The sequence below is a fragment of the Lithobates pipiens genome, unplaced genomic scaffold (genome assembly GCF_037356315.1).
Source record: "Lithobates pipiens isolate NorthernLeopardFrog02 unplaced genomic scaffold, aLitPip1_a1.2 Scaffold_18, whole genome shotgun sequence".
Taxonomy (NCBI): Eukaryota; Metazoa; Chordata; class Amphibia; order Anura; family Ranidae; genus Lithobates; species Lithobates pipiens.
In genome coordinates this window covers 257,705,649-257,837,095 of record NW_027507758.1, presented here as the reverse complement: position 1 = coordinate 257,837,095, position 131,447 = coordinate 257,705,649, and the positions used below count along the sequence as shown (strand labels likewise).

The 131,447-nt window shown below is 45.0% G+C and overlaps 1 protein-coding gene across 1 annotated transcript; it reads right to left on the bottom strand.

Moving 5' to 3' along the window:
- Positions 1-21,931: 21,931 nt before the first annotated feature.
- Positions 21,932-120,929, bottom strand: LOC143987808 (pantetheinase-like). The gene is made up of 7 exons (XM_077486854.1): positions 120,606-120,929; positions 96,396-96,526; positions 88,957-89,149; positions 75,452-75,743; positions 54,977-55,353; positions 29,304-29,468; positions 21,932-22,138 (listed from the first exon to the last, which is right to left on the bottom strand). The coding sequence occupies exons 1-7, from the start codon at positions 120,807-120,809 to the stop codon at positions 22,013-22,015; spliced, it is 1,488 nt and encodes a 495-aa protein (XP_077342980.1). The 5' UTR covers positions 120,810-120,929; the 3' UTR covers positions 21,932-22,012.
- Positions 120,930-131,447: the final 10,518 nt, after the last annotated feature.

Sequence of the window (131,447 nt, the reverse complement as noted above, 5' to 3'; positions counted from 1 at the left end):
TATCTTCCTCTCTATTACCCCCAACAACCAAAATTTCTGACCAATACACCCTGCTACCAATGAAGTACCAGTACCCTGTTTCCTCCTGCTGTACCTACCCAGCCTTTAACCCCTCTGCTACTTCTCAGCTGCCTTCATCAGTTCCATTGAATCTCCCCTCAAGATCTGCTCCCTCTGTTTTACCATCCTTCCACTCTTCGCTCTTACCAGCTGCATCCACTACCTACAGCCCTGTACCCACATACAAATCTTCAGTTGCTAAAACCAAAAAGAAACGGAAGTTTTTCCCAACCCATACCATTCTGTCATCACCCACTTCTGCCTCCACGCCTGATGTTCCAATGCCTGCTGTTCAGCCTGTTGTGCCAGTGTCTCTGCCTGTTGTCCAGCCTGCTGCCCCGGCCTTCCAGCCTGACGCCTTCCAGCCTGCTGCCCCGGCCTTCCAGCCTGACGCCTTCCAGCCTGCTGCCCCGGCCTTGCAGCCTGACGCCTTCCAGCCTGCTGCCCCGGCCTTGCAGCCTGACGCCTTCCAGCCTGCTGCCCCGGCCTTCCAGCCTGACGCCTTCCAGCCTGCTGCCCCGGCCTTCCAGCCTGCTGCCGACGTCTTCCAGCCTGCTGACGCCTTCCAGCCTGCTGCCCCGGCCTTCCAGCCTGATGCCCCGGCCTTCCAGCCTGATGCCCCGGCCTCCCAGCCTGATGCCCCGGCCTCTCAGTCTGATGCCCCGGACTCGCAGTCTGATGCCCCGGCCTCTCAGTCTGATGCCCCGGACTCGCAGTCTGATGCCCCGGCCTCGCAGTCTGATGCCCCGGCCTCGCAGTCTGATGCCCCGGCCTCGCAGTCTGATGCCCCGGCCTCGCAGTCTGATGTCCCGGCCTCGCAGTCTGATGTCCCGGCCTCGCAGTCTGATGTCCCGGCCTTGCAGTCTGATGCCTTGCAGTCTAATGTCCCGGCCTTGCAGTCTGATGCCTTGCAGTCTGATGTCCCGGCCTTGCAGTCTGATGCCTTGCAGTCTGATGTCCCGGCCTTGCAGTCTGATGCCTTGCAGTCTGATGTCCCGGCCTTGCAGTCTGATGCCTTGCAGTCTGATGTCCCGGCCTTGCAGTCTGATGCCTTGCAGTCTAATGTCCCGGCCTTGCAGTCTGATGCCTTGCAGTCTGATGTCCCGGCCTTGCAGTCTGATGCCTTGCAGTCTGATGTCCCGGCCTTGCAGTCTGATGCCTTGCAGTCTGATGTCCTGGCCTTGCAGTCTGATGCCTTGCAGTCTGATGTCCCGGCCTTGCAGTCTGATGCCTTGCAGTCTGATGTCCCGGCCTTGCAGTCTGATGCCTTGCAGTCTGATGTCCCGGCCTTGCAGTCTGATGCCTTGCAGTCTGATGTCCCGGCCTTGCAGTCTGATGCCTTGCAGTCTGATGTCCCGGCCTTCCAGTCTGATGCCTTGCAGTCTGATGTCCCGGCCTTGCAGTCTGATGCCTTGCAGTCTGATGTCCCGGCCTTCCAGTCTGATGCCTTGCAGTCTGATGTCCCGGCCTTGCAGTCTGATGCCTTGCAGTCTAATGTCCCGGCCTTGCAGTCTGATGCCTTGCAGTCTGATGTCCCGGCCTTCCAGTCTGATGCCTTGCAGTCTGATGTCCCGGCCTTCCAGTCTGATGCCTTGCAGTCTGATGTCCCGGCCTTGCAGTCTGATGCCTTGCAGTCTGATGTCCCGGCCTTGCAGTCTGATGCCTTGCAGTCTGATGTCCCAGCCTTGCAGTCTGATGCCTTGCAGTCTGATGTCCCGGCCTTGCAGTCTGATGCCTTGCAGTCTGATGTCCCGGCCTTCCAGTCTGATGCCTTGCAGTCTGATGTCCCGGCCTTCCAGTCTGATGCCTTGCAGTCTGATGTCCCGGCCTTGCAGTCTGATGCCTTGCAGTCTGATGTCCCGGCCTTCCAGTCTGATGCCTTGCAGTCTGATGTCCCGGCCTTCCAGTCTGATGCCTTGCAGTCTGATGTCCCGGCCTTCCAGTCTGATGCCTTGCAGTCTGATGTCCCGGCCTTGCAGTCTGATGCCTTGCAGTCTGATGTCCCGGCCTTGCAGTCTGATGCCTTGCAGTCTGATGTCCCGGCCTTCCAGTCTGATGCCTTGCAGTCTGATGTCCCGGCCTTCCAGTCTGATGCCTTGCAGTCTGATGTCCCGGCCTTCCAGTCTGATGCCTTGCAGTCTGATGTCCCGGCCTTCCAGTCTGATGCCTTGCAGTCTGATGTCCCGGCCTTCCAGTCTGATGCCTTGCAGTCTGATGTCCCGGCCTTCCAGTCTGATGCCTTGCAGTCTGATGTCCCGGCCTTGCAGTCTGATGCCTTGCAGTCTGATGTCCCGGCCTTCCAGTCCGATGCCTTGCAGTCTGATGTCCCGGCCTTCCAGTCTGATGCCTTGCAGTCTGATGTCCCGGCCTTGCAGTCTGATGCCTTGCAGTCTGATGTCCCGGCCTTGCAGTCTGATGCCTTGCAGTCTGATGTCCCAGCCTTGCAGTCTGATGCCTTGCAGTCTGATGTCCCGGCCTTGCAGTCTGATGCCTTGCAGTCTGATGTCCCGGCCTTCCAGTCTGATGCCTTGCAGTCTGATGTCCCGGCCTTCCAGTCTGATGCCTTGCAGTCTGATGTCCCGGCCTTGCAGTCTGATGCCTTGCAGTCTGATGTCCCGGCCTTCCAGTCTGATGCCTTGCAGTCTGATGTCCCGGCCTTCCAGTCTGATGCCTTGCAGTCTGATGTCCCGGCCTTCCAGTCTGATGCCTTGCAGTCTGATGTCCCGGCCTTCCAGTCTGATGCCTTGCAGTCTGATGTCCCGGCCTTGCAGTCTGATGCCTTGCAGTCTGATGTCCCGGCCTTCCAGTCTGATGCCTTGCAGTCTGATGTCCCGGCCTTCCAGTCTGATGCCTTGCAGTCTGATGTCCCGGCCTTCCAGTCTGATGCCTTGCAGTCTGATGTCCCGGCCTTCCAGTCTGATGCCTTGCAGTCTGATGTCCCGGCCTTCCAGTCTGATGCCTTGCAGTCTGATGTCCCGGCCTTCCAGTCTGATGCCTTGCAGTCTGATGTCCCGGCCTTCCAGTCTGATGCCTTGCAGTCTGATGTCCCGGCCTTCCAGTCCGATGCCTTGCAGTCTGATGTCCCGGCCTTCCAGTCCGATGCCTTGCAGTCTGATGTCCCGGCCTTCCAGTCCGATGCCTTGCAGTCTGATGTCCCGGCCTTCCAGTCCGATGCCTTGCAGTCTGATGTCCCGGCCTTCCAGTCCGATGCCTTGCAGTCTGATGTCCCGGCCTTCCAGTCCGATGCCTTGCAGTCTGATGTCCCGGCCTTCCAGTCCGATGCCTTGCAGTCTGATGTCCCGGCCTTCCAGTCCGATGCCTTGCAGTCTGATGTCCCGGCCTTCCAGTCCGATGCCTTGCAGTCTGATGTCCCGGCCTTCCAGTCCGATGCCTTGCAGTCTGATGTCCCGGCCTTCCAGTCCGATGCCTTGAAGTCTGATGTCCCGGCCTTCCAGTCCGATGCCTTGCAGTATGATGTCCCGGCCTTCCAGTCCGATGCCTTGCAGTATGATGTCCCGGCCTTCCAGTCCGATGCCTTGCAGTCTGATGTCCCGGCCTTCCAGTCCGATGCCTTGCAGTCTGATGTCCCGGCCTTCCAGTCCGATGCTTTGCAGTCTGATGTCCCGGCCTTCCAGCCCGATGACCCGGAGCTCGCTGCCCAGCCCGATGACCCGGAGCTCGCTGCCCAGCCTGATGACCCGGTGTTTGCTGCCCAGCCTGATGACCCGGTGCTTGCTGCCAAGCCTACTGCCCAGCCTGATGACCCGATGCTTGCTGCCCAGCCTGATGACCCGATGCTTGCTGCCCAGCCTGATGACCCGATGCTTGCTGCCCAGCCTGATGAACCGATGCTTGCTGCCCAGCCTGATGACCCGATGCTTGCTGCCCAGCCTGATGACCTGGAGCCTGCTGCCCAGCCCGATGACCCGAAGCAAGTTGCCCAGCCTGTTTTTATTTCCAGATCTAAACTTCCAGACCCTGGTGGTGGGATACATGTTCCATTGTCGGACTTGGGTGGCATGCCTCCCAGTAGGTTAAGAGACTCTGGCCGGAGAGCGCAAAGAAGTCAGCAATCACAGGGGAGACTTTTCTGGACTTTTCCCCATTTACATGCACTGTCAGGTCAAGGGCAGAATGGAGTGTCCGGAGGCCACTCCTTAGGGGGGGGAACTGTCAGGAACGGTGTTGTTGCTGGGATCGCCTGCTGGTGTCACTGTTTATTTTGCCATCAAAGGTTGCAGTTCTGGTGGTCACCAGCGGGTGTCTCCCAGCAAACAGACATTCTAATAATCCAGCTGCACCTGAAGTGGTATGGCTTGGAAGTATATAAGCCCGCCCTTCACTGAGGCTCATGGCTTCAGAATCCTTCCTGCTAGCCTTGTCCCTGCCTGACCTGTTGCCTGAGACCTGTTCCTGAGACCTGTTCCTGATTTGCTTCCTGTCCTGGACTCTGTTCCCTATACCTGTGACTTGTCCCCTGATTCCTGCCTTGGCTCCCCTTGCTTCCGCTTCCTCCACCTGGTCTCCTGTTCCCCTTGTCTCTCATCCCTGCCTTGTTATATATGTGTTCCCTTTCCATGTATATAGTTAGTTAGTTAGTTAGTTTAGGGTTTTGGAGTTTGCTGTGTATTATTTGTGTTCTTGCTTGTTTATGGTTTGCTGTGTATTATTTGTGTCCTTGCTTGTTTATGGTTTGCTGTGTTTGTTTGGTTTGCACGCGTGTCTTTTTCCTTAATAAATATTTATATTTTCACTTACCTTTCGAGCCTGATTCCCTTAGTGCAGCCCATTGATCTGTTTACTTTGTGCTGGATGCCTGTGTTAGGCATCCCTCCCATGACACCAGCACTGGTCAGCACTAAACCTTTAGGCTTTGAAAATGTAACATGAAAACAGCATGACAGATCTCAATATACTATTTTGATTCATATACGCTCACTTTATTTGTTAAATAATTGTGAAATTCAAGATGTAGCTGGGAGGGGGGCATGGAGACCGAGCCCGAAGATGGCCAGATAGCTGAGGAGCTCAGTTGCATACCCGGGTGATAAAGCACACACGGGACCTGGACTAACTGCTACGAGCCGCCATCCGCCCTCACAACAACCGGAGACACTCCAGGGATGCCGCAGCTCTGCAAGCTGCCTGGCTTCTTCACACAAGGCCGGAGAAAGCCACAAGATGGCGGAGGAGGGCGCGTGCATGAGAGACACAAGCAGGCAGCAGCAGGAGCCTCCATACAGGACGGACAAAGGGACGGATCGCAGAGCCCACATAATGGCTCACCCTCTGCCGCATCCACACCGACTACCAGGAGTCCTGCGAAGCGCAGGCAGCGTACGGCATCCCCTCACAGCAGCATGCAGATGCACGATATGGAGGTGAGTGATCACACCTCACCTCAGAGGCCTAACACTCCAGCCGTGCCTGACCCCATGGCGGGATTCCCCACTGGTGGGCAGCCTGTATCAGACATAGTACTCAAGGTCATGCTACTATCCCTGAGATGATCCATACAGGCTGATATGACCCATACCATCAAAAAATGCCAAATAGAGATCCACAAGTTGGGCGATAGGGTTGACGGGGTTGAACACGCATTAGGGGAACACGCTAGCTCCTTTAACAAGATGGCGAACGGACATGACGCCCACCAAGAAGATATCTCCTGGATCAAAGACAAGCTATCAGACCTTGAAGACCGATCCAGGAGGAACAATCTAAAGATTAGGGGCATCCCAGAAACTGTGCCAACCTCACAGCTCCCACAATATGCACTGGACTTATTCTCAGCTATCCTACCAACCGTGACCGCCTTAGAGCTTACGATTGATAGGATTCATAGAGTCCCTAAACCCTAATTTCTGGCAGACGACATACCTAGACATGTCCTATTACGGCTGCACTTTTACAAAATGAAAGAATACATTCTGGAAACTTTCCGCAAAGCAGACCAACACCCGGAGCAATACAATATAATACAGCTGCTCCCAGATCTTTCCAGATACACCCTTCAAAGGCATTGTAATCTAGCAATCATTACAAAGGCATTACCCAACCACCGCATTCTACATAAGTGGAAGTACCCGGCGACTTTGTCCATCACCCATAATGGATCTACTATATCAGTAGCCACCCTAGAGGATGGTCTGAGGGCTCTCAGACAATGGGGGATAATAATTGATCTACCATCAACCTCATCTCCAATTGGGGGTCCCATACAAATCCAGGATGAATGGCAGGTGGTGTCCAGGAAGCACAAACCTAAAAACAACGCTGAGGGCTAATGACTAGGCTCCCACAAGATTTTCAATTCTACAGCATCTCCAATCCCCCGGGACCACTGGAACATGGAAACATTTCCGCATTCCCCAACCAATAATGCACAGGGCATAAAGTACAGGAACCCCTTAGCGGGAACTTCTCTATCCTGTCTACCCTTTTTTTTTCTATTTTTTTTTGGTTTACTTTGTTATGTAGTTCTCACTTACCGTTGGATCAACCAGGGCATACTTGATGCCCCTTCTCTCCACACCAAGGAACCTTCTTTGACACTACGGCATGTTTAATGCTGCACTCTACATACGCAGAACCACCAGCATCCCTCGCTGGAAGAGAACACCAACGTATCAACCTCCCAAGCTGAAAACCTGAAAGATGGCAGGCAAAACAAAAAGGTACCCTCCTTATTTAAATCCACGTCTATCTGTACACACACTATATGCTAAATGCCAGTGAACATACTGTCTGTTAATGCTCATGGCCTCAACCACCCGGCTAAAACGAGCATCCCTATGGAAAGAAGCAGATTCATCACACTGTGACATACTATGTGTTTAGGAGACTCACTTCCACCGAGATACCCCACCCAAGTGTTCTCACAAAGGCTTTCAACACTACTTCTTTTACAACATGCTAGCAAAAAAGAGGGGAGTTATGGTGGCTATTAAAGACTCAGTTTCTTTTCAACTCCATCAGGAAATCTCTGACCCAATGGGACGCTATCTCATACTAGTATGTGATATCAACTCCACGAAGTACACGATAGTGAATGTTTATGTGCCCAACAAACACCAACTCAGCTTCCTCAATAAATTGGTGCACAAAATCAGGAAAGAACAACAGGGGGCCCTCGTAATATGTGGGGACTTCAACATCACCCTGGATCCACAAATGGACTCCACAACAAGGTCCCCTAACAAAGTACCTGCTCTGTCCACCTTTTTGAACTCTCATGATCTGTTTGATGCTTGGCGCTGCATCCATGCTACAGAAAAAGACTTCACATTCTACTCACATAGCCACTGTACATATACAAGAATTGACGTGTTCTTGACGGACAGGTGGCTACTCCAAAAAGTACTTCAAAAGTAACGAATGTACAGATAAACAATATATCATAGTCGGACCATGCGTCCATCCTTCTAACCCTACGAGACTCCTATCCCACCCACAACGCCTATATCTGGTGGGCTAACCCCCAATTACTGCATAATCCAGAAACAAAGCACATATTGGAATGCCGCCTTCCGAAAACCCTTTCACCTTGTGGAATGCACACAAGGCGTACATGAGGGGTATGTTTATTCAACTGGGCTCTAAACTCAAGAGGCAGAGGCAGCAGAAGTTAGACACCTTTTTGTTGGAAATCAAAAACCTCCACAAATTGAACAAAGAACGCCCTAATCCCATACTTGGTAACAAATTGACATCCCTTAGACATGACCTTAGAATAGAACTTCTTCGCTCCTATGAGCGCAAGGAAAGGAGACTAAAAATTTCATTCTACTCTACCAGCAATAAAGCTGGGAAAGCCCTCGCCCGCAGGCTAAAAGGTCAAAGATTTCAATCTAAAATCCCACACCTCATAAACCCTGAATCCAATACCAAAATAATAGACCCTCAAAGCATCGCAGATGCATTTAGCGACTACTACGGAGCTCTCTACAATTTGAAACAAGACAAAAAACACAACGCAACCTACCAAAGACAATGTGCAAAATTTTCTATCCCAAATAGGCTTACCACAAATTTCTCCTTCCCAACTGACACACCTAAATTCCCTGTTTTCTCTACCAGAAATTATAAAAGTAATAGACTCCCACCCTAACAACAAATCACCAGGACCAGACGGCTTAACAGGGGAATACTACAAAAATTTTAAACCACTCTTAGGTCCCCACCTACTTAGGGTGTTCGAGACTGCTGCTGCGTCTGCCTCTTTCCCCACAGAAATGCTGGAAGCTTTGATAGTTACCTTGCCGAAACCAGGGAAGATACCTCACGTCTCCCAAACTTAAGACCTATCTCGCTATTGAATAACGATCTAAAAATCTATGCTAAAATGATAGCCCTGTGGTTAATAGATATTATGCCCACCATCATACACCCAGATCAATCAGGCTTTATAAAAGGTAGGCAGTCTTCTGATGCCACCAGAAGATTAATTGACATAATCCACATTGTGGAAAAAAACAAACGCCTTCTCTGCTCATAGCATTGGATGCAGAGAAGGCGTTCGATAGAGTGCACTGGCTGTACCTTACCAAAACATTAAATTTGGATTCCAGGGCCACTCGTTCACAGCAATCCTAGCTCTGTAAACACCCCCCTAAGCCAGAGTTTATACATCAGGTATGCTGTCCAAACCATTCCCCATTTCAAACGGTAGACATCAGGGCTGCCCACTCTCCCCCCTCATCTTTAATATACTCATAGAACCATTAGTGGCTAGAATTAGACAATATCCTGAAGTACGAGGGTTTGTGATAAACCACCGTAAACATGTTATTAGTCTTTTCGCTGACGATGTGATCCTAATGTTGACAAGTCTGGTGTCCTCCCTGAACAGAATGACTAAACTGTTGTAGGATTATGGCATTGTATCCTATTATAAGGTAAATGAGTCCAAATCATATATCCTAGACCTGGGAGTAAGTCCACGGGACAAATCCGACATACAACAAAGGTACCCGTATAGGTGGAATAGTCATGATATCGTATACCTAGATATCAAACTCACAGCAGGACCAGACCTTCTATTTCGGATCAACTACCTGCCAATAGAACAGAAACTTACACAAGACCTACAAAAGCTGTAGAAACACATACTATCCTGGTCGGGCAGATTATCTGCCTTTAAAATGCTAATCCTCCCACAACTCCTATACATATTCCGCACTGTACCCATTCCAGTACCCAAAAAATTCCTTCACGCATTACAAACTACCCTTTCTGACTACCTCTGAGATGGGAAGAAAGCTAGGAGCACAATCAACATACTACAAAAGATGAAACAAGCAGGAGGTATGGGGTTACCAATCCTAGCTGACTATTGGCTTGCGGCACCTTTAGCGCAACTCAGGGAATGGTTCGTAGTACAGCCCACTACCTTATGGGGGGAAATAGAGCACTCCCTGATACTGGGTAGAACCATCTACGATTATATAGTCATCCATGCTCACTTTACGAAGAGGAATACACAATTACCCTTACCAATGCTTGCGTCACTAAATGCATAGAAGACCATGACGTCCTCCCAATCCCTAGCATCTCCCAACCTGCCCTTCCTTATCCCACTATCCTCTCTAACATTACTTATCCCAGACCTAAACCTAGACAAATGGAAAATGTCAGGAGTGTACGGTATATCAGATCTATTTTCTAATGACAAAATTATATCATTCGAGATCTTACAGCGGGACTATGATTTACCCACATCAGAACATCTCACCTATACTGGAGTTGCGTCTTACCTCAAATCTAAACACATACCCAGCTACCACCTTTACTGGAAAATAAAAACATACCTCACTGACACAATTCACCGTAAAGGGGGGATCTCACTCTTTTACCATTTTCTCAACAACAAAGCCATCTTTTCTCCTAATTCATCACGAATTTGGGTGAAGATGTCCATTAAGTCAGTGTGAGTGTCTATCGCTAGGGATTTCTTGTGTTTTGTTTCAAGCGATCTTAGTTTCAAGAATAATTACGCTAATCTAGTAGCTTTCTCCTTCTTGATTGTGGCAGCTAGAGAAATGAATTTGCCTCGCACTACGCATTTATGTGCTTCCCATTGTGTGAGTAGAGGGACATCAGGTGTGTCATTGTCTTTAAAGTAATGGGTTAGGCAGTCTCGGACTTCCTTTTCTCTGGATTTGTCTGTCAAAATGCTCGCGTCTAGTCTCCAGATGTTGGCACATTCAAGTGTCTCGGGGAAGGTAAACAGGGCTGTAATGGGATGATGATCAGAGATCGTCATTGGTTCAATGGTGGCCTTGGTTAAGTATTGGAGAGCCTGTTGAGAGGTCATTAGGTAATCAATACGAGAGTAACTATTGTGGAGGATGGAGAAAAAAGTAAAATCTTTGTCTCTGGGGTGAAGTGTTTGCCACGTATCATGAAGCAGTAAGTCTTGGAGGCTTTTCTTTATTTGTTTAATTGCCCTGAACGTTAAGCTGGAGGTCCCCGAAGAGGTGTCAAGCAGAGGATCTAAGGGGACGTTCAAATCGCCACCTAGGATCAGCATCCCCTCCATGAAGGAGAAAAGCTGGTTGACCACCTTCCTAAAGAAAGGTACTTGGGAGGAGTTAGGGCTATAGACATTTGCTAGAGTAATCTTTCTGTTTTTCAGTGAGTCTTTAACGAACAGGAATCGCCCATTGTCATCTATAAGCCCTTGTACACACGGTCGGAGATTCCGACGGAATGTGTCCTATTGGATCCTTTTGTTGGATATTCCGATTGTGTGTGGTCTCCATCGGACTGTTTCCGTCGGAATATCCGACAGACCAACTTTTCCAACTTGCCGGTAAAATTTTCCGTCAAAATGCTCCGATCAGACATACTCCGATCATGTGTGGCCTACTCTGACGGACAAAGTGCCACGCATGCTCAGATCAAATTCTTCGACCAAAGCTATTGGCTACTAGCCTGAATGTAGTCCTGTCGTAACGAAATAACATCATCACGTTATGTACAATCGGATTTTCTGACAACTTTGTCCGACCGTGTGTATGCAACAGTTTCGGACAAAATCCGTAGGACAAAATCCGTCGGACAAAATCCAACGGATTTGGTTGTCAGAATGTCCGACCGTGTGTACAAGGGCTTAGAGTGTCAGAGACTTGAAAATCAAAATGTTTGGAGAGAAGCATGGAGACACCTTTACTTTTGGATGTGGGGGATGTTGCGTGGAATTCCACGGGGAAGACGTGGTTGGTCAGTCTGGGAGTAGATTTGGAACAGAAGTGTGTTTCCTGAAGAAAAACAACTTCAGTTTTCAACTTTCGCATTGTAGTCAGAACTTGGTAGCGCTTCTCAGGGGTGTTTAGGCCCTTAGCATTCAATGATACAAGTCTCAAGGATGAGTTCGTCAGGCGGTTTACCGTTGGGGCCATTTTGTTGGAGGCAGGAGGTGAGGACTACTTACACTGCTACCGAGAGGGGGTGTCCCAAGAAAGAGAAGATCTCAATAGGGGGAGGGGAGGAAAAAAAAGAGATAAAGAGGAAGGTTTGGAGAGGAGGCGGGCTGCAGGGGACCTCAGTGGCAGGGGAGAGGAGGATATGTAGGTGTAGAGGGGATGAGGTGGGGTGTGTCTGTTAGGGAGGTGGAGGAGGAAAAAAAAGGGGGGGAGAGTGCTCGGGGTGCAAATTCCACCTGGGGAAGATGGGTATTGCGCGGTTCTGCTGGGAAAAAAGAGTAAGGCCGGTGATAGGGCTGCACCTGCCAGCCCTATGGATCGTGAAGTGTGGTACCGGTCGGGTCAACGGTGACTACCGGCGTCCGTTGTGTGGGTGTGGCGGACGGGGTTTCTCGAGATTTGCGAGATCCTCGTCTGTATGAGGCCTAAAGGCTTGTGGGTTCGGCATATTGAACTAGAAATGAATGAATAATTAAATAACTAAGTGACTGGGGAGATATGGTAGTTTATGATTCAGCTTTCGGTCTCTAGACCCAGAGGGTCAGGAGCTAGTGGCGGGTTTCAGGGCTTATGAGAAGGTGGGCGATATTTGTAGGTGAAGATTGCACCCCTATGGGGTCTGGAGCAAAGAACTTTACCGATCTGTTTAAGGTTGTAATGGGTGGTTTGGCCGTAACGTGCGTCAGGGTTTGGGGGTGTAGCCGCATAAAGTAGGTTACCTTGCTTAGCATTATCTCAGATCAGGAATCAAACAGTGTGGTCAGGTGGCACCGTTGTGGGGGGCTAGAACGGGAGAAAAGCATTAGGATTCATGTACTTGGACCTAGTCATGAGTGTCATGTCCACAGAGAAGAAGAACTAACATAGCGGTATTTAGAGGTAAGATTCAGAATTAGGTGTATTAACAGAAGAAAAACCAATCAACAGTTAATTCAAAAAACGACATCAACCACAAAAGTTTTGAATGGCACAATATAATGCTTAACCACAAGAAACAGTAATAAGAAAAAAGAAACAGTAGCATATATGTCTAAGTGACGTTATGGCGCCGGGATGTTGACATACGTTCCAGGTTGACCACTTCCGGTCGTGAGATACGCGGGGGTCACGTTTATTTTACTTCCGCTGAGGTTAAAAGATCGGCTGAACATTTCAGTGTTTATGCCTGCGTTCCATTTGGACGTTGCTGGCGTACGTTAGGACGTTCGCCTTTGTTGTTTAGATACACGGAAGCGATTCGTCCAATATACATAAGAGCATGGGATGTACCAGTTATTTGACCAGACCACTCACACTATTAAAAAGAGGCGTGGAACGCACGCCGGCGGCCATGTTGGATACCGGAAATGATGTGTGGTGACACTGATGGAGGAAATCTAGGCCTGATTGAGGGTCTGGCTATATATACTGGAGGGCTGCCTTGAAGTTGTACCCCAGATGATGTCTGCTTAAGACGAAACGCGTCGGGACTTCACTGCAGCCTGAGATTTTATTGAAAAAGCGCTTATGTTCTTTGTACACGTGAGTTTGATAATTTTTTATTAAATTACTTGAAACGAAAAACGGAGTTACACTATTGTGGTCCCTGCTTTCTTCCTTTATATCTATCCCACTACCTATGATGATTTATGTGGATGGAGACATACCGCAGAGGAAATAGCCACACTTGAAAGTCTTTCAGAAAAGGACAACACCCCAAAAAACAGCCTATGTATATCTACATACAAGCGTATATGATCCTCCAAATATAATTTTGAGTAGGATCTATTAAATCTGGTAAGCCCCCATTTTATGCGGTGGAGGGTTCACGCGGTGATTGTGTGATTATTCCTTGGAGAAGGTGTAGGACTGTCTTCACTTCATCGTATCACACACAGATACTTTGGAAAATTCAGAGAACTCTTCACTTGTTTCCATGCTGTTTGTTCCATTTTTTCTTTGGACACATTTTTTCATATATTTGTCTGGACATTCTAGCTTTGCACATACAGCAATGAATGTTTAAATGTGTGTTTTTTTATTTCTTTGCATAGTCTAATACATGGTTTAACTACATTGGTCACATTGTAATGTGGTAAAAACAAATAAGCGCTACACTGTTTTTCACAAAATTTAAGAGACACAGTAGAATGCTGATACATAGTCTGCTATTTTGCATATCATTTAGAGCCGGGAGGGAGGGGACAGTTTTCCCAGTGAAAAATATTATACCTCTGATGGGGTAGTCCTTCCTTTCTCTTGCTGCCAAGCTCTCTGCTACGTATCCTCATTATCCAATCACTTTTCTCCCTGGCTGCTTCCTCCTCCATCTTAACCTGATTGCTCCTATCCCTCCTCTACTCTTGCTTCCTCAGTTCGGCATCCTTCCTTCTCTTTCCCTTACCCATATCTACCCCTCCTCGGTCCCTTAGCTAGGTCCCATAGACCCTCCCTAATCTTTCGGGAGACCTCTAGTGCTTCTCACCATTCCCGTGAAGCTGGGAATAAGTGTACTGTGATGTGGAAATCTTGGAAGGAGTGTCTGTCCTGGTCACATAATCTCGTGTTGTGTGCTACTGCCCAATAGGGCTGAAAGTATTCTTACCAGACACCTTCCTCCCGACTCCTCTGGAGACCTAGGTGATATACAGTTCAGTGAAGGAATGTTCTACAATGCCTATATTGCGGAAAAGAAAAAAAAACATTTTTTTTTTTTAAATATAGGGAAATTAAGGGGGGGGAGAAGAGTGGAGAATTGGCAAAAAAGTCTAATGGTTGGGCCATGTCGTCGGACAACTGTTCGATGCCAATAGCGGTCAGTCTTAGCCAGCGTTTAGTGTTCCAGGTGGGCATATGGTGGGTGGGAGCAAACATGGATCATCAAAGTCACATAGGTTTAGGGTGGAATTTACATGCTTGATTTGTATCTCTTCTGATCTCTTTGGTCTCTGCTAGGGTTCACCGCGTGGGAGGAAAGGGGGTGATTTCAAGAGACATTGCGTTAAACCATGGTCCCAAGTGTTATGGCAGATGACAGTGCTGTTCGCATTCGGTCCAGGGTGGGGGGTCTCCAGAGCTACAATGTGGGCGTGGTTATCAGGTTGGTAGGTGAGGAGAGGTGTCGGTTCAGGTTGGTAGGGGGTTTTCCACACGTTTCCAGAGCTTCCAATGTGTGTTCAGGGTCCATAAGCTTCATCGGCATGTGTCCATGTTTGCAAGTGTGGGGTCTCAGATATATGAATCAGCATGCTGTCTAATTTGTAGTGGGTTACATTTGTAACAACTGGTGCCATTCATAAATTCCGAACGTGAGAACTGGTTACTCTAGTTATGACGGGGTCTGCGATGGGCGGGTGACGTGGTAGGGCTGCCATTTCTTGGCGGAGGGGTATTCCTTTGTGGGGAGCAGGGGAGAGGGGGCTGTTGTACAAGCCTGCGACGTCTTCCGATGGCATAGTTTCCTGCCTCGTCCACTCCTTCCATAGATGTCGCTCTGTGGAGAGTAGGTAGCCTGAAGTCGCTATACCAGTCTGGTAGATCAACAGTAGGTAAGCCCAATGCAGTGCAAAAATGGTCAAGGTTCTCTGGGACTCTCAGGTTATCTGTGTGCCCCTGGTGGGAAACTGATAGACAGAACGGATATTTCCAACGGTATGGTATGGATCTGTTCCTCGGGACTTCTAGCAACGGTCGGAGTTCCCTCCTTCGCTGGAGCGTTATATTACACAGGTCTTGGAATATTTTAACATTCGCTCCCCTGTGGGTTATTTGATTCCTTTCCCTGGTCTTGCAAAGGATTTCCTCTTTCAGAGGGAAATCTATCAGGCAGCAAACTACGTCCCTCGGGTGGGTCAGTATCACGACCCCTGGGGCGTAATGCCCTGTGAATGCGTTTGAATACGATCGGGGTGTCAGGAGGTCTTTCAAGCAGATCATTAAAGATATTGATGACCCTCTGAGTCAGGAGGTTAGGATCTATTGTTTCAGCTATCCCTCTCACTCTCAGGTTCCGACGTCTCCCCGTTATCAAGATCCTCCATGTGTCTGTTTATGTCTTGTAAGTGTATGGCATGAGACTCAGTGAGTTGCTGCACCTGACAGAGCGAGGAATCATTGCGGGCTTGTGTAGCTTCTATTTCTTCCACCCTCAGTGTCATGGACTGTATGTTCGCTCTCAGGTCCTAAATTGCGGCTGATAAAGTGTTCTTGATGTCGGCCGGAGATCATCAAGGCAGATCGCAGGCTGCTCCCGGGGGTCTGGGTCCACTCTCGAGCGCAGCGGGCTCCTGCTGTGTGACCGCGATTTACTTGAGGTCGTGGCTCGGGAGCTGCCTGTAGGCCGGGACCTGAAAATGTCCGGGATCTGCCGGTTTGGTTGAGAGTCAGGCTCCAGCGGGGACCGGGATCTCGCCGCCATGTTGTAGCTGAGCGGGTCTTAGTTTGGGCGAGAGAGCAGGTAATTCACTTGCCTTTGCTTATGGTGCAGGGCCTCGTAGACAGGAGCTCAGGAATCAGTCTCAGAACAGCGGACTCTGACTCACATCCATTGCTTGAGACACAAATTGTACACCACTATTGTATGGTCACATGACTCTGTTGAATGTATTCTCTATTGTCCTGTTACTTGGAATTAATAACATGTCCTTTGATATTCACCTTGTAATTTGAAAAATTAATAAAGATTTATTTGAGAAAAAGAAGTAGCTGGGTGTAGTAAGATGTCCACTTGCGCCTTATGGCTGCATGTGTTCTGTCAGATTAGCAAACCTGCGTGTGCGCAGCAAGTATTCAGTTGACGGAACATCACTTCCATTACCTAATCTGATGGGTCACCTATTCTGACAGAACACCGGCTACACTTGGGTAGCGCACTTACTTTCTTTTCTCCATCGCCCCCCCCCCCCCCCTTTTCCCTTCTCGGCTTCTTTTTTTTCTTTCTTTCCTGCTTACCCCTTCTTTTTTTGTCTCTTTTTAAGTTTGTACTACAAAGTTATATGGGATATACAGTTTTGCTCACAAGTGTACATACCCTGGCAGAATTTATGCTTTCTTAGCCATTTTTCAGAGAATATGAATATTACAAACATTTCTTTCACTCATGGTTAGTGTTTGGCTGAAGCCATTTATTACCAAATCAACAGTGTTAACTATTTTTAAACCATAATGAAAACAGAAAATACCCAAATTACTCTGATCAAAAGTTTGCATACCCTGGTGATTTTGGCCTGATAACATGCAGACGAGTTGACACAAAGGAGTTTGAATGGCTATTAAAGGTAACCATCCTCACCTGTGATCTGTTTGCTTGTAATTAGTGTGTGTATTAGACATGTACAATTCGTTTAGTTCTGAATTCGATTTTTAAAGAATTTTCACAAATTCGTTAATTCTAAAAAGTCAGAATTTCTGAATTTTTCCATTTCCAAATCTTCAAATTTGGAAATGTGAAAATGTGAAAAATTTTCAGAATTTCCAAAAATTTGAAAATGCGGAAATTAAAAAAATTTTAAATCAGAATTTTCGGATTTCTGAATTTCCAAAAAAAGCAAAAAGAAAATGAAACAAAAACAAACACATTTTTTGTCAGTGCACATGTCTAGTGTGTATAAAAGGTCAATGAGTTTCTGGACTCCTGACAGAGCCTTGCATTTTTTATCCAGTGCTGCACTGATGTTTCTGAATTCTGAGTCACGGGGAAAGCAAAATAATTGTCAAAGGATCTGCAGGGAAAGGTAGTTGAACTGTATAAAACAGGAAAGGGATATAAAAATATATGCAAGGAATTGAGAATGCCAAAAAGCAATGTTCAAACTCTAATCAATAAGTGGAAAATGAAGGGTTCTGCTGAAACCAAACCACGGTCAGGTAGACCAACTAAAGTTTCACCAACAACTGCCAGGAAAATTGTTCAGGATGCAAAGAAAAACCCACAAATAACTTCAGGTGAAAAACAGGACTCTCTAAAAACAGGTGGTGTGGCTGTATCAAGATGCACAATAAGGAGGCTCTTGAAGAAAGATGGGCTCCATGGTGGAGTCGCCAGAAGAAAGCCATTACTACGCAAATGCCACAAAGAATCCCGCTTACAATACGTCAAACAGCACAGAGACAAGCCTCAAACTTTCTGGCACAAAGTCATTTGGAGTGATGAGAACAAAATTTAGCTTTTTGGCCATAACTATGATGAAAGGTACACCATTCCTACTGGGAAACACGGAGGTGGATCGCTGATGTTTTGGGAATGTGTAAGCTACAAAGGCACAAGAAATTTGGTCAAAATTGGCCATTACCATCTGAGAAGATAAAGAGCCTCATCCACAAATACCACAAAAGACTTCAAGCTGTCATTAATGTTAAAGGGAGCAATACACGGTATTAAGAACTGGGGCATCTAAACGATTTAAAAAGAATAAACACAGTCGGATGATAATAAATGGCTTTCTTTCACTCATGGTTCAAAGCTAACCATGAGTGAAAAGTTTTTATGTTATCATTCATATTCTCTGACAAATGGCCAAGAAATCATAAATTCTGCCAGGGTATGTAAAAACTTATGTGCACAACTGTAAGCTTGTCAAGGTTCGTCAGGCGAAAGGAACTCTACTTCTACTGTTTGGATAGACATTGTATGTGTTGATCTGCAGTGCTTTTACTGTTGACTTTATTTCTCTATGTGAACCATGCTCCTTGTCCATGCGGATTGTTTTGTGGGAGCCTGTAGGCCCCGATAATCCCTGTATGATGTAAAATCTGATAAAGACTTTAAAACCTTACACTTATTCCAAGCTACAGAATAATCTGCCCACGTATTGGAAGCTAAGGAATTTCTGATGGAATCATTGATAACAAAATCAATTCCCAAAAGTGGTTAGTGCAGACATGACCATCTTGGTCTGCTTCTAGTAAAAGCTCCATAGGCATCTGCCTCTTATTTAGTTTATCAGGAATATATTTAGACTTCACCCAAATATTTAATTTCATTTTTGATGAAAGGCAATTGATAGCAAAAATCACCACTTTGATTTCTGAATGAGGCCCAATCACACCTGAGCAGAGCGATTTTCAGGCATTTTTATTTGAGAGCTTTGTAAGTTTATTGCAAGCATTTTACATGTGTATTCAAACTAACTTCAGGTGTTTTACTTTAGCCAATACAAAACACTGGGAGAAGGAAATTAGTACTGGAGAGCTGCTGTTTTCCAGAAAACATGACAAAATGCTTGTAAAATGCTTGTAAAACATTTGAGAATTTTACAGGCATTCCCATTGTAGTCTATAGGGCCAATCTGCCTCAAGGAAACTCGTGTACTTTTTTGAGTAACAAACATTTTGCTACAGGCAACAAAATGCTCAGATGTGAACAAAAACTATTTAAATGGATGAGCTTTTGTTTATTAAGCGTAGTAGAGCTCCAAGCTTCAAGCAGATTGATTGGGTGTGAACGAGGTCTGAAATAACACGTACTACACTATCAAAACCTGATTCAAAAACAAACAAACACCCATCCTAAAAAAGTGTAAATAGTTTTAAAATAAGAGCATGAAACAGAGCAACCCATTGGTAGGCATTTATGAAAATAGTATAAATTATCAAAATAAAAACCCAATGAATTGAAGGCTTCTGGGACAATAGGTAAATGTTTAAAGGCAGACTTAAAATCTGCTTTAGCTAAAAGAGCATTCTTACCGAATCCTTTACATTTTGTTTATTGCCACATTAAAGGAGACATATGACACTGAAGTTGGGGAACTATCAATGTCATCCTTAAGAGAAGTCCCTTTCCGTAATGACAGGTAATGAATTAGTCTCCTTTACCTTTTTCTATTGGATTATAAATACTCTCATGTTAGAGAGTAGGCACTCCAAGAAGAGATCCAGGGCCCCAGTTCTGGCTAACTGTACTTAGACTCACTGGCCAGTGGTTTAGTGTTTTATTTAACTTTCAGTTCAGGTTCTTTATAACGGATTTGTATATTGTATCTCTTGTTACAATTTAATCTTATCTTTGCTTGTTGTTCCACTCATTTTATTCTCTGCAGGGCTTTTGTCTGTTCATTAAAGCCAATTTAAAACAATATATGGTGGGTGGAGAGTGTGATGCTGAGTGGTGTGTGGTGGGGAGTGTGATGCTTCTCTCTAGAGTTGTGGGAAACTAGGAATAAGGGACAAGACAAAATAACGGCTCCTTCAGGGGTTAGCACCACATCAGTACTGTATGAAGGCCATCTTTGGTCACTTGCACACCAACCCATATTATTATTATTATTATTATACAGGTTTTATATAGCGCCAACAGTTTGCTCAGCGCTTTACAACATGAGGGCAGACATTACAGTTACATTACAATTTGGTACAAGAGGAATCAGAGGACCCTGCTCATTAGAGGGGCAATTGATACAAAAGGTAATAGCTGTGGGGGATGAGCTGATAGAGGAAGTAAAACAGTGTTAGAAGCAGGATAGGTTTCTTTGAAGAGAAGGGTTTTCAGGGATCGTCTAAAGATGGATAGATTAGGGGACAGTCGGACAGATTGGGGTAGGGAGTTCCAAAGGATGGGAAAAGCTCTGGAGAAATCCTGGAGGTGAGCATGGGAGGAGGTGACAAGGGAGCTAGAGAGCAGGAGGTCTTGGGATGACCAAAAAGGGTGGCTTGGTTGGTATTTTGGGACTAGGTTAGTGATGTAACTAGGGCCAGAGTTATGGATGGCTTTGTAAATTATTGTTAGTACTTTGAATTTTATTCGTTGGGTGAGTGGAAGCCAGTGCAGGGATTGGCAGAGAGGTGGAGGACACTGAATGGCTGGTAAGGTGGATGAGTCTGGCAGTGGCATTCATTATGGCCTGGAGCGGGGATAGTCTACGTAAAGGTAATCCAATGAGGAGGGAGTTGCAGTGGTCGAGGCGAGAGATGGCCAGGGAGTGAATTAGAAGCTTGGTGGTGTCATTAGTTAAAAAGGGGCGTATTCTGGAAATGTTGCGGAGGCTAAGGTGGCATGATTTGGACAGGGCTTGTATGTGGGCCTGAAAGGACAGTTCGGAGTCTAAGGTTACCCCTAGCACCCTGGCATGTGGGGATGGACTGATAGATGTGCCATTGATCTTGACAGAGAAGTCAGGCGAAGGGGCACGTGGGGGAGGAAATATTAAGAGCTCGGTTTTAGATAGATTAAGTTTGAGGAAGTGGTGTGACATCCAGGCTGATATGTCTGTTAGTAGATCAGTGATGCGTGAGGAGATTGATGGGGTGAGCTGAGGGGTAGAGAGATAGATTTGGGTGTCATCAGCATATAAATGGTAGTGAAAGCCATGGGACGCTATCAGCTGACCCAGGGAGGACGTGTAGATCGAGAATAGTAGAGGTCCAAGGACAGAACCTTGGGGGACCCCAACGGAAAGGGGAGTTGGAGAAGAGGAAGTGGAGTTGTAAGTGACACTGAAGGTGCAATGAGATAGGTAAGATTCAAACCAACGGAGAGTGCAGCCATGGAGACCAAGAAAATTGAGTTTTTTGAGGAGGAGGGTGTGGTCAACTGTATCAAAGGCAGCAGAAAGGTCCAAGAGTAAGAGTATGGAATAATGACCGTTGGTTTTGGCTGTTAGTAAGTCGTTAGTGAGTTTTAGGAGGGCAGTTTCTGTGCAGTGCTGAGGGCGAAATCCAGACTGAAGAGGATCAAGAAGGTTATATTCAATGAGGTGGTTGCTCAGTCGGTTGTAGACTAAACGTTCAAGGAGTTTGGAGGCAAAAGGGAGTAAAGAGATGGGTCTTAAGTTGTTAAGATTGGTGGGGTCTGAGGCCTTTTTTGGTATGGGAGTGACTAGTGCATGTTTTAGAGGGTTGGGGAAGATGCCAGTAGAGAGTGAGAGGTTGAAGATATGCGTTAAGGAGTGTAGGATTGATTCAGATGGTGACCATAGTATTTGAGAAGGAACAGGGTCCAGGGGGCAGGAGGTTACGTGGGCATTAGAAAAAAGTTTAGTGACTTCCTCTATAGTAGCTGGGTCAAAAGAGGAAAGTATTGATTGTGCCGGAGGAGAGGGAGTGTAAGGTGAGGGAGATGTCTGTAGAACGGAGATCTCGAGACGAATCGTCTCAATCTTATTTTTGAAGTGATAAGCAATCTCCTGGGCAGTGAGTAAGTTAGTGGGTAGGGGTAATGGAGGACGAAGTAGAGTGGTAAAGGTAGAAAAGAGTTGATGGGGACTTCGTGAGAGGGTGTTAATGAGAGTAATAAAGTAGGTCTGTTTGGCAGCGTGCAGGCAGGAATGGTATTTTTGGAGGGCAGTTTTATATTGGCTGAAGTCTTGCTGTGACTTAGTTTTATGCCACAGATGCTTGAGAGCACGGCTACATTTTTTGAGGCTTCTGGTATTGTCTGCCTGCCAGGGTTGTAGCGGTCGGGGCCTGATTCTGTGCGTAGTAAGGGGGGCCAAGGTATCCAGGACATATATACAAAACACTGTAAAAAATAATAGATAATAGTTTTATTAATAGATTTTAAAACTGGCTATTATTGATATTTCCTCCAGTTATTATTTTAAGTCATTATTTTAAGACAGCAAAGAAACATTCAAATCTTCTTGATCCTTCTTATAATTTCTACCCAGGAGAGTGACGCTGAGAAGTGCATGTGAAGATATATTTGCATTGCTTACTAAGCGCCCATCGTTTAATACCTAGACAGAGAACAGAATTTAATTAGCAGATGAACTTCCATTTTACATGTAGTTATGAATTATATTATTGTAAAAAATCTGAATACTAAAAGTAAAGTGTATGTAAACCCTAAATCTATTTTACAGCGCCTATTAATTATTAGAAATATTGTTGAATTGTAACAAACCCAATGGTAAAATTAAGAAAGCATTCAAAGATGTCATGTATTAAAACAAGTTTATATATTTTTTCGGGGATAATTCTTGTTTGTCCTCTATTTTTGTATGTTTACTCTACTCTTTAATAAAATGTGTGAACAATAAAAACAAGATTATATTAAAGATTATGTGGAGAACATGCCAAATGAATAGAACACAGTTATAGAGCATTTGTATATAGAAGTGCAGCTAAAGTTGGCCATAAAAGGTTCCAATCTGTGAAATCTCCTTGCATGATTGCTGTTGTTTTCCCTTCCTTATGTACACTGCTGCTGGTAAATGGATATTTAGGAGCAGTTGGGCATTTTTTGCAGGTGCCCATGAACTCTCCTCTATGGTATCTTATCAGTACATGTACACAGGGTCCTTTATAGTCGTTTCTAGACAGGTGAGTTTAGAAGCTTTTTTTTGAAACGCAATAAAATGGGTTCATACAGATGTTTAGAGGCATTTGAAATGACAAATGCCTGTAACAGCTTGTAAACACTGCTAAACTTGGTAACTCGTGTTTATCAGCATTTCGTTTACAGGCATTTTTCATTTTAACAAAAAGCACAGCTAAAAGGGACTAAACGCGCTGTGTAATAGCGGCTAAAGGCCCGTTTCTAGATGTCGGTTTCTAGCTGTCAAGTTAAATCGTTCAGGAGAGGTTGAACGTCCCGGGTACATAAAGCAAGTTAGTGCTGAAGGTATCTACAATTTTTTTTCCACCTCTATACATAGGCCTAAACTTGAATGGTTGTCCAACATGACCAATAGGGATGGGCGAACAGTTCAGCCAAATCATAAGTTCGGGCCGAACTTTGGTTGTTCGGATGTTCTGCAGAACACTGAACAATATGCGGTGTTCGGGCAAATTCGAAAGCCACCAGAACACTGTTAAAGTCTATGGGACATTAACATGAAAAATCAAAAGTGTTCATTTTAAAGGCTTATATCCAAGTTATTGTCATAAAAAGTGTTTGGGGACCCAGGTCCTGTCCCAGGAGACATGTATCGATGCAAAAGAAGTTTTAAAAACAGCCATTTTTTCAGGAGCAGTGATTTTAATAATCCTTAAAGTAAAACAATAAAAGTGAAATATTCCTTTAAATTCCGTACCTGGGGGGTGTCTATAGTATGCCTGTAAAGTGGCACATTTTCCCCATGTTTAGAACAGCCCCAGCACAAAATGACATTTCTAAAGTAAAAAAAGTAATTTAACCACTTGCCGCCCGCCATTTAGCAAAATGACGGTGGCAACGTGGTTTTAATATCCTGACTGGACATCATATGACGTGATCATGATATTAAGCCGCTGCGCGCCACCGGGGGGGCACATCACGGCGATTGTTGTTGTGGGGTGTCAGTCTGACACCTCGCAACTACGATCTCGGTAAAGAGTCTCCGACGAAGACTTTACCACGTGATCAGCCGTGTCCAATCACGGCTGATCACAGTGTAAATAGGAAGAGCCGGTGATCGGCTTTTCCTCACTCGCATCTGTCAGACGCGAGTAGAGGAGAGCCGATCGCCGGGTCCTCTGACAGGGGGGGTGTGATGATCGATTATCAGCACAGCCCCCCCGAGGATGCCCCCACTGGACCACCAGGGACGCCCCCAGACCACCAGGGGATGCCCCCCTAGACCACCAGGGATGCCAGGCAGTGCCCATAATGAATGCCAATCAGTGCCCATAATGGATGCCAATCAGTGCCCACAATGGGCATCACTGAATGGCATGCATTATTGTTTGGCACTGATTGGCATCCATTCCTACAATACTTTAAATTACAATGCCGCCTATCAGTGCCCATCCATGCTGCTCATCGGTGCCCATCCTAGCCGCCTATCAGTGCCCATCCATGCCTATCCATGCCCATCCGTGCTACATATCCATGCCCATTTGTGCCACCTATCCATGCCGCCCATCCATGTCAATCCATGCCACCTATCCATGACAATCCGTGCCACCTATCAGTGCCTATTTGTGCCACCTATCAGTGTCTGTGTCGCATATCAGTGCCACATATCAGTGCCGCCTATCAGTGTCACTTCATTGGTGCCCATCAGTGCCACCTTATCAGTGCCCATCACTGCAGCCCCGTCAGTGCCCATCAGTGAAGGAGAAAACGTACTTACTTACAAAGTTTTGTAACTGAAACAAAGATTTTCGGTCTTTTTTTATTTGTTTAGCAGAAAATAAAAATCCCAGAGGCAATCAAATACCACCAAAAGAAAGCTCTATTTGTGGGAACAAAATGATAAAAATTTAGTTTGGGTACAATGTAGCATGACCGCGCAATTGTCATTTAAAGTGCGACAGCGCTGAAAGCTCAAAATTGGTCTGGGCAGGAAGGTGTATAAGTGCCCTGTATTGAAGTGTTTAAAAATACTGGCGGCTCTAATGAATTGTCGGTCCCGGCAATACAGATAAAAGTCATTGAAAAAAACGGCATGGGATTCCCCCAGTCCATTACCAGGCTCTTTGCATCTGGTATGAATATTGCATTTATACATGTCTCCTGGGGCAAGACCCAGGTCCCCAAACACTTTTTATGACAATAACTTGCATATAAGCCTTTAAAATGAGCACTTTTGAGTATTCATGTTCGTGTCCCATAGACTTTAATGGTGTTCATGTGTTCTGCCAAATTTTTGCCTGTTCGGTATGTTCTGGAGCGAACTGAACTGGGGAGTGTTCGACCCATCCCTAGTGACCAGTCGTATTTAGGGAGAGGGATGATTAGAAAGGATGCCCAAGTATGTGTTATTGTATCTATTTAATGTTGTAAAATGAAATAAGTTATGCAGTTCATTTTGTAAAGATGGGCTTCATTGTTTATGTCAAATCAGGCACTCTTTCATGCTGTAATTTAAACTATAAAACCAAAAAAGATGTACTCTAAACTTTAAATATGCAGCAGCCCAATACCCATAGCATGAAGATATGTTAAAGCGGTTAGCATCAGTAATGCAAAGCAAAATATGCTAAGCAACCATGTAATGATTATTGGTTTCAGACAAGGTGGTTTTAGCATCTCTGAAACAGGTTACCTCCTGGAATATTTGCACACTATATTTACTACAGTTTAGGGCCCCTTCACAATTTAGCATTGTATTATGCTGCTTTTCAATGGGCTTCCAACACACTACAACACAGAAAAAATAGACCCGAAGTACCGTATTTATTGGCGTATAACACGCACCACAAGTTTAGGAGGGAATTTTAAGGAAAATTTTTTTTAGGCGGAAAGTTTAAGGAAAAAAAACTTACATTTAAATGCCCATCAATGCAGCCTTATCATTTTCCATCTGAAGCCTTGCCCATCATTGCAGTCTTGCACAGTGTCCATCTGCAAGCTTGCCCAGTGCCTTTGCAGCCTTGCCAGTCTCTTTCCAGTTGCTGATTATTTAAAACTGGCGTCGATCTCCGCTGACTGTGAGCGGAGATGAGTGAGTGCTGCCAACTTACAGAAAGCCGAGTGTAATCAGCTCCTCTCGCAATCCCGCCCATCTCTGCTGACTGTGAGCAGGGATGAGTGAGCACCGGCGACATACAGAAAGCCGAGTGTAGTCGGCTAGACTCCACTCTGCTCACAGTTAGGGGTGGGACTGTGAGAGAAGCCAAGTCTAGCCGAATACACTTGGCTTTCTGTATGTCACTGGCTCTCGCTCATCTCCGCTCACAGTCAGCAGAGATGGGCGGGACTGTGAGAGGAGCCGAGTACACTCGGCTTTCTGTATGTCGGCGGCGCTCGTTCATCTCCGCTCACAGTCAGTGGAGATTGGCGGGGATTGACCACGATTTTCCCCTGCTTTTAAGGGGAAAAAAATGCGTGTTATAGACCAATAAATAAGGTAAATCTTTAATACAACCCGCTGCAGGTCCAAGGACCAAGCATGCATGTATAGTGTGACATTCAGGATAAGTAGTATGTATTGCCTAGCATTGCATTTTAGTGTTAGTAGAGGCAGGGCATAGGAAAGTTATTGTCTTCTTACACTTCAAGAGACTTGGTAAAGATCCTCTGTACTGCAATTTGTTTATGTGAAATTGTGTTGGATTAAATTTCTGTGTCCTATTGAGGGCTTAAGCTGCCTATGATTGGTTTCAAGTCAGCAAGTGGCCACACTGTCTGGACAGACTGGGTCTAAGGAGGTATGTCAATGCATAAAGCAGCACTTGAAATAGAACACTGTATCTATTGGTTTTAGAAGAAGTACACTCTGGATCTGATCCAACACAAATAGTGAAAATTAATGTATGTAAACCAGAAGCAAAATACATACAAACCTTCAGAATGCAGAAGTAAAATGCAAGCAAACCACAATCAAAACTCATATGTTATTTAGCCTGTACCCAGGAAAATAGAAAGCACGACATCACCAAAACTGGACAGATGGCCTGTAAAACTTTTACCTGATCTCACCATTCAATTCTGTTGTCATGGACCCAACCTATCTTGTGGTAACTGGTTAAGTCTGGTACTGGTGTAATGGTGTGAGGATTTTTTTCTGGCACATATTAGACCTTGGATTACCAATTGTGTATCATATGAACGACAAGAATTCCTGACTATGTGCACATCTCTATATGTACTAGATCACTAGTTCCTAGTTCCTACTAGGAATCCTGTCCTCAGGACCCACTAACAGGCCAGGTTTGCAGGATAACTGAAATACACCACAGGTGATATAATTTGCTGCTCAGTGATTGCCATATTGTAGTCTGCATCTTCCCAAGGTAATACTTAAAATCTCCAAACAATAGAACTCATTGCTTCAGATGGGACAGGAAGCCTAATGGTATCACAGGTGCCTGTCTCAGCTTGCCTCCGCATATGAACAACAATGAAGAAATGGCTGCACTCCAAGATCCATAAAAATTCTTACTTAATAACGAACATCCCAAGTGTTACAGACAGTTCAAATGGTATACGCATTTCACACACTAACAGGTGCGCTTATTCATTACTTAATATCTGGCCTGTTAGTGGGTCCTGAGGACAGGAGTTGAGAACCACTGTACTAGATAAAGGAGAATTTATCTAAAATAGCCTCTTATTGTAAAGCTGAAAGAGAAAAAAAACAGTCATATCTGAGCCATATGCTCTTTAAAGACTTTAAAGAATTCCCTCAACTGATGTTTTCCCTATGTGCTAGACTGGTTGGATTTTAGTGTGAGATCTAGGATAGAGTACAGAATAATAATATAAGTACAGTGAATGTGTTCCTTTAAAAAGGAAGATTACGTATAGGGAGGGGTACGAAATAAAAAAATAAATAAAAATACACCTATAAAGCAAAAGAAAATTTGTACTAAAACTTAAGTAAAAAAAAACTTTTGAAACATCATCCAATCCAAAATGATCTGTTTCAAATGCCACTTTGTGCATTAACATACCTCCTTGGACCCAGACAATCCAGACAGTATGATCATCTGCAGGTTAATGTAACTCTTAGCCCTTGTACACACGGTCGGACATTCCGACGGAAAATGTCCGATCGGACCGTGTTGTCGGATAATCCGACCGTGTTGTCGGATAATCCGACCATGTGTGGGCTCCATCGGACTGTTTCCATCAGAATATCCGACCAACAAAGTTTTAGAGCAGGGCTATAAAATTTTCCGACAACATGATCCAATCGGACTTTGTCCGATCGTTTGTAGAGAATTCCGATCGAACAAAGTGCCACGCATGCGCAGATCAAATTCCTATTGGCTACTAGCCTGAACGTAGTCCCGTCGTAATGAAATAACGTCACCACATTCTGAACGATCAGATTTTCCGACAACTTTGTCCGACCGTGTGTATGCAACAGTTTCGGACAAAATCCGTCAGGCAAAATCCAATGGATTTAGTTGTCAAAATGTCCGACCGTGTGTACAAGGGCTTAAAGCGGTTGTATACCTCGCTTGCACCTTTTTACCTACAGGTAAGCCTATAATAAGGCTTACCTGTAGGTAAAATGAATATCTCCTAAACCTGTACAGTTTAGGAGATATTTACCTTGCATGCAGCCACTGACATCAGAGGTGCATGCGCTCTGAAGGTCCAGCGGATGCTGCTGGACCTTGCAGGAATGGAGGACTCCCACGCACATGCGCAGGAATGACGTCATCACTGCTCCAGCCACTCACAGCACGGGAGTCACAAACCTGGAAAAAACACAGAGGGAATATGTCAGCTCTTTCAGTGGTGACCAGGAGGCACTTCATTCTAAGGTAAGTATTTCATAATGAGCTAGTATGTGGTGCAAGTCTTTTAGGCATCTGGTTACCTTGCGCTATTTCACAACTGCTGGTACCCAGTGCAGTTTCCAAAACACTACACAGTCAGAGGGATCAGTTTAGTGGCTTTACTAACAAGCTCCCAGGACAGCTGCCTCCTTTCAGCTTCCTCCTCAATGAGTGAGACGGCACCTCTCTAGTCCAGATCCCCTGTGGTGAGGTTCTGCAATTGACTCCAAGCCCACCCAGGCCCTTAGCCCTGACACTACTATGATCTTAAGAGCAGCTGTATCATCCATGGGCTGCCTGAGGGCATCAGTCCCTTTGGCTCTGGAACCCTCCTGGGGAGAAATAAACCAGCTCTCCAGTGCTTCAGACCATTTATCACCATTCCAGACCTCCTCTACAGGGATTGGCTACCCTGAACAGATCAGGACAAATGATCACTGCTCCTTTAATTCCAGAAGGAGTCAAAACTAGATATTCCTAGCCTCATATGCTATGAGGGTGCTACAAATTGTTCATTTTGGCTACAAATTTTTTTTCCCTCTTTTCCAAATTGAAGCGTGACATATTTGGTATATATTTACTCAATGTCAATGTCAATTTACTCAGCATCATCTTATATATTATTATATTAGGGGTGATATTGTTGCACAATATCATGCGAAAAATTTGAAAAATTGCTCAGGTAGTGAAAGGGTTAATATTCCAATAAAGCACCAATACATAATGAGTGAACCATAGTAGTACCTCAAACAGTTCAGGTGCCAGTTTAACACCACTTAGCAGAACCTCTGGAAATACATGAGAGGAGTTAAATGTACCGCTAACAGAAAATGATTCAAATTTGGTGAGAGCAGTTTCCGGAGCTTCAGCAATTGTCTCTAGACTGTTATACTTTAGTAAAGTACACACCTATTAATTAAGAAGAAAAGAAATTTAGAATACCAAAAAAAAAAGACATACAAAAAAAATCATTTTAACTCTCAAAATCAAATAAGGGATTAATTTCCCAATTCACTTATCAGTTCAAATGCCAAAGTATTTACAAAGGCTTAAAATTGTTAATGTGTAATGTGTACACCAAGGCTGCTGAATGTTTGCCAAAGAGATGCATATCAGAGACACTGGCTTACCATACAATGAAGTAATAGAATATTGCACAAGACATGACTTGAAAAATGTGTTGGCTCGCAGCAGCTGATTTCCACTGTAAAGTTTCTCAGCATTAATTAGTGAGGCTCTTGTTTGTTTCACACACTTTACTTACCATGAATTCATGATACACTTTGAAAGTTAAGTGCAATTGTAGTTAACATACAGTATTTTGAGCAACTATTGCAATCATTAATTTAAAGTAAATTTTTATATGCATCATAGGCTTCTATAGGGTCATCACCAAAGCCTCTCCTGACTCAGTAGACAGACCGATAGAAGTCTATAAATTACTTTATCTAATAGTACTGTAAAAGGATAGATGAGTACCATCAGTGAAAATTCTTATCTGACAGTATTGCTGTCATTTCTATCTTTAGGGATAGAGAGGGTTGCCTCAGTCAGTTAGATCTAGGGGTAGGGGTGGTACCATCATCCTTTGAAGTGAACTATTGGAAAGAAACACCTGGGGCTGCTCCAAGCATGACCCTGGTTTAGAGAAGGATTAGGACTACCATGGTACCCATGAATAAGGCAGGGATTGTAATAAATTGAACAATTTATTTAAGAAAAGGACATTAAAAGCTATTGTACCTAAATAAACTTAATTACAACAGTACATGGTAGATACAGATGGTTCCGAAGGATCAAGTAAACCCCATTGGTAGTAGAGCTAAGCTGTATGTCTTGATGTGGTCCTCTAAATGTTTTGCTACTATAGTCACTTCCCCAGGAGTCGTCAATCATTCCTATCTATAGAGTAAGTACATTCTCAGTTACATATTCACAAATAATGAAAATATTTAATGACAGGAAAAAAAAATAATAATCAAAACTATATACATAGAGCACACATAGAATGAATATTAAGGCTCCTATTTGCGTGCTTCTCCTCTTCTTTAAAATCAGAATATCTATGCCCTCAAGTGTCTCCCGTGTCCGCCGTGGGGGGATTACCTTTGGGTGCCTCAATAGGTGCTGCTTTGTGTTCCGCTGGCCCCCATTGGTAAGCAACGCACAAACAAATAGGAACCTTAATATTCATACTATGTGTGCTCTACTGTATATAGTTTTTATTATTATTTTAGTCGCAAAACATGTAGAGGACCACGTCAAGACATACATTCCAGCTCCCCATACTACCAACAGGGTTTAATTGTTCCTTCTGAACCATCTGTATTTACTATGTACAGTAGTCAATAACTGTTTATTAATTGATGTACAATTGTTTTTAATCATGTATATTGTAAAAAAAAAAAAAAACAATTTATTTAAGACATTTCTGCTTTATCCATAGGTACGATCCTAATCCTTCTCTAAACCAGATGCATGCTTGGAGCAGCCCCTTTAGGAAAAGAGAAATGAATGGCTTTGAGATATTACAAAGGATAAACTAACAAGGTACACCCTCATCCCAATAGGATAGATTGAAGGGAAATGTTGAGATCTCTGGTCTCCTGTCAGAGATGTCAAAACACAGGGGATGTAAGCATGGGGACTATAACGGGGCACATATACTAGATTGGGAAAAGATTAGAATCAAAACATTATACGTATAAAAACTATTTATTCAAAAAGAAAATACAATATAATATGAAGATATGATATTTCAGAGATATGGGTCACAATTTTCAGGAGCAGGGCCGGAGAGGTAGGATGAGCGCTCTTGCGTTACAAATCTTTTAAGTATGTCTCCATATCTAATTGTTCCTTTTTTTCAAATATCTCCTCCTTTATTGTGTTTTGTATACTGAATGATTTGTTATACTAAATTCATGTATTTCTAGACGTAGGTAATGTCCCGATGAAGCTGTGAAGCGAAACTAGTTGAGCGATTACCTCACCCGTCTCTACAAATTGTGACCCATATCTCTGAAATATCATATCTTCATATTGTATTGTATTTTCTTTTTGAATAAATTGTTTTTATACGTATAATGTTTTGATCCTAATCTTTTCCCAATCTAGTATATGTGCCCCGTTATAGTCCCCATGCTCACATCCCCTGTGTTTTGACATCTCTGACAGGAGACCAGAGATCTCAACATTTCCCTTCAATAAAGCCCCTTTAGGAAGAAAATACAAAAAGTTAACCTTTTAACCTGGCCAAACACTAGTAGGTTTTTGTAGAAATGTTGTATATAAAGAAAAATTGCCATTACATTCAATAATAGCATTCGAGACTTTACAAACTTCATTTGAAAGTACTTCAAAATGCCATTTGGGTTTAACTTTCAATCTTGAAATCAATGGAATTTTTCAAATGAAAACCACATTCATAGTTAGAATTTTGCTCATTCAATTGAAATTTCCCATTCTACTCCTTTGATTGTGTTCATCACTACAGTTTAAAACAATTTTACTCCATTAACAATTAGAAAATTGAAAGATTTTTCAGAAATAAACTTGTTTTCTTTGATGAACTCCCTTTCTAAATTAAATTGTCATATTGTCAACTGAGAATTTCATGTAAGAAAATAAACCACTGTACTAGACTATTCATAGACAGGTACAAGTTCCATGCTGAGTGACATGCGGTGAGAGAGCTGCTCATTCACAAAACATTGCTGAAGTCTGGATTCAGATCATACATTGTAAACACTTCATTCAGTTTTCTCCACAGAAAAGGGAAACATGTTTAGTGTATTAGATCATTTACTACATGTTGGAAAGACGCCTTGCATGATACCAAGCAAATCAATCCTCAAAACCATTTGTTAACACCTTCAAGTAAACCATTACATATTTTTAATTAATTGTCTCAAGTGTGGTTTGAATCTGTGCTTTGCTTACAATTATCATGCAGTTTATGATCTTATTTTATGTGTACAGTTAAAAAAAAAAAAAAAAAAGAGTTGAAGTCCCTAATGTATATTGAAAAACTGGACACGATAACCCAGGCCTTTGGTCCTAGAAAAACGTTTTTTCCACCAGATGGAAATCCTTCACGGAATATACTTTACCAGATTCTGAAATTTCCCAATTTATGACTTCTTTTCAATATACTGAATGGTATACTAAGGCAAACTCAAATAACAGATTGGGAAGGTTAAAGATTTTACAAAATCATTCCCCACATTTCACAACTCTTACCCCTTAAGAGAATATGGAACACTCATACCAATACTATGCAGCTGCGATCCACAATCTACTGCTACTTGATAGCAATTGTTGATGTTAGTTTATTGGATTTTTTAAATGTAATTTTATTTAGAGATATTATAGGAAAACCTCTATTGATATCAGTGAGGTTGTGTTTTCTGAGTAAAAAGATGCCTGCTCATCCACGTTTCCACCATGGATACAGCCTCCCTTTCCTAGTTATTCCAGGTCGAGTCAGTATAATATACCAATGCGTAGGGTCTTTGGACTTTGGTTTCTACTGTTTGTCAGAAGCTCAGATAAACAAACTAAATAGGAACATGGTTGGTTAATGTTCTTTGACTTGACAAATTCAAGTCTTATTATCTCTTTTCTTTTCTCTTATTTCATGCTGTTTATTTACTATTATCTTAATTTTCAGTATTCTTATCTGGATTTTCTTTTCTGGATAATTTTGTTGCAAATTTGTAAAAAATTAAATAAAGATTTTGAAAAAACAAAACGAAAAATTCTGGTAACTGCTGCTGGTGGTGTACAGAATTGGTTCATATGAATACCAAAAACACAGATATAAGTAAGCAGTTGAAAGCCTGAAGATCGGAAACAACCTGTGCTTCCTTTAAATATGACAATATTATAATTTGGATTCAAAGTGTACCTTAAATAGAAAAATACTCATCTAATTCAATCCATCTAGAGTAATTATACTTAAACCAAACTTTATGCATATATTTAGAGGTGACTTTCTTGTGCTGACACTGCTGGATTAGTATCTAACTCTTCAGCTTTGCTTTACACTTTAAAGGTTACAGCACTATTACCAATAGTTAGCCACTTACCCATAGCCTTTCCTAAAAGCCCTTATAATGTATCTGCATCGAGGCTATGGAAATTAAAGTACTGTACTTTATGCATTAACAAGCAAAAGAAGAGCTAAACAAAGACTATAAGACAGCTTTCAGTTTCTTACCACTTATGCCGCGTACACACGGGCGGACTGTATGGCGTAATTAGTTCGTCATACAATCCGACGGACAGTCCGTCGTACTTTCGACTGAACGGACTTGACCACACACGGATGCACAAACAGTCCGTCGAAAGCTTGCGCGATGACGTGTACAGCACGTACGACGGGACTAGAAATAGGAAGTCCAATACACAGCAAAGCACCCTTCCGCCGTGTAAATCCTTTCTGGGCATGCGCCATTCTTAGTGCGTCGAACTAGCATACTGACGAGCGGATTGTCCGCTGAAACCAAAGTACGACGGACAGAATTTCGAAAAATCCGAAATTCTTAGTATGCCGGACTGCACGCTGAAAAAGTCTGCTGAAGCCCACACACGAGCGGATTGTCCGCTGAAATGTGTTTCGACGGACTAAGTACGCCATACAGTCCGCCCGTGTGTACGCGGCATAAGAAACACCTTCTGGTTGTTTACGATAGAGGGCTAGTAGGCTGCCAATATCTGCTCTCATAGGAAAAAAAAGATGGAATACCTGTGCCTCTATTGTGAACTTTGAACATTTATTTCTCTACAATGCCTAAAGTTAGAGGTAAATTATATCTTGTTTTGAAGTGTTTTTATGGCTTAGTCAGAATATGCAAATACTTTATTGTGCATAGCTTGGATATAGATTCACTTTAAAGTGGTTGTAAAGGAAACATTTTTTTTTATTAAATACCGTATTTGCCGGCGTATAAGGCGACTGAGCGTATATAGACAACCCCCTCATTTTCCATTTAAAACATTGATTTTGTGCTATAATCGTCGTATAAGACGAACCCCTTCCGACTAGTCTGTCAGCCCGCTGAATGTGCGGTAATACCGTATGATCAGTAGCTTCGGTAACATACTGTCTCACAGTATACATACAGTATACAGCGCTGAACCTATCACAGAGAGTGATGTATTAATGAATACAAAGCCTGCTCGGATTGGCAGATGCTGTAACATCATCAGACCGCACCTCTGACTCTCAAAGCCAATCTTTAGAGGTTGTTACTCCAATCTGAGCAGGCTCTGTATTCATGAATAGAATACTGGGATTGGCTCAGTGGTGTATACTGTATGTATGCAGTATTACCGCACATTCAGCGAGCATCCGGGGGGCTGACATCCAGCGGGTGACTGGCATATAAGATGATCCCCACTTTATACCTGCTGTATAAGAAGACCACCGCTTTTTGGCCTTTTTTTTGTGTAAAAGGTCGTCTTATACACTGGAAAATACGGTAACAAACATGTCTATACTCACCTGCTCTGTGCAATAGGCTCTTGCTGGCTCACTTCCGGGACATGCTGCTGCATCCATTGACATAGACAGCAGGACTTGGCACTCCCCCCTCGAGTTGATTGACACAGGTGGTGAGGTGCTCTACACACTGAGCAAAAATATAAATGCAACATTTTTGGATTTGCCCCTATTTATCATGAGCTTAATGGCTGAACGCAAAGGTCTATGACTTTTTCTATGTACACAAAAGGCCTATTTCTCTCAAATATTGTTCACAAATCTGTCTAAAGCGATTAGTGTGTTAGTGAGCTTTGCCGAGATAATCCATCCCCCTCACAGGTGTGGCATATCAAGATGCTGATTAGACAGCATGATTATTGCACAGGTGTGCCTTAGGCTGGCCAAAATAAAAGGCCACTCTAAAATGTGCAGTTTTATCACACAGCATAATGCCACAGATGTCGCAAGTTTGGAGGGAGCGTGCAATTGGAATGCTGACTGCAGGAATGTCCTTGAATTGAATGTTAATTTCTCTACCATAAACTGTCTTCAAAGGCATTTCAGGGAATTTGGCAGTACATCCAACCGTCCTCACAACCGCAGACCACGTGAAACCATACCAGCCCAGAACCTCCAAATCCAGCATCTTCACCTTCAAGATTGTCTCAGACCAGCCACCCAGACAGCTGCTGCAACAATCGGTTTGCATAACCAAAGAATTTCTGCACAAACTGCCATCTCAGGAAAGCTCATCTGCATGCTCGTTATCATCAATGGGGTCTCAACCTGACTGCAGTTCGTCATCGTAACCGACTTGAGTGGGCAAATGCTCACATACCATGGCATCTGACACTTTGGAGAGGTGTTCTCTTCACGGATGAATTCTGGATTTCACTGTACAGGGCAGATGGCAGACAGCATGTATGGCATCGTGGGTGAGCTGTTTGCTGATGTCAACATTTTGGATCGAGTGGCCCATGGTGGCGGTGGGGTAGGTTATGGGCAGGCGTATGCTATAGACAGGAACACAGGAGCATTTTATTGATGCCATTTTGAATGCACAGAGATACCGTGATGAGACCCTGAGGCCCTTTGTTGTGCCATTCTTCCAAGACCATCACCTCATGTTGTAGCATTATAATGTATGGCCCCATGTTGCAAGGGTCTGTACAGATTTCCTGGAAGCTGAAAACATCCCAATTCTTGCATGGGCAGCATACTCTCCGGACATGTTGCCTATTGAGCATGTTTGGGATGCTCTGGATCGGCGTATACGACAGCGTGTTCCAGTTCCTGCCAATATCCAGCAACTTTTCACAGCCATTAAAGAGGAATGGACCAACATTCCACAGGCCACAATCAACAACCTGATCAACTCTATGCAAAGGAGATGTGCTTCACTGTGTGAGACAAATGGTGGTCACACCAGATACTGACTAGTTTTTGGACCCCCCCCCCGTACAGTAAAACTGCACCTGCACTTCCTAAGGTACACCTGTGCAATAATCATGCTGTCTAATCAGCATCTTGATATGCCACACCTGTGAGGGGATGGATTATCTCAGCAAAGGAGAAGTGCTCACTAACAAAGATTTAGACAGATTTGTGAACAATATTTGAGAGAAATAGGCCTTTTGTGTACACAGAAAAAGTCATAGATCTTTAATGCCCTGTACACATGACCGGTTTTCCAGTCGAAATAAACTCTGAAGGTTTTTCCGACGGCGTTCTGAACAAATTCCGCTGAAACTGTCTTGCGTACACACGATCACACCAAAGTCTGATCGTCAAGAACGCGGCGACGTACAGCACGTACGACGGGACTAGAAAAAGGAAGTTCAATAGCCATTGTGCCACCCTTTGGGCTCCTTCTGCTAATCTTGTGTTAGTAGACGTTTGGTTAGAGACGATTCGTGCTTTTCAGACTCCTGCTTTTTCAAATCGTTTTACTGCTGTTCAGTTTGTGCTTGTGGGTTTGTATCTGGTTTTCAGTGTGTGCAGTCAGTTCTTACTGTATCTGTTTTTCAGTGCCTTATTGTCCGCTCGTTGCTGATTTTCAGCTCACTCTTCACAGGTCTTGCTGTTCTTCAGTGCGTTCTGTTAAGTTCGTTCTGACCAGCCGACCGCTTTGAAACTATGTTGCAGTTACGTACTCGTCGTACAGTTCGTGCTCTGTGGGGGCTTGGTATTGGGGCTTATACTTTGACCCAAGCCCAGTCCATGAACAAGGTGAGGAGGAGTTCATGGACCAAGAATTGCTTACTCCAGCATGACAAATTCTCGCACATGCCTCTGCTTCGTGAGATCCAGGAGAATAATCCTGATGATTTCAGGAACTTTCTCCAGATGACAGGCCCCATTTTTCACTGTCTTTTGGCTTTGCTCACCCCTTATATTGTGAAGCAGGACACCTGCATGCGGCAAGCCATCACTCCGATGCAGAGGCTAGTCGACACCTTGCGGTACCTGGCGACTGGGAGAAGTCTACAGGACCTCATGTTCTCTACAGGCATCTCCCCCCAGGCTCTGGGGATCATTATACCCAAGACTTGTTCTGCCATTATTCAGGTCCTGCAGAAGGACTATATTAGGGTAAGTTTTATCCTTTAACATCACATTATACAGTATGTATTAGATGTTTGCTAATGTATTGTATTTATTTCATCGTTCCCTAATTACCATGATTGGAATATGCTGTGAATGTCCCTTTTAACCTTCATGCATGCTTTTAAATGCTCCTTTTTTGGTCTACATGCATAATTTGCCTTCACTATCCTGGGCCCATATACACCTATAGTCCCTTAATGTATTTTGTCAGCTGCATTGTAGTGCTTTACCCAAAACACCCCCTAAAATGTGTACAAATGTTATGTATGTCCTTAAATTCAGGCAGAGTGCTGGAGGCTTTTTTTTTGACTCCCAAAGTCACCTCAAACCCTCCCCACCTAACATTTTTACATGGGGTTGGGGGGGGGGGGGGGGGTATAATGTGATATAAGTGGACCTTAGATTTTTGTCTTGAAATACACGTTAAAAAAAAAAAATTTTAGTGACACAATTCCCCATATATCCCCCACCCAGGTTTATCCCACATCCTAACTCTATCTTATTCTTGACCACTTTTGCTTTATTTTTAGGGGATAACAGTTGCTTATGTTGGTTTATTTTTCCCCTCAGGTTACGGATAAACTTACTATACTCTTTCCTGTTCCCTTGCGGTTTATATAATCAATCATCTTAATGATGATTTTAATAAGGCTTTCCTCTCACTCATGGATGTTCCGTGTGCTCCACTACGCTTTCCTCGATTGCCCACCCATAATATGTGGGTGTTCGATGATGGGCCTTTATCCCTTGATAGGGAATTATATTCCTTATCACGGGCAATTCTTGAATCATTTCATACGTCTATTCAAGTATTTTATTGTCTAACCTTCTTTGATTTCTGTTCTTTCCTCATTTCAGACTCTTCTAGGTCCACTTTACTTTTCAACCCCTTCAGTCCACTCGGGTTACTCCATCTGGCCAGAAACTCAAGACATCTGGCAAGTTTCATTTCCTGGATCATCTACCATTGCACCCCTGAACATTTTATCCCTGAATGTTCAGGGTATTAATATACCACAGAAGCGTTCGAAAGCATTTCGTTCTTTCCACGCTAAGAAATCGCACATACTGTGTTTGCAGGAAACTCACTTCACTGTGAATTCCACTCCTAAATTTATGAGCTCCTTCTATCCGCAAGTATTTACGGCCTCAGCGGCCACCAAACAATGGGGAACACTTATTGCTTTCCACCGCTCCACCCCCTTTACTCTAAAATCAGAAATTAAAGATCCTGAAGGGTGCCATTTAATTTTCACGGGATACATAATGGACACGGCAGTCACCGTAGTTTCGTACTACGCCCCTAACAAACAGCCCATTTATTTTCTCTCACACCTGTTGCAGGTACTATCCACACACAAGATGGAAACAACTATCATTTGTGGGGATTCCAATGAGGTCATCCTCCCATTTTTGGATAAATCCCCTTACAACCTACCCCGAAATACAACTAAATTGTCCTTCTCTCAGCTTCTCACTAAACATAATTTAGTGGACACATGGAGAGAATGTAATCCAACAATGAGGAGATATACCTACTACTCTCATCCACACAAATCATTTACTTGCATTGATCACATCTTTCTAACTACAGGAATGATCCCTGAATTAATCAAGTCAGACATAATCCCCATCACATGGTCTGACCACAATGCGGTCTTCACTACTATCGCTTCACCTATAGTGATGGACGAACTTCCGACGGGACGTTTCGCGAACGCCGACCGCGAAAGCGGCCGATAGTTCGCGAACCGGAGCATTCGTGGCGGGCCCCATTGACTTCAATGGGAGGCGAACTTCGCAAACCTACAGGTCAAATTTGCAGCCACAAAATAAATAATAGCTGTGCAAACATAGTCCCACCACATGGCCAATTACATAACACATGTATGAGGTGAATCTGGGATCGACAACTACAAGCATTCTTTTTTATATGGGAAATTGTTGTGACAATTCAGGAATGTGGAGCGCATGAAGGCAATGGAGGAGAGGGAAGGTCAGGGACCAGGGTAGGCAAAGAAGAGGGTGCAGGAGATGATCACCAGCAGCGTGACATACAGCAATGACACCTGCACCGTGATAGAGTCATCTGACAGAAGCACCGTGATAGAGAGCACTGACATCAGCAGCGTGACATACAGCAATGACACCTGCACCGTGATAGAGTGATCTGACAACAGCACCGTGATAGAGAGCACTGACATCAGCAGCGTGACATAAAGCACTCACAGCAGCACCGTGATATACAGCACTGACAGCAGCACCGTGATAGAGAGCACTGACATCAGCAGCGTGACATAAAGCACTCACACCAGCACCGTGATATACAGCACTGACAGCAGCACTGTGACAGAGAGCACTGACATCAGCAGCGTGACATACAGCAATGACACCTGCACCGTGATAGAGTCATCTGACAACAGCACCGTGATAGAGAGCACTGACATCAGCAGCGTGACATAAAGCACTAACACCAGCACCGTGATATACAGCACTGACAGCAGCACAGTGATAGAGAGCACTGACATCAGCAGAATGACATAAAGCACTGACACCTGCACCGTAAGCAGCCCCAGGAGGAAGTCAGCATAGCACAGGGATGGTGGGAGCCCCTCATAATGAGCATAGCACAGGGATGGTGGGAGCCCCTCATAATGAGCATAGCACAGGGATGGTGGGAGCCCCTCATAATAAGCAGCCCCAGGAGGATGTCAGCATAGCACAGGGATGGTGGGAGCCCCTCATAATAAGCAGCCCCAGGAGGATGTCAGCATAGCACAGGGATGGTGGGAGCCCCTCATAATAAGCAGCCCCAGGAGTAAGTCAGCACATGGCCCATCATAATGAGCATAGCACAGGGATGGTGGGAGCATCTCAAAATATGCACAGCAGAGGTACAGCCCCAGGAGGATGTCAGCACAGCACAGGGATGGTGGGAGCCCCTCATAATAAGCAGCCCCAGTAGAAATATGACACCACTCAACCTCTTCAAAGAGGAGGGTACGGGCATATAGTACGGTGTGCTTTTTTTGGACAAGGAAGTGAGCCAAATGAAGAAAGAAGGTCTCTGTGCTCGATTAAAAAAATTGTTTATAGACATATACATGGTCTACTGGTCACATGTGTTGAATTCCTCCGAGATCCATGCCTCATTCATTTTTAGAAATGTGAGGTAGTTAACACTGTCGTGAGCTAGGCGAGTACGCTTATCGGTCACGATCCCCCCTGCTGCGCTGAACGTCCTTTCGGACAGGACACTGTATGAGGGGCAAGCCAACAGTTCGATTGCAAATTGGGCAAGCTCTGGCCAGAGGTCAAGCCTGCCCACCCAGTAGTCTAGGGGTTCATCACTCCTCAGAGCGTCCACATCGGCCGTTAACCCGATGTAGTCGGACACCTGACGGTCTAGGCGTTCCCTGATCCTGGATCCGGATGACACCTGTCGATGGGTCGGCTGAAAGAATGACCTCATATCCGAAGTCACCAACACATCTTCAAACCGGCCTCTTCTTGCAGGCGCTGTTGGATTGGTACCCGCAACTCCTTCTCTGGGAGTGGGAATTGCTCCTCTGCCAGCGCACGCAAAAGCAGAATGCAGCATTTCTCGAAGCAAGGCCTGGAAGTGCTGCATTCTGACAGCCCTCTGTGATGGCGGTAACATTTCCGCCATTTTGTGTTTGTACCGGGGGTCTAAGTACGTTGCCACCCAGTACTGGTCCTTGACCCTTATGCTTTTTATACGGGGGTCCCTATTAAAACACTGGAGCATGAAGGCCCCCATTTGCACTAAAGTGGAAGCGGTGTGGTGGCCTGGCTCCAGGATAATGTCGTCCTCTTCATTCTCCTCTCCCTATCCACGCACAACAGGGATCCCAGGAAGGTTTAAAGCATGCTCTTCTTGCTCCTCCTCATCCGCCCCGGCACCATCCTCCTCTGACTCCTCTTCAGATTCCTGTTGTTCACTTGTCTCAGATAGAGTAGCCCCCCTGGGAATTCATCCAGCATTGCAACTTCCTCATCTTACCGCTCCTGCTCCTCCACAGCTTGATCAATGACACGACGCAATGCACGCTCCATAAAGAAGGCATAAGGTACCATGTCACTGATGGCGCCATGGCTGCGACTGACCAGTTTGGTGATCTCCTCAAATGGGCGCAGAAGTCTGCATGCGTCGCGCATGAGCAGCCACTGGCGCGGTGAAAAAAAACCCAGCTCCCCAGAACCAGTTCTGCCGCAGAATTCATACAGGTAGATGTTAACTGCACGTTTTTGCTGGAGCAGCCTATCAAGCATATAGAAGGTTGAGTTCCATCGCGTCGGGCAATCGCAAATAAGACGTCTGACCGGCAGATTGTGTCGCCGCTGAATGTCAGCAAGGCGAGCCATGGCCGTGTAAGATCTTCTGAAATGGGCCGAGATTTTCCTTGCCTGCCACAAGATGTCCTGGACCCCAGGGTATTTGACAACAAATCGTTGCACGACCAAGTTTAAGACGTGTGCCATGCATGGCACGTGCGTGATTTTGCCCTGTTTCAATGCGCTAAGCAGATTAGCACCGTTGTCACACACCACTTTACCAACTGTCAAATTGAGTGGTGTTAGCCACTGATCTGCCTGTGAACGCAAAGCTGAAAGGAGTGCCGGGCCAGTGTGGCTCTTGGCTTCGAGGCACAACAGACGCAGCACGGCATGGCAACGTCTCACCTGGCATGTCGAATAGGTTCTGGGGAGCTTGGGCGGCGCAGCGGAAGAGACGCTAGCAGCGGAAAAGGAGGAGTCAGCTGAGGAGGAGAGAGAGGAGGATGGAGTAGGAGGAGGAGGAGAAGAAGAGTCAGCCCTGCATGCCATCCGTGGCGGTAAAACCACGGCAGTAAAAGTGATATACCTTCCCTGCCCGTGTTTGCTAGACCACGTGTCTGTGGTCAGATGTATTTTGGCACCGACACTGTGTGCCAGAGATACATTCATTTGCCGCTGAACATGGCCATATAGCTCTGGGATGCCCTTCTCTGAGAAATACTTCCTTCCTGGGACCTTCCATTGTGGTGTTCCAATGGCCACAAATTTGCGAAAGGCCTCCGAGTCCACCAGTTTATATGGCAGTGGTTGGCGGGCTATGAGTTCTGACAAGCCAGCCGTCAACCGTTGGGCAAGAGGGTTATCCGGCGTCAACATTTTTTTTACGCTTGAACATTAGGCCCACGGAAGCCTGCCTTTTTGCAGAAAAACTTGAGCTTGGCGTGATGGAAGGTGGAGTGGAGGACAATTGTGAGGAGAGAGGAGAAGGAGAAGTAGAAGACGAGGCTGGACGGTGAGAGCCTGCAGTGTGGCTTTGTGTGTTCCGTTGCTCCCACTCGGCTCGGTGATGGCTGCTCATGTGCCTTCTTAAGGCGGTCGTCCCTAGGTGAGTGTTGGGCTTACCGTGACTAATGCGTTAACTGCAAAGGTTGCAGATGGCAACGCTATTGTCAGCAGCGGACACGTTAAAAAAAGCCCACACTGCGGAGCCATGTGCCGGTGTCCTGGGAGCACCAGATGTGACGGTACATGGTCGATGACTCGCTCCTGATACATTTTCAGTCTGCTTTGTCCCTCCTGTGCAATGTAAGTTATTTCTGCTTCTCCTCCCTATCTGCTGGTCCATATCTCCCTCTGAACTCCCCTCCTCTTCCTCTCTTGTGGGCACCCACGTGACATCACTAGACACGTCATCATCAACGTCACCTTCCCCACCGCTATAAGTAGAGATCTCAGAGTAGGCAGCAACACCGGGGACCAACCTCCTCCTTGGGCTGATTTGGGTACTGTCGTCAGACTGCTGAGTAGCGGTTGTTGCTGCCTCCTTTTCCTGATCCAATACCAAGAGTGGCTGTGCATCAGAAATGTCTTGATATGGATCGGAAAATAATTCCTGTGACTCAAGCGGAAGGTATGTGGTGGTGGTGGTGTTGTTGGTGGTAGTGTCTTTGGGGGTGCACATAGCAGAGAGTGAAGAAGAGGGTGCAGATCGAGAGGATGAGGAGGGTGCAGAAAAGTAAGGCTGAGCGAGCCACTCAACCAAGTCTGGTGCGTCCTTTAAAGTAATTGAACGCACCCTCTGCAACTTCCCACTTTGGCTCAAGCCTGTTGCTCCTGCCCTACCCCTACCACCCCTGTGGAAGGGCCTGCCTCTTCCTCTGCCTGTCATTTTTTAAATGAGCCTGTGACAAAACTCTCAGTCCCTATACCGATGAAGGACTGCTGCAGTATAGGGCAGCGGTCAGCAGTAGTGCACCTCAACCCTATGTATTGTGGACCTATACCAGTCCTTATAGAATGGCAGACTGTACCTCACTCAACCTTTTGTACTGTAGCACCCTAGACAGACCAAGTTACCAGTCCTTATAAGGAGCTTTTTGGAACAAGTGGGTTGTGAATGATTAGCAGACTGCAGCAGAAGGGCAGCAGTCAAGTATAATATTCTTTCTATATTTGGAAGAAAGAATATTATACGTGTGCAAGCCTATTACCATACCACTGATACCAGTCCTGAAAAGAACCTTTGTGGAACTAATAGTAACAGCTACTGATTAAACTGACCCTCACTGCCTCACACACTGCTTCCTGCCTGTCCCTATATAAACTGACAAAACAGAGGCTACTGGAACAATAATTGAAATAGCACTTTTGTGGACCTGATAGTAACAGCTAATGACTAAACTGGCTGTCCCTGCAGCACACACCGTCCTGTCCCTTTCTCTGAACTGACAAAAGACACTCAGGCTGCTGCAACAATCACTAGCACAGCACTGCCTATCCTGAACTACACCTATACCAGTCCTGAAAAGAACTTTTGTGTACCAAATAGCTAGCAATTTGGGTCATTGTAATCTCTCCCTGCTCCACACAGCAACCTCTCCCTATAGTGACAGAAGAAAGAATGTAAAATGGCCGCCGGATCGGGTGTATTTATAAGTTAGGGGGAATGTCCAAGTGTCCATGTGCTGTAATGTCTCAATTGGCTGTCCTGTACCCCATGATGGATGTGTCATCATAGGTCAAAGTTCTTTTACACAGTAAACATGGAAGTCCGCTGGGCGAACGGCGCCAATAGTCCGCCGAACGGGCGGACCGCGAACAGCCGAAATTTGCCGCAAAACGACCGCCGGGCGAACCGTTTGGCCATCACTATTCACCTATTCCTAATGCTGGAGATCCTACATGGTATCTTCCAGATGTAATACTCAGGCATCCTTCTCATTGCCTAAGTATTGAACAAGCACTCAAAGAATATTTAACACATAACAACAATCCTTTAAACAAAATCAATCAGCGCTGAACACAATAGAATAAAATAAAAATAAAAGTGAAATTATTTCAGCTAGAATACTATAGGTCAAAATACCAAATCCCACATTACAAAGTAAAAAGTAACAGTACAGCGCAAATAAACATAACCAAAAAAATCAATGAAATCAATCCATCAATATAGTGCATATAAAAAAGTCTATAAGTGAAAAATAGAATAAGTGAATTTTTAAGAAGAGTCCGCTTGTGCAGTGTGTCTTCAATCAACAAAATAGGTGATGATGTGATCCCTTCCACCAAAGAGCAATATGGACTCTCACCTCAAATAATGGACCCCTGATAAATCAGACAGGTCAAAAACGCATGTTCCCATCAAGGGTTAAACACAGTAATCAGCAAACGTAACGGAAGTGCTCCAGAGGTGAATCCTTTTCATGTCCCAAAAACCAGCATTCCACATAGAAGCATAAAGAACAAAATCTAGTGCTCTCCGTTTGTAACGAATTTATTAAAAAAGAAGCAGGAATAAAATAGTACACTCACATTTTTATGCACTGATCTCCAGTGCCGAGTAGTGGGCATAGAAACAAATACAATCCAACGTCCACGCACAGATCAGTGTAACAGCTTGCGGGTGACGTCACGGCTTAGGTCACGTGGTCCGTACGCGTTGCGTCCCCGAAAGTAGGCGGGACTTCATCAGCGGCGACGGTATGACGTCGGACAACCGCTTTTAAGCTAGCACACTGATAAATAGCCAATAAGAAAAAAGAGTGTGCGCAAGTCAGCTACCCGGGACAAACACATCAACACTTTGGGAAGCACATAAACCAGTTTTACATGGAATTTTCCAGAGACAATCTGCATTATTTAAACGTGAATGTAGAAATCTTGCTCACAAGCTGGAATCTGAATTCAACACCTCCTTTGAATCCTTCCAACCCCAATCACAAAAACGAAACTAGAAAAAGCATGTCTCAGAATATGATTTATTTCTCACAGAATCTGCTGAAAAATCTCTAAACCGATCTAGACATGCTTTTTATATGAAATCTAATAAAGCAAGAACATATCTGGCTTGAGCACTTAAATCAATAAATTAATAATATATATATTTTATATAATAATAATAAAGACATCCAAGCCGATTATACTTAAATTGTCTAGGGACATTTATACTAGTAATCCTATTAAGATTATACATAAATTTCATTCTTACTTAGCCTCTTTATATACGGAAGTAAATACATTTAATACTACGGAAGCTGAATCCTTCTTTTCCAAGATTAGGTTGCCCAAGTTAATTCTAGCCCAAAGAAACCTCCTTCACGAACCAATCTTGGTAGAGGATGTAAGAAATGCTATTAAAGAGCTGAAAATAAATAAGAGACCAGGCCCCGACGGATACTCTGCTTTATACTATCAAACATTCACTGAAACACTATCCCCTATCCTGACTGATGCATTTAATGTTTTACTGGATGATCACTCCTTCAAACAAGAATCGTTGACAGCATTAATCTGTATGATTCCTAAGCCTCACTCTGATGACACATCTTGTATGAATTATCTCCCCATCTCACTTCTAAATCTTGAAATAAAAATGTTAGCGAAAATTTTAGCAACTCGTTATAGACACGCTTGTTCATCATGATCAAGTAGGCTTTATGCCAACACGCCAAGCAGGTGACAACGTGCGTCGGGCCGCTTTGTTAGCACATGTTGCAAAAAAACAACATATTTCTTCCTGCTTTCTCTCCCTTGATGTTAAGAAAGCCTTTGATTCTGTTTCTTGGCCTTACCTACAATATTCTCTACAGAAATGGGGCTTTGGTCCTTAATTTACTAGATGGATTGCGGCACTTTATGATAAACCTCTAGCACACATAAAATATGCAGGGTACAAATCTGACTCCTTTAAAATAGAAAGAGGCACTTGTCAGGGATGCCACTTTCCCCTCTTCTATTTGCTCTTTTGATAGAACTACTTGCTCAATTCATCAGAACAGACCCAACTATAACCGGTATGGAAATAGGAGGCTACCAACACAAGTTGTGTTTGTTTGCTGATGACGTATTTTTATTCCTATCCTCTCCACAAGTCTTGGGCCCTAATCTCCTGCCCATTCTCAACAGGTTTTCTACCTTATCAGGCCTCATAATAAATCCTAAGAAATGTTTGGTATTAAATATTTCTCTTTCACATATGGAATTGGAGTCAACAAAAATTGCACTTCCTTTCACCTGGGCTGATAAATCTATTCCATATTTAGGGATATACCTTACAGCCTCTACTTCAGATCTCTTATCAGCCAATTATACACCAATGTTGAGCAAGGTGACAAACATGTTGAAGCAATGGTCACACCTCTCATTATCATGGCTGGGCAGAATTAATTTTGAGAAAATGGCGATTCTACCCAAGTTATTGTATTTGTTTAGGGTCCTACCTATTTCAATACCGGCTTAAGAATCCTACAGAAAAGGGCCACAACAATTTGTTTGGGGCCCATCAAAACCAAGTGTTCCCTTATATCTCCCCAAAACAAATGGAGGTCTAGGCTTCCCCAATTTCACAACTTACTATAAAGCGGCGCATATCGCTAGTCTTTCTTAATATCACGCAACAAAATAAACCTTAGAAACCTTGCCTTTTATCCTGCCTGGATCTCTCCCTCATCATTCAAAACCTGGAGATCCTTAGATGTCATGAGGTTACACAATTTTGTTACTTCCACCTCTTTAATTCCTTTCCCAACACTTAGCGAGATCTACAATATACCGCTTTCAGAATTGTTTCAGTACCTCCAAATTAAAAACTTCTTCACACCAAATACTAACATAGGCACTCCTTTGTCCCAATTTTCGAATTTTGAAAAAATATGTAAAGATGACCCCCCTTATCAGAGGTCTGATCTCTCTCTTATATTCCCAACTGCTAATACACCCAGACACAGATAAACCACCTTATGCCCAAAAATGGGAGGAGGACATTGGACACTCTTGACACAGCAGACTGGTCTAAGATCTGGCAGGTGATTAAATCATCCTCCCCTAACATTATAGCAATGGAGGCCAATTATAAAGTACTGACCCGATGGTACCTTGTTCCATCCAGAGTGGCTAAATTTGTTCCTACTTGCTCTGCTCTATGTTTTTGTGGCTGTTTGGAGTTGGGTGATCATTTACCTATTTGGTGGACTTGTCCAAAAGCTCGGATCTTCTAAGAGGAAATTTTTGATTTAGCCTCCAAAATGTTTGACATAAAAATACCTCCTGACCTAACTATTGCTTTACTCAATTTGAAGCCAAAAAGCTTGACACACACCCAATTCAAACTTTTCATTCAACTCCTTACGGCTGCGAAGCAAACGATCGCAAAAGCATGGTAATCTTTTCTTTGGTGGTAGCCGAGACAAAGAATAGGATGCCTAATTCCATGATTCATGCTAAAATGTCAGCTATAGAAAGAGACGTGATCCCCAAATTCAAAAATTATGGCACCCATGGGTAAAATTCCATTTACCATCAAACTTGGTATGACAAGGTTCTTCTGCCATGGTAGATGATATATGAATAGACTTATTATATCTCATGTCAGCGTTTGGATCAACCCGATGGACTCATCTCTTCTTATTATTTTGAAGCTTAAACTATAACTTTCTTCCTTAGTTTATATATCCTAATTTCTGCTGGCTTGGATAACCATTTTAGTATTAGTCTAGATTCTTATACAACTTTTACCAACGTTCTTATTGCATTTTTGGTTGCATATTATATGTTGAGAGAGTCTATTAACCTAATAGTGACGAGCTTCATTTCTGTTTTTGTCAAATATTATGTTTTCTGAAGATATCTGTAAAGTCCTTTATGAACTTAATAAAAACCATTTGACAAGGGAAAAACTGGTATTGACCATTAAAATAAGAAGCCAAACATTCTTGATGAGCAAAGTTTTTACTCTGTGTACATTCACACGTGTGCATTTTCAAAATTTTGGGTCTAAAAATTTGTTTTTGTATTTTTCTATTTTTTTTTTGTTCAAAATAGGCATGTTTAATAACATATAACATACAAAACTCTGGAACTTACAAAGTTCAACATAGAAAACCAGAAGGTAATATCAGACATTATAGAATGTTCTAAATGTCTGGATATTACGTGTATCAGATGCACACAAAGATGCACACAATTTGGGAGTCAAAATGGGTATTTCCCTCCTGATCCCATGTCTAATGTCAACATATGCTATCTGCCATCATGGGGGATCAATGGACGTGTTCTGGGGGTGCAACCCCTTCCTCTCACCTACTTAATTTGAGAGGAAGGGGTTGCACCCACAAATCTCGTACACTGAAATCCCCTGATGGCAGATAGCACATGTTGACACACTGTGTGCATCTTTAAAATCTGGCATTTGCTAATTACAAAAAAAGTTGGTTTATAACAAAAACGAAAATGTTTCCATTTTGAAGAACTTTTAAAATTCTCCCCTACAAATCAATCATGTTCTTCATTTGTTGTTCAAGAAAATTTAGTTTGTTTCTTATGATGTTGATTTCACGATTCCATGTCATGATGTCCTGGATTAGGAGTTGTGTACTTGCTCTTCCACAACCAGCAAGTCACCTAAAAATTTTGGGAAAACGTGTATAATAAATATGCAGGCATACATATATTACCTGAAACTGGGGTGTCAGACACTCACCTGTGTCAAGTGACACGTTTGCCCACTTCCTCCACCTCTGACAAGTTTGGTGACAAGTTTGCCCACTTCCTAAATCTCTCCTTCCTCCAGATCCTTGGGGCGTGGTGATTTTTTGGGGAGTTCCCCTTCTTTGTCAGGTGGGGGTTTCCTGGTGTTGAGAGGTGTCCTCCATGTCTTTGGTCGCCATGAGAATGAAACAAAAGGTATACTTGTATACTTTAGCACACAGATATTATTATTATATTTAACCTGTATCTGCCCAAAACATCTATTAAATGAGTGAATGATGTTTCCTACGACCGATTACTGTGCCCACTAACCTGAAACTTGGCATTTTAAAATTTCCTACAGTAAAGAAAATCACATGGTGTAGCATGCAAGTGATAATAAAGAAATCGAACACACGACAACTACTTACTTTTTCTAAGCACTCTTTTGATCCTCCTATACTGATCCAGCTCCCTCAGTTTTATGTCTGACCAGCGTTTACTTATTTGCTCCTTTGTTCGTCGTACCCAAAATTTGTGTGCAGACCTCACAACTTTCATCATAATTTTGGCCTTTCTCACATTCAGATTGGTGTATGGTCCATTCTTGCCATCATAGTCGTTCCTCCAACATGTCCACCATCTCAAGAAAGGACATTTGTAGACTTAAATCCTCACCTCTGGGATTGAGACATTTCAGCCTCTGGGCTATCCTCCTCCTTCTTACTTCAATCACAGACCTGCTGTGTCTCTGCCATGTTGCTCCTACTGGGTGCCGAAGAGAAGGGGCGGGGAATACACTAGAAAGAATGTCGGGGCAGGCGACGCATGCGCAGTGTATATAAAGTAACACGTGTGTGTCGTACGTACCATCGTTGGGCTGAGGAAGGAGGACGAACGTTCTAACAAAGGTAAAATCTTAACTTTGGTACATCAGTGGCCTATACTGCTTAAAGATTGAGGCCTATATTGGGATAAGATTATGAGAGTTTAGGCTGACATTAGTGTTTTTGACTTGTGTATTGTCTTATAGAAAATATTTACACTTTAAGGACCCTGAATTTATGGCCAGTTTCATTGACAAGTACAGGGAGATGAGGAATTTGTGGGAGGTGAAACAGCTTATATTATAATAAACAAGCTAAGAGGTCAAAGCTGGAGAAACTTCTGGAATTTGTGAAGACTCGGGTCCCCGATGCAACCATCGTATTTGTAGAAATGAAAATTGGGATCTTGAGGAACATGTATAAGAAGGAGCATAATAAGATCCAGAAATCACTCCAATCAGGAGCATCAGCAGCACAAGTCTATGTCCCTAGGCTGTGGTACTTCAACAAACTGCAGTTTCTGGACGACCAGACTGAAGGCAAGGAATCTTTTTCTACCCTTCCCTGCAGCCTTCCCTCCACCCTTCCCTCAACCCCAGCAGAGGCTGACGAGGAACAACCTGAGCCTTCCATCCTGGAAGAAGTGGATGTGCCCAGCTGGAGCCAGGTATATTATTTTTATACATATTTATTGTCCTAATATTAACCACTTCAATACAGGGCACTTAAACACCTTCCTGCCCAGACCAATTTTGAGCTTTCAGCGCTGTCGCACTTTGATTGACAATTGCGCGGTCATGCTACACTGTACCCAAATGAAATTTTTATAATTTTTTTTCCCACAAATAGAGCTTTCTTTTGGTGGTATTTGATCACCTCTACGGTTTTTATTTTTTGCGCTACAAATAAAAAAATACCGAAAATTTTGAAAAAAAATATGTTTTTTTTGTTTCAGTTTCAAAACTTTGTAAATAAGTACGTTTTCTCCTTCACTGATGGGCACTCATGGGGCTACACTGATGGGCACTGATAAGGCGGCACTGATGGGCACCAATGAAGTGGCACTGATGAGGTGGCATTGATGGACACTGATAGGCGGCACTGATAGGCGGCACGGATGGGCGACACGGATGGGCGACACGGATGGGCGACACGGATGGACACTGATAGGTGGCACAAATTGGCACTGATAGCTGGCACGGATTGGCATGGATATGCGGCACAGATGGGCATGGATAGGCGGCACAGATGGGAATGGATAGGCGGCACAGATGGGCATGGGTGGTCACTGATAGGCGGCACAGGTGGGCACTGATAGGGGGCACAGGTGGGCACTCATAGGCGGCACAGGTGAGCACTCATAGGCGGCACAGGTGGGCACTCATAACAGGTGGGCACTCATAGGCGGCACGGGTGGGCACTCATAGGCGGCATTGGTTTTATACTGTACTAATGGATGCCAATCAGTGCCAAACAATAATGCATGCCAATCAGTGATGCCCATTGTGGGCACTGATTGGCATCCATTATGGGCACTGATTGGCATCCATTGTGCTGACCATGGGCATCCCTGGTGGTCTAGGGAGGATTACCTTTTCCCTGGTGGTGTCCCTGGTGGTCCAGTGTGGGCATCCTCGGGGGGGCTGTGCTGATAATCGATCAGCACAGACCCCCCCCCCCGTCAGAGGAGCAGCCGATCGGCTCTCCTCTACTCGCGTCTGACAGACGCGAGTGAGGAAAAGCCGATCACCGGCTCTTCCCATTTACACTGTGATCAGCCGTGATTGGACACGGCTGATCACGTGGTAAAGAGTCTCTGTCGGAGACTCTTTACCGAGATCGTAGTTGCCGGGTGTCAGACTGACACCCCGCAACAACGATCGCCGCGATGCGCGCCCCTGGGGGCGCGCAGCGGCTCATAATCCTGAGGACGTCATATGACGTCCGGTCAGGATTATCAAACCACTTTGCCGCCGTCTATTTGTAATAGGGTGGGCGGCAAGTGGTTAATGATGTTAACTAGATGCTATAATTGATAACAAATTAATAAAAATAAAATAAAAAAGATAAAAAAGGTGATGAATACATATTAATAGACAGAAGTGGACAAAAATGTTTGGGACAAGAATGAAAAATGCTGGGGTCAGAATGATAGTCCTTTCTGTTCATTAACATCCAATTTGCAAGTCATGAGCTGGAAATTGTGTGTGATTGATGAACCAAAAACTAAAGCTATGTCCCTTTTTTATACACAGGATGAGCTCAGCCAGGAGGGGAGTCTGGAAAGCGTCAGCCAGGAGGAGGCCATGCCCAGCGGCAGCCAGGAGGTGGCTGGGCCCAGTAGGAGCCTCCCCAAATCCCAAGTGCCTCTGCCTTACAACCAAAAGGCCCAGGAAGGGGACAATGACAGAGAAGGCAGCACTGGGCCTCATTAAGGAAGCAAGCAATGTCCTCAGGAGCATCCCCAACACTGAAGAGGCCTATGGCTGCTATATAACCACAAGATTGCTGAAATTGGAGGAGGGCCAATGCCTCCTCTGTGAGGAAATTATTTTTGATGCCCTTCAGAAGGGGTTGAGGAGCCAGCTGACTGAGAACAGCCACATATATGAGCAAGCCCATCCTCCACCTCCTCCTCCTGCCACAAGTCCACCACCAGAGCCATAGCCTCCAAGAAAGGGTGCAGGGAAGAATGCAGGGAAGGCTGCAATGAAGAGAAGAAAGTGATGGCCTGGGTTCAGTCTGGTCTGGCAGAAGATGCAGGCTGGTGTAGTACCACAGCCTGGGGACAGATATGTCAACTGCTGCTGGTCCTAATCTCTGGGAGTCCTGGACCAGATTGGGCTCAAATTATATGGACTCCTCAAGCTACCAATTTTCTTTTCCGCAGACTTGATGTGTGCCCTAGGGGCCAAAAGGCTTTGCAAATTCCAAAAGTTTCTCCAGCGTTGCCTCCCTCTTTATTTTGTTACCCAGAATAAATGGAGATTTTATTTTCTGAAAATACTTTCCTATGTGTTTTTCTTCAAATGGGACAGTTTGTTTGGGAGTAGGTACATTTCTAAAAGACAATGTCAAATTAACAAGGGACACCAACCTCCTTGAGGTTAATAAAAAATACAAGATAATAATGTTATTGTGGTAACTTGACACAAAAATATATATATATATATATATATATATATATATGGAGATCACTAGAAAAGACTTTTTCAATAATCCAAAAAAAAAGGAGATCTTGCTGAAATAAAAATAAAAGATGACTATAAAAACTAATTGTAAACATTATTATGGAGATCATGACTTCAAAAAATAGAATATTATTCATGAGATCAGGAGAAGTAATGAAGAAATAAGTTTGTGAGAACTCTGTGTGAATATGAGCAGCAAAACAACTTCATTCTTCTAGCATTAAAAGAAGAAAAGAATGCGCTGCATTAAAAGATCACAGAATTTGCTACATGAGGAATGTGCTAGCTCCATTACGAACGCTAGTTTTACCACACCGAGCGCTTCCGTCTCGTACTTGCTTCAGAGCATGCGTAGTTTTTGGTCTGTCGGAACAGCATACAGACAAGCAGTTTTCCCAATAGGAATTGGTTCTGTCAGAAATATTTAGAACATGTTCCATTTCTAGGTCCGTCAGAATTTTCGACGTAAAAAGTCAGATGGGGCATCCACACGATCAGAATATAGGATGAAAAGCTCCCGTCTGATTTTTTCTGTTGGACATTCCGCTCGTATATATGCGGGATAAGTTCAGCTCATGATAAATAGGGGCAAACACAAAAGTGTTGCGTTTATAATCTTGCTCAGCATATATATATTCATATACACACACACACACACACCAGTATATTTTATGCTGTGTGCCTTATTATAAATAGGTATAGTAACAATAAGTCTTTTTTATCAGTTTACTAGGGCATCAGCTAGTCGTTTCCCTTGCTTCCATTTAAGCTTTTCCTGAACTCCCTTTTTGACATGTTAAGAATATGTGGGCAGGTTCTAAGATCTCATAGCGGTTTATTTACTAAAGCTGGAGAGTGCAAAATCAGTTTCACGTCTGCAAAGAAATCAGCTTCTAAATCAGCTTCTAACCTTGTTCAATTAAGCTTTGGCAATAAAACCTGGAAGCTGATTGGTTTCAGTAAGACTGATTTTGCACTCTCCATATTTAGTAAATAAAGCCTATATTGTACCATGTCACTTGTCTTTCATGCTGCACATGCAAAAAGTGAGGCTAGTTCAAGTTCACACATATGCAAATTGGATGCGAGTTTCCCCGCATCCAATTTGCAAGACAGGTGAGTGGGACCGGTTCTCAAAGGTCCAGGGCAACCACTGTCCGCATTCAAAAAAGGGTCCTATGCATCAGGTGTAAATTCAGGCAAAAATTTGGACCTGAATCACACCTGAACTGGTGAACAGGGACACACCAAATCTACCTGATCCATGTTGCATATCTGAGGAATCAGTTTAATAATTTCTGTTATTGAAAGATAAAGGATTACCTCTACATAAAAGACCTGGTGAGGTCCATGCCAGCCATCATAGGCACCAAACACATATACTTCATCATTCCTCTTCTCCAACATACTGTAGCTGAGATAGCAGCAAAGATTATTATGACAAACTGTAACATTTCCATTGGAACCTTTCAGTTCAGTAAGGTTAAATACATCTAGAAAAACCTTTCCTTTGAAGACTTTGTTTTTGAATGGTGGTTTACTGATTTTAGATGCAAATAAATTCCAGCTGACCAGTGAACAGTTTGCACTTGCACTATGTCTTGGATGGGATCTCAGTTCTGATATCACCAGCTGTCCTTCATCTAGATCTTTGTTGTAATAGTATGGTCCAAGTTTATCTGGTGAAAACACTCCACTCCCTTTATTAGGAAATAAATTAGAACATGGATTACTAAAATCAAAACACTTTTAAAACAAGTTCAAGTTCAGGTTCTATGCATATAAACAACATTACAACATACTCTAAGCTACAAATGCATTTGTGAGTGACAAAATAGAGCAGTTCAGTTGGGATTCAATGTTTTAAGCTACATTACAAATTTTGACTTGATTAATTTATTGCTATAAAAAGGCACATGAACTGTTTTAAGTGTAACTATAGTGTGTTTTGCGTGTGTGCAAAAAAACAGCTCATACACTATCTCTTGACATTTACTCTCTTCAGCTCTTATACCTCCATATCCCTTATAGAACATAGCGATTTTTACATTTCGTTATACATACATTGCAAACTAGGTTTTTTTTTGGCAATATTGTCCTGTAACAATTGTTTTGTTTTCTATGTAATGAAGAGACAAAAACAATGGAAAAATGTTTTCTTTTGTGAAAAGTGTTAGTTTAAAAAAGTAATGTTTTACTTTAACTAAAAAGTGTACAATGTATCCTGTAATATTTCCAGTTTAAAGTTACACTAAAGTTATTTTTCTGGTACAGTTATTTGCAAATGAAATAAATCCTTTTTTGTTGTTGTAGTTTTATGCAACAAAATAGTAAATTAAAAAAAATAGGAAAAATCTGCAAAAAAAAAGAAGGACGAATTAAATTAGGGAGTTAAACAGGGAAGATGATGATCACAATTACTAAGGCTTTATAAGGCGTTACAGTGCCTTTAAAAAGTATTCATACCCCTTGACATTTTCCACATTTTGTCATGTTACAACCAAAAACGTAAATGTATTTTATTGGGATTGGATGTGATAGACCAACACAAAGTGGCAGATAACTGTGAAGTAGAAGGAAAATGATGAATGTTTTTCAACATTTTTTTACAAATAAATATGTGAAAAGTGTGGCGTGCATTTGTATTCAACCCCCCATGCGTCAATACTTTGTAGAACCATCTTTTGCTGCAATTACAGCTTTAAGTCTTTTTGGGGATGTCTCTACCAGCTTTGTACATCTAGAGAGTGCCATTTTTGCCCATTCTTTGCAAAATAGCTCAAGCTCTGTCAGACTGGATGGAAAGCATCTGTGAACAGCAATTTTCAAGTCTTGCCACAGATTCTCAATTGGATTTAGGTCTGGACTTTGAATGGGCCATTCTACACATGAATATCCTTTGATCTAAACCTTTTCATTGTAGCTCTGGCTGTATGTTTAGGGTTGTTGTCCTGGTCAGGGGCGTAACTATAGGGGGTGCAGCAGTCGCGACTGCAACCGGGCCCTGTGATGCAGGGGGCCCATGCAGCCCCCTCTTCATATGGCCGGCAGCAGCATAGGCAGCTAGGGGTACCAGTGCACCATGCATATGGGTGGCTGGTGGTGGAGGGTGACTAGCAGAGCTCCATGCTCGACTATCGCACTGGCTGCTCTTTAGTTGTGCATTCCCGCATGACCTGTGTCCTCGGCCGGCTCCTCAGAGTACCCCTCTCCTGCTCCATGCATTGCCGCTCAGTCCGATGTCTGTTCTCCCCAGCCAGAGTCCTGCCCCCCCCCCCCAAGTCTGGCCCACTCTGCACTGCATACTTCTCCCGGGTAAACAAACTTTAAGCACACAGATGCAGTGCAGCCCTATGAGAGCCAGCTTGCCGGAGGACACTGCAGGCTTGGCTGCCAGCCCTCCTCCTCCCCCGTCATACACAGATGATGAAAAGTCTTTCTGGGAGATATTCTGATCGCCCGTCCAGCACACTGGATGGAGCCCAGGCCAACATGGATGAGTGCGCCACTGCACACCCCCTCCATCTCTCCCTGGGGACAGGGACCCCTTCTCACGTGGGGACAGGGACCCCCACCCCCCCTGGGGACAGGGACCCCTTCTCACCTGGGGGCAGTAACTTCATCTGCCCTGGAGAAAAGGACCTCATCTCTTCTGGGGACGGGGACCCCATCCTGCCTAGGGACAGTCCCCCAATGGGGCACCTAAAAATAAAATAATAAAAAAAAACTACTGATACCAGTGGTGGAACTACAGGGCTCACAAAGGTCATACCTGTGACCACGCCCTAGAGTTCCACCACCAGACTTGGAGGGAAGGGCCCTAGCTTGGGTTCAGGGGGGCCCTTCATGGTTTCTTGCATCGGGGCCCTGAAGGTTCTAGTTACGCCACTGGTCCTGGTGGAAGGTGAACCTCCGCCCCAGTCTCAAGTCTTTTGCAGACTTACGTTTTCTTCTAAGATTGCCCTGTATTTGGCTCCATTCATCTTCCCATGAACTATGACCAGCTTCCCTGTTCCTGCTGAAGAAAAGCATCCCCACAACGTGATGCTGCCGCCACCGTGTTTCACAGTGGGGATGGTGTGTTCAGGATGATGTGCAGTGTTAGTTTTCCACCACACATAGCATTTTGCTTTTAAACCAAAAAGTTAAATTTTGGTCTTATCTGACCAGAGCACCTTCTTCCACATGCTTACTGTGTCCCCAACACGGCTTCTCGCAAACTGCAAATAGGACTACTTATGGCTTTCTTTCAACAATGGCTTTCTTCTTGCCACTCTTCCATAAAGGCCAGATTTGTGGAGTGCACGACTAATAGTTGTCCTGCGGACAGATACTCCCACCTGAGCTGTGGATCTCTTCAGCTCCTCCAGAGTTACCAGGGGCCTCTTGGCTGTGTCTCTGATTAATGCTCTCCTTGCCTGGCCTGTTAGTTTAGGTGGCTGGCCATGTATTGGTAGGTTTTGCAGTTGTGCCATACTCTTTCCATTTTTGGATGATGGCTTCAACAGTGAGATGAAGCTTGGGATGTTTTTTTTTATAACCTAAGTCTGCTTTAAACTTCCCCACAACTTTTTCAATGGTGTGTGTGCCTTTTTTAACATTCTTTTACACTTTCTTTGTGAAATGGTAGGGGTACTTTTGTACCCCCTTACCATTTCAAACAAAGGGGAAGCGGGATCTGGGGGTCCCCTTGTTAAAGGGGGCTTCCAGATTCTGATAAGCCCCCCACCCGCAGACCCCCACAACTACCAACCAGGGTTGTGGGGATGAGGCCCTTGTCCTCATCAACATGGGGACAAGGTGCTTTGAGGGGTCACAGACCCCCAAAGCATCCTCCCAATGTTGAGGGCATGTGGCCTGGTACGGTTCAGGAGGGGGGGCACTCTCTTGTTTTCATGCGGCCTGCCAAGTTGCATGCTCGGATAAAGGGTCTGGTATGGATTTTTAGGGGGAACTCCACACCATTTTTTTATTAATTTGGCCTGAAGTTCCCCTTAAAATTTTTATCAATGACTTTCAATGAGTGTTCTCTGTATTACGGGGAGCCGACAATTCATTATAGCCGCGAGTGATTTTAAATGACTTTTTTCTGCAGAAATTACACTTTGTGCAGGGACAGTTCTAAGCATGGGAAACATGTGCCCCTTCACAGGCATACTATACACACCCCCCAGGTACAAAATTTAAAGGACTATTACAATTTCATTGTTTCACTTTAAGCATTATTAAAATCACTGCTCCCGAAAAAACTGACGTTTTTAAAAAGTTTTTTGCATCGATACATGTCCCCTGGGGCAGGACCCAGGTCCCCAAACACTTTTTAGGACAATAACTTGCATATTAGCTTTTAAAATTAGCACTTTAGATTTCTCCCATAGACTTGTACAGGGTGTTCCACTGCTTTTCGAATTTGCCGCAAACACCCCAAATTGTTCACTGTTCGCCCGAACAGGCGAACAGGCAATGTTCGAGTCGAACATGAGTTCGACTCGAACTCGAAGCTCATCCCTAATAACAAACACTTTACATATCACACATATCAAATATTATATTTGACAGCTGCATTTGCTATGTTGTAATACATACTCATTCCCAAATGTCATTTTGACAGCTGGTAGATGGTAGAGGGGGGATCTGCAGCAGGAGAAGAGATGCTGAATGTAGGAAATATGTCCTAGAAACTTTGCTGATGTTTTTTTTTTTTTTAGAATGTATCACTCATGTTTACCATTCTTAGAGCTTTTGTTACCACCAACACTTCATATTCCTGATATGTGCCTGCAGTACCATGTACTTGTATGAAAAATTATCCTGCTCTCTTTGTATTTTAGCATCTTTATGTGAAATCCCTGGTGTTCCTGCCAGTCCCTCTGCTTTCATATTAAAAACTGACCACACTAGGCATGTGAGCACATCATGGTCAGCTCTCTAGCTATGCTGGGCAATTACTGTACTCTCCTCCAATAATTAAACTTGTCCTGACACCTGCCCCCCCCCCCCCCCAACTGCACAGGCATTCAATGGAAAGCTCAGTGTGCTGCTGCCTCTCCCCCACCCCCAGGTCTTAAGAATAAATGGTGGGTCTCAGAAGAGTGCAGGGCACTAAATATGAGAGGATCAGAGATGTAGAGTGGGAATTACACACTGTAGGTGTCTATTTAAAAATGGATAGGAGCCTATATAGGATGATATTAATAAGGAGACCACCACATTAAAAGTCAACAGTTAAATCCCACTATTAAGTACACTAGGTACTTACATGTATGTCTATTCTTGTGAAATTATACTCTATAATGTTCTTGCTAGATGAGCTACAGAAATCCTACACTTCTTGGGGTGTTAGATCCCCATTCCCTTTGGCGCTCTCTTCTGTCCAACATTTCTCCTACCTTATTGGCTGCAAATTCTTTGCCAAGTTTTGCTTGTGTCCATTTACACTCACCTACCTCTGAGTCCAATCTGGCTTGCTAAAAAATTTTTTTAAAAAATGTAAGGGATCCATCCTCTTCTATTCAGGCAGATCGGATGGGTTTACTCCCGGCCCCCCATAGAGCAAATCGGACTCTGTAAGTGTCTTCGCTACAGAAACTGAGCAGACAGGGATGCGTCATCTCCCTGCTCTGCACCAATCAGCAGGGCAGAGGATCTAGGAATCTGCCCCATGTGAAAGGGGCCTAACAACATGTGATCACCTTCAGGGTGGCAGCTGTTTTGTAGAGCTTTGGACTTAGAGGTTGGTTTACTAAAGGCAAAAAAGGTTGTTCACTTTGTAAGGGAATTTTGCGTAGCGCTTAGTGAATGAGTTGAAGCTCTGTTGGCTTCCACCATCCAATCATGTGAAAGCAAAAATAATGTTTTTTTTTTTCATTTGTCCTTGCACGTGATTGGGTATTTTTTGCAAACTTAAATGTTACCACTTGGGATAATTTTCTTGCAAATTGAACAGCTTATTCAAAATGAATTGAACCCCATTGACCTACTGATCTGCTAATGGTCAGAACAAAGTTCTCTTCATTGCAGAAAAAGTAATAATCAGGGGTTCCTGTCTTTCAGTTTTGCACTCTATTCCAATTTCACCTTATTGGCCAGCTTTTACCGCAGATCAAAGATACATGCTCCGGCTCCCAGACAGACCATACTTATTTTGGGACAGAGCTGTAAGTAGTTCTAAATAAAAAAGTAATTTGTCTCGACAGTTGTCAGGACCAGATTTTTATTCCCAGGCCTTCAATTTGAGAAGTTGTACATTCAGCGACAGCCCTAATAAAGCAGGGATATCTGATCACCCTAAAGTTGTCCTGTTTCTAGTGTAGTTCCCACAAAATAAAGCTTGTTTTATTTGTGAGGAAGTTAAGCATTATGCTAATGCTAACTACCTAAAGTCACATAAAGTGCTCTGTTGTCAGAATGGAGAGGAAAGAGGCAATGTCAAAAGGCAATGACCCGGTGTTGTAATGGAATAAAACTAAATTAACACACCCCCTAAGGAGCCACAAGTAGAACTGAGATCCCCCACCCTGCACAGCCAGACATAATTATCTTCACAGGCAGTCAGAGAACAGTTCAGTGCTTTGTTTTTTTGAGGGATAAGAACTTGGATAGGGATTGGGAAATTATGGGATACCCACTTGACTTCAACACAACTTCAGGGACAACTTTCCCTTTATATAGTCTATATACACTCCTTCTCTTTCTCCAGCACTAACTTGCTGGCAGAACTCTAGCTGGCACACTTTTTGATGATCTGACAAAGCACTCAGTCAGATTAGAAGCAATAGCCCTTTACAGGCAGGAACCCGAGGCCCCCTTTAAGTGTGTAGCAAAAAGTCAGTGTCCAGCTTTACATCCCTGTGGCTACTGATCCCAGCACCATCTCTTCAGGCACTGCCAACCCACCTGTCTGCAGATGCCCCTTTCACTAGCCTCCCTGGCTAACTTCTCCACAGTCCTCTCCAGACTGAAACATTCACCAGCCCACCCAGCTGACTCCTCAGGAAAACTCCCAGATGTGCTTTCCCCCTCCCGTTGTCCTCTGCTTGCTCCAGTGCCTCCAGGATAGAATACCTCCATGTGTTGTAGTGGGTACCTCCAGCACACGAGCCCCAGGTCAGAAGCCACCCCCTGTCAGGGCTGGCTTAGCCCTTCCTTCTCTGGGCTGGCTGCTCAGCTGTCGGCTAATTGCCATCTCTCATCTCTCTCCACAGTTACCAGCTGTTCCTTATCCAGCTCGTCTGACCTGCCTACTTAAAGCTGTCCAGCTCACTTCATATCTGCCTTCACCCTGGTCACATCACAAGAAACCATCTCCTGTGGTTCTGTTTACAGACTGGATTGCTGACATCCCTTCTGGCTCCTTATCCTGCTTGCTGTTGCTCCACTTGGATCCCTGACTTCTGGCATGGCTGATTACCAGATCTGGTTATTGAACACTGGACTGGCTGATTACTCGATCCGGTTACTGGACTCTGGCTATGCTTTGAATACACTTACTCTATTTACCTTTTTATTTTTATTAATAAACAAGTGTGATTTAATTTTACTTCTGTCTCAGTGTTAGGTTCCTGGTGATGAGCCTGACTTGATGGAAGAAGACTTCTCTTACAGCTCTGGTTCAGGGACCACTGGAATGGAGACAGTGGCCCCGTGAGCGCAGCGGGGTAGGAGTGTCTGACTGGAAGCAGCGGCTGGTGGCTTCTGGATGCTGGAACTGCAGAGAAGTGGGCAGACAGGCAGGCAGCGATCAGCAGGCAAGGCAGTGGCAGCAAGAACCGGGTGCAGCACACTTGAGCAGCAGAAGAGTAGTCAGGCGGGCCGGGTCACAATGGATAAGCAGACAGGTGAGTACAGCAGGCAGAGAGTAGTGCAGGCAGGCAGAGGTTCGGCAACAGAGGTACAGTCCAAAGCAAGGTCAGGCAGGCTGGGGTCAGAGCAGGAGAGGTCAGCGAGGTCAGACAGTAGCCGGGTCAGATATCACAACAGCAAGCAGATAGCAGGTAGTTCGGGTACAGAGCTGCAGACAAACAGCACTGAGTAGATGCAGCAGCCTCCTTTAAATAGGCCCACTGGCGCCAAACCGCGCTAACGCGCACACGCATGCGAATGCTGCGATCGCGAACGTCGCGATCGCGTATGCAAACACCGCACGCGCACGCGTAAATCGCGTACGCGCACCCGCGCATCCACTTGTTCAGTGCGGAAGAAACCCTGACATTGCCCTCCCACAAGGGGCAAACTCCGGGTGCCCACAAGGTGCCTCTTTTCCGGATGAGCCGAGAAAAAGGCACGGACCAGTCTGTTGGCATGCAAATTACCATGGGGTTCCCACAAATTACTTTCTGGATCGTACCCCTTCCACTTAACCAAAAACTGTCTCTGACCTTGTCTCCTTCTACAATCGAGGATAGCCTCCACCTCATACTCTTCGCTACCATCGATAAAAACGGGTTGAGGTGGTCTGGAACTTCTACCCGGGAAGGGATCGGGCACCGAGGGCTTCAGCAAGGACACATGAAAGACCGGGTGGATTCTCATTGAATCAGGCAAGACCAACTCATACGACACCTCATTAATCCTTCTCTTTACAGAAAAGGGTCCCAAAAATTTGGGCGCAAGTTTCTTAGAAGGACAGGCTAATTTAAGATTGTTCGTGGAAAGCCATACCTGATCTCCGACCTGCAGGTTTAATTCCCCTCTTCTCTTACGATCAAAGGCCTTCTTGCTGTCTGCTTGAGCTTTGGATACCGCCTCTTGTAACACCCGATTGTTATGACTGAGGAAGGTCACTGTGTCCTGGACTGCTGGAACTGGTGACTCTGGAAGAAAGTCAGGCAGAAAGGTTAAGTGAAACCCGTAATTAGCAAAAAACGGGGACTGCCCTGTGGCTGAGTGACTAGCGTTGTTGTAGGCAAACTCCGCAAGGGGCAGCAGAGATACCCAATCATCCTGGACAAAGGACGTGAAACATCTAATGTACTGCTCCAGGGTCTGGTTGGTACGCTCAGTCTGTCCATTGGTCTGGGGGTGGTAGGCAGATGACAGAGCCAGCTCGATCTTCAAACACTCACACAGGGCCCTCCAGAACCGGAAGGTGAATTGGACCCCCCTGTCAGACACGATGTTAGCAGGTACTCCATGCAGTCTGACTATCTCCTTTATGAAGACACGGGCCGTCTCTGGAGCAGATGGAGTCCCTTTCAAGGGCAAGAAATGGGCCAACTTAGTCAGTCTATCTACAACCACAAAAATGGCCGTGCAACCTTCAGAGCAGGGAAGCTCAACAATGAAGTCCATCGTGATCATCCTCCAAGGCCGGTCAGGTGCAGGAAGAGGCTTCAGAAGTCCCCAGGCCCGATTCCTTGTTGCCTTGCTCCGGATGCACACAGGACAGGAGTTGACATACTTCTTCCAGAAATCCTTCAGGCCGGGCCACCAGAAGGTACGCTGTACCAATTCCAAGGTCTTACGGGGCCCAAAGTGTCCTGCTAACGGGTGATCATGGAGGAGGGCTAGAACTTTAATCTGGATGCTTTCAGGCACAAAAACTTGGCTATCCTTCCATAGAAGACCCCCTCTGGAAATCAGTGTGACCTCTGGTGGTGCAGGTGAATTAGTGGATGCCTCCCTGATCTGCGCCAGCAAGTCTGGTTGCACAAGTAGAAAGGTACTCGCAGGTAGTATAGTGTCTGGAGCAGCAAGGTCTTTGGGGCAATCGTACATACGCGAGAGCGCGTCTGGTTTCACATTTTTAGATCCGGGACGGTAAGTAATGTGGAAACAGAAACGTGAGAAAAACAGGGCCCAACGGGCCTGTCGGGGCTTCAGACGCTTGGCAGTCCTCAGGTATTCGAGGTTCTTGTGGTCGGTGTAGATCAGCACTGGATGAACTGCACCTTCCAACAAGTACCTCCATTCCTCCAAGGCAGATTTGATAGCGAATAATTCACGGTCACCGACATCATAATTCTTCTCGGCAGGGGAAAGCTTTCGGGAGAAGAACCCTACTGGATGCATCAAATCGTTACAGCCTTGCCTCTGGGACACAACTGCCCCCACAGCTACTTCGGAAGCGTCCACTTCAAGAATATATGGTAGGGAAGGATCTGAGTGGCTGAGGATGGGGGCAGAGATGAACAGTCTTTTGAGTCTCTCAAAGGCCTCCTGGGCTTCCAACCCCCAGTGGAAGCGTACACACTGTTTTGTCAACTGGGTAATGGGGGCAATTATGGTGGAAAATCCCTTAATAAATTTTCTGTAAAAATTTGCAAAGCCCACAAAACGTTGTACCCCCTTTTTATCCGTAGGTGCAGGCCAGTCCAGAACAGTGGAAACCTTCTGAGGATCCATCTTGATGCCAGCCGGGGAGATCTCAAGCCCGAGGAATTGGATGTTCCGTTGCTCAAAGCTACACTTCTCAGCCTTAGCATACAGTCTATGCTGACGGAGCCGAAGTAACACCCTGCCCACGTGACCCCGATGCTGTTCGAGAGACCCTGAAAAAATCAAAATGTCATCCAAATAGACGATCACAAAAATGTCCAGGAAGTCCTTGAACACGTCATTAATGAGATGCTGGAAGGTGGCAGGAGCATTACAAAGGCCAAAGGGCATGACCAGGTATTCGTAATGCCCGAAACGGGTCCTGATTGCTGTCTTCCACTCGTCCCCAGCCCGAATGCGAACCAGATTGTAAGCCCCCCTTAAGTCCAACTTGGAGAAAATCGTGGCTGATCTCAGTTTCTGAAAGAGCTCCGGCATCAGAGGAAGAGGGTAACGGTTCTTGACCGTGATCTTGTTAAGCTCACGATAGTCCACGCAGGGCCGGAGCGACTGGTCTTTCTTGGTCACAAAAAATATTCCAGCGCCTGCTGGGGAGGTGGAATGACGAATGAACCCCTTCTCCAAGTTTTCTGTAATATAAACCTTTAAGGCCTCCTGCTCCTTTTCAGACAGGGGGAAGATACGCCCAAACGGGATCTCAGCTCCTGGAAGAAGTTCAATGGGGCAGTCATAGGGGCGGTGAGGTGGAAGTGTGTCTGCTCCTCGCTTGCTGAAAACATCTAAAAATTCATGGTATGGTTCAGGCACCAGCTGGCAGAATCAAGGCAAAGAAGGGTAGAGGGCACAACAGAATTCACACGAAGGCAGTGCTCTTGGCAGTAGCTGGACTGGAACTTGATCTCCCCTGTAGCCCAGTTGATGCAGGGATTATGGGCCTGAAGCCAGGGGATGCCCAGGATCACAGGAAATAGAGGGGAAGAAATCACATCGAGGGTGAGGAGCTCCTTGTGCTGGGAAGGGGTACAAGCCATCAGGGGTAGCGTCTCTTGGGTTACTTGCCCCGATTTGATGCGGGACCCATCAGCCAAGAACACAGACAGTCCGTGGGTTTTCTTCTGAAGGGGCAAGGCTTGCAGACTGGCAAAGGTGGCATCGACAGGAACAGGAACAGGAGACACGGAGGAAAGGCACTTACGTGTCTTAACAGGGCAGTTGTTAACATAATGTCCGGACCCCCCGCAGTAAAGACACAAATTCAGCTGGCGACGACGGGCACGTTCCTCTGGAGACAAGGTGGGACGCATCAATCCCAGCTGCATTGGCTCAGGAGTGTCAGGAGCAGGACTGGCAGGGTCCCCTTGCAGAGCAGGCTGAGGACAGAAGGCGGGAATAGGAACCCTTGCACTCATCCAATTCGAGCGCTGGGGCTGAGTTGAGCACTCGGCTCGCCTTTCCCGAAGTCGACGGTCAATTTGTATGGCCAAGGTGATCAACTCCTCCAAAGAGTCCGGGATACCGACACGGGCCAGTTCATCTTTCAGTCCCTCAGAGAGGCCCATGCGGAACTGATGTCTTAGAGCAGAGTCATTCCATTGGGTGTCTGCACTCCAGCGCCGAAAGTCAGTAATATAGTCTTCGGCCGCACGGCGGCCCTGCTGGAGCGCAGACAGAGCGGATTTGGCTGTGGCAGTTCGCTGAGGATCTTCATAAAGCTGTGCCATAGCCTCAAAGAATGAAGAAAGGGAATGGGTAATAGCACTGTCACCCTCCAGGAGACGGTGGGCCCACGTCTGGGGTTCTCCCTGTAGTAGCGATATCACAAACCCCGCCTTAGTAGCTTCAAGTGAAAAAGTCCTGGGTTGGAGGGCGAAGTATAGCTGACAGGTATTACGAAAGGCCCGGGAACTTGAATCTGTCTCCCGAGAACCTTTCTGGAACAGGTACTCTCGGTTCAGGAGGGAGCATCACCACTGCAGGCTGGGTAGCAGGCTGAGTATGAAGAGGAGGTGATGCTGAGGTGGAAGGACTGGTACCGGAAAGGTGTTGAACTTGCTCTTCCAATCTGGTATATCCCTCTTGGAGCGACTTCACAGCCTGTGTAAGGGCCGCTAAGTGGGTGCAGATCTCCTTCATGGCAGAAGCTTCTCCCGCAGGCTCAGTAATGGCTGTTTGTACTGTTAGGTTCCTGGTGATGAGCCTGACTTGATGGAAGAAGACTTCTTTTACAGCTCTGGTTCAGGGACCACTGGAATGGAGACAGTGGCCCCGTGAGCGCAGCGGGGTAGGAGTGTCTGACTGGAAGCAGCGGCTGGTGGCTTCTGGATGCTGGAACTGCAGAGAAGGGGGCAGACAGGCAGGCAGCGATCAGCAGGCAAGGCAGTGGCAGCAAGAACCGGGTGCAGCACACTTGAGCAGCAGAAGAGTAGTCAGGCGGGCGGGGTCACAATGGATAAGCAGACAGGTGAGTACAGCAGGCAGAGAGTAGTGCAGGCAGGCAGAGGTTCGGCAACAGAGGTACAGTCCAAAGCAAGGTCAGGCAGGCTGGGGTCAGAGCAGGAGAGGTCAGCGAGGTCAGACGGTAGCCGGGTCAGATATCACAACAGCAGGCAGATAGCAGGTAGTTCGGGTACAGAGCTGCAGACAAACAGCACCGAGTAGATGCAGCAGCCTCCTTTAAATAGGCCCACTGGTGCCAAACCGCGCGAACGTCACGATCGCGTACGCGAACACCGCACGTGCGCACGCGCACATCGCGTACGCGCACCCGCGCATTCCGCCCGTTCCGTGCGGGAGAAACCCTGACACTCGGTCTGATTCATGGTTTCTGACACCTCCCCTCCCTAGACTAGGGGGCAACCTCAAGGGCCAACGACAGACTCTTCAGCACTCTCCATCTTCCCCCCGAATGCCCCTGCTGCCCTTACCCATGCATATTTATGAGGTAAATAGACCCCCTTCCAGCCTCTTTCCACTGAGGATTGGTCAGGACTTCATAAATATGCCAAGCAGCTCCTCCTAACCTCTGCCCACCACTTCTAGAAAATTCTCCAAGGTTCTAGAAAGCAGGGAGAGCTACCAGAGATGCTGCCTGTTGAGTCATAAAGCCTCCCTGACCCAGATTCAACCCAGCCTGCCTCTCAGCCAAGCTAAGGTTTCCTATGCTAACAACTAAACCTATTTACATCTAGGACACTAGAGGGTGCTACAGAAGGAAAATCTCACATATGGCGGGTGGGGGGGGGGGGGGGGGGGCGGAGCAGAAGAGAAGATCCCAGCAGATATTTCATGAAATCTGGATTAAAGAGAAACTGTTTAATTAATGGATCTAAAAGATTTGTCCACAGCAAAAAAAAAGAAACCCAGTAGTATTTGGAAATCATAGGAATTTATCTTTGTGTTATTTTTCCTCTATTCTGAATCAAAGATATGAATACAATAAATGCAGCAATCAGGTGTAGCTTATTGTGATGGGGCATGATTAACTAGGCATGGTTTAACGGCAGTGTCTTTTTCAGTATAAAAGACTATTATTATAACAAAAGTTAAACACATCTAGTGGTAAGTGAACAAAGGTTTATAGTATATAAAAGCTGCTGCTATCACCTATGTATTCCCACATCAACAGCAATAATATATGAAATCTATGCGATAGCCCTGCTTATGAAACTTATTGCTATATGTGACTATACAAACAAAAAAAAGTGTCAGCGCCAATAAATAATGTGCCAAACAATCAATAAGTGCACCCAGTTTATATAGAGTCCATATGTGATATGATGAGTAAAAATCTTCTTATATAAGGTGCATACAAAACGTTTCCATAAGAAACGTGCTTCACAAATAACTCCACTCCACTCCGTGACTAGTGCCCTCTTCATCAGGTAAATTGCAAGGTCACTTCCTTCTTAGACCCTAAAAGGGTCAAACACACAGTATGATTCTCTTGTAAAATGGCTCCACATTGATCACCAGCAGCTCCAAAAACTACATAGAAAACAAGAATGCTTCCAATAGTGCATTTCCTAAGGTGTTAATATGAACAAACCTCGCCACCCCAGCTTCATATATTGCACTCACATTTATTCAAATAAAATACAGCATAAAAACACAGTCCAGTAGCTCTGACATGTTGCGTGTAAAACCCCACCGATAGGCTCTACCTCTATGTGTTACGCCACCACCCTAGTGGCTTCATCTGTTCCTCCAAATGAAGCCACAAGGATGGTGGCATAACAAATTTTATGTTTGTATAGTCCCATATAGCATTAAGTTTCATAAGCAGCACTATCACGTATACTTCATATATACAAAAATGGCAAAAACCACAATATATAACTAGATTTTGAAGTAACTTGCACATGGAAGGGCAATGCACAGCAAAAAACAAACAAAACATTTCCCAGCACACTGACTAGCTAGCCTGCAGAAAAAAAAAAGTCACTAACAATTTGTGTTAAAAAACAAGGTACTTCTCATGCCTGCCCTTAATTTATCCATTGCTATATTCACTGATCGGCCATAACATTTTAACCACCCATTATAACATGACTACCCACCTAATACTAAGTCCTCCTATTGCCATCAAAACAGCCCTGACCTGTCGAGGCATGGGCCCCACTAGACCTCTGAAGGTATGCTGTCATTAGCAGATCCTTTAAGTCCTGTAAATTGTGAGGTGGGGCCTGCATGGATTGGACTTGTTTTTTCCAGCACATCCCACAGATGCTCAATCGGATTGAGACCTAGAGAATTTGGAGGTCAAGTCAACACCTCAAAGACACCTTCCATTGCTCCGTGCACCAGTTCTAAAGCTAATATGCCCATTGTAGGCACTTTTGGTTTTGGATTAGGAACCATATGATGAAACCCAGGGTGGAGCCAGAATACACGCCACTGCACATGCGCCAACCAGCCACGGCCATTTTATTTGTGGGGGAAAAAAATGGAGCTCACTTTTAATGCCTGCTAACACCAGAAATATAGTAAGCGCAACTCTTTAATAAACCACATTGTTTTAAATAGATTCGCTCTATGGAGAGCATTTTTTCTTTTCATGGGAATGTCGATATATGGAGCCCTATTGTCCAACGTATGTACTGTTACAGTGTCACACATACTTCTCTGCTGTAATCGGAGTGAGTGAACCAGAGGTCCTGCAGAGCCAGCACATGCTTACAAATGCTGTTATGACTTCTCTTTAATGAAGATGACCCTCCGTGAATCTCCATGGGTTTGGAAGTCAGTTCCTTCTGAAATACACCCTTTTACTGTGTCAATAGATCACCAATCACCTACGATTTTTTGTATGGGATTTAATAAATCTTTTTCTGCATGGGAATTTAGAATTTACTATTGTAGAATATTTTCCCTTTTAGCACATTTTTTTTCACATTTGATATTTGATATTCATATTTTTTTTCAGATGCAAAAGTGCTGAACTTTTGTGTTTACTTTTGGCTGTGGACATGGGTCAGAATGGGCACCTTGACTAGGCTGTAGCTAGGCAGCCCCATACACAGCAAACTGGGATGCACTGTGCGTTCTGAAACCTCAGAACTAGCATTAACTTTTTTAGCAAACTGAGCTACAGTATCTCTACAATTGCATCAGACTACACAAGAGACTCTTCAATATAAAAGTTAGGGCCACACATTACAGAGCGGCTTAACCGATTCCTGCCCGGTGTATAGTCAAATGACTGCTGAGCAGGACCGCTCTATTTCTGGGAGGGTGTCATATGACGTCCTTCCAATCTTGTTGCACAGAGTGAGATTGGCATTGAGCTGTGTCCCTCGGATACAGCGCATCACCAAGCGTGGTAAAGAGCGAATGACACCAGCTCTTTACCACATGATCAGCTGTGTTAAATCACAGCCGATCACAAAATGTAAACAATGTAAACAAAGTAAACAAAGACTAGTAACTCTCTGTTCCCAGCTTTTTTCTACTCACACACAGATTGGTGTGAGGAGAAGAGCCAGGGAACTGTGAGTTAACAGTGTACAGAGCATTACTGTGCACACGACACTCCACTGCCCTACAAAATAGTGTCCCTGTCTGCCCATCAGTGCCTTCAGCAGTGCACCTGTAGCTCATCAAGGCCCATCAGCAGTGCACCTGTCGCCAGTCAGTACCTGTCGCACATCGCCCATCAGTGGCGTCATCAGCAGTATACCCATTACACAGCTGCCCATCACCAGATTTTCTGTCTTTTTTTAAATATAGTGCCAAAAATAAAAAAAAACTGTGCTGATTAAATACCATCTAAAGAAAGCTCTGTTTGTGTGAAAAAAATGACTAAGTAAAATGGGAGAGCAGATAGTGCCCAGTAGGCAGGCAGTTAAAAAAAAAAACGTTATTTTTAATGCAAATTGTTGTCTTTTTGTTTTGTTTTGTTTTTTGTAGGCTAGCCCGTGTGTGTTCTCGGAAAACTTCTGTTTGTGCTATTATTTTAACTTAGACCTTGCCCCAGGAATTGCCACATCCCCAATTATTTAGACACTAATTGTATCCTCTATCATTTGGGATTTTATAGGTGATAGACACATTTAACACACAGTTTATCTCCTATTAAAAATAGTTCTTGTGATTTATTATGATTAGCTTGTATAAAAATAAAAAAACTTGTATAAAAAAAACAAAATACTGTACAGTGATAATGGAAAATTTGCTTCCCTCAAAGAACCACTAGAGGTCTCCATATAGCCACAACATATTTTTAAGGCGATATAGATACAGTATATATATATATATATATATATATATATATATATATATATATATATATATATATACACAGTGGGGTAAGGTTTAGAACAGCACAAATAGATCTGAAGACAAGCACAGGTAATTGCCTATTACCAGTTTGTACACTTTGAAGGACATGGCCAACTTGTTACTCAGGAAGCCTTAAAGCTTAAATTTAGGTAAAAAATCTTTAACTCTTTAATCTTAACAGAGGATATACATTTGCTTTGTGTGCACCAGACATCAAACCCAGAAACTAAAAATATTAGATTAGATATTAGATAGATAAAAACGAACCTCAAATGCCAATAAACCTCATGCTTTAGTTATTAGTATCGTTTGTGGAACAGATCGGTAGCTGGCATGTATGGGATATGCCATTCTGCATTTGTTTGTAGAAGCCATGTCCCCAGTCTGTCCATATGGATTGTCTTCTTAACATTAGCTTCTTGAAATCACCCCAAAAGCTAATGTCGGACTACTGTGACTGCAAGCAAGCTGTGCTAGGCTAGGCTTTCTACCTTGCTTACTCAGAATGCCCAGTGTGGGCAACAGAACAGAAATACAAGCTTTAATAGTTTGATAAAATTATTAATAAATCATTTTTATGTTGATGCTTATTTTAGTAAAAAAAATAATTAAAAAATTAATAAAAAGTCCCCATATCAGGTTGTAATGAAGGGCTGTCAAGTAGACATGTGCAGAGTAAAATATTTTGTTTAGGAATTTCGTTTTCGTCCGAAAACTTAATTTAATTAGCTACTCCCGAAATTCGTTCAAAAATTGCATTCGTCCGAAAATCCACATGAATTACGGTCGAATCTGTCTTTGAAGGCTTATGGTGTCTGTCGAATGTATAAAGATGATTCGACGGAGCTAGTATATAGCATACTTTAGAACCCCTATTAAAGTCTATGGGACTCCAACGTTCAAAATCTAAAGTGCTAATTTTAAAGACTAATTTGCAAGTTACTGTCCTAAAAAGTGTTTGGGGACCCGGGTCCTGCCCCAGGGGACATGTATCAATGCAAAAAAAAGTTTTAAAAACGGCCCTCTGATGTAACGGAAACCTGCCTGTGTTACATCAGAGGGGTGCGGAGTCACCCATACGTCACAGGGAACCCCGGGTTTCCCCTTGCGTCAGAGGGGGGCGGGGTCAAGTGACGGGTGGCCCCACCCTCCGTATATAAGAAACGTCAGGCCGCCGGAATCCCTGAAGTGTCTCCTCCGTGGAGACAGAAGAAGGATGGATTCGCTGCGCTGGATGAGATGAGCTATCGCTGGAGAGATGACCGTCCGTCGCTGGATAGCAAGAGTGGATTACCACCACTGGAATCTTTTTTTAATTTTTTTTTTTTATTAATAAAGGAATTTTTCAAGTGTGTTTGTCTTATTTAACTATTTTTTACACTTTCTTTGTGAAATGGTAGGGGTACTTTTGTACCCTCTTACCATTTCAAACAGGGGGGGGCCGGGATCTGGGAGTCCCCTTGTTAAAGGGGGCTTCCAGATTCTGATAAGCCCCCCGCCCGCAGACCCTCACAACCACCGACTAGGGTTGTGAGGATGAGGCCCTTGTCCTCATCAACATGGGGACAAGGTGCTTTGAGGGGTCACAGACCCCCAAAGCATCCTCCCAATGTTGAGGGCATGTGGCCTGGTACGGTTCAGGAGGGAGGGGGGGACGCTCTCTCGTCCCCCCTCTTTTACTGCGGCCTGCCAGGTTGCGTGCTCGGATAAAGGGTCTGGTATGGATTTTTAGGGGGACCCCCACGTCAATTTTTTTTTAATTTGATGTGGGGTTCCCCTTAATATCCATACCAGACCTGAAGGGCCTGGTAATTGAATTTGGGGGACCCCCACGCTTTTTTTTATTTATTTATTTATTTATTTATTTATTTTATCAATGACTTTCAATGAATGTTCTCTGTATTACGGAGCCGACAATTCATAATAGCTGCGAGTGATTTTAAAGGACATTTTTTCCTGCATAAATGACACTTTGTGCAGGGACAGTTCTAAGCACCAGAAACATGCGCCCCTTCACAGGCATACTATAGACACCCCTCCCCCCCCCTACGAAATTTAAAGGAATATTACACTTTTATTGTTTCACTTTAATCATTATTAAAATCACTGCTCCCGAAAAAACGGCCGTTTTTAAAACTTTTTTTTGCATTGATACATGTCAGAATCTTTTCTCTCTGTCAAATCTTTTTTCTCTGTCGAATATTTTCTCTATATAATCTTGGACTAATAGAGGTAAGGTTAGGCACATTCGACCACAGGTTCTATAGACACAGATTGTTATTGTCAGAGTCATGTCGAATCTCCTATTCTATATCGAACTGTTGTAACAATGAAAACGAAAATAAAGCATTTATTTATGTCGGATCTTTCGTTTTTCGGATTCTGTGCTTTCGTTATCGTTTGTCAAAACGAAAACGAAAATAGCTGAAATTCGGATGAAAATGCATTCGGACGAAAACGAATGCACATGTCTACTGTCAAGCAAAGATCCTAAAAGGGTTAATCAACTGATCCTAAAAGTCCAATTTTGATAGCTACAAGATATATTTAAACTCTGTATGCAGCTGAAGTTATTACAAGTTAAGCCTACATGCCAAAACATAATCATATAGCACAAAAATATTACGATGTACAATATTTGATTCGGTAATACATAGACAATAATCAGCTATTCATTTGTCAGATGACTTTGCAAACCATCCAAGTGCGCTTTAATTCACAATGCAATATCTTTGGTATTTTTGTTGTGCTTCTTTGCCATCTAGTGGCAAAGTTCTGAATTATTATTTTGAATAGTTTGGGCATCAGCAGTCTCAATATTACCTCACAACTGTCTTGAAATAATACGACATCTAGCTTAGAGATTGTGAAATCAGAAGCTGGGTTTTATATTGGAAAATTTGCAATGACATTCAATTAAAAGCTCAACTCTAATCAAAACTTTAGGACAGAATATGGAATTAGTAGGACCCATAGTTATTGTTGTCTGTGCCCCCCTTGGTAAAATTTCCCTTCAATTACTGTCAAACAGTGTTAGAAATAAGTATTTGTTTCTAGAGAAATGGGGGAAGAGTTAGCCCTTGTACACACGGTCGCAGATTCCGACAACCAAATCCGTCGGAGTAATTCTGACGGATTAATTCCGGAAGAGGTCCGGAAGTGATGTTGCATACATACGGTCGGACTAAGTTATCGGAAAATCCGTTTGTACATAACGTGATGACGTTATTTCGTTAGGACGGGACTATGTTCAGGCTAGTAGCCAATAGCTTTGGTCTAGGAATTTGATCTGAGCATGCGTGGCACCTTGTCCATTGGAGTAGGCTACACATGATCGGAGTATGTCCGATCGGAGCATTTTGTCAGAAAATTTTACCGGCAAGTTGGAAAAATTGGTCCGTCGGATATTCCGACGGAAACAGTCCGATGCACATCACACACAGTTGGAATATCCGACAAAACGGTCCGATAGGAGACATTCCGACGGAATCTCCGACCGTGTGTACAAGGGCTAAGATCTTCTGCCAGGTCATTAGTAAGGTCTTCCTGCCTCACTGTCTATGGATCCCTCTTGTCCTGCCATTACAGTGACGGAAAAATAAGGTGAAATCTCCCAATCAGCTAACGGACAAAAAAAAAAAAAAAACTTTACAGAAGTTAGTGTCCAGGGAAAAATAAGGCCTTCAATGCAAATTAATTCTTATCAATAAAAAGTTATAAATAGTTCTCCTTTAAATACCATACCTGTCATTCCCAAGCTGGTGTTGTGTATATTAGATGACAGAAGGTTGGTTCTCATTGACATTGCCCATGCTGAATGAAACTGAATAGCGCTGTAGTGAGGCAATAAATTAAACCAAGCTGTAGTAAAAATAATAGTATCTACATTGTGTTGACTCACTAAAGGTACAGCAGGATTATAAAACAATATATCATAGCAGATAAAAATTCCAAACTTTCCGAATGGTGTGTTAAAGGTACTGATTTCTGGTTCCTCTGGGACATTGAACTGTACTTCCCCAAAAAATAGGTGATACTGCAAGAATAAGGATAACAAAAGCAAAATATTTACTATCACAATACAAAGATGAATTCACAAGTTTGTAGGGTCATAGAGAAAATAACTATGCAACATGATTTTATCATTCTATATATTCATGTTCATAAAATATCAGCACCTTTTGCTTACAGTATGCTAGCTAGGTGAAAAACCCTATCCCAGTGAGCTCTAGTACATTTTTCTAAAGGAAGCTACACATTTATTAACTCATGCTGTGATGAATACTATGAAGATATATTTGTGCCATTATTTAATATCAGTTCAGTTATTGTTCTAAAATCATGAAAAAATATCTTCTATATGTACAGTACATTTGTCCATTAACCAGAAGGAACATTTGTCAATGACATGAATTTCTAGTACATGTTGCAGAAATTATCCAGCAAGCTGGGACATTTTTGAAATCGAAGGCTTAAACATTAAAAAAAAACTGAAACTTTCCTTTCATGTTGCTGCCAAAGGGTGCCCAAAACTATAGTAGACCACACAAGCTTTTGTCAAAAACAAAACAAAAAAAACAACTCCTTATGGGTCGACATTGAGAAATACCTTACCAACACTAAGGCCGCGTACACACAGGCGGACTGTTCGCCCAACTTTGTCCGCTGAAGAGTGTTTCAGCGGACAGTCCGCTCGTGTGTGGGCTTCAGCGGACAGTTTCAGCGGACAGTCTGACGAACAAAGTTTTTCCGAATTTCCGCAAGACTGTCCGCTGAAACTTGGTTTGAGCGGACAGTCCGCTCGTGTGTAGGCTTGTTCGACAAACTAAGTCTCACGCATGCTCAGAAAGAATTTACACGGCGAAGGTTGCATTGCAGTGTATTGGACTTCGAATTTCTCGTCCCGTCGTACGTGCCGTTCACGTCATCGCGCAAGTTTTCAGCGGACTGTTCGTTCGTCGTGTGTGGTCAAGTCCGTTCATGCTAATTTTGAACGGACTGTTTGTCAAACTGTTTGACGAACCTAGTTGGGCGGACAGTCCGCCCGTGTGTACGCGGCCTTACTGCTCGCAGATCTCTGGAATCCAATACCACATACCGGTCTACCCTTAACCACTAGAGCATCCATCCTTGCTTGGAGAACGCTCAAACAATCTATGCGAAATCTAGAGCACCCTGAGGCAGAACGCCTCCCTATCAGCCTACTGTAATAAAAACCTTAAAGTAGAGGTCCACCCGAACACTAAAATCCCTTTATCTATAGACATCCATGATCTAACACTAACCTATCTAGCCCTGCAAAGAAGAAATCAGAATACATACCTCTTCTGAAGCCGATCCGACCCAATCCCACACTGAGCTGTCAGCTACAGCTTCGCTGTAGAGGTGGGTGCAGAGGAGGCAGTCGACAATGAAATCCCCATAGTAACTCTATGGGTGGCATCACTTAACATTCATTTCACAGCCATTGTCGGCTGTGTCCTCTGCAGAGCTTCTGCTGGTAGAGACCGGAGCGGCTTCAAAAAATATATGTATACTGATTGCTTCTTTGCAGAGCTAGATAGGTTAGTGTTAGATTGTGGGTGTCTGTAGATGCAGGGATTTTAGTGTTGGTTGGACTTCTACTTTAATCCCAAATTTGTGTATTGGTAATTGGGATTGCTGTAGTATTCACTGAGTTGATGACCTTCTTATCACCGGATACCCCAGAAAATATCCTCAGAGTTTTCATTTACCCAATACTGCCTATTTCATCCTTTTACGTATTAGACACATCCTGGTGTCTTCGCCAATTCCAACAATGCACCTTCACCCCAAAGTCTGGCACTGCATATCCCATAGTGACAGACCCCAAAAAGGTGTATCTTTGCTGTACAATTTGTTGAATGACAAATCTGTGTTCTTTAGAAGTAAATCTATGCTCAAATGGGAAGAAGAACTCAACTCATACCCAATGGCAACAATCCATACCCTATACTGATAGAATAACTCACTGTGTAAACCATTGGCAATTTGCTCTAAAAATTAATATGTGATGGTACCGCACACCTTACAATTTGGACAAGTTGTATCCCGAGTGCCCCTCCTATGTTGGAGAGGTAATGTGTTCCATATATTGTGGTTCTGTAGGAGTATTCGCAGCTTCTGGCAGAAATGTTTCCAAATCCTATCAGAGGTTTCTGGTATTCTTACTCCTCCAAACCAAAGCTTGGCTCTCTTAAATCTGGGAATTGACCATTACCCCCTTAGGCTGGATTCACACCTTTGCAGTTTTAGTGCTTTTTGCATTTTGCAGTGCTGTTGTGTAGTATGCACAGCTTCTGACAAGTTTGGGGCTAGTTTTTTCCAGTGCCTCGTGATAGTTAGCCTACCTGATAGGAGGAGATTGGCTATCATTTTACGATAGATAAGGCTGGATTCACACCTATGCATTTTTAATGCTTTTTGCATTTTTCAGATTTGCACTACAGAACGTGTTCCATAGGAAACCATGGTGAATGGATTGTAGTGCAAAACTGCAAAATGCAAAAAGCACTAAAACTGCAAATGTGTGCAAAGGGCAATCTTTATGAAAGCCAGTGGCGGTGTGTCCATAGAGGGCGCTGGAGTGCCGTCCCCTTTCTCCTGCACCCATCAATCTTCAATAGATATATTCCTGCATTGCATGAATCTATCTATTGTTGCTGCTGCCCCCTATTCAGGTGTCCGGCCCCTTGTTGGGTGCCGGGCATCTGAATTACAGCGGCGGGGGTGTTTTTGGAAGTGCCTGATTAGAGCCGTCTGCTCTAATAGGCATCCTGATTAGAGCTGTGGGCTCTAATTGGCTTCCAAATTAGTAAACTGCTTTCTCTGCTTATACAGTGTGGTGTTAGGGAATCAAATAAATTGCTTCCCTAACACTGACCTGCCTCTCAGCCAATCAGGTGCACTGGGTCTGGTTACCTATCAGCTGATTGGCTGAAGTGACAGGCACTGTGATTGGATGCCTATCGGACGTCCAATCATAGCAGGAGAGGATGGGAGAAAACATCAAGGACTCGGGGGGAATGTGGAGGAATGCTCTGATCAGAGACAAGTGCTGGGCGGGGGGGACACTGGCAGCATTTGATGGGGCAAACTGGCAGCAATTGATGGGGCACAGTGGTGGCAATTTATAGTTAGAGTGGCTGCGTTTGATGCCACAGTGGATGCGTTTGATGGGCACAGAGGCAGCGTTTAATGGGCACAGTTGCAGCGTTTAATGGGCACAGTGGTGGCAATTTATGGGTACAGTGGCTGCATTTGATGGCCACAGTGGCTGCATTTGATGGGCACAGTGGTGGCAATTTATGGGTACACTGGCTGCGTTTGATGGTACAGTGGCGGCAATTGATAGGCACAGTAGCTGCGTTTGATGGGCTCAGTTTGATCCCCCCCAAAAATGTTGAGCACCAGCCACCACTGATGAAAGCAAACTTTCTGTCTGATTTGACACCGTGTCAGAAAGGTTACCTGGTCCCACGATGTGCTGGCTGCTCTGGTGGGCGCCGGTGCGCGTGTTCCTGTGCGCGATGGTGTATGCACTCCTGTGGGCACTGCTGTGCATGCTCTGATTATCCCTGGTGTGCGCACTAGTGTGCGGGGGCACAAGCTTGTGAATGCAAATGTGCGTGCTTGTGCGCACTAGCCCCTGTGGTCACTGGTCTGCGTGTTCCTTGGGCGCCTGTGTGCATGCCGCTGCCCGGGCGTGTGCGTGCGCACCTGTACATGTTGGCGCAAACACGTGCGTGGCGTTTGGCTCCAATTTAGGTCTGATGCACATTCTGCTCGGTGCTGCCTGATCATCAGCTACATGTGTCCTTCTTTCTATACCCGTATCTGCCTTCCTGATCTCCTGACGACTTGGCTTGCTTCTCTGATTCCCTGACCTCTTCCAGCACCTGACCTCGGGCAGTTTTGACTTCGCTTCTGCCTACTCCTCTGTACTTCGCTGCCCACCCATTGCTGAACCCGGCATGTACCCGGACTTGCCTGTTCTGCTCCTGCTTAGCATCTGTTGCCTGCTTACCTGTTCTGCCTCCTGCGGTCAGAAGATCACCTACCTTCCAGCATCAGGATACTAATCACCAGGTTCTCATACCACTCCATACTCCCATGCCACCTGTCCTCTCTATCGGGGGCCACGAGTCGGGCACGTAAGGGAGACCACCCTCTGCCCAAGCGGACTCATCAGTCAGGCACGTAGAAGTCTGATACCATGTGTGCATTTGTAAAATCCTGAAAACACTGGCTTGAATGGTGCACTGTCTGATTTTGCCTATTGACACATGCTATATAAACTGTGTATGATTGCTTTTTACTTTTACCTGTCCTGGAAGTATCCTTTTTTTGCTGTGATTGTGATGCATGCAGTACCATACCTGAGTTGCCAACCGTAATCATGTGCCTTAAAGTGGATGTAAATCCGGTTCATGAAATTTGACCTAAGCACATATATCTGCAGTGTTTTATTATCTCTCTTCAAAGCCCCAAGTCCTGTGCCTTTCTCCTGCTACATTCTTCTGTTATCAGCCTGATAACTTCTGACAGGTTCTCTAACACATGTGATAAAACCAGCCTGAAATTTGTGTCAGGGTGGGTGCTATAAATAGATTAGCAGGGAGTGGGTGTGCGCTTTTCCTCCAATCAACTGTCTCATAGCGTATGGCAAGACTCCCCTCCACTTGCTGGAACAGAAGAGAAAAAATTCTACGAGGATGTCCACTTTCTAAACTGTATCTAAAGTTGAAGACAGCAGATACAGACATAAAAACGTATGTAGGGAGATTTATTTCATCTTCGTGTATTATCTGAGGCTGTTTACTTCACTTTGGTATATGTGAAAGTTTACATCCACTTTAACCACCTCAATACAGTGCAGTTACACCCCCTTCCTGACCAGACCAATTTTCAGCTTTCAGCGCTCTCACAGTTTGAATGACAATTACTCAGTCATCCAACACTGTATCCATATGAAACTTGCATCCTTTTTTCCACACAAATAGAGCTTTCTTTTAGTGGTATTTAATCACTAGTGGGTTTTTAATTTTTTGTGCTATAAATAAAATAAAACGTAAATTTTGTGAAAAAAATGCCTTTTTCTTTGTTTCTGTCATAAATTTTTGCTAATTAGTAATTTATACTGCTACATATCTTTGGTAAAAATAACCCACATTAGTATATATTATTTGGTCTTTGTGAAAGTTATAGAGTCTACAAACTATGGTGCCAATCACTGAAAATTGATCACTTCTGATCAGGCCTTCAGTACATCAGGTGTACCTCATTTCTTGAGACACTAAAGCCGCGGACTGTCTGGCCAACTTAGTCCGTCAGACAATCCGACGGACAGTCCGTCATACTTTCGAATGAACGGACTTGACCACACACACCACTTTTTGAGCGGACTAATACGGCGTACTAAGTCCGCCATACTATCCGCCCTACTTTTGAAATGAACGGACTCGCCCACACAGGCGGAGGAAAGTCCGCTCATTTCAAGCACGTCTTCAGGTAGGCAGGGCCCGCGAAGGAGACGTCGCTGACCCCGCTGCCTGGTATGGACTTAAAGGGGAACCCCAACGCCGAAAAAAAAACGCGTGGGGGTCCCCCCCAAGTCCACAACAGACCCTTGTCTGAGCACGCTACCTGGCCGGCCAGGAAAGGGGAGCGCCCCCCCCCTCCTGAGCCGTACCAGGCCGCGTGCCCTCAACATGGGGGGGTGCCTTGGGGAAGGGGGGAGAAGAGGCCGGCGGCGAGGAAGAAAGCCGGACTCCTCCGCTAGCAAAAGAGCTACAAGAAGATAGCGGAGGAGTCCAGCGAGAAGACCCCCGAAGACGAAAGACCCCCGGAGCTGTGCAATAAAGTATTTTATCTCGTGTGTTGTGTTTTTTTTGGTACTTTTATTTTACAGGTGAATGGGTAGGGGAACATTGTACCCCATACTCATTCACATAGGGTGGGGGGCCGGTATCCAGGGGCCCCCTTATTAAAGGGGGCTCCCGAATTCCGATAAGCCCCCCGCCCGCAGACCCCGACAACCAACGGCCAGGGTTGTCGGGAAGAGGCCCTTGTCCTCATCAACATGGGGACAAGGTGCTTTGGGGTGGGGGGGCCGCGCGGCCCCCCCCTCCCCAAGGCACCCCCCATGTTGAGGGCACGCGGCCTGGTACGGCTCAGGAGGGGGGGGCGCTCGCTCGCCCCCCTTTCCTGGCCGGCCGGGTAGCGTGCTCGGACAAGGGTCTGTTGTGGACTTGAGGGGGACCCCCACGCGTTGGGGTTCCCCTTTAAGTCCATACCAGGCGGCGGGGCCAGCGACGTCTCCTTCGCGGGCCCCGCCTACCTGGATACCCGCTCGAAATGAGCGGACTTTTCTCCGGGCGGGAAAAGTCCGCTCATTTCAAAAGTACGGCGGACTGGCATACACACGGGCGGATTGTCCGCCGAAATGCGAGTCCGACGGACAGTATTACGGAAATTCCGAAATACTTAGTCCGCCAGACTGCACGCTGAAAAAGTCCGCTGAAGCCCACACACGAGCGGACTGTCCGCTGAAATACCCCCCAAATGACCCCTTTTTACAAAGTAGACATTCCAAGGTATTAAGTAAGTAGCATGGTGAGTTTTTTTAAGTTGTCATTTTTTCCCACAATTCTTTGCAAAATGAAGATTTTTTTTTTATTATTATTTTTTTTTACAAAATTTTCATATTATCTGGTTATTTCTCACACACAGCATATGCATACAACAAATTACACCCCAAAATAAATTCTGCTACTCTTCCTGAGTACGGCAATACCAAATGTGTGAGACTTTTACACAGCCTGGCCACATACAGAGCACTAACATTGATGTAGTACCTTCAGACGTTCTATGAGCAAAAATGACGCATCTCATTTCTCAACCACCTATTACACTTTTGAAGGCCCTGGAGTACCAGGACAATGGAATTTCCCATAAAATGACCCCATTTTGGAAAGCAAACACCCCAACGTATAATCTGTGAGGCATAATGAGTCTTTTGAATGTTTTTTTTTTTCCAGAAGTTTTTGGAATATGTGGAAAAAAATTAAAACGCATTTTTTTTTACACAAAATTGTCAATATATAAGATATTTCTAACACATAGCATGTATATAGCAAAAATTACACCCCAAAATACATTCTGCTACTCCTCCCGAGTATGGCAATAACACATGTGTAGGACTTTTACACAGCCTGGCCACATAGAGAGGCCGAACATTGAAGTAGTACGTTCAAGCGTTCTAGGAGCATAAATGACACATCTCATTTCATTCCTACCCATCACACTTTTGAAGGTCCTGGACCACCAGCACAGTGAAATTACCCACAAAATGACCCCATTTTGGAAAGCAAACACCCCAACGTATATTCTATGAGACATGGGCTGCAAATAGGTACTGGGGTACTCTGATGGGCTGGAGATAGGTACTCTAATACTCTGATGGCCTGGTGACAGGTACTCGGGTACTCTGATGGCCTGGTGACAGGTACTCGGGTACTCTGATGGCCTGGTGACAGGTACTCGGGTACTCTGATGGCCTGGTGACAAGTACTCGGGTACTCTGATGGCCTGGTGACAGGTACTCTGATGCTTTGGTGACTGGTATTTGGGTACTCTGAAGGGCGGTGACAGGTACTCATATGGACTGTGACAGGTACTCGGGTACTCAGATGAACTGTGACAGGTACTCGGGTACTCAGATGAACTGTGACAGGTACTCGGGTACTCAGATGGACTGTGACAGGTACTCAGATGGACTGTGACAGGTACTCGGGTACTCAGATGGACTGTGACAGGTACTCTGGTACACAGATGAACTGTGACAGGTACTCGGGTACTCAGATGGACTGGAACAGGTACTTGGGTACTCAGATGGGCTGTGACAGGTACTCGGGTACCCTGATGGACTGTGACAGGTACTCGGTACTCTGATGGACTGTGACAGGTACTCGGTACTCTAATGGACTGTGACAGGTACTCGGGTACTCAGATGGGCTGTGACAGATACTCGGGTACCCTGATGGACTGTGACAGGTACTCGGTACTCTAATGGACTGTGACAGGTACTCGGTACTCTAATGGACTGTGACAGGTACTCGGGTACTCTGATGGACTGTGACAGGTACTCGGGTACCCTGATGAACCGTGACAGGTACTCGGGTACCCTGATGGACCGTGACAGGTACTCGGGTACCCTGATGGGCCGTGAGAGGTACTCGGGTACCCTGATGGGCCGTGACAGGTAGTCGGGTACCCTGATGGGCCGTGACAGGTACTCGGGTACACTGATGGGCTGTGACAGGTACTCGTGTAACCTGATGGGCCGGGACAGGTACTCGGGTACTCTGATGGGCTGTGACAGGTACTCGGATACTCAGATGGCCTGGTGACAGGTACTCGGGTACTCTGATGGCCTGGTGACAAGTACTCGGGTACTCTGATGGCCTGGTGACAGGTACTCTGATGCTTTGGTGACTGGTATTTGGGTACTCTGAAGGGCGGTGACAGGTACTCATATGGACTGTGACAGGTACTCGGGTACTCAGATGGACTGCGACAGGTACTCAGATGGACTGTGACAGGTACTCGGGTACTCAGATGGACTGTGACAGGTACTCTGGTACACAGATGAACTGTGACAGGTACTCGGGTACTCAGATGGACTGGAACAGGTACTCGGGTACTCAGATGGGCTGTGACAGGTACTCGGGTACCCTGATGGACTGTGACAGGTACTCGGTACTCTGATGGACTGTGACAGGTACTCGGTACTCTAATGGACTGTGACAGGTACTCGGGTACTCAGATGGGCTGTGACAGATACTCGGGTACCCTGATGGACTGTGACAGGTACTCGGTACTCTAATGGACTGTGACAGGTACTCGGTACTCTAATGGACTGTGACAGGTACTCGGGTACCCTGATGGACTGTGACAGGTACTCGGGTACCCTGATGGACCGTGACAGGTACTCGGGTACCCTGATGGACCGTGACAGGTACTCGGGTACCCTGATGGGCCGTGACAGGTACTCGGGTACCCTGATGGGCCGTGACAGGTAGTCGGGTACCCTGATGGGCCGTGACAGGTACTCAGGTACCCTGATGGGCTGTGACAGGTACTCGGGTACCCTGATGGGCCGGGACAGGTACTCGGGTACTCTGATGGGCTGTGACAGGTACTCGGATACTCAGATGGGCTGGGACAGGTACTCGGGTACTCTGATGGGCTGTGACAGGTACTCGGGTACTCTGATGGGCTGGGACAGGTACTCGGGTACTCTGATGGGCTGGGACAGGTACTCGGGTACTCTGATGGGCTGGGACAGGTACTCGGGTACTCTGATGGGCTGTGACAGGTACTCGGGTACTCTGATGGGCTGGGACAGGTACTCGGGTACTCTGATGGGCTGGGACAGGTACTCGGGTACTCTGATGGGCTGTGACAGGTACTCAAATACTCTGATGGACTGTGACAGGTACTCTGATGGACTGTGATTGACAGGTACTATGAGGGGTGGTGACAGGTCCTCTTTATTGGGGGGGGGGGGCAGGCAGGCAATCAGTGTGATTGGTGTACACTAGGCGGTAACGAGATGTTACCGCAATCTCCTCCTCACACACGATCGGTGTGTGAGGAGGAGAACAACCCGGTAACATCTCGTTACCGCGGTTTGTTTACATTTTAGTGATCGGCTGTGAAAGGATCACAGCCGATCACGTGGGTAAACAGCCGGCCAATGGCTGTTTACCAGCGTCGGTGACGAGCAGTGTTCCCGGGGAACACGCCGCCACCGATGTGCACGCGCAGCGCGCTCACGATCACGCGCATGCGCCGTGCATAGCTGGGGTGTTACCATCTGTGATCGGCCGTGACTTCATCACGGCCGATCACGTGGTAAACAGCCATAACCAATGGCTGTTCGCCCCCTTCGGTGGCGAGCGGTGTCTCTGTGACACGCCGCCACCGAAGAAACAGGGATGCGCGCGCACGATCGTGCGCATTCCCTGTTTAAACGGGAGGCCGTCATATGACGGCCTCCCGCCACAATAGGTGCGCCGCCTGGCCGTCATTTGACGGCCGGCGGTCAGCATCTAGTTAAGCATCTTTTCCGCTGTTTGTTGTGTCCTTTCATTAGATTTGGTCTAATTCTCCTCTGTAAGGTACAGAATCATATGAAGTTTTGTATGTTCTACACACTTACTGTGGCTTTGCCGTGTAAACTTTATGTACATAGTATTCTTTCAAACCCAAGAAAAACGATTGAAACATTAAAACAGCAACAACAACATGAGAAGCTTGGCCTACAGCAATCTGATTATTTTCAGGGAGTATTATCAGTTATGCCCCGTAAACACGATCGGACTATCTGGCGGACTTGATCTGGCGGACTCTGGTCCGCCTGTGTGTGGGTTCCGGCTGACTTTTTTTTTCACAAAAGTCAGATGGACTTAGAAAGAAGTTTTGACTCAAAATTGTCAATCCGGCCATCTGTGTGCTAGTCTGCTGGACTTTTGAAATGAACGGACTTGCCCGCACACGGAGAAAAGACCGTTCATTTTGAACGCGGCTCCAGGTAGACGGGACTAGTAAAGGAGGTCAATGTTGCCACCTTAATCGGTGAGATTGACACCTCGCTGGCCCCGTCACCTGGTATGGACTTAAAGGGGAAGTCCTACACCGAAAAAATGGTGTGGGGGTCCCCCCCAAGGTCCATATCAGAACCTTATCCGAGCATGCAGCACGGCCGGTCTGGAAAGGGGGTGGGGACGAGTGAGTGCCCCCCCTCCTGAGCTATACCAGGCCCTGTGCCCTCAACATGGGGGTGTGCTTTGGGGAAGGGGGGCCCTGCGGTCCCCCACCCCAAAGCACCTTGTCCCCATGTTGATGAGGACAAGGGCCTCTTCCCGACAACCCTGGCCGTTGGTTGTCTGGGTCTGCGGGTGGGGGGCTTATCGGAATCCGGGAGCCCCCTTTAATAAGGGGGCCCCCAGATACTGGGCCCCCACCTTATGTGAATGAGTATGGGGTACAATGTACCCCTACCCAATCACCTGGTAAAAAAATTTAAATAAAACACAACACAAGGTTTTTAAATAATTTATTGCACAGCTCCGTGGGTCTTCTTGCTGGGCCTCCGCTACCTTCTTCCAGCTCTTTTACTAGCGGTGACCCAGTCTTCTGTCGTTGCTGCCGCCTTCTCTTCTTCCTTGAGATGTTGACTCGACGCTGTGATGTCACAGTCCCGGAGGATGCTGGGACTGTGACATAAGGGGCGGGGTCACCATGTGACATCACCCGGTGACCCCGCCCATTGTCCCTATACAAGTTGCCGCACAACGCGTCCCTGTCATTGCGGCCAGAGACAGCGTTGAATCAACATCTCAAGGAAGAAGAGAAGAAGGAGAAGGAGAAGGAGAAGGAGAAGGAGAAGGAGAAGGAGAAGGAGAAAGAGAAAGAGAAATAGAGAAAGAGAAAGAGAAATAGAGAAAGAGAAAGAGAAAAAGAGAAGAGAAGGCGGCGGCGTCTGGGGGCCCCCTTATTAAAGAAGGGCTCCAAGATTCCGATAAGCCCCCCGCCCGCAGACCATGACAACCAACGCCCAGGGTTGTCGGGAAGAGGCCCTTGTCCTCATAAACATGGGAACAAGGTGATTTGGGGTGGGGGTACCGTATTTATCGGCGTATAACACGCACTTTTCCCCCCCTTAAAAGCAGGGGAAAATCGCAGGTCCGTGTTATACACCAATCCCCCGTAATTCTGAGCCTCTGGGCAGCTTTCAGCCGCCTTCGGCTCTTCTCGGCGGCTTTCAGCCACCTTCGGCTCTTTTCAGCCACCTTCGGCTCTTTTCAGCCATTCTCGGTGGTTTTCGGCAGCTTCCGGCCAAAAGCTGCAGAGAATGGCCGAAAGCAGCCAACGGCCGAAAGCAGCCAAGAAGAGCTGAAGACGGCCGGAGGCAGCGGCATTTAAAAAAATAATAATTTGTATACTGAATGCTTAGTTTCCAAGAATGCCACAGTCTCAGAAATGAAAAAGCCACAGGGCATGATTTTGTTTTATAGTCATGTAATGAGGATCATGCAAATTGATCTAGCTTTTGGAGCTATGCTTTTAAATTAAAATTAGAGAGAGAGGTTTTGTTTGGCATAATCCAATTTTTCAGCACAAAAGGTAAAACAGTAAGATAATTCTGTGTTCTATAAAAAAGACTCAATCAGGTTCAAGTGGGACTGAAGTGAGAAAATGTCGAAGAGTGAAGCCTAGTGCATGCAAGCAGTTGTATTATCACCAGCGGAGGAAGACTTCCGCAGCAGTAGAAACTTCTGTGAAGATGGCACTAGTTGTAGAGTGGCAAGGGAGAGCGTGGAGAGGTCATCGCCGGGGCAGGGGAAACTAAGAAGTTTGGCATACTGTATGTGCAAGTATACCATTATACACATTATGGCAAAAGCTTCTGCTGTGCTTCTCCCACTCCCATTTAAGTAGAAGAAGTTAGTACATATATTGATACTGTTTATAGCTAACACAGATTATGGGTTTACCAAGCTGGGAACAGAAAATAGCATTTTCGTTCTCAATGTAAAATCCTTTTTCCCAGTACTCAATTTAGACCTGTTGATACTGTATCTGCTGCCTCTTACAGATCTAGATTAGCAATGGCATAAATTACTCTCTTTAGTAAAGCTCCCCCTCTTAATATCAGTAAGTCACATACAAAGAAGGGGACATAAAAGTTTAAAAAAAATAATAATAATCAATGCGCATTTGCCCATGTTCTTTTCACTAATGCAAGTAGTGACACATATCTTAATGATCCTGCCAGAAATACAGTTAGCTACTAACTTCTTGCAGTGTCCTGACTACAGTTCCACTGCAACATTGTAGTAACAGCAGGCTAGGAGAAACAGCAGGCGAACAGAAATATGGAGATGAAGAGATGGGGGGTGCTGATGTAGTCTAGCAAAGAAAACTCAGGCAGGGCTGACAACACCGCTTAGCATTCCATGCAGCAGAGGCACCATTACAGGAATTTAGGGTATCATTAGATTTCTGACAGAATTAACAAGTATTTTTTTAGTACTTGGGATGTTTTTAAAAAAATGCATAAAGTGAGAAATGTATATGTGTATGTATTAGAAAGAAGAATATATTTTTGAGGATTTTGCAATTCTTTATACTCTTCATATTCATATGTATACAGTTTTTACCTTGTGATATCGTGCTATGAGTTTTCCCTCGGGATCAAATGCAATGGTGGTGTCATAAAAATAATGCCCATCCTCAGGACAGCGGGAATCACTAGAATTGCATTGTTTCTTGTCTCCCAAATTTGCCACTAGATAAATATGGCTCTTTTTGGCCATGCAACTCAGTCTGTTCTGTACTGGTGTTCTGCCAAATCTAAATAAATATTTAAAATGAATTAATTATTTTTAATTAGAAATAAATTATTATTATTATTATTATGATTATTATTATTATAATACAGCATTTATATAGTGCCAACAGTTTGTGCAGCGTTTACAATCCAAAAGGAGACAGTACAGTTGCAATGCAATAGAATACAAGAGGGTTAAGAGGGCCCTGCTCATAAGAGCTTACAATCTAGAGACCTGAGAGCAGGAGGTCTTGGGAGGAGAATGATTTGGGTGATATCTGGAGATAAGATCAGTGATAAAGCTTGCAGCAGAGTTGTGAATATTTGTATGTTGTTGTGAGTATTGGCAGACACTGAGCAGTTGGTAAAGCAAATGATTCTGGCAGCATCATTCATAAAAGACTGAAGAGGGGACAGCCTATAGAGAGGTTGGAGGGGATGAGAAGGGAGTTGCAATAGTCAAGGTGACAGATAACAAGGGAGTGAATGAGTAGCTTGGCGGATTTGTTCTTTAAAAAGGAATACATTTTACGTTTAATGTTACAGAGCTGAAATCTACAAGCTTTTGATAGTAATTGTATTAAGGGTCGAAGGGACAGGTTAGAGTCTAGAATTACAGGTAGTACCCTGGTGTGAGGGAATGGGACTGAAAGTTGTATTATTGTTCTTGATGGAAAATCCAGAGAGGATGGGCACAGGTGTGTGTGTGTGGGGTGGGGGGGGGGGGGTAATATTACAAGCTTTTAGAAAGATTTTGTTTGAAGAAGGGATGTTAGTTAGTAAGTTAGTAATGCAAGAGGAGACTGAAGGAGTGAGGTGAGGAGTAAAGAGATAGATTTTGGTGTCATCGGTGTAAAGATGGTGTTTGAAGCCGTGGGAGGTTATCAAGTGACCAAGAGAGGAGGTGTAGATAGAGAAGAGAAGGTGTCCAAGAACAGAGCATTGGGGGACCCTACAGAAGTTATAGGTAACACTGAAGGAGCCCTGTGATATAAAGGAGGAGAACCAGGAAAGAGCAGAATCTTGGAGGCCAAGGGGTGGAGTTTTTTGAAAAGCAGTGGATGGTCAACAGTATAAAAGGCCGCAGAGAGGTCTATCAGTAAGAGCATGGATTAGTGGCCATTGCTTTTAACAGCTACTAAATTATTAGTGAGTTATAGTAGGGTAGTTTCTGTAAAGTACTCAGTGAGGTAGAAAGTTTAGAGGTGAATGGGAACAAGGAGATGGAACTTAAGCTGTTCAGGTTGGTGGGGTCCAATGAAGGCTTTTTATGTATGGGGGTAATCTGTGCATGTAGGGGAAGGTGCCAGTAGAAAGGGAGATATTGAAGATGTGAGTGAGGCATAGGATAGAAGAAGAAGGTGAGTAATGGAGAGAAAACAGTATCCAGGGGACAATTAGATAGGTGGGCATCTACCTCTTCAGTAGTAGACAGATCAAAAGTGGAAAGTGTTGAATGTACTGTTAGACAGGGTATTTTAGGTGGGGAAGATACCTGTTTAGTGGAGGTGTCCTCACAAATTGCATTAATATATATTGACATTATATTTATATACAAATACACTAATAACAACACCTAATATACATTTTACATCAGTCTTGTTTTTGAAGTGATTGGCAATCTCTTGGGGGGCAGTGAGTGAGTTGGGGGGGGGGGGCAAAGTAAAGAGGACTGGATGACAAGGTATTAACAAGAGTGACAAAGTAGGTTTGTTTGGATGCATGGAGAAAGAAATAGATTTTTTGTATAGGGTGAAATCCTGCAGGGATTTGGTTTCATGCTACAAATCACTCAAGAGCACAGCTATGTCTCTTGAGATTTATAGTGTTGTCAGTTTGCCAAGGTTGTGACAGTGGTGTAAAGTTGCGAATGTTTCTACGAGTATTCATTTTATAGGTGGTTAAAGACAAGGACACAGTGAAACTGATGAGATTGTGATCACAGACAGGAAAGAGGGTGATGGTGGGGTTGCCGGGGTACAGAGATTAAAGAATACAAGGTCAAGGTTGTTACTATTGGAGTGAGTGGATGTTTGTGTCCACTGTGTTAGGTCAAAAGATGAGGTTAAGTTGAGAAGTTAAGATCAGCTGGGCTGTTAAAGTCACCAAGAATGACAGTGGGTATTTCAGAAAGAAAGTAGGGCACCCAGGCAAAGAAGTCAACAGAAAAGCTTGATACTAGGTCCAGGGGGCCTCTAAATCCCTGCAATTCTCAGAGCAATTGGAGAAAACAGAGAAATACATTGGGTTTTAAAAGAGGAAATGGATAGAAAGGAATGGGTAGGAAGGACTTGAAAGTTGCTCAGTGGAGATAGAAGGAATCCAACTCAACCTACTTTCCATCCACTGGATCTGGGTGAGTCCAGTGGAGACCACCATTGGAGAGGGCAGCAGGAAAAGCAGAGTCAGGTTTCAGTAATCAGAGGTATGTTAAAGCAATGCGAGATAAAAAGGTCATACACAGATGTAAGCTTGTTACAGACGGAGTGGACATTCCAGAGGACACACAAATGGAGGGCAGGTTTTTGGAAGCAAGAATATAGAAACTTGTGGCTGTTGTCAGGGGAGGAAGATCGCTGGATGTGGGGGTTGCATTTAGAAAATGGGCAGTCAGGGTTGGGGGAAATGTCCCCAGGAATTAGGAGAAGGAGGGTGAGCAAAGTAAGATGGGAATGGAATGCACATGCACATACCTCACTGTCCTGGTGTTCAGGTCAGCATGTGGGTTCAGTATTTGCAGGAAGTGATTTGTGAAGTAATAGGGAGAGGGTAGGAGTGAGGGTGATATATATGAGCTGTGGAGAGGAGGTGTAAAGCAAGGACAATTTGAGGACACAGAACACTAATGTGAGAAAGAAGAGTAGAGGGAGCATATCAGAGGAAAAAGAAAGTGGGAATCAGACTTTTTCAGAAAGGAGCAAAGTTCTATATACTGCTTTAGTTGACCTGCTTTAGTTGAAGTGGTAGTAAAGTCTCTCTTTTAACTTGTACCTACAGGTCAGCCTTATTATAAGTGCAGTGAATATCTCCTAAACTTGCACTGTTCACTCTGCATGCAGCTTGTAACACTGGTGCATCCGCTTTGATGACATAGAGCCATCCCTTCAGAGCTCTGTGCTGTGACTCCCGTGGCCTCAGACGGTCGGAGCATGTGAACCCAGAATACAGACCTGGTGAACATGGAAGCACTGTCATCGGTGACAGCGCACTGCTGGAGGGCTTTGTTGTAAGGTAAGCATTTCATATGATGTGATGTGATGTATACTAGCACATTATGCCATTGTCTTGAAGGTTTTTTTGTTTTTGTTTTTTTTAACCGCTTGCTGGCCACCTCACGCCAATATACATTGGCAGAAGGGCTTGTACAGGCAGAATCATGTACCTGTACGTTGCCCTTTAAGAGGCGGCCAGCACGCGCACCTGCGGAAAGCTCCATGAGTCGGGCCGCGGGTCCCATGGACTAGATCACCGATGGGATACCCGCGATTGCCTCAAAGGGTAGGAAGAACAGGGAGATGCTAATGTAAACAAGCATCTCCCTGTTCTGCCTAGTGACAGTGTCACTGATCTCTGGCTCCCTGTGATCGGAGTAGAGATCAGTGACGTGTCACACACAGCCACGTCCCCTACAGTTAGAAACACACCCCAGGACATACTTAACCCCTATACTGCCACCTAGTTGTTAACCCCTTCACTGCCAGTGTCGTTTTCACAAGAATCAGTGCATTTGATTGCCGTATAAATGACAATGGTCCCAAAAATGTGTTAAAAATGTCCAAAGTGTCCGCCATAATGTCGCAGTCACGATAAAAAAAACACTATATACCTTTTGCGCAAAAAAAACAATCAATAAATCGCTTATTGCTATTTTTTTTATCAAAAATATGTAGAATATGTATCGGACTAAACTGAGGAAAAAAAATACATTTTTTATATATATTTCGGGGATATTTATTATAGCAAAATGAAAAAAAATAATGTGTTTTTTCCAAAATTTACGCTCTTTTTTTGTTTATAGCGCAAAAAAAAACAAAAACGCAGGGGTGATCAAATACCACCAAAAGAAAGCTCTATTTGTGGGAAAAAAAGGATGTCAATTTTGTTTGGGAGCCACCTCGTGCAACCGCGCAATTGTCAGTTGAAGCGACACAGTGCAGAATCACAAAAAGTAATGAGTAAATTCTTCCGGGGCTGAAGTCGTTAAAGGCTACGTTTTACTACTGACTTAACCACTTCCCGACCAGCGCACAGCGATGTACGTCGACAGAATGGCAGGGGCAGGCATATTGGCGTACATGTACGTCCAATATTTGTTGCCGCCATGCCATCGGGAGCGCGCCGCCGGCGGTGCGCTCCCGCGCTGGTCGGGACCCCTGTGAGTCCGGTCGCGGGACCCGCGGACTCGATTGCCGCGGGCATCCCCGTGATCGTCTCACGGAGCGGCCGAATGGAGGAAATGCTGTATAAGCAACATTTTTCCATTCTGCCTAGCAACTAGTGACGCTGATCTCTGCTCCATGTGATTGGAGCAGAGATCAGTGTACACTAAATGAAAGCCCAACCCCCCCACAGTTAGTAACACACCCCTAGGAACACGTAACCCCTACACTGCCACCCACTGGTTAACCCTTTCACTGCCAGTGTCATTTACACAGGAATCACTGCATTTATATAGCAGTGATTACTGTATAAATGACAATGGTCCCAAAAATGTGTCAAAAATGTCCGATGGGTCCCCCACAATGTCGCAGTCACAATAAAAATCGCAGATCGCCGCCATTACTAGTAAAAAAAAAAATAATAAAAAATTATTAATAAAAATGCTATAAAACTATCCCTATTTTGTAAACGCTATAACTTTTGCGCAAACCAATCAATAATCGCTTATTGCGATTTTTTTTACCAAAAATATGTAGAAGAATACGTATCGGCCTAAACTGAGGGAAAAAAATGTTTTTTTATATATTTTTGGGGGATATTTATTATTACAAAAAGTAAAAAATAATGCATTTTTTTCAAAATTATCGCTCTATTTTTGTTTATAGCGCAAAAAATAAAAACCGCAGGGGTGATCAAATACCACCAAAAGAAAGCTCTATTTGTGGGAAAAAAAGGACGTTAATTTTGTTTGGGAGCCACGTCGCACGACCGCGCAATTGTCAGTTAAAGCGACGCAGTGCCGAATCGCAAAAAGTGGTCTGGTCTTTGACCAGCAAATTGGTCCGGTCTGAAAGTGGTTAAAGTACTGTGTTGAAACAGTTTTTTTATTACAATTTATTGCAGGTAAGCTTACTTTAATTCTCAGATGTAAAATCATTGCCTCATACCTAAAAGCAACAAACAATTTAAATAACAAATGTCAAAACAAGATTTAAGGGGCTTTACAAAGCCATGATGTCTGTTGTCACCTGATGGAAAAAGACAAAGCTTTATTGTCATCTGATGATCCAAAGTACCCACATGATAAGTCTGTGGGATGAACAAGATCATTGTACGAATAGAAGGAAACAAGCGTTCTTTAATATTCTGAATCAAGGACTGAATTTCACAATATAAAAAGCAATGTTAGACTCAGTTATACTAGAAATTATCCAGACTTATAAGCACTTATACATTTCCAGATGAGAGAAGTTTAGCAGTTTTCATTATTCTTTTTATTTTTTTACACATGTCTCTTCATACTTCTACGGTACATCCTGCAGATCTTCTAATCATATCCTCATAAACCACTAACAGTTCTCCCACCTCCCTTTACAGAAGAATGAAAAATAATAAATGTACTTTTAGAATACACCTGTGGTCATAAATGAAAGCCTGACATGGTATGTTAGTGGTCACTATACATAATCCTCACATATTTATATAACTTAGTGTGAGGCATCCAATGCTTTTATTCTCCCTTCAATAATATCCTTAATTGGATTAAAGTGGTTGTAAAGGCAGAATTTTTTTTTTATCTTAATGCATTCTATGAGTTAAGATAAAAAGCCTTCCATGTGCAGCAGCCTATCTATCCCCTCCCCAATACTTACCTAAGATCCATCTAGGTCTAGCAATGTTGCACAAAAGACTTGGCTGTTCCAGGACTCCCCTCCTCATTGGCCAAGACAGCAGCATGGCACCATTGGCTCCCACTGCTGTCAAAGTCAGTGAGCCAATGAGGAGAGAAAGGGGGTGGGGCCAGGCTACTGCTCCATCTCTGAATGGACAGAGGGAGCTGTGACTTGGCTCTGGTGCCCACATAGCAAGCTGCTTACTGTGGGGGCACTCAACAGGAGGGAGGGGACAGGAGCACAGAAGAGGGACCTGAGAAGAGGAGGATTGAGGCGGCTCTGCGCAAAACCACTGCAACAGAGCAGGTAAGTATAACATGTATGTTATTTTTAACCCCAAAAAAAAAACATTAGTATCACTTTAGCTTCCTGACCGCCTCACGCAGATATACTGAAGCAGAAGGGCACGTACAGGCAGATTAACGTACCTGTACATTGCCCTTTAACGTTAACTGCCAGTCACATTACTGTGTAAATGTGACTGGCAGTGAAGGGGTTAACCACTAGGTGGCACTGATGTGGGAGTAATTCTAACTGTGGGGGTGATAAGTGTCATGTCAAGCATAGCCCACCCCCCCCCCACAGTTAGAATCACTCCCTAGGACACACTTAACCCCTAGAGCACCACCTACTGGTTAACCCCTTCACTGTCAGTCACATTTACACAGTAATCAATGCATTTTTAATTGCACCGATCGCTGTATAAATGTGAATGGTCCCAAAATTGTGCCAAAAGTGTCCAATGTGTCCGCCATAATGTCAAGTCCTGATAAAAATCGCTGATCACCGCCATTACTAGTAAAAAAAAAATCATAATAAATATGACAACTATCCCCTATTTTGTAGACGCTATAACTTTTGTGCAAACCAATCAATAAACAATTTTTTTTTTACAAAAAATATGTAGAAGAGTAACTGAGGAAAAAACTGAGGAAAAAAATGTTTTTTATATATTTTTAGGGGATATTTATTACAGCAAAAAGTAAAAAATAATGCGTTTTTTTTCAAAATATTAAAAAATTTTTTGTTTATAGCGCAAAAAATAAAAACCGCAGAGGTGATCAAATACCACCAAAATAAAGTTCTATTTGTGGGGAAAAAAGAACCTCAATTTTGTTTGCGGGCCACGTCGCACGACCGTGCAATTGTCAGTTACAGCAACGCAGTGCCAAATTGCAAAAAAAAATGGTTCGAGGCTTAAGTGGTTAAGGCTCACCTTTGTGGATCATTGCATGGAGTCCAGTTAACTGCAGGTTCAGGTATATCTTCAAGGTACGGATACACTGCTTCTCGGCTCAAACCAAAACAACATATAGCATATTCAGGAGTCACAATGATGTGTGCTTTCTGCAAATAAGAAAATTCATTTGTGAATCAAAACATTTACAACACATTGCAGCTGTATGTTTATTTTTTGTGTAACCACTTTACCTCTCACACCTGTTCACCCCCTATGGACCAGAGCAATTTTTTAATTTCTTCTATGGATCTGCTTATTCGGCAATAATTGTGTCATTAATACAGATAACAAAGTAATACATTTATTGTTTTTTGTTTGTTTTTTTTAGCCACTTCGAGCCCAGGCCAATTCTGGCATTTCTCTCCTACATGTACAAAGCATTATTATTTGCTGGAAAATTACTCTGAACTCCCAAACATTGGACAGAAATCCGCTCACCCCACCATATGTCCAATCCCCAAGAGGAGGATATCACATACGGTCCGCTACAGTAATTGCCCCTCTAGGAGTCCTCGCCCTCCCCGGCAAGTGCAGCGTCCCCTCCCTTCTCACCTGTGTACCTTGCTCTGAGCCACCAGTAATTCCCATCCTCCAAGGGTAGCAGTGAGCACTCCTCACTGCACTCTTCAATGTCTGAGCACTCTCTGGTAGGACAGTCAATAAGCACTCTGTCCATCTCTGGTGCAGCTCTGACAGTACATATTTAGATTGTCATGGTCTGACCCCCCAGGCACATGTCTCCCTGTCCTGCTCCTCCTGGTTAGGGATGAGCTTCGTGTTCGAGTCGAACATACGTTCGACTCGAACATCGGCTGTTCGCCTGTTCGGCGAATTCCGAACGTTATGGGCCGTTCGCACCAAATTCGTGTGGCGCTCACGGCCCACAATGCACTGCGATGGCGCAGTGCATTGCTGGCTCATGATTGGCCAAGCATGCACTGTGACCCCGCATGCTTGGCCAATCACAGCGCCAGCAGCGAGGAGAGCCATGATTGGCCACAGGCATTATGCCTGTGGCCAATCATAGCTCAGGCTGTGTAGTGCACGCCCCACACTATATAGGGCCGCCAGTGGCCTTGTGTAGTGTGTTGGTGTCTGAAGCAGTTAGTGGGTGTTCTGTGTACCTTCAACACAGTATACACCGATCGTTATCGGCCGATTTTCGATCTTGCTCTTCTGTAGTGGTTGTTGTCTGCGTGCCCTGACCGCAGTATACACCGCTATATTCACCTCACCTATATAGCTAGTGATCTATCTTTTATAATAGAGCTTGCAGTCAGTAGTGTTAGGAGCTTGTGCGTGCTGTCTGTGTGCTCTGTACCCAGTACACACCGCTATATCCACCTACATAGCTCTTCTCTATTTGAGCCATCTGCAGGAGTTATTGGAAGTTGTGTGTGCCTCCAGCACAGCACAGTATACATCTGTATATACCCCTTTATCTCTGGTGTTCTATAATAAAGGCATCTGCAGGAGTTAGTGGGTGTTTTGTGCCTCCAGCACAATATACACCTGTATCTACCCTTTATTGCTTTTCTCTAATAGAGCCATCTGCAGGGCTTAGTGGGTGTTGTGTGACTCCATTACAGTATACCCCTTTATCTCTGGTGTTCTATAATAAAGGCATCTGCAGGAGTTAGTGGGTGTTGTGTGCCTCCAGCACAATATACACTACCCAACTGCTGTTTTACCCAACTCCCTTCAGGCCATTACCATGTCTGGAAGGCCAGCAAGGAGAGGCAGACAGGCGCGGGCCGATAAAAGAGGGCAAGCAGGCTCTGTGTCTAGAGACAACAGTGCTGGTCGTGGACGCGGTCCTTCTTTTCGGCAGCTGGACATGTTGAGCCGCAACATGCCAACGACTTGGTAGAGTGGATGACCAAGCCCTCTTCATCCTCCTCATCCTCTCTCACCCAGTCTCAGGGTACTAGCAAAGCAGCTGCCAACGTATCGTCTTCCCTCGTCTCAATGTCATCATCAGTGACTCCTTCCCTAGACCCACCACGTCCTGAGGAGTCTCCTGAACTCTTTGAGCACAGTGTTGGGTACATGCTCCAGGAGGATGCCCAGTGTTTTGTAGACTCTGATGATGACACTCAGCTAGAGGAAGGCAGTAGCGTGAATGCAGAGAGAGGGGATGCTCAAGAAGGACAGCAATCTGGCAGTCATGTTCCACAAGCTGCAGCATACTGCCAGGTTTGCTACAGCGATGATGAGGGAGGGGATGATGAGGGCACTGACTCCACATGGGTGCCTGGTAGGAGAGAAGAGGAGGAGGAGGCACATGTCCAACGAGGCAGGATGCCCTCCGGGGGCCAGCTTAGGGGCAGCACACCGACTGAATCACACCGCAGAGCTCCGCCTGTGCAGGGCGCTGCCTCTGCGCGTTATTCTAAAAGTTCTTTGGTGTGGGCCTTTTTTTGAGACGAGTGCATCAGATCGCACCGCTGCTATTTGCAACATATGTCTCAAGCGTATCTCGCGTGGCCAAAACATCAGCCGCTTGGGCACCACATGCTTGACCAGACATATGTTGACCTGCCATGCAGCTCGTTGGCAAGCGTACCTCAAAGACCCACACCAAAGAACAAAGCGGACCTCTCCTTGCTCCTCATCAGCTGGCATCTCCAACCCCACTAGACCTTCAGTCCTCTCTGAAACCTGCTCTGAGAGGACTGAAGGTGTAGAATTAGGTGTGTCACAGCCAAGTGCTTCCGGGCACTCTGCTAGCAGTACACCCACGTCCGATTATAGCAGGCAAATGTCCCTGCCCCAGCTGCTGGACCGGCGAAAGAAGTTCACTCCCAGCCATCCACATGCCCAGCAGTTGAATGCTAGCTTGGCTAAATTGCTAGCACTTCAACTGCTGCCTTTTCAGTTGGTAGACTCGACCCCCTTCCGTGAGTTTGTACAATGTGCGGTTCCTCAGTGGCAGGTCCCCAAACGCCACTTTTTCTCACGGAAGGCGATTCCGGCTCTCTACCGGCATGTGGAAGGCAATGTCCTTGCCTCGCTGGAGAGGGCGGTCAGCGGTAAGGTGCATATTACCGCTGACTCATGGTCCAGCAGGCATGGACAGGGACGTTACCTGTCTTTCACGGCCCATTGGGGCACTCTTCTGGCAGCTGGGAAGGATGCAGGACAAGGTGCAGTAGTGTTGGAGGTTGTTCCGCCACCACGCCTCCAAAATGCTACTATTGGTTGTGACACACCTCTCTCCTCCACCCCCTCCTCTTCTTCTTCCTCCATGGCCTCTTCCAGTGCTCTGTCCTCAGAACCAGCGGTGCTCCGTAGGCGTTCCAGGGGCTACGCAAGTACGCAGGCAAAACGATGCCATGCCGTGCTTGCGCTGGTTTGTTTGGGGGACAGGAGCCACACTGGGGCGGATGTTTTGTCAGCTCTGCAGGGGCAGGCTGAGAGGTGGTTGACGCCACGCCAGCTTAAGCCAGGAATGGTGGTTTGCGACAATGGCACCAACCTCCTCTCCGCCCTCCGACAGGGACAACTGACCCATGTGCCCTGTGTAGCTCACGTCCTTAGCCTGGTGGTGCAGCGGTTTTTGGGCAGGTACCCGGGCTTACAGGATGTCCTGAAGCAGGCCAGGAAAGTCTGTGTGCATTTCCGACGATCATTTAATGCCTGTGCTCGGCTGGCTGAGCTCCAAAAGGAGTTGAACCTGCCCAAGAACCGCCATATATGTGACATGCCCACCAGGTGGAACTCAACGTTGGCCATGCTGCAGCGGCTGCACACGCAGCAGAGGGCCATCAATGAGTACCTGTGCGACTACGGCACCAGGACAGGGTCAGGGGAGCTCGGTTTTTTCTCACCACGCCAGTGGGGCATGATCACGGATGCATGCACTGCCCTGTCACCGTTTGAGGAGGCCACAAGGATGGTGAGCAGTGACAGTGCATGCATCAGTGACACTGTACCTCTTGTCCACCTCTTGGAGCATACGCTGCGTGGAATAATGGACAGGGCACTTGAGGCAGAACAGAGGCAGGAAGAGGAGGACTTCCTTGCCTCTCAAGGCCCCCTTTATCCAGACAGTGTTCCTGCTGTGCCACCCATCACACAGGAAGAGGATGAGGAGGAGGAAGAGGAGGAGGAGGAGGAGGAGGAGGATGATTGTGTCAGCATGGAGGTGGAGGCTGGCACTCAGCATCAGCAGCAGCAGCAGCAGTCTTGTAGGGATGATTTACAGTCCCAAGAAACACGTGGACTTGTACATGGCTGGGAGGAGGTAGCTGCGGATCATGTTGTCCTTAGTGACCCAGAGGACTCCGGACCGAATGCCTCAGCTAACCTACGCTGCATGGCCTCCCTGATCCTGCAAAGCCTGCGGAAGGATCCTCGTATTCTTCGGATCAAGGAGAGGGACCATTACTGGCTGGCCACTCTCCTTGATCCATGGTACAAGGGTAAGGTTGCCGACCTTATCTTGCCATCGCAGAGGGAGCAGAGGATGAGACATCTCCGGGAGGCCTTGCAGAAAGGTCTGTGCAACGCGTTCCCAGAGACTGGGAGGTTACAAACTCCTGGTCCTGGACAACGTGTCGCTGAGGCATCGATCAGAAGGAGCGGTGGAGAAGGTGGCCGTCTGACTGATGCTTTCAGACAATTTTTTAGTCCGCAGCCCCTAGGTATGATCGGTTCCAGCAACCATCACCAGCGTCTGATTTACATGGTGCAGGAATACCTAGGGGCAAGGTCAGACTTGGACACCTTTCCCACCGAAAATCCTCTGGCTTACTGGGTCTTGAGGATGGATCACTGGCCAGAGCTTGCACAGTATGCAATTGAGCTACTGGCCTGTCCTGCATCCAGCGTTCTTTTGGAACGCACCTTCAGTGCTGCTGGTGGCTTTGTTACCGATCACAGGGTGCGCCTGTCCACCGAATCAGTTGATCGACTGACCTTCATCAAGATGAATCAGTCTTGGATCACCCACAGCTACCAAGCACCTGAAGCTGATGTAACCGAATAATTTTTTTTGAAATATCACATCCCTTCAAGACTGCCTATGCTGATGCTGAGTGACTGTCCTGTTATGTTGATTGTCTATCCTCTTCCTCCTCCGCTGATATGTTGGAAGAACATTTCTGGTTCTGGGTGATGCCATCAGCCCAATTTTTCTGCCCCTGTTTAACAGGGGTGTTTAATTACAATTTTTGATGCAATGCTTTGCAGCAGGGCTAATTCCTGCAATAAAAATAGAGTATATGGGAGAGGTTGCAGTGTCGTGGCACCAGCACCAGTGCCTAAGGCCCAGTTTTTCTGCCCCTGTTTAACAGGGGCGTTTAAGTACAATTTTTGATGCAATGCTTTGCAGCAGGGCTAATTCCTGCAATAAAACAAGAGTATATGGGAGAGGTTGCAGTGCCGTGGCACCAGCACCAGTGCCTAAGGCCCAATTTTTCTGCCCCTTTTTAACAGGGGCGTTTAATTACAATTTTTGATGCAATGCTTTGCAGCAGGGCTAATTCCTGCAATAAAACAAGAGTATATGGGAGAGGTTGCAGTGTCGTGGCACCAGCACCAGTGCCTAAGGCCCAATTTTTCTGCCCCTGTTTAACAGGGGCGTTTAATTACAACTTTTGATGCAATGCTTTGCAGCAGGGCTAATTCCTGCAATAAAACAAGAGTATATGGGAGAGGTTGCAGTGTGGTGGCACCAGCACCAGTGCCTAAGGCCCAATTTTTCTGCCCCTGTTTAACAGGGGCATTTAAGTACAATTTTTGATGCAATGCTTTGCAGCAGGGCTAATTCCTGCAATAAAACAAGAGTATATGGGAGAGGTTGCAGTGCCGTGGCACCAGCACCAGTGCCTAAGGCCCAATTTTTCTGCCCCTTTTTAACAGGGGAGTTTAATTACAACTTTTGATGCAATGCTTTGCAGCAGGGCTAATTCCTGCAATAAAAATAGAGTATATGGGAGAGGTTGCAGTGTCGTGGCACCAGCACCAGTGCCTAAGGCCCAGTTTTTCTGCCCCTGTTTAACAGGGGCGTTTAAGTACAATTTTTGATGCAATGCTTTGCAGCAGGGCTAATTCCTGCAATAAAACAAGAGTATATGGGAGAGGTTGCAGTGCCGTGGCACCAGCACCAGTGCCTAAGGCCCAATTTTTCTGCCCCTTTTTAACAGGGGCGTTTAATTACAATTTTTGATGCAATGCTTTGCAGCAGGGCTAATTCCTGCAATAAAACAAGAGTATATGGGAGAGGTTGCAGTGTCGTGGCACCAGCACCAGTGCCTAAGGCCCAATTTTTCTGCCCCTGTTTAACAGGGGCGTTTAATTACAACTTTTGATGCAATGCTTTGCAGCAGGGCTAATTCCTGCAATAAAACAAGAATATATGGGAGAGGTTGCAGTGTGGTGGCACCAGCACCAGTGCCTAAGGCCCAATTTTTCTGCCCCTGTTTAACAGGGGCATTTAAGTACAATTTTTGATGCAATGCTTTGCAGCAGGGCTAATTCCTGCAATAAAACAAGAGTATATGGGAGAGGTTGCAGTGCCGTGGCACCAGCACCAGTGCCTAAGGCCCAATTTTTCTGCCCCTTTTTAACAGGGGAGTTTAATTACAACTTTTGATGCAATGCTTTGCAGCAGGGCTAATTCCTGCAATAAAACAAGAGTATATGGGAGAGGTTGCAGTGTGGTGGCACCAGCACCAGTGCCTAAGGCCCAATTTTTCTGCCCCTGTTTAACAGGGACATGTAATTACAATTCTTGATATAATATTTCACAGGAGGGCCCCTTCCTGTGCCCACCCAGAGTAACGGTGGGGACTTATAGTGTTGTGGCACCAGCACCACAACCACCAAAGGTCAATTTTTTTTACCACTGTTCAACAATGGCATGTAATTACAATTCTTGATATAATCGTTCACAGCAGGGCGCTCCAGCGCCCACCAAGAGATACTTTGAGGGCTTACAATGTTGTGGCAAAACCAACACCTTGTTCCGCCATTTCTGCAGAGCATATAGGGCAGGCCCCTACTTTCAAACATCCAACTTACAAACATCTCCTACTTGCAAACGGAAGGAGACAACAGAAAGTGAGATGAAAAAAGATGGACGACAAAACAAATTATACAGGGGTGATAACCCTTCCCTATGTTTTCCAAAAAGCTTAAAAATAGTTTTTTTGACTGGAGCTACACTTTAAAAATGTACCAGTTGAAAATTACAAACAGATTCAACTTAACACAACAAACCTACACAGTCCCTGTCTTGTTTGCCCTGCCTGTATACTGCTGTTCTGAGTATATAGGGCCTGGGGGCCACACGCATTTCCTTTTTTTAATATGGGTACGGGGTTCCCCTTAATATGCGTACAAGACCCAAAGGGACTGGTAATGGGCAGGGAGGGCTACCCATGCCATTTTTCTCAATGATTTTCAACCATATTGCAGGAACCAGATATAACATTAAAACCGCAAGCAGCTTTAAATGACGTTATTTCCGTTAAATGTCATTTTGTGCAGCGACTGTTCTAAACACGGGAAACACGTGGCACTTCACAGGCATACTACAGACACCCCCCAGGCACCATATTTAAAGGAATATTTCACTTTTTTTTCCACTTTAATCGTCATTAAAATCAGTGCTCCTGCCAAAACGGCCATTTTTAAAAACATTTTAGGCATTGACCCATGTCCCCTGGGGCAGGAGCCAGGTCCCCAACCCCTTTTTAGGACAGTATCTTGCATATTAGCCGTTAAAATTAGCACTTTTAATTTCGAACGTTCGAGTCCCATAGACTTCAATGGGGTTCTAAAGTTCGCACGAATTTGGGGTCCGTTCGAAAGTTCTGGTGCAAACCAAACCGGGGGGTGTTTGGCTCATCCCTACTCCTGGTATAGAACTTCCTATTGGTCCCTGTGCTCACCTCTGACAATTTATCTTTTAGCCCCTGTCCTACCGGTGCCTCTCTGACTTCTCTTCTTCAATCCCACCTTTATCTTCTCCATTAGTCTCCAGTCACTCCAGCAGCCCCTTCTTGGCTCTCTTTCACTGCAGTTGAGATAAAGTCCTCTTCAGAGAATTTCCCATTCCTCTCCAGTGCCCTTAGTCTATCCCGGGCGGAAGAGGGCTCCAAATTTCTGAGGCGATAGGATGTGGACCCGACACATGCTCATTCCCCCTCCCCCCTAACGGACCAATCACAGGTGGCCTGGTTAGAGGTCATGTGACCCAGGCAGTGATCTTGCGACATACCTTGCTTGCCCACAGAGGGGGCTCTGTGTGCCATCTGTGCCATAGGTTCGCCATCACTGCCCTAGAGAATAACATGGCGGTTGTTGCAATTTGTTATGTAAAACGGTATTTGCGCAGCGATTTTTCAAAACCATTTTTTTGGGGAAAAAATACACTTTATTGAATTTTAATGCAAAAAAAACAATGCACAACCCATTTTTTTTTTTGGGGTAAAATACCTAACATGCCATGCTTTAAATTTGCGCATACTTGTGGAATGGCACCAAAGTTCGGTACTGAAAAATATCCATAGGCTATGCGTTACCATTTTAGAGTTAAGGAGGAATTATTGCTCTCCCTCGAACATTTGTGGCATAACTCACATGTGGTTCGAACACCATTTACATATGTGACCCACGTATGCTTTTGCTTCTGCATGCAAGCACAAAGGGACGGGGCGCTTTTTTAAAAAAAATTATGTATTTATATTTTAATTTTTTCTATTTTTACACTGTCCTGTTAATTTTTTTATTATTCTATTATCAATTTTCACTGTTCCCTTTTAACAACTCTACCAAATCAGTGGCATAAGCTCTTTTAAGCCTCTTAGGCCGCGTACACACGCGGGGACTGTTCGGCCAACTTTGTCCGTCAAACAGTTTCGGCAAACAGTCCGCTCAAAATTAGCATGGACGGACATGGCCACACACGACGTACGAACAGTTTGCTGAAACCGTGCGCGATGACGTGAACGGCACGTACGACGGGACGAAAAATACGACGTCCTATACACTGCATTATAACTTTCGGCGTGTAAAGCCTTTCTGAGCATGCGCGGAACTTAGTTTGTCGAACAAGCCTACACACGAGGGAACTGTTCGCTGAAACAAGGTTTCAGCGGACAGTTTTTCGGAAATTCCAAAAAACCTTGTTCAGCTGACTGTTCGCTGAAACTGTCCGCTGAACGCCCACACACGGGCGGACTGTCCGCCGAAACACTGTTCAGCGGACAAAGTTGGCCGAACAGTCCCCGCGTGTGTACGCGGCCTTACCGAATCTTTTTTCAGGGACACTCCTTATATACTCCTTATTTCTACATACAACATGTTACCTTTCCTTTTTAAGTAAGTACCTGCTGGAGGGCTATCTACCTTAACAGACAGTTAAAAAGGAAGTAAACCCTGATGGGTTTATGTCTTCTTTGTCTCCCTGCAAAGGTAAAGCATAATGGGCTACTATGCATCGCATAGTAGCCCATTATGTGTCACTTACCTGACACAGGAGCCAGCGATGTCACCGCTGTCCCCTATAGTCCGGAGCATCCATGTTCTTCCGGGTATCGCTGCTCCAGCCACTCACAGCAGCGGAGCAGCGATGACGACACTCCCGCGCATGCGAGCCCCCACTAACGGCATATCGCCGTTAGCAGTGGCATGCTGCTAATGGCGATAGTGTGCATGTGCGACGCTGTCTATTGCGCATGCGCCGTAGACAGCTGTCACAGTCTTGTAGTAAATATGTCCTAAACCGTGAAGGTTTAGGACATATTTCTTGGACCTACAGGTAAGCCTTAATCTAGGCTTACCTGTAGGTCAAAGTGGTTTGTAAGGGTTTACAACCACTTTAACCACTTGCTTTCTGGGCACTTAAACCCCCCCTCCTGCCCAGACCAATTTTCAGCTTTCAGCGCTGATGCACTTTGAATGACAATTGCGCGGTCATACAACACTGTACCCAAATGAAATTTTTATCATTTTTTTCCCACAAATAGAGCTTTCTTTTAATTACAGCTGGGAGTTTTATTTTTTGCTAAACAAACAAAAAAAGATGCAAAATATTTTTTTTTTTTAAATCGTGTTTAATAGTTTGTTATAAAATTTTGCAAACAGGTGATTTTTCTCCTTCATTGAAGTGCGCTGATGAGGCGGCACTGATAGGCTGCACTAGTGGGCACTGATAGGCTGCACTGGTGGGCACTGATAGGCATAGTTAAGGTGGCACTAATAGGCACAGTTAAGGTGGCACCGATAGGCACAGATAAGGCAGTACTGATGGGCACAGATAAGGCGGCACTGATGGGCAAAGATGGGCATGGATGGGTGGCACGGATGGGTGGCATGGATGGGTGGCACTAAGGGGCACTGATAGGTACCACTGATAGATGGGACTGATGGGCACTGATAGGTGACACTGATAGGTGGCTCTGATAGGTGGCACTGCTGGGCACTGATGGGCACTGGTAGATGACACTGATGGGCACGGATATGTGGCCCTGGGGTGCAGCGTGGGTGGCACTGTGGGCACTGATGGGTGGCACTGTGGGCACTGCTGGGTGGCACTATGGGCACTGCTGGGTGGCACTGATGGGGGGCACTTATTTATTCCTGAGGTGGAACTGGCAGGGGGCAGGTGGGCACTGGTATGCTGGCCGTGATCAGAACTGATGTCCCGATCACGGCCGCCGGTGATCGGCTCTTTTTTTTTCTCCTCACGCTGACAAATGGGGATCGTAATAAATTTTGGGCATTCCGCAACGCCTGCGAACTGTATTTCTCACTACGGCCCCTGACATTTACCCAAGAGACCACCAAGGTGGGGTTTGTTATTTCAGTCCTGGGCTCACCATCTGATAGAGAGCCACCACGTTATAGTGAACTCTTTGAAAACCTTTTTCAACGCCATGTCTTTACTTTATGACGATCCGCAGCGGTCTTCCACTGCAGAGGCTGCCCTTCTATAGCATGAACTTCAGATGCTGGAGCGCAGATACCCAGTGGAATATTGCAGCCCTGCGGCATCAGTTTCGTCTTGGCCTGTCCAAAGAATTAAAGGATGAACTAGCCCAGGTCGGTATACCAAGTTCCCAGGGAGCTCTGTTCTCCCTGAAAATTCAGATGTATCAACGCTTTCGTGAGCGCAGGGCAGAGAGCAACCCAGCCCACTCATTCCACTTGGACATTAACCAAAGTGCCTGCCTCCACTTGCCCTGCTTCCTCTCACTCTGGTCCAGTCCATTCTGCTCCAAACAAATTGACTTCCGAATCCCCCGGACTTGGGTTAATAAGGCACTCTCTGTCTGCTGAGGAGTGATTATGTCGGCAGCGGAATAATCTTTGCCTGTACTGTGGTGGAGCCGGCCACTATGTATACGCCTGTCCAGCAAAGCTCTGGAGATGTCTATCCCTATCCCTGTCCAGTTACCCTGCACCTGTTGCCAACACCATGCACCTGGCTCTCTCCATCATATTCCAACTTCCAGAAAGAACTGTTCCGGTCATGGCGATTATTGATTCTGGGGCTTGTAGTTGTTTTAACGATTTAGAATTTGCTCACCAACAACTCGTTCCTCTCTGATCCAGGACTCAAGGACTTTCCATTTTCCTAGCAGACGGCTCCCTCATCAAGTCAGGTCAGGTCACTCAGCAGATCCCCTTATTACCTGTAATCTCTGCCACAAACCACAAGGAACTGTTAAGTTTGGATGCAATCGCGTTCCCGCTATTCCCAGTCATTCTAGGCCTGCCATGGCTTCAGGCCCATAATCCGCAAATTGACTGGGTTTTCCGGAAGTATCATACCATGAAGAATCTTTTTTGTTGAAAAAAAGAATGATATCTTACGATCCTGTGTGGACTACCGGGAGTTGAATAAAGTTACAGTTAAGAACCGGCACCCCTTGCCTCTGGTAGTCAAGCTCTTCCAAAGATTATGCAACACAGCTGTCTTCACTAAGCTGGATCTGCGAGGGGCCTACAACTTTGTGCAAATTCGTCCAGGAGATGAGTGGGAGACTGCTTTTCCTACCAGATTCGGCCATTATGAGTAACGGTCTATGTATTATGAGTAACGGTCTATGTAACGCTCCTGCAACCTTTCAGCACTTCGTGAATGATATTTTCAGAGACTGCCTAGACATTTTTGTAATCGTTTATCTGGATGACATCCTGATTTTCTCCACATCATCACCGGAAGCATGTTAAAACTGTAGTCTGCCGACTACGTCAACATAGGCTATGTGCCAAACTCGAAAAAATGTGAATTTGAGCTGCAGAGTATCCAGTTTCTGGGCCTGCTAATCTCCACTGAGGGGTTCAAAATGGATCTTTAGAAGGTCACAGCTGTCCTGGACTGGCCCGCACCATCAGACAAGAAGGGGGTACACCGGTTTGTCGGGTTCGCAAACTTTTACCGCAGGTTTTTCAAGGGGTTTTCCAACATCATTTCTCCAATCACACAGCTGACTAAGCAAAATGTCTGGTTCCATTGCAATTCCAAGGCCCAGATGGCTTTTACCACCTTAAAAGGACTTTTTACCTCTGCCCCCATCTTGAGACATCCAGATCCCTCCTTACCTTATCTACTGGAGGTTAACGCCTCTGAAACGGCGGTAGGAACAGTAATTTCTCAGCGCCGGGGTCTAAAGGATTTGATGCATCCCATAGCCTTCTTTTTCCGTAAACTTTCTCCTGATGAGAAAAATTATGATGTGGGTGACCGGGAATTCCTGGCTATTAAGGCTGCGCTCGAGGAGTGGAGGTATCTGCTGGAAGGAGCACGCACACCCCATACTTATATACACCGACCACAAGAATATGGAATATCTGAGAACCACCAAGCGCTTGAAGCCGCGTCAAGCGCGATGGGAGCTATTTTTCTCCAGATTCTCGTTCTCCCATATGTTCGATGATCCCAAAGAGACTTCAGTTCCTGATACTATTCTATCCCACAACAACTTTCTTCTCCTCCAATATGATTTAATGCCCAGCCTAAGACGAGCCTCAGTGGGAATATCCAGTCCTCCAGGAATCACCCTGTTGCCTAGGGATGGGTTACTTTGGAAAGGTAATAAAATTTTCGTACCAGAGACTTTCCAGACAAAATTACTCAGTCTTTGCCATAATAATCCCCAGGCTGGCCATTTTGGGGTCCACAAAATTCTTGAGCTAATTCAGTGCATGTTCTGGTGGCCGAAACCTTGAGAAACACTGTATGTCAAATCATATACTGTCTGCATTCAGAACAAATCCACTAGAACTAAGTCTTGGGGGCTTCTCAGACCACTACCAATCCCTGACTGACCATGGAGCATGATTGCTATGGACTTCATAATAGAACTACCCCTGTCTGAAGGATGCACGGCTATCTTCGTAGTCGATGACCGCTTATCGAAGATGGCCCACTTTATACCATTGAGAAACACACCCTCCGCCAGAGAGACTGCCTGGGTTTTCATCAGAGAAATTGTCCGGTTGCACGGAATCCCAACATAGTATCTAACAGAGGAGTCCAGTTCACTTCTCATTTCTGGAGAGCACTATGCAAGGCCTTGAAGATTGATCTATCCATGTCCTCTGCTTACTACCCGCAGACTAACGGCCAGAACGAGAGGACAAACCAGACCCTTGAACAATATATCCGGTGTTTTACTACATTTGTTCAAGACGATTGGGTAGGACTCTTACCCTTAGCAGAGTTCGCTTTTAACAATGCCAGCCATTCTGTTACAGGCCAGTCCCTGTTTTTTGCAAATGATGGGTTTCACCCAGTCTTCTTACCTGACGTTGTCCTGGAGTCTCCAGCCCCAGCAGCACAGTCTACTGTCGATTTCTTGAAATGAAATAGCAAGTTTCTGCAAGAAACTATGCTCAAGGCACAGGCAACCAAAAGGAAAACATGACCGTAAAAGAAGAGGTGAACTTTCTCTTCAGCCAGGCGAACAAGTATGGTTGTCAACTACCAACCTCAGAATGGCTTGCCCTTCAAAAAAGCTGGCACCTAAATGTTTTGGCCCCTTTGCAGTTAAAAGAAAGTTAAACAAAGTTTCCTATGAACTTACCTTACCGGATTCACTCAAGGTTCATCCAGTTTTTCATGTGTCCTTACTAAAGCCCACAATACCAGACCCCTTCCCAGACAGGGGAGCCAGCCCTCCAGAACCCGTAATAAAAACGGGGACCAGGAATATGAAGTGGAGGCTATCCTTGGTTGCAGAAGGGGTAATCAACTACCGTACCTTATTAAATGGAAAGGGTATGGTCCAGAAGAAAACTCGTGGGAACCTCAGCAGTATGTCCATGCCCCGAGACTGATTCGGGCATTTTTTCACAGCCACCCTCAGAAAAGAGTTTTGTTGGGCAGCCAGAGGTTGCCTTTAAGAAGGGGGCAATGTCATGGACGCACTGCGCATGATGCTGCAACTGGCCACAGGCGCACTGCCTCATCGAGATGTGTGCCAGTTCACAGGCATCCAGCGGTGAATCGACATGCACCAATGTGCATGCACAGATCGTGGAGATCATGCATAGTAGCGCAGCTTTGGTGCCCAGTGATCTTTAAAAGGGGCCTCTTCAGAATGCACTCTTGCTGTCTGATCTGCAGCTCATCCTAAAACCCGATCCTGAACCTGCATCTGCTCCAGTATTTACCCGGCTCTCCTGACCTTGCTGCTGTCTCCAATCCTGACCTCTTGGCTTGCGTTTGACCTGCTCTGTGTACCTGTTTGCTTGACACCCTGTTGCCGATCCTGCCTGAACTTTGACCATTCTCTGCCTGCCGCTTCTGTCTAATTGATCCGCTGTTGTGACCTGGCTTGTCTGACACTTCTCTTGCCTGCTGTCCTGCACTTGTGCGCACTTGCATACACCCCTGCATCCATGCGCATCAGCCTGCTGCTGCACCTACCTATAGTCCTGCATCCGTGTGCATCTGCCTGCTGCTGCACCTGCCTACAGTTCTGCATCTGTGCGCATCTGCCTGCTGCACCTGCCTACAGTCCTGCATCTGTGCCCATCTGCCTGCTGCTTCTCATAGTTCCTGCATCCACAGCGGCCAAGCCTGTTCCTGTCTCTGCCAAGCAGACATCATCTTCAGCCAAGCAAACCCTGCAGGCTCTCATACCCCACTGTGCTCCAAGGGTCACTGTTCCCTCTTCTCCAGTGATTCTGGAAACAGAGCCGTACGAGAGGTCACCCTCTGCATGTCAGGCTCACCTCCAAGGTATGTGTCAGCTTCCAAAGATGCCAACTTACAAGCTCTATGGCCCACATCTGGTGAGAGTGCCCCAGAATAAAGATGTTTTGGAGCAGGATATTTACCCTGATCCAAAAAGTGATAGATCTCCAAATACCAAGAACCCCTGCCACTGCCCTTCTCAATGCAAATCTCCCCAAGACCTCTAAATCCAACCACAGATTAAACTACTTAATTTTACTAGGTGCCAAGCTGACAATAGCCAAAGCTTGGAAACAACCCAGGGTCTCCTTATCAGCTGCCAAACGTAAGAGATCACGGATTATGTCCCAACAGAAACTGACTAGCATCCTACTAAACACCACAGTCCAGTTTGAAGAAACCTGGGAGCCCTGGGTTCTACATATGGGCATCTCCCTCATACCTGGGGTACGGACATAATTACTATCTGCCCTCACTGCGCGCTGACATCTTCTCCTGTTGATTGGCTTTCACTCCTTTCCCCTTATACTCCTCCCCTCTAACCTACCTCTATCCGCCTCATGGCCCCCTACGACAACCGGAGAGATCATTCAACCTAAGCACCTTTAGGCCTATTTGCTAAAGGGCCCATCCATTCCAGTTAAGCCCCATACACACTATCAGATTGTCTGCTGATTTTTTCCTTCAGGTTTACCAAAACCATGTAGTACAAGGGCCTGCCTGATTGCATACACATTGAAACCCCTAAGGTTTGACCTCATATTATATGGTTTTGGTAAATCTGATGGAAAAAATCAGCAGACAATCTGATAGTGTGTATGGGGCTTTAGGCTCCCGAAACTTTTATCTTTCAGTTAGGCTCTAGGCTAGACTGTAGTGAATGTTACTCTATTGGTGTTTAGGGGGGACCCTCCAGGCACAGTGTGTTCCCTTTAGGGGTGCCAGAGGAGCCTCACCAGGTTCCCGGATACTTCCTTCCAGCCAGAGTATGTTACAGAGAAGATGGAGCCGATCCAGAAGCTATCGACCCTGCCCTCCCATAACAGTTACTATTTCTGATATGCATTTGGCTTATTTTATTGCCTCAATAGATGTATTGTTAACTCGTATTTTCTTGTGCTGTGCAAATACAATAAAAACTTTTGAAAGTAAAATAATATGCAAAATGGTATGAGGGAAGCTTCAGAATGGCAAAGATGTTTTTATTACAAATTATGACTGCAGTTCCTCTTCAATTGAACAAGTTGAAGTTAGAAGCTGATTGGTTACCATGCACAGCTGCAGCAGAATTTGCACTCTCCAGTTTTAGTCAATCAAACCCAATAGGGCAACCCGGCAGATTATTTTGGATCCTTGTGTAACTTTGGTGTGATATAAATAGATTCAAGGTGTCCGTTTTTTTAAACCATAGATACTTTAATTTTCTGTTGGGGTACCTTAGGCTGGTTTCCCACCTACAGGTGTGACCGAGCGCAAGTGCATTCCCACTCATCGCATGTAGGCCAATCCATTCATTTCAATGGGCTGCCCTACACATGGAAAATGCTGAAAATAAGTCTCTGACAGCACTGTGTTGTTTGGAATGCATGAAAACAGATACGTTTGCTGATACCAGTGGGGATGTCATTAACAATTAATGGCACTGCCACGCATTTCTCTGTGTACCAAGAAAGTGTGCAATTGTGCATGAATTCTGGACATGCAAAAGTCTGAACTTAGCCAGGGTTCTAGATGACAGATCTGTTGTTTTTATAGTGCTGATAAATATATTGCTGTTTTGGTAAAATAATCCCTGATGATTATTTTGTGCAATAAAGAGTTTGTTAAAGAAGAGTTCCAACCAAAAGTGGAACTTCCACTCTAAGCACTCCTCGTCCCCTTACATGCCACATTTGCCATGTATTTTTTTTTTTGGGGGGGGAGAGAGTGGGTACATAGTTTAGAGTGGTAGTCCCACTTCCTCCTTCCAACTCTTGGCCGCCTAGGCGACTCCTCCTCTCCCTCTAGGTGGCCCATTCCTCTCTGCAATAATCTGGGACATGTCACAGGTCCCAGAAGATGGCCTGGCCACTAGCAGAGTGAAGCACGACTTGCGCACGCGCAGTGTGTGCCCGGCCATGAAGCCAAAAGCTGTCACGGCCGGGTGGCCACAGTGGCTATGACGGCACCAGGGGAGAAGAGAGGGAGACGAGCAAGGCTCCGGGCAGCCGCATCACTGGACTGTGGGACAGGTGAGTGTCTGTTTATTAAAAGTCAGCAGCTACACATTTTGTAGCTGCTGACTTTTAATAAACTAAAAAACGTATGGAACTCCGCTTTCAGGTGGATGTAAACCCTGACATATACCCAGTGAAGTGAACAGCCTCAGGTAACACACAGAGATGAAACAAATCCTCCTATATACGTTTTACTTGTATACCTGCTGTTTTCAGCTTTATATACTGTTTAGAAATTGCACATCCTGTTAGAATTGTCTCTTCCTGATTTACCTGTAGGTGTGGATTCTTGTCATACACTGTAAAACAGCTGATTGGAGGAAAAGCACACACCCCCACTCCATATAGGCATAGACTTGCAGAGCTGTGCTGTAAATAGACCAGCTTGCTGCTAAACTATTTATACCACCCACACTGACACAAAATTCAGCCTGGTTTTATCAAAGTTGACAGAGAACTTGTCAGATGTTATCATGCTGATAACAGAAGAACAGAGCAGGAGAAACCCACAGGACTTAGGGCTTTGAAGAGAGATAAGAAAACACTGCAGATATGTGCCCAGCTGAAATTTTATGAATCTGGTTTACATCCACTTTAAGCGCAATATAGGTCTGTTGTTGTAGTTTAAAGTTCTGTAGTATTTTCTGTAGTATATTTGACTTTACAGTCATTATTAAAGTGGTTGTACACCCTGTACGACCACTTTTATCTACAGGTAAGCCTATATTAGGCTTACCTGTAGGTGCTTGAAATATTACAAAAAAGCAGAGCGCCGATGACTACGGCGCATGCGCCGATGTCTACAACGCATGCGCCGATGTCTACGGTGCATGCGCACTTTAGAAAGGGCACATCGTGTAGTTTCTACTAGGGGTCATGCCGTGACTGGCGGGTCTTGCGCGCATGCACGGTAGTGACTTCACATGACTCCGGTCTGTCACAGAGCCGGAGTTCGCGGCCCCGCAAGGAAGAGAGGTGAAGATGGATGCTCACTGCTAGTGGGGGACAGCAGTGACATCGCAGGCTTCGGTTTCAGGTAAGTGACACATAATGGGCTACTATGCAATATAGTACATAGTAGCCCATTATGCTTTAACTTTGGAGGGAAATAAAAGAAGTAAAACCCACCAGGGTTTACTTCCTCTTTAACATATAAATGCTCTAACAGGTAATTGATGGTAATAGATGTTAATACAATGGTTATCTGATTACATATTGACTTCTGATTTCAGTTGGGTTTTACACCTCTCATGAAAAAACAGGGGAAAGCATGGTCAGAAAATGTTGCTTGCCAGGCTGTCTTTTTTCTATTCCCCTTAGTCACACCAGCAGAACAAGTATGCAACAATTGAAAGAGAAGAAAATACTCATGGTGTCACTTGCTTTGGGACTGTGGCTAAGAAAAATAGCACAGGATGATACAAGATCTTTGAAAGGGGAATGGGGGATGGGCAGTTGATCGATAGCTCCCCCCTCCTCCATTCAGAGATCTTGTGTCATTCATAGAACCTGTAGTATGGTGCATCAGGCAGGATCCAGCTCTTTAATGAGAGATCCTGACAACCCTGTAGCTGCATTAACCCCTGCGGCTCTGGAAGATTGCATTGGCGGTGGCGGGGCATCAAGGTGCCTCTACCAAAAAACTGCCTATGCAGGTAAGGGGCACCGGTAGATAAATAAACGGTGCAGTTTGACCAAAGTTAAATAATGCCCTTGCTATAAGTGTAGACCGTTTATGTACCTCTGAAGCCTGGCTAAAAAATGTTCAGGGATGGTATCAACTCATCCTGCCTTGCTGCTTGGATGTTGCCATGTAGCATATCCTACAGAAAAAAAAAAAAAATCCAAGTTTCCCCTAAAATGCAAGCCAGACCTTTGAGTTTATATCAAGCAAAGAAAAGTTCAGAAGGCCCCCTTAGAAACCCATACCAGACCCTTATTCCGAGCATGCAGTCTTACTGGCCAGAAAAGGTGGGGGGGGAGGGAAGCATACAGCCCCCTTTGCTTCTGAACCATACCAAGTCACATTCCCTAGCAAAATACTCTGTCCCCATGTTGATGTTGACAAGGTGCTCTTCCCCAGAAGCCTGGCCCGGTGGTTTTGGGGGTGTGCAAGCAGAGGGCTTAATATGAGACCTACAAACCCAAGCAGAGCAGACTGTGCTGCGGTGCTTCAAGTACTCAGTAGGGGGGGCACTTACTTCCTTCACAGACTGAGAGGGACATGTAAAACTGTGGACTTTTAAATCCTCTACAAGGACTCACCCTCTATGTTAAGCCCCCCCCCCCTTTAGAGTGCCCTAAAAGCTACTCTTAACATCCCACCACCCCCTACCCTGTTTCGGTCCAGTTTATACAAACTATCCAATCACTTCCTTAATTCTATTTTATCAGGTCCTTTAGAGAATCAAACCTGATTTCAGTTTTTTGAACATTGCCATGTAAGGTTGGCTATTGTCCAGTCTTAGTGTCCAAACTGAATAGGTGCAAGGTGAGTGTGCTGCCTACCTAGAAGGAGATGGTGCCCTTTGCACCTTCCTCAGTAAGGTTGGCTATTATGGTGCAAAGCTCAACACAGGGGCGTAACTATAGGGGGTGCAGCAGTCGCGACTGCAATCGGGCCCTGTGATGCAGGGGGCCCATGCAGCCCCCTCTTCATATGGCCGGCAGCAGCATAGGCAGCTAGGGGTACCAGTGCACCATGCATATGGGTGGCTGGTGGTGGAGGGTGACTAGCAGAGCTCCATGCTCGACTATCGCACTGGCTGCTCTTTAGTTGTGCATTCCCGCATGACCTGTGTCCTCGGCCGACTCCTCAGAGTACCCCTCTCCTGCTCCATGCATTGCCGCTCAGTCCGATGTCTGTTCTCCCCAGCCAGAGTCCTGCCCCCCCCCCCGCCGAGTCTGGCCCACTCTGCACTGCATACTTCTCCCGGGTAAACAAACTTTAAGCACACAGATGCAGTGCAGCCCTATGAGAGCCAGCTTGCCGGAGGACACTGCAGGCTTGGCTGCCAGCCCTCCTCCTCCCCCGTCATACACAGATGATGAAAGGTCTTTCTGGGAGATATGCTGATCGCCCGTCCAGCACACTGGATGGAGCCCAGGCCAACATGGATGAGTGCGCCATTGCACACCCCCTCCATCTCTCCCTGGGGACAGGGACCCCTTCTCACGTGGGGACAGGGACCCCCACCTCCCCTGGGGACAGGGACCCCTTCTCACCTGGGGGCAGTAACTTCATCTGCCCTGGAGAAAAGGACCTCATCTCTTCTGGGGACGGGGACCCCATCCTGCCTAGGGACAGTCCCCCAATGGGGCACCTAAAAATAAAATAATAAAAAAAAACTACTGATACCAGTGGTGGAACTACAGGGCTCACAAAGGTCATACCTGTGACCACGCCCTAGAGTTCCACCACCAGACTCGGAGGGAAGGGCCCTAGCTTGGGTTCAGGGGGGCCCTTCATGGTTTCTTGCATCGGGGCCCTGAAGGTTCTAGTTACGCCACTGGCTCAACATGTTGTGTCAGACAGAGCAATCACTGACTTTTTTTACTTTTAGGGCACTTTCACACTGAGGCAATGGGGGCTGTTGCAGGTGCTTCGGGAGTGCTGCCCATGCATTCTAATGGGCAGGGACAGTGGAGGAGTGGTGTGTACACTGCTTCTAATCCACCTCAAAGATGCTGCTTGCAGGACTTTTTTTTTAATGTCCCGCAAATGCACCGCTCCAGTGGGAAAGCATTCAGGCTTTCACACTGGAGTGATAGAAAAGTGTCATGTACCTTACAGTGGAGTCCAGGATGATGAGGGTGGCCTCGTGCATGGTTCCTGTCTGAGCACCCCTGGTAGTGGAGACAGGAACTGCTGGGGCAACGGAAGGGTGCAGGTGCTTGCCGGCAGTAGGCTGAAGCTTGGAGACACAGGAACTCCTGTTGTGGTGATGTGGAAGCTGGTCACAAGACTTGTTCAGAGGGAGCCAGATAGATAAGTGCAGATTCAGGATCAATTGCAGAGTCAGGAACAGGCAGAGGCTGGCAACGGGCTGGCCGCAGGGTACCCAATCAGGAGGCAGAGCCATAGTCATAAGTCCAAGCCAAGGTCAGTATTATAGGCAGAGGCAGATAAACAGGCAGGGATGATCCAAGAGAGTAATCAGAGGAAGCTAGGTTTTCAGGAACAAGATCAGCAGGTAAAACAGCAATCAGGAACGAGCTGAAGACAATCCAACACTGAAGCTAGGCAGACTCTCTGTTTAAATAGGGCACTGTGCACCAGAATTCATGGGTGTGTGTGATCGTACATGCACTCGAATGGATGTGCCATTGTGCATGCCCACTCCGATCCTTACCCATCTCTGTCTGTGGCTCTGTACAAGCGCATTAGCATTAGAGGAACGGGAATTGGCAGCTGCTGCATAGGACAGCCAGGTGCTTTTTTTTTAGCACTAAAACGCCTGTAAAGCGCCTCAGTGTGAATGGAGTCTTACAGATTAACCACTTGCCAACTGCCCCACGCTGATTTACGTCGGCAGAATGGCATGGGCAGGCAAAAGGGTGTACCTGTACGTCCCTTTGAATTTGGCACCTAGCGGCCCGCGAACTCGATGTTCGCTGGCAGCCTTCGATTGCGGTGAGGAGAGGCAGAAATGTATGTAAACAAGACATTTCCCTGTTCTGCCTAGCAACATGACAGGGATCTACTGCTCCCTGTCATCGGGAGCAGTGATCTGTCATGTTCTACTGAGCCCATCCCCCCTACAGTTAGAACACATCCAGGGAACACACTTAACCCCTTGATCGCCCCCTAGTGTTTAACCCCTTCCCCGCCAGTGTCATTTATACAGGAATCAGTGGCTATTTGTAGCTCTGATCACTGTATAAATGTCAATGGTCCCAAAATAGTGTCAAAAGTGTCCGATCTATAAGCTAGAACTTTTGCGCAAACCAATCAATATACAGTTATTGTAATTTTTACCAAACATATGTAGAAGAATATATATATCGGTCTAAACTGTGGAAGAAATTTGTTTTTTTTATATTTTTTTGGGGGGATATTGATTATAGCTAAAAAGTATTGCTTTTTTTTTTTTAATTGTAGGCCTTTTGTCATGGTTATGCAGTGATCTTCTTCTGTTTGCTTACCTTCCCTCATGTGTTCTGACTAAGAGGCCAGCCACTTCCACCTAGTGGTTTTTATAACCTGTCCTCTAAACATGGCTCCACCCTAGGCCCCATCAGGGAACCCTATATTAACCTGTGCACTGCAAGCCAGCGGTGCTGATCACCATTGTGTGTTTGGTTTCCTATTTCCTATTTGCTTGCCCTGTGCTCTACGTTTGACTCTGTTACCGACCTTGGCGTGTTCTCTGCGATTCCTGTCTGCTTGCGTCTTTGACCTTTTGCATATCTCCGACCATCCCTGTCTGCCTGTGACCCTGAACCTTTGGCATGTACTCTGTTGTTCCTGTCTGCTAGTTGCCCTGACCTCTGCCGTATCCCCTTAGTATCCTTGTCGTCCCAGCCTGCTGCTTCCTTCTCCTGTAGTCTACTATGAGCGTGAGCTGTGAGACCCTAGGGGTCGCGACCTGGAGCCAGACTGCAGCGAAGTCCATCCTCACCACTGGAGGCTCTGGTGAACACCCTGATCCTGTAGACCTGTGTCCTGAATCTCCCTGGGTACAATCCGCAGCAGTCAGTCCTAAGGTCCACTACCTAGCTGTGCACTTCTGACTCCTACGGAGTGCATCTGTCAACTGGTCTCAGGTGACCTGACGCCTTTTTTGTTTATAGTGCAAAAAATAAAAGCCGCAGAGGTAATCAAATACTACCAAAAGAAAGCCCTATTTGTGAGAAAAAAAGAACGTCAATTTTGTTTGGGTACAACGTCGCAAGACCGTGTAATTGTCAGCTAAAACGACGCATTGACCAATCAATAGAAAACCCAGCTTAGTCTTAGTCAATTGTCAGTAACACAAGCAATGCAAAATTTAGCCCAGCCAGCCTCAATCACCAACTTAACACAGAATCACAGTCTCTCACTGACTCACGATTACCTAGTATGAACAGCAGAATGCCAGCAGCAGCACAGCAGTCTGTGCATTGGTAAGTCTGAGGACACTCTCTGATACTAGGCCAGAAGAGAGAGTGACATACCTGGACAGGACAGCAGCATCCATGGGGGGGGGGGGGGGGGGGGGGCTGGCGGCTACACAGCACTGTACAAGCACTCTGTGATCCAGGGCCCAGGCAAAGCTCCTCTCCCAAGCCCAAGGTGGGAGTGGCACTGCAAGCCAATGGGAATACAGGGTGTAGAGAGCAGTGATCTGGACTACATGCACCACTGGCTCCCACTGTGCTGTCTGTTAGATCTGTCAGCCTTCAGCCTGAGCCCAATAGACCGGTCTGGCGGTGTACCACAACGTGCATGCGGGCATTCCTAATGACCTATTACACTTGCTGCAGTGGCATTATTACACTCTGTGTGACACTGCAGTGCTGCCAGTCACTGGGACACCATGCATTCCATTTTGGCCTGGGGGGTTTGAACACCCCTGACCCCCCCCCCCCCACCCCTTATACACAGCGATGTAGGCTTAAAGGAAAAATGAAAAAACTTAGTCCCCCCAATGTCATTAACAATATGTATACTTGCTTTGCTGGAGGTTAAATACAGTATATGATTATTGTTACCTTATATTGTTTTCTCATCTTCCTTGAATTGAAATGAAAAAGGGAACAACTAAGCGAATTTCACTTTAGAAGTACCTAAATAACATTGTATTACTAATACTAATTCAACTCAAACATTACCTTTTGTGCTGCTCTTATAACTGCGGTCTCCAAAACATCAAGATTTTTATTCATAAGAGACAAAGCCTCCTCTTGCAATACAGGAGCCTGTATGGAATTTGGAAAAAAGGGCACATGCTCGTAGACTGCTGCAATGAATTTCTCCTCAGCATAACCAAAGTATACGCAGGATACAATATAAAATAAAAAAATAGGGAAAGTCATTTTGGACGTCGGGCAGAAAGCTGGTCTATAAATGAAACCTTCAGGAAGTTGTATCCAGAAATGTTTGCTGGATCCAGTGTGAAAAACGTAGAAAAAAAATAGACGATACTGTTTCCAATTGTGCAATTGCAAACATGCTGAACCAGCATGCCAAGCAAGCTCTGTAAACTGGTTACACAACAGATGACAGGAATCTCTTTCAGTTGTATTAAACGTACAATTTGCTAAAGAATAAATATTTTGTGCCTTTAAAGTGTAAAGCCTTGTACACACAATCAGATTTTCAGACAAATGTTCGTCTGTTTTTTGTTGCATGCTAGTCTCATGTCAAAAGTGAAGAGGTTACTCACCATACAGAAAATTCAACTTCAGAAGTGACAAAACTAACTAGTTTTGTATGTATCCTTTTTATTTCATTTCTGAGCATGCTCTTATGATTTTTTCCATACGAAAACCATACTAATTAAAACAAAAATCGGACATTGAGTTCACATACGACAAAAAAGTTATAATCTGCACATCCAGCTTTTGTTGGACAAAAAGACGGATTCAACTGTTGAAAGAACCGTACTAACGATCCGAAAATCAACAGATCAAATTCGACTGATTTTCGTGTGCATGGGCCTTTACTTTACCTTTGGGGGGAAAAATTGCAAAACTGATCTTTTTTCAATACTAGGCCTTTAAATAATGTCTATTTATAATATATCTCAGGGGAGCTTGAGAATTGATCAGATCACCTTCATGCAATGCCCATTTCTTGGCCTTCTCCTCCAGAAGGGAAAAATGAACCACGTCAATTAGATTGTTGTTCAAATTGTGGAATAACGTTGAGGTCAATGAAAAATCATCAGGTGGTTCAGCAGTGGAATGAATAGCCAGGGAGTCAAACATGATTCTACTGATTACACAAAACAGATCCCACTGCAAAGTGAAGTTGGAGCTCCATTCAGGTGCCTGTTTTTCACATGAGCTGTTTAATATTAATTTGCTGTTTACTAATAATGCCCCTTAACCACTAGGCGCCCACGCTATAGCTGAAAAGACGTCTACAGCGCGGACGCCAATTGCAGGGAGGCCGTCCCCGGACGTTCTCCTGTTCACTTCTGCGATGCGCGGTCCCGCGAGTGCGTATCGGGGAAATTCTTTGCTGGACGTGTCCCTTGGACACAGCCAATCACAGATCGCTGTAAATGGCCAATCACATTGCCCATTTACAGTGCGATCTGAGTGTCCAATGAGAGATGATCTCATATGTAAACATATGAGATCATCTCTCATCACTGGCTCTCCCTCCTCACACAGAGACAGCGTGTGAGGATGGAGAGACCAATGGCTGCAGCATGAGTGAAAAAAAATAAAATAAAAAAAATAAAGGGCCCATAGTACATGTCACTGCCGCCTGTCCCCACTGCCACCTGTCCGGGGTGCCACCTGTCCCCAGTGCCACCTGTCAGTGCCATCTGTTCCCAGTGTCACGTATAAGTGCCATCTGTCATCAGTGCTGCACCAGTGTCACATATTAATGCCATCTGTCATCAGTGCCACATCAGTGTCACGTGTCAGTGCCACATATTAGTGTCATCTGTCATCAGTGCCACGTATCAATGCCATCTGTCATCAGTGCCATCGGTTATAAATGTCACGTGTCATCAGTGCCACGTATCAGTGCCATCTGTCAGTGTCACGTGTCATCATTGCCAGGTATTAGTGTCATCTGTCATCAGTGTCACGTGTCATCAGTGCCTTGTATTAGTGCATCTGTTATCAGTGCCACGTCAGTGTCACGTGTCATTATCCTGGTGCTCCAGGGCCTTCAAAAGTGTAATAGGTAGTCAAACAAGTTAGATGTGTCATTTATGCTCCTAGAATACGTGATGGTGCTCCCTGCATGTTGGGCCTCTCTATGTGGCTAGGCTGTGGAAAAGTCCCGCACATGTGGTATCATAATACTCAAGAGGAGTAGCAGAATGTATTTTGGGGCATCCTTTGTGGTATACACATGCCATGGGAGAGAAATAACCTATTACAATGTAAATTTTGTGGGGAAAAAATTGTAATTTTCCAAAGAATTGTGAGAAAAAAATGACAACATCAAAAAGCTCACCATGCCTCTTACTAAATACATTGGAATGTCTACTTTCAAAAAATGGGTCATTTGGGGGGGGGGGGGGGTATTTGCACTTTCCTAGCTTGACCACCAGTCTCATTTCTTGCAAACCATTGGCCACCAGTACATCAGATGTGATCAATTTTTTATGATTTGCACCACAGCTTCTAGACTCTCTAACTTTCACAAAGACCAAATAATATCCACTAATTTGGGTTATTTTTACCAAAGATATGTAGCAGTATAAATTGTGGCAAAAATTTATGAAGAAAAATTAATAATTTGCAAAATTTTATCACAGCAACTAAGAAAAATTATTATTTTTTTTTTTTAATTTTCAGGCTTTTTTTATTTATAGCACAAAAAAAAAAAAAAAAACCCAGAGGTGATCAAATACCACCAAAAAAGGACAAAAATATTTTTGGGTACAGTATTACATGACTGAGTAATTGTCATTCAAAGTGTGAGAGCACCGAAAGCTGAAAATTAGTCTGGTCACAAGGAGGGTTTAAGTTGTCAAGTAGTTACATTCAGTTAAAAAAAAAAAAAAATCAGCCCAAAGGATATTACTTTGATCAAGCAATCCAAAGCATCCTGCTGGCTCCTGCTTCATTGTAAAACTCCTATCCACCCTCATGTTTTTTTTTCAGTGCTGCGGAGTTTAATAGAACAAAAGAACCTGCCATATGCACTTACCAAGAGTGCCAAATATACCAGCACTTGCCACCTGCTCCCCATTCATAGAAGCTATACTATAGCTTAGACGAATGAAAAGCTATCTATGAATGATGGAGGAGGAAGAACTTTCATTTATCTGTCCTCCTCCATTCATAGATAGTTTTTCATTCACAGAAGCAATATTGATGATTTATCAGTTATTACTAAAAAAATACAAAAACAAAAAAAAAGACCATAGCAGGGATGGTATAAAAGTATAATGTGTGATGTTTAAAGAATGATGTGAAACCACCAAAACATAATGATACCACATCCCAAATATTTAATTTAGAAATATAAAGCGTAGGGAGAGGTAACCAACCTCAAGGGACTTTTAACGGTATCAGGCATTACATGTAATAAAGAGAATCACATAGTAATCACTCAAAAAGAGTTTTGAATAAAAAAAGATTCTTAGAAATGTATTATACAAAAAAATAACAGATTTTGCTAAAACAACACTGTTAATACAGATACAAATCCATACAATACATAGAGATCTTGAAGAATCATTTGCGAACTCAGTCAATGTAATATGGTGTTCAACATGTTTCACTCATAGGCGAGTTTCTTCAGGAGCTTTGAATATTATTGACAAGTATAATACTGCATGGATAAACACATAAAGAGAATTAGTTGAATATAAAGAGCATGTTCCAGTATTCACAATAAAGTTTTCAAAAAGAAACCAACAGGTAAATATGATTACTACAAAAGAAAAAAAAATCAAAAATCATATGTTTATATATATACACACAAAGAACAGGGCATTTAGGTCGTGCAAGATCAAAGGGACTGAAAGATCACATACTCACCCACTGTATGTTCACAAAATAATTCAATCAAAGAAACCCAGTATTGCAAAAAATGAAGAGCCTCAATGGTGGATGGGGGACATCTGGGCTATAAGTGCTTGCAGGGAAACGCTTCAGGATAGCAGTCTAAATACACAATCAGAAAGAGGGAAACAAACCCCCTGTAGTTTAAAAAAAGCATGATATTCCTCTTAGGAATCGCCAAATTTAGCGATTCCAATGGGATATATATAGACTACATACATATATAGATAATTTGAAGTGATTACCTGATAGGATCAAATTGGATAAGTGAGCCCATAAAAAGGGGACAAAGGCTGCCGTAGCTGATCTGCGGCTTCATAAATAGAAAGGAGAGGTATCCCCCGGCCGCTCAGATAGAGAATTGGATTAACTTCGTATTGCACTAAGGCATATCAAGTCTGGTACAAATAAAAGACAAAAAACAAACCAACAAGCAAGGACCACAAGTTAGTTCTGATAGGTATCTTAATAAGAAATCAGATAGAGATACAAGCTAAGCTAGATGTAACAAAGACAGCCAGCTGCCTACCTTGTTGTACGAACGTATGGCCCTTACAAGCACCCGGTCCTCCACAGAAAGAGTGAAAGACAGTGAAGCGCTGCCTTATAAAGCATTTCCCCCAACACAGCAGCATCTGGGAACACCACCGGAGGGCGGGCGGAAGTATCTCAGCAATCAGTCTCGGAACAAACCGAGGAGTGTTCCGCGCATGCGCGCCGTGACGTAGACCGTCGTCACCCGTGCACGGCGGCCATTTTGGAAAATCCTGCAGCCATCCACAGTGATGGCAAACAGGGAGATTCCTATGATACAACTCCTGCACCTGCGTGAGAAGGTAAAACACAGGATATGCCATAATGACTGAGGGAAAACCCACAATATACTGTGTATGGGTTGGGATGGAAGAGCAGAGGGGAAGGAACAGGCATTGAGAATGTATAACCACTGACCACCAAGGCGAACCCGGAGGGAAGGAACAATGCCTGAGAACAAGCCATCTGCCCAAAAACACAGCACAGCAAAGGATCGAGTCCACCTACACCGAAGGGCGTGTTAAATGCTCCTAGGTGAAGGGGAAAGAATCCTTAATATATGGCATAAACAACCAACAGAGTGCTGAGGAAAAAGATAGGGACTTGCATAAATACAGCCCCGCAAAAATTTATCAAATAATGCGAGATCATATTAAGGCCCTGTGCGCCCGTGCAAGCTTAGTCCAAAGGTGCCCCATAATAGTGGTAAATACCAAAAACAGAAACAAACAGGCCAGAAAAAATCATTTGACCATAATTTAAAAGTACTCTTCAAAATGGACTCAAAAAAAAAATGGGGAGTTTGATTTAAATAAATAATATAGCATAGCAAGTATAGATGGATATTTCAGCCCCCTAGTCCCTCGACCATATTGAAAATGAAATATATATAGAATAACATAATGCTTATTTATTAATGGAATAGGAGAAAGAAATAAAAAGGGATAAAAAAAATCCCTTTTTATCCCTTTTTTTTATCCCTTTTTATTTCTTTTACTTTTAAATTACGGTCAAATTATTTTTTCTGGCCTGTTTGTTTCTGTTTTTGGTATTTATCACTATTATGGGGCACCTTTGGACTAAGCTTGCACGGGCGCACGGGGCCTTAATATGATCTTGCATTATTTGATCAATTTTTGCGGGGCTGTATTTATGCAAGTCCCTATCTTTTTCCTCAGCACTCTGTTGGTTGTTTATGCCATATATTAAGGATTCTTTCCCCTTCACCTAGGAGCGTTTAACATGCTCTTCGATGTAGGTGGACTCGATCTTTTGCTGTGCTTTGTTTTTGGGCAAATGGCTTGTTCTCAGGCATTGTTCCTTCCCTCCGGGTTCGCCTTGGTGGTCAGTGGTTATACATTCTCAATGCCTGTTCCTTCCCCTCTGCTCTTCCATCCCAACCCATACACAGTATATTGTGGGTTTTCCCTCAGTCATTATGGCATATCCTGTGTTTTACCTTCTCACGCAGGCGCAGGAGTTGTATCATAGGAATCTCCCTGTTTGCCATCACTGTGGATGGCTGCAGGATTTTCCAAAATGGCCGCCGTGTGCGGGTGACGACGGTCTACGTCACGGCGCGCATGCGCGGAACACTCCTCGGTTCGTTCCGAGACTGATTGCTGAGATACTTCCGCCCGCCCTCCGGCGGTGTTCCCAGATGCCGCTGTGTTGGGGGAAATGCTTTATAAGGCAGCGCTTCACTGCCTTTCACTCTTTCTGTGGAGGACCGGGTGCTTGTAAGGGCCATACGTTCGTACAACAAGGTAGGCAGCTGGCTGTCTTTGTTACATCTAGCTTAGCTTGTATCTCTATCTGATTTCTTATTAAGATACCTATCAGAACTAACTTGTGGTCCTTGCTTGTTGGTTTGTTTTTTTGTCTTTTATTTGTACCAGACTTGATATGCCTTAGTGCAATACGAAGTTAAACCAATTCTCTATCTGAGCGGCCGGGGGATACCTCTCCTTTCTATTTATGAAGCCGCAGATCGGCTACGGCAGCCTTTGTCCCCTTTTTATGGGCTCACTTATCCAATTTGATCCTATCAGGTAATCACTTCAAATTATCTATATATGTATGTAGTCTATATATATCCCATTGGAATCGCTAAATTTGGCGATTCCTAAGAGGAATATCATGCTTTTTTTAAACTACAGGGGGTTTGTTTCCCTCTTTCTGATTGTGTATTTAGACTGCTATCCCTGCAAGCACTTATAGCCCGGATGTCCCCCATCCACCATTGAGGCTCTTCATTTTTTGCAATACTGGGTTTCTTTGATTGAATTATTTTGTGAACATACAGTGGGTGAGTATGTGATCTTTCAGCCCCCCAGACCTAAATGCCCTGTTCATTGTGTATATATATAAACATATGATTTTTGATTTTTTTTTTCTTTTGTAGTAATCATATTTACCTGTTGGTTTCTTTTTGAAAACTTTATTGTGAATACTGGAACATGCATTTTATATTCAACTAATTCTCTTTATGTGTTTATCCATGCAGTATTATACTTGTCAATGATATTCAAAGCTCCTGAAGAAACTCGCCTATGAGTGAAACATGTTGAGCACCATATTACATTGACTGAGTTCGCAAATTATTCTTCAAGATCTCTATGTATTGTATGGATTTGTATCTGTATTAACAGTGTTTTAGCAAAATCTGTTATTTTTTGTATAATAAATTTCTAAGAATCTTTTTTTATTCAAAACTCTTTTTGAGTGATTACTATGTGATTCTCTTTATTACATGTAATGCCTGATACCGTTAAAAGTCCCCTGAGGTTGGTTACCTCTCCCTACGCTTTATATTTCTAAATATAATGTGCGATGTATTAAATAAAGATAGGATGTCTGAGAATCCAAAAAGCAAGTGAGTTCAAAAAGACCTATTGGCTAACCTGGAGCATTAGGAGTTAGGAGGTTGATAATCCGCACATGGAGTCAAGGAGGAATATTAACAGAAAAAGCTTGTCATCATCAGTGTCCAAGCTTGGAAATCAGTAGCTATAGCGATAACAAGGCTATCACCGACCAGCAGGGTAGGTATGCAAGCAGGTCACCCTGGCGGATGACAGGGGCCAACCCGAGGTGCGGATTCTAAGCATTAACTGGTGTTCACCAGAGCTGCCGATTGTGGAAATGGGTTTTCCTTCATGTTAGTACCAGGTCACTGTCCTTTAGGATCACCCCACCAGGAGGTGAGCAGGCTGGGTTCCAGTAGCAGATGTAGCAGGTAGGGATTAAGTGGAAGCATAGTCAGTAAACAAGCCAAAGGTGGTTGCAGGTTGGGCTCTAGCATATGAGTAGTCGAGGAACAAGCCAAAGATTGATAATGACTGGCAGCGGACTTAAGAATGGCAGCAGGACTGACAAGAGCAAGATATTAGCTGGAGAGAGAGTATAATAATTTGGCAAATAGAAATAGGCATGGCTTAAATACGAAGTTTATGGGATGAGCAAAAAGTTCAAATGTTCACAAGAAGCATGGTGCAAGGTACAAGGTAAGATTGCCTAATGCAGAGGTCATCAACCCCCAGGCTGCGGCCCAACACAGGGCCATAGAGACTCTATTGCCGTGCCATGAAGGAGACTGTCTACGGTGCGGTGGCATGAACAGAGAGATCTCTCATTGCCCCCACTGCTGTTCTGCCCTTACATACAGGGCCGCGAAGGCTGCTCTACACACAGGTGCAGCCATGGCCAATGAGAGAGAATGACGTAATCTCTCACTGCCCGCCCTTGCTATATGTGGGACAGTACCTTCCAAGCCATGTGCTCAGCTAGCTTTACCCGCGTTCCATGTTTAGATACTGTTAGTATAGTGTACCCTGCACTGCTGGTGGGGGGGGGGACTTGACTTTACAATAAAATTAATAACAGTGACAAGCTGATATTTTTTGGTGGAAAGGGTCAGTGACAATCCACATCTGGTGGCAGGCCACAGTAGTGGGAGGCCATGGCAGTGACAATCCAGCATCTGGGGACAGAAAAGTGACAATCCACAAATCCACATCTGGGGGCATGCCGCAGTAGAGGGAGGCTGCAACAGTGACAATCCACATCGGGGGACAGACAACGTGGCAAGTGACATTCCTCATCTGGTGGCAGGGGACATGGCAAGTGACATTCCTCATCTGGTGGCAGGCAGCAGGGCAAGTGACATTCCTCATCTGGTGGCAGGCAGCAGGGCAAGTGACATTCCTCATCTGGTTGTTAGGTGATGTGGAAAGTGACAAGCTGAATCTGGTGGCAGGCAACATGGAAAGTGACACGCTCAGGGCTCCCACTGATTCTGCATTATGGCGAGTTGAACTATTTAATTTTAAATTACAATGTAATATAAGAAATAATGCGCTTCAATCATCCTGACACCATACCAACCATGTTGCCGTGATAACTGAAGCGCGAACATCAGCTATTGCCCAGGAAAAATCGCTTACCCCCGCACGGTGCCAAAAACTTTGGGGATTGCTGGTCTAACAGATCAGACAGGGAGCTGTCCACCATCTCAGTTGGCTCAACAAAAAGAGTTACTGCCAGACAGAGCAGAGGTCCTAGGTTCAGATGCATGCCCTGACAAAGCTCCTGCATGAAACCATGCTCATCAATTAGTTGTTACGTGGCTGCAGAATTAAAACCCTTGTCTGTTTTTACTACAAAAATACAAAAAATTAATTTTAGCTATTTTCCGGTCTGATTAAACCATTTTCTGGGGGGTAAGTAAGGCCTCATGTACACTGCTGCTGGTAAACGGATGTTTAGGAGCAGTTGGGCATATTTTTTTTTTTTAGCTGCCCCTGAACTCTCCTCTATGTTATCTTATCAGTACACGTCCACAGGGTCATTTATAGTCGTTTATAGGCAGTTGAGTTTAGAAGCTTTTTTGGAACACAAAAAAATGGGTTCAGGGCAGATGTTCAGAGGCATTTGAAACGCCAAATGCCTGTAACAACTTGTAAATGCTGCTAAACACGGTACTTCACATTTAGCAGTGTTTCGTTTTACAGACGTTTTTCATTTTAACCCCAAAAAAAATTTTTTCTTTACAAACACTTCTAGACGCAAACGTGGCTAAACGTGACAAAATGCGGCATGTAAACGTGGCCATTTTTAGATGACGGTTTATAGCTGTCAAGTTAAATCGTTCAAGAGATTGTGTACATGAAGCCTAAGTGAGGGGAAAACTCTTTAACGGAACTGCAAATAGCAGTGAAAACTTGACATGAGTTCTAATTCTTTCCCACTCTATCTAAAACAAAAAAAGTCACTGCACTGATCCCAACCTTGTGCTTTTAGAGGGATGTGGAAATGCTCTGTAACCTGCAACATCCTGTTTGACAGTTAGCAAAAGTTGCCATTACAGAGAGTACATATTTTTTTAATGAAAACCCATAAGGCACATACAATAATCTAATAGTTGTTGTGTCTGTAGAAGGGCTGCCAAATTTGTTCATGGACACGTCTGGTGGCATTACAATCTGTGACATTACAAGCACCGACTAATAGCATGCAACATATGGTAAGCATCCACATTTCATTTTTAAGAGGGTTCCAAATGGTCAGCTATAGACAAGAATGTTCTCTTCCACTATGACAATTTGACAATAATCTGTATGACCCCTAGCAGCCCCCTTTTCTATTTTGGTGCCACTTAAATACACAAGTTGTGGTGTCAACACACAAACGTAGTACTAGAATGTAAATCACTGTGTAGGAAACATACCTATTTTTTAGATGTAGTAACTGAGTTCTATAGTGTAGCATTGTCCAGAGACAGGAAAAGCTACAATTCTTATTTAGCAAATCTATTATTTTTTTACTTATGACATGAGATTATTTGAGAAGTGATCATGTCTTTCAAAAATTGTTTTGTTTTTTTCTAAATGAATCACTAGTAATTTACAGATTTAAAACTGAACTTCCGGCAGCCCCCCAGAGTAAAAGCAATTCCTTTCATTTTCACAATTACCAGGCAAAAATCCTTCTTCAAGCTCCAATTCCATACCTCATGATACTAATTTGAACACACCACTGATTGCCATTGCCTGCTCTCCTTGAACTGGGAACCGCTCTTGACACAGTCCATCTGTAGATTGGGCTAGCAGTGCTGACATATACTTATGTCTGCACTGCCTGAATCTGGTCCGTGCAAGTTCATGGCCTTTTATGGCCAAACTTTTCAAATAAATAGTTGTCCATCCCTCACATTTCTTAAGGAATCATCAGACATGCACAGTTGATCTGGGAGTCCAATTTGTTGAATGTCACATGCCTCACCTCACCCCCACCTGTGCTCAGCATTATCAAGGAAATCTGCTGCATTTTATAACCTTACAGGTATGAAAACTTGTGTAGCACCCTCTACCAGAAGGTAGGTGCTAGTAAGGGTTATTTTACTAGCTTTGTTCAGCACAGGCAAATTTAGGCAGGCCT

Coding starts and splice junctions, on each gene's coding strand:
- LOC143987808 (XM_077486854.1), bottom strand. CDS start 120,809: ATGACTTTCCCTATTTTTTTATTTTATATTGTATCCTGCGTATACTTT. Junction 89,150..96,395: donor CCATGCAATGATCCACAAAG/GTGAGCCTTAAC, acceptor ATATTTATTTAG/ATTTGGCAGAACACCAGTAC. Junction 29,469..54,976: donor ACCAGGTCTTTTATGTAGAG/GTAATCCTTTAT, acceptor CTTAATTAATAG/GTGTGTACTTTACTAAAGTA.